At 44.2% G+C, this 144179-nt stretch overlaps 3 protein-coding genes across 4 annotated transcripts; 2 read left to right on the forward strand and 1 right to left on the reverse strand.

Moving 5' to 3' along the window:
* The first annotated feature begins 4551 nt into the window (after positions 1 to 4551).
* Positions 4552 to 60541, forward strand: WNT8B (Wnt family member 8B). The gene is made up of 6 exons (XM_063131682.1): positions 4552 to 4619; positions 13781 to 13814; positions 39185 to 39323; positions 42135 to 42260; positions 48802 to 48944; positions 59981 to 60541. The coding sequence occupies exons 1-6, from the start codon at positions 4552 to 4554 to the stop codon at positions 60539 to 60541; spliced, it is 1071 nt and encodes a 356-aa protein (XP_062987752.1).
* A 23718-nt stretch (positions 60542 to 84259) lies between these two features.
* Positions 84260 to 93728, reverse strand: NDUFB8 (NADH:ubiquinone oxidoreductase subunit B8). Its single transcript, XM_063133205.1, has 5 exons — positions 93609 to 93728; positions 90034 to 90160; positions 88676 to 88775; positions 86411 to 86566; positions 84260 to 84688 (listed from the first exon to the last, which is right to left on the reverse strand). The coding sequence occupies exons 1-5, from the start codon at positions 93688 to 93690 to the stop codon at positions 84596 to 84598; spliced, it is 558 nt and encodes a 185-aa protein (XP_062989275.1). The 5' UTR covers positions 93691 to 93728; the 3' UTR covers positions 84260 to 84595.
* A 12606-nt stretch (positions 93729 to 106334) lies between these two features.
* Positions 106335 to 129132, forward strand: HIF1AN (hypoxia inducible factor 1 subunit alpha inhibitor). Of its 2 annotated transcripts, none has more exons than XM_063133208.1 (8): positions 106335 to 106579; positions 111027 to 111277; positions 116674 to 116822; positions 117836 to 117981; positions 122350 to 122450; positions 123808 to 123871; positions 125741 to 125851; positions 127000 to 129132. In XM_063133208.1, the coding sequence occupies exons 1-8, from the start codon at positions 106367 to 106369 to the stop codon at positions 127042 to 127044; spliced, it is 1080 nt and encodes a 359-aa protein (XP_062989278.1). In that variant the 5' UTR covers positions 106335 to 106366; the 3' UTR covers positions 127045 to 129132. The 2 variants fall into 2 exon arrangements, with proteins under 2 accessions (XP_062989278.1, XP_062989277.1); XM_063133207.1 differs by having other exon boundaries at positions 106338 to 106579; positions 122350 to 122456.
* Positions 129133 to 144179: the final 15047 nt, after the last annotated feature.

Raw genomic sequence — 144179 nt, forward strand, 5'->3', positions numbered from 1 at the left:
GTTTGTGGTGTGCACTGTGTATGTGTCTACTTGTGCGCAATGTGATATAATTATAGTTAAGTGTGACTTTGTTCTACCTTAAAATGTGTATGTAAATTATATGCATGTTTAGTGAAGGCAATACTTTTTTTTGTAGCTATGTGCATCACGGAGCTTATTATACCCTTGAGTGCATTCTGTTTGTATGCATTTGGTGATGTGTGGAGTACTTAGAGACAGACTATCTAGTCTGCTATACTTAAAGTGTGGGATGTGCACTGTGTGAGTCCTGGGGGTGTGCCCAATGTACATAATTATGCTGGGATTAGGTGCTTTTTTGTCATATATTTTGAAGTGTTTCCCAAATAAATTTATGTTTTCCTGTTCATTTGTTCTTTATAAGATTTCTATCCTACCCTTAAAAAAAGACATTTCCCAGGTGGGTTACAATGTATTAAAAGGAAATACAATTAATAAAAAAGTACTGCAACATTCATACTATATTCATACCTGGATCTATGTGGTGATGCAATCACATGTGTGATGTGCTTGTATTTGTGTGTGTGTGTGTGTGTGTGTGAGAGAGAGAGAGAGAGAGAGAGAACACCATGCTTGTAACTGAATGCTAATTGAGTAGTGCATAGGTTATTGTGTGAGGAATGTGTGGCATTTTGTGTGTGGTTCGTCTGTGTGAAGTAGAGCATATGGTTGTATTTTATATTAGTGCTGGAAATGAGACAATCCAAAATGTTTAGCGTCTCAGGGAGAAAAACCAATGGTGCTAAAACAATCATAAATATTAGACTATTTGCCACCCTGAAAAGGTATACCAAAACCTGCCACCTGAGATAAACTGCGTCACCTACCTGTTGGCTGGATTAGCATAGAATTAAAATATGTGTATAGAAATCAAAATGTAAAACTTACATTACAAAAGCTTAATATGATTGAGAAATGTGGTTAATTTCTTTAAAAACAAAACAGTGAGAAGGGCTGGAAAAAGTCAAGAGCCCTCCAAACCAGGAGTGTGACCCTAATTATAGATGTATGAGGGTGAGGCTGTGGTCATTTAGTTTTCATAGAACATCACTTTGCCCATGCTCAGGGACACTACTGTCTTTATTATTATTCACACATTTCAGGGCTGAGTTTGGTAGGTTTTTTTTTTACCTTGGGGGAGCAAGGGGTGGTGACAGCCGACAGAAAGCTCTGGCGTGGGCTGGTCCATGAAGTCACGAAGAGTCGGAAGCAACTGAACGAATATATAACAACAATTTAGAGTTAGGGTTAGGGGGTACAAAATTAAAGAGCATAAAATTTGCTACAAAAAACTCATTAACGATCTTTTTATAGGAACAACCCTCATTGAGATATAAAGATTTTATTCCTACCTATTTGTCTGAGAAGTCAACAAAATCATAGAATCATAGAATAGCAGAGTTGGAAGGGGCCTACAAGGCCATCGAGTCCAACCTCCTGCTCAATGCAGGAATCCACCCTAAAGCATCCCTGACAGATGCTTGTCCAGCTGCCTCTTGAAGGCCTCTAGTGTGATAGTGTGATTCACTATCTCACCCTCATTTCAATCTTGCACTTTGTGTTGCAAGCCTGGAACTTTCAGAGGTCATATTTTACACCTTTTTCAACATTATCAAAGTAAAGGAAAACCGATGCTCCACAGATGCAAACAGGTGGAATTTCGCATTGGTGGAGTATCAGGACAATGGCTTAAGGGGGGTGGGATTAAAAAATCCCTAAAAAATCAAGGGATAAACTGGGTGATACAAGTATGAAATTTGGTTTAAAATCTTCCCCCGGACCCCGGTTGGGGGGTGGATTTCTGGGCCTGTCCAGGGAAATCAGGACATTTGGTCACCCTACTGGATGTCAGCTTTGCTTCTTCTCCTAGAAGTCTCAAGTCTCCTCCATGCTTGTCAAACCAAGGGGCTGAGCCGGTCTAACATACTTTTGCTGCTCCTTGCCCACAGCGCCCTCATTTTTAAAGGTAAAGAAATGAAACTCGGGTCCCTAAGAGTTCTTAAGTAGGGCTTTAGGTATGCCATGTTTGAATCAGATCAGTTTATCCCTCGATTTTTTAGGATTTTTTTTTAAAAAAAACTTAAGCCATTGTCCTGATAGTCCACCAATGTGGAATTCCACCTGTTTGAATCTGTGAAGCATCAGTTTCCCTTGTATGATGGGAATATGATGTTTGCATTTGTGTTGTACCCCACCTCAATCCAGAGGGAGAGGTGGGTAACAAATAAAATTATTATTATTATTATTATTATTATTATTATTATTATTATTATTATTATTATTGTTGTTGTTGCAACAGGTGTACTAGGCCCTTTCTACACCTAAGGATTATTCCAGGAAAATGGAGGGATCATCCCTGCCTGCTCCCGGGATCCCCTGTGTGTCATTTGCATGCACAGAGATGATCCCGGGATGATCCCGGGATAAATGGCTGTTGTAGACATGCCTCTAGTTTAAATTGGTAAAAGGCACTGCTGGCTTCTGCTGCCATCTGAGCTTTTGCAGTTAGTGAGGACTCTGAGGACTTTAGGAGGACTCTGAAACTGCACACGTTGTCCTTCAAAGAGAGTGCAACCCCATCTAGGTTCTGTTGTAAGCCTCCATCTTCTGTCTTGTCTGCATTATATCCCAAAATTGTTTCCAAACAATGGTTCAAGAGTTCTACAGCCTCCCTGGGATTAGTGGATGGAAAGGACAGGTAAAGCTAAGTATCATCCCCATACTGATGACACTTCAAGGCAAAGACCACAGAGTGGCATACAATCCCCTCAGCACTGGACAAGAATCACCATGCCTCCTAAGACCAACCCAGAAGGATACCATAGTTGACCTCAAAAACTACTGAGTACTTGCCCATTGCAAATGTCATTCACTAGGATGGCAAAGGCTGAATCCATCTCAAGACCAGTCTGAAAACAGATTGGAATGGATCTAAAAGTTCAGCACTATCCAAAATTATCTGGAGTTGAGAAATCACTACACAGTCCAACATTCCAACACCAGTGTCCAAACGACAAATTTGGGTAGTAATGATCAGAAACCAGGCCTATCCAGTGTAATTTTAGGAAGTTTTAAAATGATTTTAGGATGTTTTAAAAATGATTTTAGGATGTTTTAACAATGTACATTATGTTTTAATTCAGTTTTATGTATTTTATATTTACTGTGTTCCCTGCCTCGATAGGAATGGAGAGGCGGGTAAGAAATAAATTTATTATTATTATTATTATTATTATTATTATTATTATTATTATTATTATTATTATTATTCATGGGAAGCCCCATAGTGGCTACAAAGCTGCACCTGCATCGTATAACTGACGGAGTGCAGATCCACAGCCACCGCAGGGCTTTCCTTGCATATAGGCAGCCTCTCTGCTATGTAGAGAAACAGAATGCACCTTAAAAGCAGGGATATGGGATGCAAAGGGTATAACATCCGGAAGGAGCCCAAAACATCCCTACCGTAACTTCTCGGTTGCATCTCAAATGTCTTTGGATTGCAATCCTCCTCCTCCTCCTCCTGACTAATATTTAAAGAAAGAAACCGAAAGTAGCTTGTCATTTAGTTCCATAGTAATCCATTTGGGATGTGTTTGCTTAGATCCTATTCCTACATCATGGTTGTTTTGTTATTGCATAGGAGCACTTCTGTGTGGTCTGGTCGTGTGCCACACTATTCCTGTGTGAATATGGAACCCATGGAAGTAGTGCAGGCCATGGATCCCTCCCTTGTCGGTGTTACCACTTCCAGGTGTATTTGCTCCAAAAGGGGAACTGAAAAGGCCAGAAGGGATGCCATGTAGAAAGGAAAAAGTCACCTGTCTTCTGATACTGACTCCTTTACTGTCCAGCACTCTGAGGGATGAACTATAAATTTTCCAGTCCTCCTCCACATTCTCAGTAGCCTCTTTCTAAAGCAGCTCCATACTCTCAGTTCTAATGAACACATGTACTTTTTCTCATGTTCTCACAAAAACCCTCATATGAGTACTGGCTGCAACAGAGGTCTCAAAGGCAAAAGATCAAAGATTTTTAGTAAGTCTTTCCCACTTGCCTTTGGGATGTTGCAGGGAGGCTGATGGTGGAAATCACAGCCAATGACTATTGGAGGGAATTGCTTTGTCTCTCTCACACTCTCTCTTTTTATCTCTTCCCCCTATCCTTTTTCTTGGTGCATTTGTTGTTGAGGGACCTGGGGTGTTCTTTTGATCAGTTCAGTCTCTCTCTAGCACTTGAGTTCTGATTGGCTGAAGGACTTGGGTGGGGGGGAAATCTTTAATTAAGAAGATAATCTCTTCTTACAAATTTCAATGGCTCCATTTCACCAATCCCCTTTGCTTGCACTTCATGACTGATTGTCCTCCAGTGTAGTTTGGATTCAGGGTCTTTCAACTTCTCTACCCACTTTAGAAGCAGACTAGAAGCTCATTTTGCTCTTCTTCTAGTTTGCTTCTTCCTCCCCCTCAAATTACCATCCTAATATTTTAAGATCTTCTTTTACAGTCTTTCTTTTATTTTGCGGGGTGGATAATGTTTCAGATGGGCTCTTATCCAGGCACCTTGCTTCTTGTGTCCTTCTTCCACTTCAGCCATCCTTGGTGAGTATTCAGAGTTCTTTGCTTTGCATTGTAGACAGGCAGATGGGATACAATTGTGCAGAATGAAGTACTTTTGTTCTTTGCTATAAGCGATCACCATCCCCTTTCTCTTTCCCTTGGATTGTCTTGTTTTATTTATTTATTTTAACTCTTAGCTCACTCAAAGGCAGATCCCTTTTGGATTCCAAAAGCTCAGACCACCGCTTGGATAAATCAACAGGAATCCCGCGGAAACTACTTGTAAAGGTTTGGGACATCACTTCCAATTTGCAGGACAAGCTAATTGAAGAGCTGGGGTTTCTTCTGTCTGAAGGTTCCCAAGCGACACCGCACTCACCTTCTCTCTCTCTCTCTCTCTCTCTCTTTCTCTCTCCTGTATGATCTTAACCAGGCAACCAAAAGGCAGCAATTCAGCTACTACCCTTCCAAATTGGTATAATAGTTATGATAGCATTGATTTCACATGAGCCCATTGAAACCACAGCTTCTTGGCTGGACAATTCAGTAGTAAGGGAGCAATAAAACAAAGAGGAAAACTGTAAGAGAAAAGCTTCTGAAATTTGTTTCCATCTTTTAATATCAGATTTCTGATTTGTTAAAATCTTTCCATTGGCTTCACATGGCAGCCAAGAAAGGCTGATCATTCTCAGATTGTCCTGTTGTGTAATCTATCATTTTGTTGTACAGTCTGAAAATATTACCAAAGGCTAAGGTTTTCTGAGGTGGGATCCAGAAAATATGGAATTCATGCAACTCTAGTACATCATTTAGAAATTGTTTTGTTTTCAATTCTGAAAAGGATGTGAGAGAAACAAATACCTACATTCACAAGATAATAGACAATGTATTCTCTTTTATTGGACCTGTGCTTGTTGGTGTGACTCCTTATACATTTTCAGATAACATTGAACTTACTACTATGCGGACAGGCAGCAGGGCTGTCCCATCACTCGATCTCATTTGCCAAATTGTCAACCCCATGAACTAACTTGTATGAGGGGGTTCAGCGCTTGATGAATTCTATGCTTGTCATGCTATCCGCAAGCTAGATTTCTGCAGCTTGATGAAAGCATGGGACTAAAACTAGCCACTAAATTCATCCCAGTTCAATGGATTCTGCATTCTTTCCGACAGCTTAACTCAGCTGGGATCACACTACATGGTTACTGTAAAATAATAATCAAGTAATGATTGTTTGGGTATCAGCCCTGTTGCTCTTATCAAGGACTGTGGGAGTGATCATTACAACAGGAGAAATCACCCTTGCTTTGGTACGGGTGTTAAGTTTCGAGCCCAATCCATAACCCAGGGAGCTTTGGGCCACTGCAGAAGTGACGCTTGCTTCTTCTTTAACACCCGAAGGAGAGCTCCCTCGCCGGGGGAAATATAAAGACACTTTGCTTTCTTACAGCAGAAGCACCGGAGGTGCCGGTGCAAGTGCAAAGATCTGGTCACTCAGACATCTGCTTGTGGTTAAATCCAAGTCATTTCAGTGGGACTAACACTGGTGGGAGGATTGGGGGTAAGGTTGTGTGTGTGGAGGTTAGAAACTCTTCTCTCTGCATTATGTGGAGTGAGAGAAGAAAACATGCTTTTTCCTTCTTCCCTCCATGTGCCAAACAGCGCTCAAAGGCTGACTGGAGCCTTCGACAAGGGAATTCCTGTTAGGAGAGGAGGATACTGCGCAACTTTTTGTTGTGGGTCCCCACTTCTTCCTTCTAGTGGGAAACGTGATTGTCCCATATGCCTATCAGTTTGGCATCATAATTAGGGTAATGGTTGCTACAGGCCTACCCCGATGCATTTTAAACCCAAGAATTTTAAGATGTACTGGTTGTTATTTAACTATTGTATTGATTTTATATGCTCTTTTAATCAGTTTTATGCATTTGATTTACATTGTATTGTTGTATTTAATGTTGTTCCCCACCTCAATCCAAAGGGAGAGGCGGGTAAGAAATAATAATAATAATAACAACAACAACAACAACAACAACAACAACATGCTTGGGGGACTCCCCAGACATATGCAGGAAAAAAATACATTAGCTTATTAATTAAAAGAAAAGAAAGTGCCAAAATGGAGCTCCTAGAGCAACTTGGGCCTTAGCTAGACCTAAGGTTTATCCCGGGATCGCCCCTGAGCAGCCAGGGATGATCCCGGGATAAACCTTAGGTCTAGCTAAGGCCTTAGTGTCAGATGAAAAGAAGGGAAATTACAAGGGAAAGGGGGTGGGGGTGGGTCAAGATCATGACCACTTATGGTCTCCTGGTGATGGGAGATTGGGGTCAGAAGATGTGCACCATGATGTTGGTGTACACTTTTCAGGGCTGTGATCACTTTGAAGCTGAAATCATCAAGGTTGGGGGGGGGATTAATTAGGATTGGAGGAAAAGTGCTTCTTCCTATCTGAATCACCCTTCAAGTACTCTTTAAACTTAGAAGGAAACAGAGCCACAACCACAGAAAGTATATTAGAAAGAATAAAATTAGGAGATAGTATGCATTCTCTGAGCACAATCCCCCCCTCCACAAACTCTCCCCACCCCCGATGTACCACAGAGAGGAAGGAAGAAGTAAGTATCGGCTGCCGCCCTGCTCTGCACTGGACCAGGTTCAGGGCTAGATGAAGAACTCCATTTCCTTTAGAACCAAACCTCAGCAGCCAGCACTACAGCGCAATTTACACTAGAAGCTCAGGAAGTTCAGCAGCCTTGAGCTTTTTATTTATTAACATTTAAAAGCAGTTTTATACAGATCCAGGAATAAAGAGTCAAGGCATTTAGTTGAGATTTGATATTATTTATATATTTATACATGCCATCCATGTAAATAATGGCCATAACTTGTATTAATTTTATTAAGAATATCTGGAAAGAAATAACATTTTGTTGTAGCTAATGTTATTTCTTTCCATAATTAACTCAACTTTCAGTGCAGGTAACCCTTTGGTCTACAAAAACATGCACCTTTTTCTCACCAGAGACAACCCCATCATTTTAGGCTGATTCCATTCTGGCTTATTGCTGATTATCAGTATAAGGCCCAATCCTGGCACATCCTGCCACACAACCTAAAGTGCCATGAGGGAGCCCTGTCCTTGTCAACATCCCCTAGCCCAGTGGCCATGATAGGCTAGTTTTTGGAAACTCAAGTAACATCACCTGCTGGGCCTGTCCCACCCCAACCAGTTGTCTATGGCTATTAGAGCTAGAAGAATATCCAGAACTTCACAACATCTTCTGGCTTAGAATGCAACCAGAAAGGGAGGTCCATCTTTTTTCATCAACCGTGGCCTGGTGAGGAAGTGTCCTATGCATCTGTGAGGCCTCTGTGGCACTGTGCTTCTTCGCCACAGTTCTACCAAGTAAGCAATGGGCAAATTTTAGTCCACTGTTAAAGTTTTACTTGATTAGCAGATTAGTCAAATAAAGTTTTCAGTTTCTGTGTAATCTGAAAAAGAGCGAACATTTCCATAAATTTTCAATAGACGTATCTGGTGTAGCTACAAGGAAATCAATCAATTCTGCAGAAGCATCTGAGAAGAAGGTGCTTAAGCAAGTTTGGTAGCCAGAAAATTAGGTTGGTTCCAGAATAATATTTTTCAGGCATAATAACTCTAAGAGTGATTTTTATTATGGTCTTTGTGTGTTATGAGAACAAGCTCTACATGCAGCTTGCACAGTTGGGGTGTTGTATTTCGTGAGATTGTGGGTGCATCAAGGGCAGGTTTTCATCCTGCAATTGCCTTGTCTCAAATACAGAATTTTATGGGGGTTCAGATGTCCTCATCAATCCTCTTATTTAACCTTCCATGCTTTTCTCACTGCTTCTTCCATCTTTTTTTTTCTTACCAGAAAGCATCCATTAAGGAGGAAAAGTCATAACAAGTACACAGTGCCCCTTAATTGGCATTGTTAGGAGCCCTCTAGCTAGAAGCACCACGAAAGTGAGCAGATTGAGTGAATGACCCATTCACTCATGTCTATATGTGTACCCATAAATAGTTCACTTCAAGAACACTGATCAAAAGATGGAATGGTAGTTGGGTCGTCGCTATTTTAGGAAGCTACAACAGTTATTTTTAGAGGCAAAACTTCAGCCTATTCCTTGATCCTTAATTGATTAATATGGGCATACCATCTTGTTAGGATTGCTGATTTTGCCAGCCACAAATATTCGAGAAATCCAGTAATATTCACATTGCCCCACCCCCATAATTCTTTAAAGACCGGAAATATTGCTTTCACTTAGAAATGAGCCTTCTGTAGAGAACGCCTCCCTCTCGCTCTGTAGCAATGAGAATTAAATTAGACAATCAGACAATATCTGCAAAATGTGGAGCAGCAAGAGATACCAAATGCATCACCTATTGTGAAACTCGTGGTAAAAATGGGAACCAGTGGCTATCTTGACAGTATCACTGATAAGAGAACCATTACACCTTAACTTTAACCCAGCCAACCTGAAATGAAATTCAGAAGATTCATGGCAAATGAAAATAATATTTTGGCCTCTATTATCACTGAAAGTCCTAATAATATTACACTCATCTTCTTGGATCAGACCAAAAGATATATGCATTTATTTAAGTGATTAATTAAATAATACATTGATGAAAAGCAAGAGGATTAGAAAACCTTTGAGCCTGACTGCTCTAACTTCATATCTCCGCTTCAAGCCCATTCAGATCTTTGATCCCGTAGTCTTGGGAATATACCAGGGTGGTCTGGAGCTTTGAGTCTGCATCGTTTCTCTGGTTTGGAGACTGTGGCTGTCATGTTTGCTCAGCTGCAAATGGTGAATTGACAGAAATTGGAACAGAGCTTTACAAAAATCCAAGGATTATTTTTAAAGGGAAAATTTCCACACAGAGATGCTGATTTACACTACTATTTTATCTCGCTCCTTTATCTTGTAAACTTGAAGATGTGTGTTCCACACACACACAAAAAGAGCCATGGGCCTCTTTGTGAAGTAGGGCAGGGTAGTCAATAAATAAATAAATAACCATCCCAGTACTGTCTAAACCAGGATGAAGCCTGAATACAACTGATAAGAGCATGAATTTCAATCTTTTGCTGAACATGGAATCCTAACTAAAGAAATCTGAGGCATTTGCAATGTCTAGATGATCATAGCTGAGTTTAATAAACTATGAATAAGCCTTTTGACCACACACATGTGAACAATCAAACCTGGATGCCTCTAATAATGTGTGAGGATGCTAATAATGAATAAGGAAGCCTGAGAGATTGGCTTGCGGAAAATCATGTAATTTAGGGAGAAATCTCCCTGGGCTTTACAGGTGGTTTTGCTTTCCGCTTTTTGCAATTCTCACATGTGTTTATTTCAGTTTTATGGTGGAAACAGGAGATGGATAACAAATTTGCTGGGTTCGTATTTTAATGCAAGGCTACCCAATTTGTGCCAAACATGGACCTGAGTTCAGTTTCCTTTTCTGAGTTTATGATGATTTTTGCAAAACAAAAAATGTGTTCAACAACATGCATGAATTTGAAAAATGTCCAAGGAAAAATGTGTACGTTTCTAAAAGGCGCACAAACACACTTTAGTCAATAGGTGGATGTGTATCAAAATGTGTACATTTGAAAACAGATATAAATTTCTGTGAAGGGGAAAAACTTGCATGGAACCGGGATTGAATGAGCCTAGCGGTAGAAAACTGAGAACCTGGATGATATTGTATGTGACACATTCACCCGTCCCTAATGGAGACACAAAGATTTATAGGATAATTTCCTAGGAACAGCCATACATTCAGGAATAACATTATCTGGCCCTCATCCAGCTCTATTCACACACGCTGAATTTGACCAGCGTCCTCAGATGATGATGTATGTCCCTTGCCCGTCCACTTCAGGTAAAAAGCAACTATGATGAGCAGTAAGCTGTGATATTTGGGAATAGAGGTGTGCAGAAGTAGCCTCTCAACATTCTCCACCCTAACTGTAGGAAGAGAAATGGACACACACACACACACACACACACACACACACACACTTTGACTGAATTTCTCCGGGGGACGAGAAATTCTCCAACAGTTTCTCACAGGTTGGAATCACCATTAGCAAGGGTTGGAGAACAGCTTCTTTCTCTGCCCCCACCCCACCCCCCTATGTTTTTTGTGTGTGCACAGCCACTGCAAGTGGCAACAGCATCAACTGTGGTGTCAGCCCCATTTTGCATCCTTCCCAATGGCCCATATACCTGGCATCACTCCAGGGCATTGAGGGGAGGGAATGCAGCCACCACAGAAAATAATGGTGAAGAAACTACAGTGAAAACTCTGAAACATGTCCTTTTATTTCTAGAGGGTAAGAAAAGAAAAATCCCAGGAATTTCCTGAAAGAGGTCTTTCCCCATGAAAGGGGCTTCCATCTTTCTGCCTCATTCTCGTGGAAGTTTGTAATTTATTTTGAATGTGTCTTGGTGGTGTTTTTGACCTTAACTAATCACTGGGTTCATCTATACCAAGCACGATATTCCACTATGAAAGCAGTGTGAAAGTGGTATATAGAAGGCAGGAGACACACTACTGCTTTATAGTGGTATTGAAGTGCACTGTCAACTGTTGGGTCCCATGACACATACCGCATACCACTTTCATACCATGTTCATAGTGTTATATCTTACTTAGTGTAGATGTGTCATGGGCCCCAACAGTTGTCAGTGCATTTCAGTACCACTATAAAGCAGTAGTGTAGATCCTGCAGTGCACTTCAATACCGCTATAAAGCAGTAGTGTGGCTCCTGTGTTTTATATACCCCTTTCATACAACCTTCATAGTGGAATATCCTGTTTGGTGTAGATGAGCCCACTGTGAGGTGGCTGAGGGAACTGACTATATATTTTTCTTTCTATTACATGTCTCACTATTGTTCTACAGTCTCCTAGGCTGCCTGCACTTCCTAAATTGAAAAGGCCTGATGGGAGGAATAAATTTATGATATCTTCCCCTGGGCAGGAAGTGTGGGAAGCCAAGGAGGCTGTGGGCTGTCAGAGAGACGATTATTCAATGAAAGACAGGACACGCACAGAAACTCCTCAGTCATCTCATGAGTAAAGTAAAGCTCAAGAACCCTGAGCCAAACCCTTGAGAACTTCTCTGAAATTTCTTCTCCTTCAAATTTCTTTTCGAAAGCAACTTCTTTTCTATCAAATTGAATGAGAACGGTCGAAATTTTTGTTGGAGAAATTTTCGGCACAGCACTAGCTGAGAATACTTTCTGAATAATTAAACGGAAATGCTCTTTTTGTAGACAACTATTGCTCTTGTCCTCAGTAAATAAAGGGATAAACATTCCCCTCCACATCACTTCTATCTGATCAAACCAGGCCTGCAAATGAAGTCTTACAGGGGTACATTGGTACCATCACTTCACAGGCCTTGGTGTAACTTCCTAAGCATGTGAGAGTACTCAAACTTCAGTTGAAAAACTGAGTTTTTGACACCACAGGGCTGTCTTTATGGCACAGGGTTGGCGCTGCCTCCCTCCGAAACTCCACAGTTTCCCTCTCCCAGGTTGGCGTCAGGTAATCCCAATGCCAGGGAAGGAGCGTGGGGTTTCCTGCAGCCATCTGGGTACTACTGGAGCTGCCCCTGCCCACTTCCTGGTGGAAGGTGACCAATCGCCGGCCGCCTTCCACCAAGGACCACCCCCAGATTGGCCCCAGAGTGACATCACACAGTGGAAGAGCTGTACTAACGTCGCTCTGATTGAAAAAGTCAGGGTAAGTCCCTGATTTATTCAATCCGCAGCTTCATGGGAAAGCCCAGAGGTGGCTGCAAAGCTGCGCCTGCATTGTATAACTGATGGGCTTTCCCTGCAGCCCCCATGTTTCAAATGAGAATGGTAAGGATTTTTGTTTTGACTTTTAAAAAACAACAACGTATTTTATTTGGTTATCTGTATTAAATTGTAAATTATTTGTTCTAGATAAAAAATATACCTAACAATTCCAAAAAAAGAGAAATCAAAAGACGTATCATTAAAACCATATTAAAGTATATGTAGTATCTGTTGTCTCATAAGAACATAAGAAGTGCCATCCTGGATCAGACCAAAGGTCCATCTAGTCCACCCCTCTGTTCACACAGTGGCTAACCAGTCATCGGTCAGGAATCAACAAGCAGGACATGGTGCAACAGCACCCTCCCACCCATGTTCCCCAGCAATTGGTGCACACAGGCTTACTGCCTCAAATACTGGAGATCACACACAGCCATCAGGGCTAGTAGCCATTGCCTCCAGGAATTTATCCATCCCCCTTTTAAAGCCATCCAGATTGGTGGCCATCACTACATCTTGTGGTAGTGAGTTCCATCATTTAACTATGTGCTGTGTGACGAAGTACTTCCTTTTATTTGTCCTGGATCTCTCACCAATCAGCTTCATGGGATGACCCCGGGTTCTAGTATTTTGAGAGAGAGAGAGAAATGTCCATTCCCCATAACATGCATCATTTAAGGGGAAAAATGAAATTAAATGAAAATCCCATTTAAAAGCTATTAAAACTAAATCCCAAATTAATTTGTCAATATTCACACCTTATCGTGCCATTCAATTCTATGAATCTGTATACCTCCATCTGTCTACAAAAAAATTGCCAGGCATGTGATCTAATTCCACTCATGGATATCTCTTGCCAAGTTCTGTTTGGAGCCAATATTCAATATTGGGAATGTTGGGGTTCCCCTTCCCTTCCCACACAGTTTTGTAGAATAGTTCTTGGAGAAAAAAAGCAGTTTGTCTCATGTTTCACATATTATTTGTATATTTTTCATCTAAAATGGTTATATTACTTTTCAACTCCATCCGATGTGGAGAAGGTCAGCTTTCTTTTTGTCTGTTTCTTTTGCAAATCCAAACTGGCTTTATGATATTGTTTTGTATTGTTTCTTACCAAATGCAAATATTCAATGACCATAATTTAACAATTTTTGATCATGCAAGGCATCAGGGCAGGAAGAGAGCATTCCCAATGAGACCTCCGCTATTAGCTATTGAGCAGCACTTGGCATGTGTGATTGGAATACAACAGAGACACCTCTGAGGGCTGGACAAGGATGATGCAGAGGAATTCCAGGCATTTCTCTTACTTCTCTCCATTGATGAACCCTTTTCTCCCTTCCAGGTCAGTGAATAATTTCCTGATGACTGGTCCCAAGGTAAGTGCATTCCCTTTGATCTGTGTGTTTTAATTCCAGTAAGCCCAAATCAGCTGGAAGTAGTTTGCTTCCAGCTTCTTAGATTTCCTAACGGCCAGACAAGAGCTTCCTGCAGTCAGTTTGGTTCTTGTGGGCTAAACTCGAAGAATAAAAAGCAAACAAAATAAGCTACATTTCTGTTTAATTCTTGCTCTAAGGAGCTTGGAGGAGTATTTTTTTTATTTTTATTTTTGCATTTTAGCCTCCCAACTTCTGTGTGAGGCAGTAGGAAAGTGTCTTGGCTGTGGTCATCTAGTAAGCTTCATGGCTGACCAGTGAATTTAATCCAGGCTGCCTGGTTTACTACAGAACACTAACTCCAAGTTTACTACAGAACACTAGGCTCCTTGTGACTCCTGGGATGCGGTTGGCCCAGTTACTGCTAGGGTTACCTAGACTGACCACATGTCCGGTTTAGCCTGGACAAGTTTGGAAAACAGCAGGCCAAACCAGGATCTGGGGGGAAATTTCATTTTTATACTCATGTCTGGAAACACCCCTTCCAAGCTTCTCCGGTGCAGCCATTTGGGCCTTTTCTTGGCCGTCACTATGGCAAGAAAAGGCCCAGATGGACACGTAGAGGGGCTTTGAAGGCGCATTTCCATGTTTCTGGAAACGTGCTTTGCAAGGTCTTCTGCACATCCATCCAGGGTTGTCAACATGTCAGGCGGGTGGGCAGGCTGGTCTGACCTGGCCTTAGAGTTGCAACCCAGGCAGGCAGCTGGCGCGTCAAGCATGGTGGGCTGGGTGGCAGCACAAAGGCTGCAGGGCAAAGTCACCAGGGCCAGCAGCAGCACGTCTGCAAGGAGCCGGGGCAGCAGCATGGGGCAAGGTGGCAGCAGTGGTGGTAAGTTTCTAAGTGCTATAGAGTTGCAATAATCTCGTCTCTGTTTTGTATATAGTATCGTAAATATTATATTCATAAATATTAAATTCATAAATATTTTTAGTATATTTTCTTGCTGATAACGAGGCAGATGGCAGGTGTTTGTGGCAGGCTTAGTAGCAGTCTGGGAGCACTTAATTCTGTATTCAAATTTTATTTTGTGGAGATTAAAAAGGGTGTTTGAGAAATTCTTTCCCATGAATAAATAGTTTTAGGAGAGGGAGAAATTTCAACACTGTCAAAGATGTTTAATCCATGTGAGTGAGAAATTCCAATAGCCATCAAGCTAATGAAAAATATTATGGTATAGCTCTTTGGGTTTTCCTGTTTCAGGGTTGGGAAACCTTGTATGTGGGAGTAATTGCCAATCTTAAACTCAAGTGGTGCCCCACCTGATTGGGGGGACGGGACACATTTTACATCTCTCTCTCTCTCTCTCTCTCTCTCTCTCTCTCTCTTTCTGACACCCCATTTCCCCCTTCTCTCTCTTTTTCTCTCCATCCATCCAACCTGGTGCCATCCAGATCTGCATTTTACCTCCTCCTCCTCCTCCTCTTCATCCCCCTTTTTCCTCAAAGGCTGCGTACTCCTTTCTTTCAGTGCAAGTTTCCAGCAATTAAAAACATAATCCTTTTAACTACATTCAAACGTGATTTGCTGTTTGGCAAGATCCTTTGGGTTTTCACTGTTCTAAATAATGTTACGTCACCTGCAAACCTGGCCACTTCATTGCTTACCATGACTTCAGATCATTTTGAATAAATTATAGCACTTATTCCAATACAGAACCTTGAGTGATTTCAATGTCTACTGTGAAAACTGCCAAATTACTACTACCCTCTGTGTTTTGTTGTTGTTTTAACCAGTTCTCAACCCATAAGATCCTATTATCCCAGGAACTTTTGGTGAGGGACTTTGTCAAAAACTTTTGGAAGTACAAATGTACAATGATGAGACTCCAAAAGAACTCCATAAGATTGGTGATGCAACTCATCTCTTTGTGGAAGCCGCGTTGATTCTTTCTCAACAAGGCTTTTATTTAGTACTAAATCTATAAGGGCTCTTAAATCCTATTTCTATGATCCTAGATGTGTACTCACCAGAATTACATACTATGCTTTTCTCATCTTTTCAGTAGAAGTTGCTTTTTGCTAGCCAGTCATGACAAGTGCTCCTTATTTGTTTCAACAGTTCAACAGGTGCATGCCCTTGAGAAGGTTATACATACCTTCTTTTTGCACACATTAAGTTGGATTCAGACTAAGTTATGATTTTGTTTCATTGATTTCAATGGGGCCAAAGCATGATTAACACTGGGTTCCATTACACCAACGATTTATTGTACACTCCCCATGCCTGTTATGCAGTTTTGCAGCCTGATACGTCGTCCACGTCCTGCGCTCATTTCAGCTCTTATCCTCATAGAATCATAGAATAGCAGAGTTGGAAGGGGCCTACAAGGCCATCGAGTCCAACCCCCTGCTCAATGCAGGAATCCACCCTAAAGCATCCCCAACAGATGCTTGTCCAACTGCCTCTTGAATGCCTCTAGTGTGGGAGAGCCCACAATCTCCCTAGGTAGCTGATTCCACCGTCGCACTGCTCTAACAGTCAGGAAGTTTTTCCTGATGTCCAGCCGGAATCTGGCTTCCTTTAACTTGAGCCCGTTATTCCGTGTCCTGCACTCTGGGAGGATCGAGAAGAGATCCTGGCCCTCCTCTGTGTGACAACCTTTTAAGTATTTGAAGAGTGCTATCATGTCTCCCCTCAATCTTCTCTTCTCCAGGCTAAACATGCCCAGTTCTTTCAGTCTCTCTTCATAGGGCTTTGTTTCTAGGCCTCTGATCATCCTGGTTGCCCTCTTCTGAACACGTTCCAGCTTGTCTGCATCCTTAGAATCATAGAATCATAGAATAGCAGAGTTGGAAGGGGCCTACAAGGCCATCGAGTCCAACCCCCTGCCCAATGCAGGAATCCACCCTAAAGCATCCCCGACAGATGCTTTTCCAACTGCCTCTTGAATGCCTCTAGTGTGGGAGAGCCCACAACCTCCCTAGGTAGCTGATTCCACCGTCGCACTGCTCTAACAGTCAGTGTCATGCCCTGCATGGAAATGGAGTCGGGAGATGAGGGGGAGCTGGCAGAGGCTGGACCCAGTGCAGAGGGGCCTGGCTCAGGTGATGAGAATAGACTGGCAGAGGCTGTGGCAGAGCCTCAGGGAGAGGAGCCAAGGCCAGCAGGAACCTCTGCCAGCTCTGAGGGCCTGATGCCAGCAAAGACTCTGGAGGAGCCGCAGGGATCTGAGGAGGAGACGGAAAAGCCCGGTTTCAGCCAGTTACGGGCGGAGAAGGCCACCAGACGCCGGTCTAGCCGTCTCCAACAGAAACGCCAGGCAATCAGAGATCAGCTGCGAAACTCTGACTCAGCACTCTGACTGAGGATAAAAGAGCAGCCGGGAGCCCTGCCAAATTGTCAGAGATTATCTGAGTTCTTCGGCGGAAGCTTTGGCTCTTCGATCTCTTGACCACGCACCTTGCTCCAGATACCGAGTTCCTGAACCCAGCCTTGACTCCCGGACCCCGTGACCACGTCTGACTACTTCTGGATTCCTGTTGCGACCTTGGACTGCTTTTGACTACGTTTTGCCCGTGCCTGCTCCCGTGACTCCTGGACTGGATCTTTGGACCTTGCTGACCGTCGGCTGTGCTTGACCTTGGACTGAACCACTGTGCCTCCGCTTTGCCACGACCCCTAGACTCTGAACTGAACAGAGACTTGCAGTAAGCCTGAATCTTGCTCCACTCCGTCCCTGTTTTTGCCTTGACTTCTCAAGCCCCCTTTTCCCCTGGCCTGCTTTCCATGTTTGTACTTGCAATAAACTCACTGTTGCTAAGATACCAGCTGTGCTCATTTGTCTTTGTCCAGCCATTTGGCGGCTTTCCCGGACAGTCAGGAAGTTTTTCCTGATGTCCACCCGGAATCTGGCTTCCTTTAACTTGAGCCCGTTATTCCATGTCCTGCACTCTGGGAGGATCGAGAAGAGATCCTGGCCCTCCTCTGTGTGACAACCTTTTAAGTATTTGAAGAGTGCTATCATGTCTCCCCTCAATCTTCTCTTCTCCAGGCTAAACATGCCCAGTTCTTTCAGTCTCTCTTCATAGGGCTTTTGTTTCTAGACCTCTGATCATCCTGGTTGCCCTCTTCTGAACATGTTCCAGCTTGTCTGCATCCTTAGAATCATAGAATCATAGAATAGCAGAGTTGGAAGGGGCCTACAAGGCCATCGAGTCCAACCCCCTGCTCAATGCAGGAATCCACCCTAAAGCATCCCCGACAGATGCTTTTCCAATTGCCTCTTGAATGCCTCTAGTGTGGGAGAGCCCACAACCTCCCTAGGTAGCTGATTCCACCGTCGCACTGCTCTAACAGTCAGGAAGTTTTTCCTGATGTCCAGCCGGAATCTGGCTTCCTTTAACTTGAGCCCGTTATTCCGTGTCCTGCATTCTGGGAGGATCGAGAAGAGATCCTGGCCCTCCTCTGTGTGACAACCTTTTAAGTATTTGAAGAGTGCTATCATATCTCTCCTCAATCTTCTCTTCTACAGGCTAAACATGCCCAGTTCTTTCAGTCTCTCTTCATAGGACTTTGTTTCTAGACCTCTGATCATCCTGGTTGCCCTCTTCTGAACACGCTCCAGCTTGTCTGCGTCCTTCTTGAATTGTGGAGCCCAGAACTGGACGCAATACTGTAGATGAGGCCTAACCAGGGCCGAACAGAGAGGAACCAGTACCTCACGTGATTTGGAAGCTATACTTCTATTAATGCAGCCCAAAATAGCATTTGCCTTTCTTGCAGCCATATCGCACTGTTGGCTCATATTCAGCTTGTGATCTACAACAATTCCAAGATCTTTCTCGTTTGTAGTATTGCTGAGCCAAGTGTCCCCCATCTTGTAACTGTGCATTTGGTTTCTATTCCCTAAATGTAGAACTTGGCATTTATCCCTATTAAATTTCATTCTGTTGTTTTCAGCCCAGCACTCCTGCCTATCAAGATCACTTTGAAGTTTGTTTCTGTCTTCCAGGGTATTAGCTATCCCACCCAATTTTGTGTCATCTGCAAATTTGATCAGCGTTCCCTGCACCTCCTCGTCCAAATCATTAATAAAAATGTTGAAGAGCACTGGGCCCAGGACTGAGCCCTGCGGCACCCCACTCGTTGCCTCTCCCCAGTTTGAGAAGGTTCCATTGATAAGTACTCTTTGAGTCCGATTCTGTAGCCAACTGTGAATCCACCAAATAGTTGTTCCATCTAGCCCACTTTTAGCTAGTTTGTTAATCAGAATGTCATGTGGTACTTTGTCAAAAGCTTTGCTGAAGTCAAGATATATGACGTCCACAGCATTCCCACAGTCCACAAGGGAGGTTATCCTATCAAAAAATGTGATCAAATTAGTCTGACAGGATTTGTTCCTGACAAATCCATGTTGGCTTCTAGTAATCACTGCATTGATTTCAAGGTGTTTACAGATTGACTTCTTTATAATCTGCTCCAGAATTTTCCCAGGGATGGATGTCAGACTGACTGGTCTGTAGTTCCCAGGTTCCTCCTTTTTGCCCTTTTTGAAGATAGGGACAACGTTAGCCCTCCTCCAGTCATCCGGCACCTCTCCCGTCTTCCATGATTTTGCAAAGATAATAGACAAAGGTTCTGAGAGTTCTTCTGCTAGCTCCTTCATTACTCTAGGATGCAGTTCATCGGGCCCTGGAGATTTAAACTCATTCAAGGAAATTAGGTGTTCTTTGACCATTTGTTTATTAATCTCAAACTGCAATCCTGCCCCCTCAACTTCTGTTTCACTTTTTCCAAGGGGGTCATAGACCCGCTTTTGGGAGAAGACCGAGGCAAAGTAGGAATTGAGCACTTCAGCCTTTTCTTTGTCGTCTGTTATCAATTTGCCATCCTCATTAAGCAGTTGAACCACCATTTCTTTCCTCTGTCTTTTACTACTCACGTATCTGAAGAAAGCCTTTTTATTGCTTTTAGCATCCCTCGCTAATCTCAGCTCATTCACAGCTTTAGCCTTCCTGATGCCATTTTGGCACTTCTGCGCCACTTGTCTGTACTCTTCTTTTGTAGCCTGGCCTTCCTTCCACTTCCTATATGTATCCTTTTTTGTTTTCAGGTCATCTCTAAGCATTTTGTGGAGCTACATTGGTTTCCTCTGTTGTCTTCTATCTTTTCTCCTTGTTGGAATTGTTTGTAACTGTGCCTTTAAAATTTCCTTTTTTAAATACTCCCACCCATCCTGCACTCCTTTTCTCATTAGGCTCCCTTGCCACGGGACCTTACTTATCATAGTTCTGAGTTTATTAAAATCAGCTTTCCTAAAATCCAGAGTACGTGTATGGCTACACTCAACTTTTGTCTCCTTCATAATAATTTCCCATCCAGCTGTTGCCTTCCAGTGGAGCACCAATCAGATGGGGAAGACCTACATGATTACCTTTACAAATGCGGTGGAAGGACATCCACCCACATTTCCTAGTGCCACAGGACCACACCCCAGGGAAGCAGCTCCACACTATTTAAAGGTGTGTGTGAAGAAGACACAAATTTTGTGAATCGCCCAGAGAGCTTCAGCTATTGGGCGGTATAAAAATGTAATAAATAAATAAATAAATAAATTCAAAGTGGCCTAGCTAGCAGCCACCTTCTGCAGGCAGCGACTGCATTATTGAGAGCAATGTTGAAGTAACTTGCAGACCATGACCGAACAACCTGACAGAACACTTCCAACCCAATGGAACTTCTCTCTCAGCTCCACAGACTTGAATGAGACCTCCAAGTGGGCAAAATATATGACTGTGCAAGTGAGCCTCCTGGGAAGCCTGACACTGTGCATAATACGATTTCAAGAAAGGGAGGAAACAAAAAGTTCAAAAGAGGGTATTTTGAACATGGGCTCTTTTTTAAAGTTTCTACACATTTTTCTGTCTGCTTATTTTTAAAGAATACAGTGCCCCATGGTGCAAGGCCAGTGATGATCTGTTAGGATCCTTCAGGCATTTTGCATTTAAATGAAACAATGCATCATGTCATATCTTAAAGATGAACATGTTTAATGTTGCATAATCTTTTGCTACAATAAATCTGTTAGGCTTTTTTGATTGGTAGTGCTAGAAGCTGGAGCTTAACATAAAAATATAACTGGTGCTTAACATAAAAAAGGCCCTTAACATAAAAGGGATGGCAGGGCAGCTTTTAAACTGAACACTGGGGGAAAACTGACAGGAGCTGGAAAGCATCTGGCTTGGGTTAAAGACAAGGGATGAAGACAAAAATGTTTCTGATTGCCCAAATGGGGACAAGGAGGGAATTGGACAGGAGCATATGGTGAAACATGATAGCCAATCAAAGTACAGGGCAGATAGCGTAAGAGCCAAAACAGATGTACACACCAGCGACAAGTGGAGAGGGACGCCACGCTTAGGTGCCTCTACACAAATGCTAGAAGCCTCTGAGTGGATATGGGAGAGCAGGAATGCCTGGTTTTAAAGGAGAAGCTATATATAGGGTCTGTTCAGACGACATGCTAAGCTATGGTTAGGCCATTAGCCTTTTTGGAGTAAGTCCAACCTGGGAGAGTGGGCGTCCAAATGGCAGATGCAGTTCAATGTCAGCAAGTGTAAGGTGATGCACGCTGGGGCAAAAAAACTCCCAACTTCAAGTATAACCTAATAGGATCTGAGCTGGCGGTGACCAAACAAGAAAGAGATCTTGAGATTGTGGTGGACAGCTCGATGAAAATGTCCACCCAGTGTGCGGCCGCTGTAAAGAAGGCAAACTCCATGTTAGGCATTCTAAGAAAAGGAATTGAGAATAAAATGGCCAGTATCATACTGCCCTTATACAAATCTATGGTACGACCGCACTTAGAATATTGTGTACAGTTCTGGTTATCTCACCTAAAAAAGGATATTATGGAGCTGGGAAAAGTTCAGAAAAGGGCAACTAAAATGATTAAGGGGCTGGAGCATCTCCCCTATGAGGGAAGGTTACATCAACTGGGATTGTTTAGCTTGGGAAAAAGGAGGCTATGGGGAGACAGGATAGAGGTGAACAAAATTATGCATGGTATGGAGAATGTGGACAGGGAGACAATTTTCTCCCTCTCTCAAAATACTAGAACCCAGGGTCATCCCATGAAGCTGATTGATGGGAGATCCAGGAAAAATAAAAGGAAGTATTTCTTCACACAGCGCATAGTTAAATTATGGAACTCACTACCACAAGATGTAGTGATGGCCACCAATTTGGATGGCTTTAAAAGGGGGTTGGATAAATTCCTGGAGGCAAAGGCTATCAATGGCTACTAGCCCTGATGGTTGTGTGCTATCTCCAGTATTCGAGGCAGTAAGCCTGTGTGCATCAGTTGCTGGGGAACATGGGTGGGAGGGTGCTGTTGCAGTATGTCCTGCTTGTTCATCCCTGGCCGATGGCTGGTTGGCCACTGTGTGAACAGAGTGCTGGACTAGATGGACCCTTGGTCTGATCCATCAGGGCGCTTCTTATGTTCTTAAGTGGTTAATGAGTGTGTTTAAACTGTGGTTATGTGGCCACCACGGTTAGGAATGGTTTACTTGACACACTAAGCCATAATGTTTAGCTCAAAATGCTTAACCACCATGGCTTAGTGTGTTGTCTGAACAGGATCACTGTGGGCTTGACAGAAATGTGGTGGAATGGGAAAAAACCTGAAGGATATGGTACAAGCTAGACACAAACTCTATAACAATTTGCATCATAGAGGTGGTGTCACTCTTTATGTCAAAGGCAGCATAATGTCAAGCAGACTAGAAACTCTGGGGACATGCTATCATCCCCCAGATCAAAACACTCAGCGTGATAATGAGATGGAAAATGAAATCAGGGAAACATCCAAAAATGGAAATATTGTGGGTGACTTTAATTACCCCCACGTTGACTGGATAAATGCATGTTGTAATTGTGACAAAGAGGTTAGATTAGAAGAGTTGGTCATGGAACTGACGGGAGGTGACCCTGGATTTAATACTAAATACCATTTAGTATTTACTGTTTTACTCTGTACAGCACCATGTACATTGATGGTGCTATATAAATAAATAAATAAATAATAATAATAATAATAATAATAATAATAATAATAATAATAATAATAAATGGTGCCACCCAGGACCTAGTATGAGAAATGAATGTTGTTGAATCAATTGGAAACAGTGAGCACAGTGCTATCAGATTTGATATATATGGGGAAAATTGCCAAGGAAGTCCAACACAATTACATTTGACTTCCAAAAAGGAAAGTTCTCTAAAATGAGGAAACTGGTAAAAAAGGGGTCATCAAGAAGGTTAAATCCCTTCAAAATGCTTGTAGGTTACTCAAAACCACAATAATAGAAGCTCATCTTGAATGTATACCACAGGTTAGCACTAAGTCCAAGAGATCACCAGAATGGTTGACGAGCAGAATTAAGGAAACTGTTAAAGAAAAGAAAGCTCCCTTCAGAAAATGGAAGTCTTGCCCAAATGAGGAGAACAAAAAGGAACACAAACTTACAAGCAGTCAATAAGAGATGCAGGGGAAAAGGCCTTTTGACAAGCATATAGCAACATCAAGGCCAACAAGAAATAATTATTTAAATATATCAGAAGCAAGAAACCAGCAAGGGAAGGAGATGGACCATTGGATGACAATAAAGTTAAAGGAGTACGGAAGGAAGATAAAGAGATTTTGGAGAAGCTGAATGAATTCTTTGCATCGGTGTTCACTGCAGATGTACTAATGTTTTCAGGAAGGGAGTCTGAGGAACTGAGGCAAATAATGGTGAAAAAAGAGAAAGTTCTAAAAGAGGAAGTTAGAGCCTCGTGTGGAGCAGAGTGGTAAGCGGCAGTTACTGCAGCCGAAACTCTCCTCACGACCTGAGTTCGATCTCAGCGGAAGCTGGTTCTCAGGCAGCCGGCTCAGGTCGACTCAGCCTTCCATCCTTCCGAGGTCAGTAAAATGAGTACCTGGCTAGCTGGGGGAAAGGTAATCACAACTGGGAAGGCAATGGCAAACCACCCTACTGTAAAGTCTGCCAAGAAAACATCAGCGAAAGCAGGCATCCCTCTAGGAGTCAACAGTGACTCAAGTGCTTGCACGAGAGGTTCTTTTCTTTTCCTTCTCAACCTTACTGACAAAATGAAAATTAATACATCACCAGGCCCAGATGGTACCCATCCTAGAGTTCTGAAATAACTCAAATGTGAAATAGCTGATCTTCTAATAAAAATTTGTAACATGCTCCTGAGATCAACCTCAGTACCAAAAGAATGGAGACTAGCCAATGTAATCCCAATTTTTAAAAAGTCATCCGGGGGCGGGGGGGGGGGGGGCTCCAGAAATTACAGACCAGTTAGCTTAATGACTGTTCCGGGTCAATTGGTTGAAAGCATTAGTAAAGATAAAATGCTGCTGGGGGAAAAAAAAGAATGAACATGGTTTCTGCAAAGGCAAGTCATGCCTCACTAAGCTATTTTTTTTGAGGGTGACAATAAACGTGTGGACCCGGGTGACCCAATTTACACTGATGGACACAATGATGTTACAGGGTAGATTCCAAGGTATTCCATCGAAAGATAGACTATGTATATGTGGCAACCCTGAAATAGAAGATTTAGCCTACTATTTACTTGAATGTTGTTTATATTCAAAATGTAGAGAACATTATCTATCTATGTTTTTAATACGCATGAGAGACTGGACAGCCAAGGATAAATTGTCCTTTCTCTTACGTGTTTCTAACTATTTTGTGACCTAGAGGGTTGCTCTCTACGCTCTTAAAGCAACCAGCATAAGGAAAAAAGAATTAGAAAAAATGGATTAATTAATAAGTTTTTTATCAAATGTTGTAATATACGAGGGGTCTTATTAACTATCATACAAACTGTATATTGTTTTAAAAATTTAAATCATAAATTTTAAGTAATGTCTGTTTGTTCTTATTGATTATGTGATTTTTTGAAATGGTCAGAAGACTTATTCAATAAAGGTATTCATTCATACTTATACTTCCAAAAGGCCTTTGACAAAATGTAACAGTCATGGAATAAGAGGACAGGTCCTCTAACAGATCAGTAACTTGTTAAAGAACAGAAAGTGTGCAACAGAGTAGGAATAAATGGTAAATTCTCCCAATGAAGGATGTAAACAGTAGGGTCTCACAGAGATCTGCATTGGAACCAATGCTTTTCAACTTTTTTATACGTGGTCTGGAATTAGGAGGAAGCAGTGAGGTGGCCACATTTGCTGGTGACACAACATTATTTAGGGTAGTTAAAACAAAAAGGGACTGTGAAGAGCTCCAACAGGATCTCTCCAAACTGGGAGAACGGGCATAAAAATGGCAAATGCAGTTCAATGTATGCAAGTGTTAAATGTTGCACATTGGGGCAAAAAATAAATTTAAAAAATACCAACTTCAAGAATAAGCTGATGGGATCTGAGCTAGCAGTGACTGACCAAGAGAGAGACCTTGGGGTTGTGGTGGACAGTTTGATGAAACCCCACTGTGTGGCTGCTGTGAAAAGGGCAAATTCCATGTTAATAAGTAGAAAAGGAACTGAAAATATATCTGCCAATCTCATACTGCTGTTATACAACCCTTATGCAACATACAATGTTGCAACTACACTTTGGAATATTGTGTACAAATCTGGTAACCACACCTAAAAAAGAATACTGTAGAGTTGAGGAAAGGGTGAGTAAAATGATCAAGGGGCTAGACCAACTCTCCCATGAGGAACGGTTACAACACCTGGGACTGTTTAGCTTAGAAACTAGGCGAGTAAGGTGTACATGATAGAGGTGTACAAAAGTATGCATGGTGTGGAGAATATTTCTCCCTCTGTCATAATACTAGAACCCGGGGTCCTCCCATGAAGCTGATTGGTGGGAGATCCAGGACAAATAAAAGGAAGGACATCTTCACACAGTGCAGAGTTTAAACTATTGGGTTCAGTACTGCAAGATGTAGTGATGGCCACCAGTTTGCGGCACATCTATATGACTTGTTTTCCCTGACTTAAATGCACATAATCGCATTTTAGGTTACATGACTCAGCCGTCTATTCACCGTAGCACAGGGGTTTTAGTGCGATAATGCGCATATTCACATCCGCGATTTACTCCGACTTTTCAATCATGTCTGAGTTTGCACTGTGTTATGGCTATGTGTCGTAGGGGGAGTTAAATCGCATTTTGACAGATTGGTGGAGCTTTGAAAGTAGGATAACGTGATTGGCCGATTTCCCTCCTTCCCACCTATCGCAGCCAGAGGGAGGAGACGTCCACAGTCCCCTGCCTCTTCGATGCCGTTGTAAATGGGGGGCATCAGTGAGGTGTCCAAGGCAAGCGCCTATCCAAGGCAGGAGCAGCAGCAAATCACCCACTGGAAGGACAACACCTTGCCTTGCCAAAGTCATGGGAGTGGATCATAGGAACTGCTGCATCGTTCCTTCCGTGTCCCCCAGCCCCATGCCTCCTACCCAGCTCCCTCTTCCTCCTCCCTGCCTCCCCCCCTCTCTCCCCACAACCCACCCCCACCTGGCCTCAGTTCCCCAGCAGCAGCTTTGGGCATTCAAAGGAAGGAAAGCATCCTTTTGTGGTGTAGGGAGCTGAGACCAGCGACCTAAATTTAGGTTCCTTTCAACAAGAGAGGGGAAGGAGAGATAAATAATTGTTGCTGCTTCAGTGTGACGCGCTTGACTAGATTCGAATCTACTAAAAATAAGGATTAAAATTAAAAGAGAAGCAATCCTGCTAAACGCTCGGACGCCTTTAAAAAGGGATTGGACAAATTGCTGGAGGAGAAGGCTATCGATGGCTCCTAGTCCAGTATCAGAGACAGTATGCCTTTGTATGCCAGTTGTTGGAGAACATGGGTGGGAGGGTGTTGTTGCGCTCATGTCCTACTTGTGGGTTTCCTGTGGGCAGCTAGTTGACAACTGTGTAAACAGAATACTGGACTATATGGACTCTTGGTCTGATCCAGCACTGCTCTTCTTATGTTTTTATGTAATGCTGTCTGGAAGGATGCTTATTTTTTAAGAGTCAAGAAGATACTTAGGTTGCAATCCTACCATGGACATCACAGGAAAGGGCAATATGGGGCAATTGCCCCCGCCCCCACATAATCTCCAGATTTCCAGCTTTTCTTTTTTAAAAAAAGAAGCAAGTCTCTAGCCCTTGTAGAACCCGAGATATGAGGCAAAATGTGCAACCACTCTTTCCCCCATTCATTTTGTGAGCCCAGGAGTCCACATCACTATAAGCTTCACCCCGCGTACCTGCTTCCCTCGGATTATCTGGTTCCTGACTTGGAGATGAGCAGAAGCAAGGAAGAGCAGCTGGCCCAGCTCAAGTAGGAGCTATAAAAGTAAGCCAGATTCCCAGGGAGCGAGCGAACAGGAAGAGCAAACAGGAGTTTGACAGGGGGAGTGTAGGGGAAGAGGAGACCAAGGAAAGGGGAAGAAGAGACGCCTCAAGGAAACCCAGGAGGCTGCCAATTCAAAGAGGCCGTGCGCTTGCCATGTGCTCCTGAGTGCTGAGTGAAGAGGGTTGGTGTGGATAGTTGCTGCAGGAGCTGAAGAGGGAGTGGCCTGATTGTCAGTTGGACTCAGCAATCAGTGCCTAATTGCTGTTGATTGTTGTTGGCCTTTCAGTGACCTCATTCTGGTTCCTGACTTAAAGCTGAGCAGAAGCAGGGAAGAGCAGCTGGCCCAGCTCAAGTAGGAGCTATAAAAGTAAGCCAGATTCCCGGGGAGCGAGCGAACAGGAAGAGCAAACAGGAGTTTGACAGGGGGAGTTCAGCAGGGGAGGTCAAGGGGGAGTCCTCTAAAAAATAAATAAATAAATAAATAAAATAAAAAGAGGTGGGAAAACCAAAGAAAAACATAAAGAGAAAAAAACCCCACAAAACCACCACCAAAAAAAAAAAAAAGAAGATCTTACTTTCCCTTAAGACATCCTCATATAGTTGTGTACCTTCAGAGAGGACACAACAAAGCAAAGGCAATTCCACTATAATCAAAAAGGAAAAAAAACCAAAGCAGAAATCGACAATATGGATGGAAAGGAGTCCCTAGAGGTGGTGACCTGCAAAGGGTGTGCAATGTTCGTGTTTCTGCCTGAGCTCAACATGGCGTATACCTGCAACAAGTGCAAGCTGGTGGCACTTTTGGAAGAGAAAGTGAGAGGACTTGAGCAGCGAGTGTCCACCCTCCAAGGAATAAGAGAAGTCGAGGAGTTCTTAGACCGAACGGTGGAACTGCAACAGCAACAAGAAGCACATGAGATTGAAGAACAACAGCCAGCTGAAGCAGAAGTGGAGTTTGCTGAGGGGAGGGAAGCCAATGAAGAGGAAACTCCCTGGAAAAGAGTGACAGTTAGGAGCGGAGGAATTAGAGGGCGTTCTGCACCAGTGGAGCCATTGGAGTTAAGCAACCGCTTTCAGCTTCTGGAGAATGAGACTGAAGGACAGTTTGCAGAGGAGGAAGTACAGGAGACACCATGCAACAGTGACCAAGAGGCAGAAGGTAGGTCAACCAAGAAGAAGAGAAGAGTAGTCGTTGTGGGAGACTCCCTGCTGCGTGGGATTGAAACCCAAGTATGTCGTGAAGACCCATGGACTCGCCAGGTGTGCTGTCTCCCTGGAGCACAGATTAGAGATGTGACTGAAGGGTTACCGAAGCTCATAAAGCCCACGGACACATACTCCTTTCTTCTCATCCATGTGGGAACAAATGATGTCACCAAGCAGAGCTACGAAGAAATCATTTCAGACTTTGAAGCTCTGGGAAGGAAATTGAAGAACTTTGGGGCCCAGGTAGTTTTCTCATCCATCCTCCCGGTTCTTGGAAGAGGATTAGAAAGGGAAAGAAAAATACTCCGGATGAACGACTGGCTTCGAAGGTGGTGCCGTCGTGAGAGTTTTGGATTCTGGGACCACGGGCTACGCTACTTGGAACATGGCCTGCCGGCAAGGGATGGGTTGCACCTCACAAGGGCTGGAAAGAATGAGTTCGGCCACAGCATAAAGAACTTCATCAGGAGGGCTTTAAACTGAATCTTACGGGGGTGGGAGACGTAAATTTTGAGGCAACAATGGATGAAGGCCAATGCACCACTTTATTTATTTATTTATTTATTTAGAATATTTATATACCGCTCCTCATTGAAAAAATTTCGGAGCGGTGTACAAGGTAAAATGAAAATAAAAACAGAATAAAACAGTTAAAACAAAATTTAAAAAGAAGCAAAACAACAACAACACAGAAATCCAAGGCTGCATGTTAAAGAAAGGCTTCTTGGAATAAAGATGTTTTCAGGAGGCGCCGAAAGGAGTACAAGGTTGGAGCCTGTCTGACCTCCAGGGGCAGGGAATTCCACAGGAAGGGCGCCGCCACACTGAAGGCTCTTCCCCTGGTGGATTCCAATCGGAGGATGGATCTAGGTGGAACCACCAGGAGCAGGCCCTCGGATGACCTCAGTGACCGGGCAGGTTGGTAAGGGAGAAGGCGCTCTCTCAGGTATCCTGGTCCCAAGTTGTTTAGGGCTTTGTACACAAGTACAAGAACCTTAAACCTGGCCTGGTAGCGAATAGGCAGCCAGTGCAGTTCCCTCAGCAGAGGAGTTACATGCTGGAAAGGGGCAGCTCCAGACAACAGCCGAGCTGCAGCATTCTGCACTAGCTCCAGCTTCCGGAGCAGCTTCAAGGGCAGCCCCACATAGAGCGCATTGCAGTAATCCAATCTTGAGGTTACCAATGCCTGTACCACCGTGGTCAAGCTATCCCTGTCCAGGAGAGGCCGTAGTTGGCGAACCAACCGAAGATGGTAAAAGGCACTCCGAGCCGTGGCAGCTACTTAAGCATCCAACGACAGAAATGGGTCTAAGAGTACCCCCAAACTACGAACCTGTTCTTTCAGAGGCAGAGCAACCCCATCCAGAACAGGCAATGAGCCTGTCTCCCGGACTCGGGAACCACTCACCCACAGGGCTTCCGTCTTGCCAAGATTTAGTCTCAGTTTATTGGCCCTCATCCAGCCCATTACTGAGTCTAGGCACTGGTCCAGGACTTGCACAGCCTCACCTGATTCAGTTGTCACAGGGAGATAGAGCTGCGTGTCATCAGCGTATTGATGGCATTTAGCTCCAAATCCCCTAATGACCGCTCCCAACGGCTTCATATAGATGTTAAATAACATTGGGGACAAGATGGTGCCCTGCGGCACTCCATAGCTCAATTGCCAGGAGGCCGAGGACTGGTCACCCAATGCTACTCTCTGAAAACGACCCCGTAGGTAGGACCGGAACCACTGTAAAACAGTGCCTCCGATGCCCATCCCACAGAGTCGATCCAGGAGGATACCATGGTCAATGGTATCAAAAGCCGCCGAGAGATCGAGCAGGATTAATAGGGTTGCATTCCCCCTGTCCCTCTCTCGTTAAAGGTCATCCATCAGGGCGACCAAGGCTGATTCAGTCCCGTAACCAGATCGGAACCCAGACTGGAATGGATCTAGATAATCAGTATCCTCCAAGAGTGCCTGCAGTTGCTCCGCCACAATTGATGGTGCTATATAAATAAATAAATAAATAAATAAATAATAATAATAATAATAATAATAATAATCTCAAGTGCCTTCCCTAAAAAAGGTTAGCAACTGGGCGGTAGTTGCCTAATACCATCGGGTCCAGGGTGGGCTTCTTCAGGAGTGGTCGCACTACTGCCTCCTTAAGGACAGCAGGGACCACCCCTTCCCGGAGAGAAGCATTTATCACCCCCTGGACCCACCCAGTCAGACCTCCTCGGCTTGCTTTTATAAGCCAGGAGGGACAGGGATCGAGAGGGCAAGTGGTCGGCCGCACTGCTGCAAGCACCTTGTCTACATCATCAGGCCGCAATAACTGGAACTGATCCCACAAAATTGGGCAGATGGTGGCATCGGACACCTCAACTGGAGCTGCACTAAAAACAACGTCAAGCTCGCTGCGGAGAGAAGCGATCTTGTCCTCAAAGTGTGATGCAAAAAGGTCACAGTGGGTCCTTGACGGAGCCAGGGCCCCATTTGCTGGGGAGGATGTTAGCAGTCCCCGGACCACCTGGAAGAGCTCCGCTGGACGGCTACTCGACGACGCAATGGAGTCAGCAAAATAAGCCTTCTTTGCTGCCCGCACTGCCACGCAATAGGCACGATTATGCGCTCTACAGCGTGCTCGGTCATCTTCGCTTCGAGTCTTGCGCCATTTGCGCTCCAGCCGACGTCCAGCCTGTTTCATTGACCGCAACTCCTTAGTATACCAAGGAGCAGACCGGGCTCTACAGGACCGGAGAGGACACTCAGGTGCGATCAAGTTGATGGCCCTCCGCATCTCACCATTCCACAGTGAGGCTAGGGCCTCAGCTGGATCACCAGCTCTCTCCACTGGAAAATCCCCAAGAGCATTCAGAAATCCATTGGATTCCATCAGTCTCCTGGGGCGGGCCATCCGAATGGGTACCTCACCCTTGCAGGAGGGTAGTAACGCCGTGAGTTCAAATCTCACCAAGAAATGGTCTGACCATGACAATGGGGTTACTTGGACCCCCCCAATCTTCAGACTACCCATCTCACAGCTTGGTGCAAAAACCAAATCAAGGGTATGCCCTGCTTTATGTGTTGGGCCAATGACAAACTGAGACAGCCCAATGGTTGTCATGGAGGCCATAAAGTCCCGAGCCGGAGCCCCAGAGACAGCCTCAGCATGAAAGTTGAAGTCGCCCAGAACCACACTCGAGAAAGGGAGGTGGAGTTGCACTATATGTTAAAAATACCTATCCCTGCACAGAAATACAGGCGGATGAGACTGGGAGCCCCGTCGAGAGCGTCTGGATTAAAATAAATGGGGCTAGGAATAAAAAGAATATGATAATCGGAGTCTACTACCGACCACCCAATCAAGGAGAAGACGAGGACGAAACTTTTGAGAAACAAATTGCCAGCGTTTCAAGGAAGTGTGATGTAGTAGTGATGGGGGACTTCAGTTACCCTGATATCTGTGTTACGGGAACTCTGGGGGAAAGTGACCACGTCATACTTGAATTCTTGATTATGAAGGAGACAAAAGTCGAGCGTAGCCATACACGTACTCTGGATTTTAGGAAAGCTGATTTTAATAAACTCAGAACTATAATAAGTAAGGTCCCGTGGCAAGGGAGCCTAATGAGAAAAGGAGTGCAGGATGGGTGGGAGTATTTAAAAAAGGAAATTTTAAAGGCACAGTTACAAACAATTCCAACAAGGAGAAAAGATAGAAGACAACAGAGGAAACCAATGTGGCTCCACAAAAAGCTTAGAGATGACCTGAAAACAAAAAGGGATACATATAGGAAGTGGAAGGAAGGCCAGGCTACAAAAGAAGAGTACAGACAAGTGGCGCAGAAGTGCCGAAATGGCGTCAGGAAGGCTAAAGCTGTGAATGAGCTGAGATTAGCGAGGGATGCTAAAAGCAATAAAAAGGCTTTCTTCAGATACGTGAGTAGTAAAAGACAGAGGAAAGAAATGGTGGTTCAACTGCTTAATGAGGATGGCAAATTGATAACAGATGACAAAGAAAAGGCTGAAGTGCTCAATTCCTACTTTGCCTCGGTCTTCTCCCAAAAGCGGGTCTATGACCCCCTTGGAAAAAGTGAAACAGAAGTTGAGGGGGCAGGATTGCAGTTTGAGATTAATAAACAAATGGTCAAAGAACACCTAATTTCCTTGAATGAGTTCAAATCTCCAGGGCCCGATGAACTGCATCCTAGAGTAATGAAGGAGCTAGCAGAAGAACTCTCAGAACCTTTGTCTATTATCATTGCAAAATCATGGAAGACGGGTGAGGTGCCGGACGACTGGAGGAGGGCTAACGTTGTCCCTATCTTCAAAAAGGGCAAAAAGGAGGAACCTGGGAACTACAGACCAGTCAGTCTGACATCCATCCCTGGGAAAATTCTGGAGCAGATTATAAAGAAGTCAATCTGTAAACACTTTGAAATCAATGCAGTGATTACTAGAAGCCAACATGGATTTGTCAGGAACAAATCCTGTCAGACTAATTTGATCTCATTTTTTGATAGGATAACCTCCCTTGTGGACTGTGGGAATGCTGTGAACGTCATATATCTTGACTTCAGCAAAGCTTTTGACAAAGTACCACATGACATTCTGATTAACAAACTAGCTAAAAGTGGGCTAGATGGAATAACTATTAGGTGGATTCACAGTTGGCTACAGAATCGGACTCAAAGAGTATTTATCAATGGAACCTTCTCAAACTGGGGAGAGGCAACGAGTGGGGTGCCGCAGGGCTCAGTCCTGGGCCAGTGCTCTTCAACATTTTTATTAATGATTTGGATGAGGAGGTGCCGGGAACGCTGATCAAATTTGCAGATGACACAAAATTGGGTGGGATAGTTAATACCCTGGAAGACAGAAACAAACTTCAAAGTGATCTTGATAGGCTGGAGTGCTGGGCTGAAAACAACAGAATGAAATTTAATAGGGATAAATGCCAAGTTCTACATTTAGGGAATAGAAACCAAATGCACAGTTACAAGATGGGGGACACTTGGCTCAGCAATACTACAAACGAGAAAGATCTTGGAATTGTTGTAGATTGCAAGCTGAATATGAGCCAACAGTGTGATATGGCTGCAAGAAAGGCAAATGCTATTTTGGGCTGCATTAATAGAAGTATAGCTTCCAAATCACGTGAGGTACTGGTTCCTCTCTATTCTGCCCTGGTTAGGCCTCATCTAGAGTATTGTGTCCAGTTCTGGGCTCCACAATTCAAGAAGGACGCAGACAAGCTGGAGTGTGTTCAGAAGAGGGCAACCAGGATGATCAGAGGTCTAGAAACAAAGCCCTATGAAGAGAGACTGAAAGAACTGGGCATGTTTAGCCTGGAGAAGAGAAGATTGAGGGGAGACATGATAGCACTCTTCAAATACTTAAAAGGTTGTCACACAGAGGAGGGCCAGGATCTCTTCTTGATCCTCCCAGAGTGCAGGACATGGAATAACGGGCTCAAGTTAAAGGAAGCCAGATTCCGGCTGGACATCAGGAAAAACTTCCTTACTGTTAGAGCAGTGCGACGGTGGAATCAGTTACCTAGGGAGGTTGTGGGCTCTCCCACACTAGAGGCATTCAAGAGGGAGTTGGACAAGCATCTGTCGGGGATGCTTTAGGGTGGATTCCTGCATTGAGCAGGGGGTTGGACTCGATGGCCTTGTAGGCCCCTTCCAACTCTGCTATTCTATGATTCTATGATTCTATCCCCATAGCGCTAAGCTTTCGTAGTTGTTGTTGTTTTTGCTACCGGGCAACAGCGATCCTTTGCATACCAGGAAGTGAGTTTAAGGGGGGAAATGTAAAAAATCATTAAAAAAATCAATGGATGACCCAATTCAATTCAAATTTGGTATGCTTAAAGGTCTCCCTAATATCTATTACTGTGCCAATTTTGGTGTCTTTATCTTTAAAGCTTACGCAGTTGTAAGCATTTCTTTAAAATCCTGCTCCTGTGCCCCAGCGGTGGCTTGGAATATACGCTCAAAAAGTAGGGGCTAAATATGGCGAGCACAATTAAGGCAGGATGCATGAGAGTACTTCACAATCAAAGCAGATTATAAAGTGGAAAACTTCTGAGTCCTTTGCATGCAATTCGCAGTGATTGCAAAGTATAACACTGGTGTGATAAAGCTCTACATCTCAGATTACTTCAGTCACTCTTGGGGACTGTCTTCAAGGCGCCGAGTTGCCGCGGCCTCCCTCCAAACCCCCGCAGTTTTATTCCCCTGCACTGGTTTCATGCAATCCCAATGCCGAGGAGAGAGTGTGAGGTTTCTGGCAGCCATCTGGGTACTGACGAATTGCCTGTCGCCTTCCACCAGGGACCACCCTGGATTGGCCCCAGAGCGATGGCAGATGGCAGAAGAGCTGTGCTGACCTCGCTCTCATTGTAAAAGTTAGGTTAAGTCCCCAACTTTTTCAATGTGCAGCTTTATGGGAAAGCCCTGCAGTGGCTTCAAAACGGTATCTGCATCATATAACCCCACGTACAGACAGCCCTCTGGAGAGGTGTTAAGCGATGGGGCCAGGAAGGGTCTGTATACTAAAAGAATCCCCGTTCTATCCCTAGTACCTAACGCCAGGTACAAACACTCAAACCTAGGACATGACCAGACAGGATCCCTGGAAAGAGATATAGTCTAGGAGAGATATGGGGATGGACGGACACTAAACGTGGGCAAAAGTATAACTAGGGGTGACCATATTTTGGAAACCAAAAAGGAGGACAAAATGGCTGCCCTCAGGAGGCGTGGCCACCCCAACATGCCCACCCCCAAGGCGGAGCCAACTCAACATGTCCGGTCCCCAAGGGTGTGTGTCCTCAGTCACGTTTATTTATTTATTACATTTTTATATTGCCCAATAGCTGAAGCTCTCTGGGTGGTTCACAAAAAGTAAATGATAGCAACCAATGAGTGCCAAAGGCACACAACTACTATAATAATATACTAAATACTAAAAAAAGAATTAACACTTATATAAATCCATTTCTTTATTTTTATAACATAATAAACAACCACAACCAGCAATCATCACCAGCAAGAGAAGGAGCATTATTAATATTAGAATCAGCATCCATTATCATCATCACCAGCAACTGAAGGAGCATTATTAATATTAGAATCAGCATCCATTATCATCATCACCAGCAACTGAAGGAGCATTATTAATATTAGAATCAGCATCCATTATCATCATCACGAGCAACTGAAGGAGCATTATTAATATTAGAATCAGCATCCATTATCATCATCACCAGCAACTGAAGGAGCATTATTAATATTAGAATCAGCATCCATTATCATCATCACCAGCAACTGAAGAAGCATTATTAATATTAGAATCAGCATCCATTATCATCATCACGAGCAACTGAAGGAGCATTATTAATATTAGAATCAGCATCCATTATCACCATCACCAGCAAAAGAAGGAGCATTATTAACAAATGAAGCAGAAAATTCATACTAACAAATGAAGCAGAAAAATCTAGTACAATAAAAAGAAAGCCATACTGTAAAATAACCATAATCTCAAAGACATAGGGCTCATCTACACCAAGCAGGATATAACACTATGAAAGTGGTGTGGAAGTGGTGTATAAAAGGCAGGAGCCACACTACTGCTTTATAGTGGTACTGAAGTGCACTGACAACTGTTGGGGCCCATGACACATCTATACCAAGCAAGATATTACATTATAAAAGCAGTTATGAAAGTAGTATATGGTACATGTCAATGGGCCCCAACAGTTGTCAGTGCACTTCAATACCACTATAAAGCAGTAGTGTAGATCCTGCATGTTATATACTGCTTTCATAGTGGAATATCCTGCTTGGTGTAGATGAGCCTTAAGTCAAAAATAAAAATTCATTCACACACACACTCAAGGTAAAATAACAACAGCAATACACACCTCACATATGCTCATCAAAGACAATAAAAATTAAAATCCACACACCCCTACACACTCACCCAGCATGGAAAAAACTCCACACCCTCCCCAAGACAATCTAAAAAAACCCAAAACTCCACACATACTTAACTGGGGGTGGGGGATAAATCCATCCCACACTCACCAAAGGCAAAATAATAAAAATCTACAGCAACACCCCCCAAGGCAAACAATAAAATAACATCAAAAATACAATACTTACTGACCCAAGGCATCATCATCATCATCATCATCATCATTATCATCATCATCATCATAGTGCGGTGTAGTGGCTAAAGTGTTGGACTGGCAGCTGGGAGAATCGGGTTCTAGTCCCCACTCAGCCATGGAATGACTTTAGGCCAGTCACACACTCCCCAACCCACCTCACAGGGTTGTTGTTGTTGTTGTTGTTGATGATGATGATGATGATGATTTACATTTATATACCGCCCCGTAGCCAAAACTCTCTGGGTGGTTTACAAAAGTTTAAAACAGTGAATGTTAAAAACAAATACACAAAATTTAAAACCATAAAAAGCAGGAGGGAGGAAGCAAGCCCACCACAGCCACGTACCTTGTTTCCTGATGAACTGAACCGGGCTGCTGCTTTGTCCACCTGGGCTCCGCTTGAAGCAGGGAGGGGAGGGGAGGGGAGGGGAGCTATCCTCAGAAGTCCCTGGGCCGATCTGAATCAAGCTCCCCACCCCACCCCATGCGTGGCTGCAGGCCCAGGCGCTGGGAGGAAGCCCGGGCCAGCCGAGGCGTGCCCCATGTGCGCCGGCTGCGGCTGCAGGCCCGGGTGCTAGGAGGCGGAGCTGGAGGACCCGTTCCCAGAAATCTAGAAACGAGGCCTCCAGCCCGCCCGGTGCCGGCCCAGCATCGCTGGGGGGAGGGAGCAGGCCTTCTCCTCTGTGCTGGCGTGCGTGCATCAGCACAGAGGAGAAGGGGAGGGCGTCGCTGGGGGACAGGGGCTGCGAGGCCCGTTCTCGGAGAATGGGTCTCCCAGCTCCTCCCCCCCAGTGACGCAGACCTCCTCCTCTGTGCTGGCGTGCGTGCATCAGCACAGAGGAGAAGGGGAGGGCGTCGCTGGGGGGCAGGGGCTGCGAGGCCCGTTCTCAGAGAACGGGTCTCCCAGCTCCTCCCCGCCAGCGACGCAGACCTCCTCCTCTGTGCTGGCGCGTGTGCGTCAGCACAGAGGAGAAGAGGAGGGCGTTGCTGGGTGGCGGGGGCTGCAAGACCCGTTCTCCGAGAATGGGTCTCCCAGCTCCTCCCCCCTCAGCGACGCAGGCCCCAGGACCACGATTTTCCCGGACATTTGGGGGGATTTTGAAATCTCCCCCGGATCCCGCTTGGGGGCGGGATTTCCAGACATGTCCGGGCAAATCCAGTCGTATGGTCACCCTACTTCTAGTAATCACTGCATTGTTTTCAAGGTGCTTACAGATCAACTTCTTTCCAATCTGCTCCAAACTTTTCCCAGGGGGTGGATGTCAGACTGACTGTTCTGTAGTTCCCAGGTTCCTCCTTTTTGCCCTGTTTGAAGAGAGGGACAACATTATCCCTCCTCCAGTCATCCAGCACTTTTGCAAAGATAATGGACCTCTGCCAGTTTCTTTATTACTCTATTGCATTGTAAAAACAAAATAATCATGAGTTACACATGCCTATTGCCCCCCCCCCCCCAGTATGCATGCTACCTTTCAGGTGTCTCCATTTCATGGTTTTGGCGCTATGGCACAGACAGTCACACATCCTCTTTGTTTATTATAGATATGTAATATGTATAATAAATGCAACACCATTTTCCTGGGCCTGCAGTGATTATTTCTGAGGCCTTTACAATTAATTATTACAAAACTGAAATAAAATTGAATAACAGAATTGAAATAAAATTGAAATAAAGAAGTTCAATGAAAAATCACACTTACCTGCAGTTTAGCACACCACTGCCCTTTTAAAGTGCAAAGTTTTGGGTGTTTCCAGGCTTTAATATTTTTTTTTCAGATTTGGGGTATGTTAATCAGCTATGATTTCTGACTAGAAAACACTTTCAAATGCTTCCGTTACAATTTTGTTCACATCAAGCCATATTTTCCCTAGGCTAACACGGGCTGCAGCAGGGATGGGCAACCTCAGGCCAACTGGCCAGCCCTCTGGGTGGTTTGCCAGGCAGCCCAAGGCCCTTTTCTCCCAACCACCAATCACTTGGTGGTTTCCCTGTTTTCATCCAGCTTTCCCCCTAGAACTTTAACCTACCATATGCTGGTATTTCATGTATTTGTGTCCCCTCTGCCCTTTTCCTTTGGCTCTGCCCACAACTGGAATACAGCCCCCAAGACCTTGCAGGAAATGGAGTTCAGTCCTCGGGCTGAAAGAGCCCTGACCTAGTCCACAGCCACATCATTTCCTGGCCTTCCAACCTACGTTGATGCGGCATCAAAAACCCAGGTAGACAAAGGCCATAGCTAGACCTAAGGGTTATCCCAGGATTGTCCTAGGGTCAAACCTGTTCATCTAAGTGCCACACAGGGCATCCAGCACTCAGGCAGGGACGAACCCGGGATGATCCTGGGATAAACCTTAGGTCTAGCTATGGCTAAAGCTGAGAGAGATCATCCCTTCCCAGATTTCTACCCAGATTTCATTCTGGGTGGTTCACAAAAAGATCTTGGTCATGAAGGCATTTTTGTAGCCTCTGGTTACAAAATAGGGGTTCAGATGGTAAGCAAACTCCTTAATGTTGGTTTTGAAAAACAGGTTTAGTAATTTCTGCGCTTTTGTTGTACTCCTGGAAGCTCCTCCTTTGCTTTTACCACCTTCCACTCGCAGGCATACCTCATCTATTCAAGCAGTGTTGCAGCTGGTGCACAGAGTGGCATAGAGGAGTGCAAGTTCCAGTTCGCTTGGGATCGCTGGAACTGTCCAGAGAGAGCTTTGCAACTTTCCAGCCATGGAGGCCTGAGAAGTGGTAAGAAAAGCTGTTGGCGTTGTTGCTATTGGTCATATACAATACAAGACGACTTTCACCAGCTAAATGAGGGGTTCTTTGGCACTGCCACCGGAGTGTGACTCTGGTTTTTAAAAAGCAGTGATGTCATCCTAGAAAAGATGTTTCTATGGTCCCACAACCATCGCAAATGTAATCAGGTTCCCTGGCAATGGATTCAATATATGTCTGAGATGGTGAAAAGAAAAGGTGACAGGTTTACCAGCAGCAATTTAGCTAAAGCTGAGATTATAGCCAAATATGGTACCTGCACTTACCCTTGGGCAATGTGAAGGTCACAACTAGAGTTGTGTGCAAATGGCCTTTCAAAATTCTCCACCCTGTTTGTGGGCAGAGAAACTGCATTTCACCCAATTTCTCCGGTGAAGGAGAAATTCTCAAAGGTTTCTCGCAAGTAGGGCTCACCGTTGGCAGGCTTGTAGCACTCGTCCTTTCTTTCGTTCTTTCTTTCTTTCTTTTTGTAGGGGCTTTGGGGTGCCGCCACTACAAGTGCAACAGCATCAACTGTACTGGCAAGCTGGCCCCCATTTTGCATTCACCACAATGCAGTGCTGTGTCCAGATCAAGGGAAGAGATAGAGCCAGTGCTATGCCTAAAACCTGCCCTCCAAATTCCTGAAAGTTTCTTCCCCCATGAAAGAGGCTTCCGTTGTTTTGCCTGATTCACAGGGTCTTTTATAATGAATAATAATAATAATAATAATAATAATAATAATAATAATAATAGTTACCCGCCTCTCCCTCCGGATTGAGGCAGGTTACAACATAATGCAAATGCCATAAAATACATATAATTAAAACATTTAAAACTAATACATTATTAAAAAGCAGCACTTTATTAAAAGGCATCTTAAAATTCAACTGGGTAGGCCTGCCAGAAGAAATCAGTCTTTATAGCTTTCTTAAAATCCAGAAGACTGTTAAGTTGATGAATCTCAACGAATCTCTCCTGGCAGGCCATTCCATAATCTGGGAGCGGCAGAGGAAAAGGTCCTCTGGGTAATAGTTGTCAGCCTTGTTTTAATTGACTGGAGTAAATTCTTCCCAGAGGACCTGAGTGATGTTTTTGAGCTTACCTAATCACCATGTAGTTTGTGTTCTTTCTATTACACGTCTCTCGGTTGCTCTGTAGCCTCCTGGGCTGCTTCCTGATCTTTAAAAGCCCTATGGGAGGAATTATCTCATGGTATTTTCCCTTGGGCCTTAATTGAAATGTAGGTAGGCAAGGAGGCTTCAGGTTGCTGGAGCGATAATTGTATGATTATCGCAATGGAAAATTTGTAATTTTGCATTGCTGCTGTTTTTATCTGATTGAGCTTTTATATTGTATTTTATAGTATGGTTTTATACTGTTGTTTTATACTTTGAATGATTTTAATTTTTGTGAACCACCCAGAGAGCTCCGGCTATTGGGCAGTATAGAAATGTAATAAATAAATAAATAAATAAATGATCAAACACACTTGCACACACTCCTCAGCCACCTCCTAAGTAAAGTACCAGCCAATAGCCCAAGAGCTTCGGCTACTGGGCGGTATAAAAATGTAATAAATAAATAAATAAATAAATAAATAATCACCAGAAATCCAAACACAACCAAGAGAATTTCTCTGAAATGTTCTTTTCTTTTGAATTTCTTTTTGAAGGCAATTTCTTTCCTATCAAATTGAATGAGAATGGTCAAAAAATGTGGGAGAATTTTTTGGCATAGCACTACTCACAACAGACCTCTAAATGTAACCTTCCGTCCTGATCTCATCCAAGAGAACATCAAGGACTTTGAGGAAAACACTCTGCTTGACATAGTTCCATGATAGTTTCCCATTATGGGCTATTCTTCCTTTATTTGCTGCATTTATCCCACTTTTCCTCCAAGGACCCCAAAGTGGCCTACATGAGACTCTTCCTCCTCTCAGTTTTATCTCCATTTTATCCTCACAACACCGCTGTGAGGTAGATTACTCTGAGATTCAGTAGCTGTGTTGGAGTGATCATAGGAATGAAAGAAGCCATTGTGGCTTCTGCCCCCCGCACATGCAATTTGCATAATTACCCATGATGCATTGTGGGTTGCCGTGTCACCTAAACCCAGCAAAGTGTGCGGTGGGGTGGCCTCTTCCCAATGCCACAATCCCTACTACAAGCCTTGCATTGTGGTGGGGTAAGAAGCTACCCTCACCATGCACCGTGCTGGGTTTGGATGACATGGCAACCAGTGCTGCATCATGGGTAATTATGCAAATTGTGGTTGCACATACGCAACATACAAGGGGGTAGGGGAAGAAGCCATCATGGCTTCCTTCTCCCCCGACATCAGCAGAACCTGATTGGCTTAAAATCACCCAGTGAGCTTCATGGCTGAGTGGGGACTCTAACTTGGGCCAGATCTACACCAGGCAGGATATAACACTTTGAAAATGGTATATTCAATGTGTCCTGGGCCCAAACAGTTGTCAATACTGTTATAAACTGTTGTAAAGCAGTAGTGTAGATCCTGCCTTGGGTCCCCCGAGGCCCAGTCCAATACTTTTATCACTAAACATCACTGACCATTTTGAGGTCTCTTCCGATTCTATGATACCTGGTGGCATTGTGGGGTTAGAGAATATCTTTTATTAATCTACTTTTAATTATTGTTAAGATTTATAGCCTGCTTCAAGTAGATTAATCCCACAGTTCTTCATTAGTCTTACTAATCAAATGTGCGCCGAATTACAGGAGCCGCTCTACCTTGCTGCTGCTTCAGCTATTTTCTTGTACCTTTGCTTGACAGCAAACCGAGAAACAGCCTTTGTCCATGCAATTAGCTCTGCTGGCGTCATGTACACATTGACACGCAATTGCAGCCTTGGGGACTTTGACAATTGTGGATGCGATGATTCCCGCAATGGACAGCATGGTAAGGAGCAACCTCAGCCAAAATAAATATAGAAATCCATTCCACATATCAGGATGGAGATGCCCGTGTTCTGCTTGTCCAGCCTCCCTAGAGAAATGGGCACGGGGACGGGCGATAGAAGGGGGCAGTCTAGCATCCACTTTTTTTTTTTTATCAAGGGTCACATTCGATTTTGGGGAAGATTTTTCGGCTGCATTTTAGTGGTGGGCGGGGCTGAAGGCAAAAGGAGTGGGCCCAAAATTTTCCCCAAACCAACATATCTTAGTTTAAAGCTCTACTGGCAGTAACTAAGCTTTAGAAGAGGCATCTCAATCCCTTAGAATGGGGGTGGGGGGGACTGTGTAAAAGCCAGGAAACCACTGCCTGGTCCATAGTCGGGGGGGGGGGAGTGTGTGGCATCTGGGGACCTCAGGTGAGCCAGATTTCTCCCAGAGGCCTGAGGCTCAGCATCCCTCCAATCTTGCAAAATGTGGGATATTTTCTAAGGTATGCAGAGCCATTAGATGCCTGAAGAGTGCAGTCACTCCTCCTCTTATTCCTGGAGTAATTGGATCTGAACCTATCCATATGTTCTTTGGTGACTGGGGGCTTTGCTAGACCTGCCGGTATAAGCCGGCAGGGAGGCGGGGCGGCAGTGCGCTGACGTTAGCGCGCGCCGCCCAGGGTTCCACACGCAGGACGCGCAGGGACGTCGGATCCCTGCAGCGTCCGCCATTTTTTTTGTTTTGTTTAAAGGGGCCGCGTGCGGCCTGAAGACTCTGGAGAAGGTAAGGTTTTTTTAAAAAATGGTGGGGGGGGGGAAGGATGGCAAGGGGGAATGGCAAGGGGGGAGGGTGGGTGAGAGAGCACTGCGTGCCGCCGCCCGAGCAAGCAGGCGAGTGGCGCTTGCCTGGGCAAGGCCTGGCATGGGGTGGCATTGCCCGGGCAAGCGCCGTTTGCCTGCTTGCTCGGGCAGCGGCGCACGGCGCTCTCTCACCTGCCCTCCCCCCTTGCCATCCCCCCTTGCCATCCTTCCCCCTGCCCCTCTCTTTCCCCCCGGGCCGATGGGCACAGCGCTCGTATGAGCACTGTGCCAGGTCCGCGGCTTTCTGCGGCTACTCGCGAGTAAGCGAATAGCCGCAAAAAGCCACGGAAGTAGCTAGACATTTCGCAGCTCCGGCCTGAGGCCGGGGCTGCAAAAAAAGCACGCCATAAGCAACTTAGCTTATGGCGCGTTAGAGGAGGCCTCAGTGCAGCCTGGGCCCAGATTCCCCTGTGCGTCATCTGGACGCACAGCAGGGAAACCGGGTCTCAAGGCGCGCTAAGGCCTCATCTAGCAAGGCCCTGGTTTGCTCTTGCTACGTTGCTGCCCTGGTGCTTTCATTTTGCTGTACGCAATCAAAGGTTTTCCTGATTGCAGCATCATTTTCCTGTTCCATACAAGTAAATGGGCAAAGGGAAGGGACTTCCACTCCATTCATTTGTATGAAATGGGCAAAAATATTTTTATTTATTATATTTATAACTAATGTTCAGCCAGGAAAACAGCCCCTGGAATTCTGCTACCTCTGACAGACACCTCTGTTTGTTTTTCTGTAACAGGGCTGTGCACCACCTTGGGCCAAATCTGGAGCAGTAGCGGGTTGACCTGAGATGCCCCAAGGCCAAAGCAGGTTGGCACCGAAGCCTCAGGGTGCCTTGGTGAATCAATTCAGGGTGGTGCAGGGCGGTTCCCCCATACCCACCTGCCCGGGTAAGCTAGCATAGCACCAGCCGTGAGTCCAGGTGAGTCCATTGGACTCACCAGACTCATTTCCCTCTTCCTCTCGATCCCAGCCTCACACTGCCACCAGTGGGACTTACCTCCAAATGTGTCCTCCTCCTGAGAGCTAGTGATTTCAAGTTATTGTGGGGGCTCTCCATTTTTAGTATATCTATGGCCCCAAACTACGGTGGCCATAAAGGGGAAATGGCCCTTTATGGCTGCTGTAGTTCTCAGCCTTAGATATACTAAAAGCAGAGAGCCCCCACGATTACTTTAAATTGTAGCCTGGCTCTTAGGAAGAGGACACATTTACAGGTAAGTCCCAGTGGCGGCAGCTCTGGGTTGGAGGTGGCAAGGGGATGACGTTGGGTGGTGTGGGGGCAGCAGTCCAATTGTAGAAAAGAGGGCTTCCTTTAGAAAATGGAATTCTTGCCCAAGTGAGGAAAATAAAAAAGAACACAAGCTGGCACAAAGGAGATACAAACAGACAATATGAGATGCAAAAAAGCATTTTGAAGAGTATATTGCTAACAATATCAAAATCAATATTGCTATTGATTTCAATTGCATCAATATTGCTAACAATATCAAAAGAATTATTTAAATATATCAGAAGCAGGAAACCAGCTAGGGAAGCAGTTGGACCGTTGCATGACAATGGCATTAAGGGAGTACTATAGGAGGACAGGCAGATTGCAGAGAAGCTGAATGAATTCTTTGCATCGGTGTTCAAAGCAGAAGAAACAGAACAGATGTCTGTGCCTGAAGTGATGTTTTCAGGAAGGGACTCTGAGGAACTGAGGCAAATAGAGGTGACAAAAGATGAAGTTCTCAACCTTATTGACAAACTGAAAGCAAATAAATCACCAGGCCTGGATGGTAACCACCATAGAGTTCTCAAAGAACTGAAATATGAAATTGTGGACCTTTAAACAAAAATAAGCAACATGTCCCTAAGCTCATCCTCTGTACCAGAGGATTGGAAGATGGCCAATGTAACACCAATTTTTAAAAAGGGGTCCAGAGGGGATCCGGGAAATTACAGGCCGGTTAGCTTGACATCAATTCCAGGTAAATTGGTTGAAAGCATTACTAAAGACAAAATTAGTAAGCATATAGAAGGGCAGGTCCTGCTGAAGAAGAATCAACATGGCTTCTCCAAAGACAAGTCCTGTCTCACTAATCTACTAGAACTCTTTGGGAGTATCAACAAACATGTAGACAGGAGTCATCTGGTGGACATTATTTACTTGGATTTCCAAAAGTCTTTTGATACAGTGCCTCACCCAAAGCTCCTGAACAAACATAGCAGTCATGAGATAAGAGGAGAGGTCCTCTTATAGATCAGTAACTGGTTAGAGAACAGAAAGAGAGTAGAAATAAATGGCAAGTTCTCCTGATGGAGGGAAGTAAATAGTGGGGTCCCACAGGGATTGGGATGGGACCAATTCTTTTCAAGTTGTTCATAAATGATCTGGAATTAGGGGTGAGCAGTGAAGTGGCCAAGTTTGGTGATGACACCAAATTATTTGAGGGATTGTGTTAAAACACAAAGGGATTGTGAAGAGCTCCAAAGGGATCTCTCCAAGATGGGATAGTGGGCATCAAAATGGCAGATGTGGTTCAATGTAAGCAAGTATAAGGTGATGCATGTTGGGGCAAAAAAACCCAACTTCAAGTATAACCTGATGGGATCTGAGCTGGCAGTAACCGAACAAGAAAGAGATCTTGGGGTTGTGGTGGAAAAGCTCGATGAAAATGTCCACCCAGTGTGCAGCAGCTGTAAAGAAGGCAAACTCCATGTTAGGCATTATGAGAAAAGGAATTGAGAATAAAACTGCCAGTTTCAAACTGCCTTTATATAAATCTATGGTGCGACCACACTTAGAATAATGTGTACAGTTCTGGTCACCACACCTAAAAAAAGATATAGACTAATCAACTAAAATGATTAAGGGGCTGGAGCATCTCTTCTATGAGGGAAGGTTACAACAACTGGGATTGTTTAACTTGGAAAAAAGGAGGCTAAGGGGAGACCTGACAGAGGTGGACAAAATTATGCATGGTGTGGAGAATGTGGATAGGGAGACATTTTTCTCTGGCTTTCAAAATATTAGAACTTGGGGTCATCCCATCAAGCTGATTGGTGGGAGAAGTACTTCTTCACACAGCGCATAGTTAAATTATGGAATTCACTACCACAAGATGTAGTGATGGCCAGCCATTTAGATGGCTTTAAAAGGGGGTTGGATTAATTCCTGGAGTGGAAGGCTATCAATGGCTATTAGGCCTGATGGTTATGTGCTACCTCCAGTATTCGAGGCAGGAAGCCTGTGTGCACCAGTTGCTGGGGAACATGGGTGGGAGGGTGCTGTTGCACCATGTCCTGCTTGTTCATCCCTGGCCGATGGCTGGTTGGCCACTGTGTGAACAGAGTGCTGGACTAGATGGACCCTTGGTCTGATCCAGCAGGGCGCTTCTTATGTTCTTATGACTCCTGGTCGACCTTGCTTCTGGCTTTCCTGGGTGCCAGCCTCATGGCCAGTACCCAGGAACCCACAAGACTGTCTCACTTCGGGGCAGGCACCTCCTGAACCACCTTGAATTGTATTGGGGCCATTTCGGAGTCTCCAAATGGCTTCTAAGGCAAGTTGGGGGTGGGGGGAGAGCTGTGCACAGCCCTAGGCCACAGCTAGACCTAAGGTTTATCCTGGGATCATCCAGGGTTCGCCCCTGCCTGAGCACTGGATCCCCTGTGTGTCACCTAGATGAACAGGTTTGACCCCTGGACGATCCAGGGATAAACCTTAGGTCTAGCTGTGGCCCTAGTCTGTAAATTAAAGTAGGCTTTATACTCCAATTGGATTCCTAGAGCAGTTACAACATTTCAGAACATAAAAAGATAAATTAATAACCAAAACAGAAATACACACAAAGCAGCAGAAACTATTAGAGTAGAATAAAAACATAAAATATACTTGCCAATATAAATAAAATCAAATTAAATTTAAAAGCCTGAGAAAAGCCTGATGTCATTTCCATTCTTTACATGGAAATGAGATCAAACTAAAGCAGCAAGCAAGCCTCTCTGGTAGGGAGTTCCATTACTGGGGTGCTGCCACAGAAAAGGCCCTGTCTCGTGCTCCCACTAATGGCCTCCAAAGCTGATCTCAACCCATGCGTAGGTTCATATCAGATCTTTCAGATATCCTGGCCCTATGCTTTTGGGGTAGCCAAGTACCAGCAACTTGAAGTGGTCCCAGAAAGGCACTGAAAGCCAGTGCATTTGAAATTAAACCAGTGTAATGTGTTCTAAAAAATTGAACACCTGAAAGCATTCTGCTGCATTTTGCACCGGTTCCTGAACACTTTTTAAGGGCATCTCCACACACAGCACACTGCAGTAATCTAATCAGGAGGTGACCAAGGTATGTATCACTGTGGCTAGATCTACCTTTTCCAGGAAGGGGCACATCTGGCAATATACAGGAGCACTCCCACACTGTGAACCTGACCCTTCAGAAGGAGAGCCATCCATTCAGAAAAGGCTGTACTCACAATCCCAGTTTAGCTTGTCTTCAACTTGTTTCTTCACATCCAATCTATCACTACATCCAGGCAATGATTCAGAACTTCCACAAGCTCTTTGACATTAGTTGGGGGGGGGGGGGAAGGGACTGGGTATCATGTCTGAAACAACTGACAGGGACACTCACTCCCTGCCTCAGCACAGGTCATCCACCAAGGTGTCCAAGGCTATTTCCATATCAAAACCCAGATTGGAAAGGATCCAAATACCCATAAGAGTGATTTCATCAACAAAATCATCAAAGTGGGTTGATCTTCAACATTCTAGGGCCTAAAATGTATCAGACCCTTCACCTCTTGAAATAATTCTGCTGGGTGACACTGATGCAATGATAGCAGAGAAGCAGAATTTCTCTGCTGCTGTCACCATTTTAGAGCTTTATTAAGCTCTAAAATGGGCTCTAACTCGTGTCCACTTGGTCTACTTGATGAAAGAGGATGCTTTCCCTGCCTCCTGTCTCATCTCCCCATTCCACATCTCTCCATTCCACAGATCAACCGGGGTTTTGACAGGATCACCAGACCTAGTGGAAGGAAAATCCCCCAAAGCATTCAGGAATACTTCTAGCTCCAGTAGTCTCTGAGGGCAGACCATTTTAATCGGTCCCCCACTCATGCAGAAGTTAGGAGTGCCAGCGAATCTACTCTCTGTCAGGTGGTTATCTGTCCATGACAAGAGAGTTCTTTCAGACTCCTCTAGCTACAGGTCACTTTTATCCTGACTGGCAATACCAGATTCAGAGTGTGCCCTGCCATAGGTGTGGAGCGAGATATTAATTGAATTCCAGAACTATAGTAATGAAGTCTAGACTATATACCCACACATACTCTTTGAATGCATGAATAGGGCTTAAGTAATCATTACACTTGGAATTAATTTTTGGAATGGATGTAATGGGTGTACTCTCTATCAAACATTTAAATTTTAAACCTGCATATGCAAATAGACATTTTAGAATCTATATGTTGAATTATGAAAATTTGCAGATTTCAAGAGATCTGAACATGGTCCTGGGGGAGTTGTTTCTGGGACAAGAACAAAACACCTTCTTATTGGGAATCCAACCATTTTCTTGCTGCTTACAATAATACTTTTCACACTTCCAGCTATATACCCACCACGAGGAGGAAGGGACTGGTAGGATGAGGTACCAACTCACCCACCTGCTGACTCCTTATAACTGCCTTCTGGCATGTCTTTCTCCACAGGAGGTCAAGGATGGCTGTGGGGAGGCTGCAGTGACAATGTGGGCTTTGGGGAAGCCATTTCCAAGCAGTTTGTGGATGCATTGGAGACAGGGCAGGATGCCAGAGCAGCCATGAACCTGCATAACAATGAGGCTGGCAGAAAGGTAACACATTTTCCATCTACAACAAATTAAAAAACTAATAGTGGTAGGAGAGGGGCCTCTTTGTTCTCCTACCTTAATGCAGCAGGCATTTCTGCAGCAGGGAACACAACTGAAGGGCTTGGGTCAGCGAAACTCATTTGGAAGATTCCAGATGGCATGGGATGGATGGTACTTCAGTTAATGAATTGGTTGATTTGTGAAATAAAGAGATGACTGAGGTGAGTCCTGTCAGACAAATTTGATCTCATTTTTTGATAAGGTAACCTCCCTTGTGGACCATGGGAACGCTGTGGATGTCATATATCTTGACTTCAGCAAAGCTTTTGACAAAGTACCACATGACATTCTGATTAACAAACTAGCTAAAAGTGGGCTAGATGGAACAACTATTAGGTGGATTCACAGTTGGCTACAGAATCGGACTCAAAGAGTACTTTGAGTCCGATGGACTCAATGGAATTTATAAGAGTACTTTGAGTCCGATGGAATCAATGGAAACTTCTCAAACTGGGGAGAGGCAACGAGTGGGGTACCTCAAGGCTCAGTCCTGGGCCCAGTGCTCTTCAACATTTTTATTAATGATTTGGATGAGGAGGTGCAGGGAACGCTGATCAAATCTGCAGATGACACAAAATTGGGTGGGATAGCTAATACTCTGGAAGACAGAAACAAACTTCAAAGTGATCTTGATAGGCTGGAGTGCTGGGCTGAAAACAACAGGATGAAATTTAATAGGGATAAATGCCAAGTTCTACACCTAGGAAAAAGAAACCAAAGGCACAGTTACAAGATGGGGGACACTTGGCTCAGCAATACTACAAACGAGAAAGATCTTGGAATTGTTGTAGATTGCAAGCTGAATATGAGCCAACAGTGCGATATGGCTGCAAGAAAAGCAAATGCTATTTTGGGCTGCATTAATAGAAGTATAGCTTCCAAATCACGTGAGGTACTGGTTCCTCTCTATTCGGCCCTGGTTAGGCCTCATCTAGAGTGTTGTGTCCAGTTCTGGGCTCCACAATTCAAGAAGGACGCAGACAAGCTGGAGTGTGTTCAGAGGAGGGCAACCAGGATGATCAGGGGTCTGGAAATAAAGCCCTATGAAGAGAGACTGAAAGAACTGGGCATGTTTAGCCTGGAGAAGAGAAGATTGAGGGGAGACATGATAGCACTCTTCAAATACTTAAAAGGTGGTCACACAGAGGAGGGCCAGGATCTCTTCTCGATCCTCCCAGAGTGCAGGACACGGAATAACGGGCTCAAGTTAAAGGAAGCCAGATTCTGACTGGACATCAGGAAAAACGTCCTGACTGTTAGAGCACTACGACAATGGAACCAATTCCCTAGGGAGGTTGTGGGCTCTCCCACACTAGAGGCCTTCAAGAGGCAGCTGGACAAGCATCTGTCGGGGATGCTTTAGGGTGGATTCCTGCACTGAGCGGGGGGTTGGACTCGATGGCCTTGTAGGCCCCTTCCAACTCTACTATTCTATGATTCTATGACTGACCATTGTTCCTAAGTACACTTTCCCAATTACAAGAGCCCTATAGGCCCCTTCAATGGCTTTATAGGCCCCTTCCAACTCTACTATTCTATGGGCTTTGCTAGACCTACCTGGGAATCCAATGTCCAATGCCCTCCTCACCCACCTGCCCACCCGCCAGCCATGTCTGATGCCCCCCTTGCTCAGCCACTTGCGATCTCCGATCCCCCATCGCCCCTGGGCCACGATTTCCCCTCCTGATGTCCCCTGGCTCCTCTCTTCCCCCCCATCTCTCCCAACGGGTCAGCTCTCCCCCCCCCTTGGCCCCCATCACTCTCCCCCTGCGATTCCCCCCCCTGGCCCGGATCTCCCTCCCCCCCCCGCAATTCTCCCCCTCCCTGGGAAGCGCAGCTTCTCCCGGCTACTCGCGAGTAAATGCGGTAGCCGGGGAAAACGGCAGAACAGGCTAGACCTTTCACAGCCCTGGGCCAAAAGCAGTGTCGGTTAGCCCGGGGCCAGGGCAGTTTGAGCCCTGCCTGAGCCTGGGATACCCTGTGCATCATCTGGATGCACAGGGACGAGGCTGGGCCTTACACCATGCTAATGCCTCGTCTAGCAAGGCCCTATGATTCTATGATCAGCATCCAGGAGGGAATCTACACGTCATACTGAAGGCGCTTCCATGCGCCCCCAGTACGCCTCCGACCCGGGTCGCTCTTACCCCGGCAGCAGGAGGCCGGCGGCGGCGGCGGCGGCGGCAAGGACGTGGCCAGATTCCCCAGCTGCCTCCTCCTCTGTCTCTTCTGGGCTGCAGGTAGGCAGGAATACACCATCATTTGGGGGGCGTACTGGGGGTGCATGGAAGCACCTTCAGTACGACGTGTAGATTCCCTCCAGGTTTACCAGAGAGCTGGGAGTGATGAAACAGATGTGACAATTGTGCAATGCAGGGATGGAAAACACAAGATGAATCTGACCAAACAAATTCATCTGGATGAATGTCCTGTTCTGTTGAAATGATGCTGGCAAAGTAGCAATGCTTCTATTGTTGTGTACTTCCAGTGCCATTCAGCAGAGCTCTTCCACATGGTTTACAATCTTCTCCAATTGGCCACCAGGGAGATACAAAAGGTCTCACAAGTTTCATAATCATTTTGTGGATAAAATAAAAAGAAATGTGTTCATCATCAAGTCATCAAGTCATAAGTTGTTGGGTGAATTTCATCATCAAAGTCCAACAATCTGGCCAATGAATTTGGAGGCACAGGCATGAACAGACATTTTCTCAGGAAGGGTGCAAGGCTGCACATTGGTGTGTGATTGCAACTCACATGTATAGCACGTGCTGCTACAACACACCTGTGCATTTTCCTTTTGTCTATGCAGATGCTTTGTTACTTAGAGACATTTCACATGACATTTAGAACCCTACTTGTTCCTGGGTGGCACTGTTTAGGAACTGGGAATTTAACACACCTAATGCATTAGAGTATTCTAGTTAAACTTCACACAAGAGTCATACATCAACATGAGACTCACAACGGAATCATATATCAACATGGGAGTTGGGAGTGCCTGTTTTTAAAGGAGAAGGAGAACCTAATTAAAGATATAATGGAACCCTGATAGAATGCAGAGTACCAGTGGAATACTGTCATTTCTCGATATAAACTCTACAGGAAGGACAGGAAAGGGCATAATGGAAGTGGAGTCAGCCCTGTATATTAAAAAGAGCATCGTGTCAAGCAGAATGGAAACCCCAAAGTGACAGCCTCATCATTAGAAGTCCCGTGGATGACAATAATTTAGTACTGGGGGTATGTTAGCATCCCCTGGACAAGAACACTTAGGATGATCTTGAGATGGAAAATGAAATCAGGGAGACATTCAAAGGAGGACGAATTGTAATAATGGGAGATTTCAATTGCTCCCATATTGACTGGATAAATGCATGTTCCAATCATAGCTATGAAGTTAAATGTCTTCATGCCGAGAGTGATCGTTGTCCTGGAACAGTTGGAAATGGAACCAACCAGAAGGGAGCTGTCTTTGGATTTAATCCTAAACCAGTGTTAGATTTGAGTGTTGTTGGAAACAGTGACCACAGTGTTATCAAATGTAACTTATATTTAAGAGGGAAATTGCCCAAACAATCACATTTTACTTCAAAAGAGGAAATTTCTCTAAAATGAGGGGACTGGTGAAAAGGAACTTGAAAGGGGAGTCAAGAACATTAAATTCCTCCATAAGGCTTGGTGATTACTTAAAACCATACTAATAGAAGCTCAGCTAAAATGTAAAATGTCAGTTATCACCAAGTCCAAAAGGGAAGAAGATTTCCTTTAGAAAATGGAAGTCTTGCCCAAATGGGGAGAACAAAAATGAACACAAACTTCTACAAAGGAAATGCAAGCAGATAATAAGAGATGCAAAAAAGGGGGAAGCATTTTGATGAGCACCTCAGGACCAACGCTAAATAATTCTATAAATATAAGAAGCATGAAACCAACAATGGAGATTGCAGAGAAGATGAATTAATGCTTTTCATCTATCTTCACTACAGAAGGTTGTGGGCTCTCCCACACTAGAGGCCTTCAAGAGGCAGCTGGACAACCATCTGTCAGGGATGCTTTAGGGTGGATTCCTGCATTGAGCAGAGGGTTGGACTCGCAGGCCTTGTAGGCCCCTTCCAACTCTGCTATTCTATGATTCTATGGAGGTTGTGGGCTCTCCCACACTAGAAGCCTTCAAGAGGCAGCTGGACAACCATCTGTCAGGGATGCTTTAGGGATTCCTGCCTTGAGCAGGGGGTTGGACTCAATGGCCTTGTAGGCCCCTTCTGACTCTGCTATTCTATGATTCTGTGAAGGACTTAGGGAAGTTATCTATGCCAAGGACATAGATAACTTAGGAAGGGAGTCAGAGAGCTCTGTCACACCTATGTTTTTTATCCAGTTTTCAACCATGGTTTCCCACTCTGTTTCCTTAGTGAGTTGAGTGCTGGGCACTTTCACGATTGTGCGTTGTTGTGCTCTTTCACCTTATGTATCTTTTCACCTGGGGCGCTACTATGCTGGAGAAATCTCCCACCCTGTTCCCTACATTTTCCTTTCTTCTGCAGTTAATTGTTTGTTTTTAAAAAAATCTTTATTTCTACCAAATACAATAGTACAGCAGCCTGAAACTGTTATGGTAAAACAGCACACTATAGTTCCCCTAAGACCATATTAAACAAACTCCAAGGAAGGGAGGCCTCTTGTAGGAAGCAGGAGGGAACACATGGACAGAGACTGTTGCTGCCCCTTGGCTTGGTAAAGGGTTACAGGGGAAGAGGAGTGAAGGTTTGTTTTGCTAATTTCAAAGGCTGGGCAGATGAACAATCATTTTAACTTATTTCTTTTGTAAAGGCGGTTAGGTCCCCTCCTTTGCTCCATGGTAACCAAAATGCTTACATTTGCTTAATTTTTAAAGATAAAGAGCTCGAACTTGGTATGGTGATAGCACTTAAGGAGTGCTTTAGGCATGCCAAGTTTGAATCAGATCGGTTCATCCCTTGATTTTAAGGAATTTAAAATCAAGCAGATCTGCACTTTATGAACTTGGAGATGCACAGCTTCACATGATCAATGAAAGGAAAAGTGATCCTTCACACTGGTGGATTATGGGGAAAAGGGTTTAAGGGGGGAAATTTAAAATTCCTAAAATATCAAGGGATAAACCAATGTATTTCAAACTTAGTACACTGAGAGTTCTACTTAAGAGCTATCACTGTGCCAATTTTGATCTCTTTGTCTTTAAAAATTACATAGAGGTAAGCATTTTTGTTAATTCCCATTTTAAAACATTAAAATCAAGGGATGAAGCAATCAGATTCAAATCTGGAGTGGTTAAAGCCCTCCATAAGAGCTATCACCATACCAATTTTGATCTCTTTAACTTTAAAAATGAGGAAGCTGCAGGGCTAGGGGTGTGTGCATTTTCCACATTTCTTTTAAGGTGGAAATGCCTACTCAAGAGTAAGAACATAGAGTTAAATGGGACCTCTCTCCCTCCCCCTTCATAGTTGAGCAGAGAACTGCCCCACCCCTCCTCTTTTGGTAGGGAGACCGCCCTTAGACACACACACACACACACACACACACACACACAACAAAGAACAGGATGATGGGATAGAATGCAACCACAGCAATACATGGTGTGAGCGGGGGGAGGAACGCATTTATTTCACAGGGAGGGAAAATAATCCAGACTTTCCCCAGTCTAAAAAGAGACAAAACATGGAGGTGAAGAGGTGAAATGAGTGCAGGATGTGGACAACATCGGCCCTCATCACACCTACCCATTTCCCCTTGAATTATCATTTCGTTCCTTTAGCGTATGAAAACTTGTTGTTGTTGTTGTCGGGGGCTGGGATCACACCAGATAGAAAATAAACGTGTCCTCAGCAGCTTCCCTCTCACATCCAAGGCAGCTGCTCACCTCCTCAGATGGGGGTCCAGGCTGCAGCCACTCTCGCGGGCTTCCTGAGGAGAATCAGAGCCACTCGGATTGGCTGAACAGAGAGATGGCAGGAGCAGCTGCAGGAGGAGGCGGCTGCAGGAGGAGCACGCACACTCTCACTCTCCCACCCCCACTTTTCTCTCAGCTTCGTGAAGGGTGGGCTTGTGTGCCGCCAAGGTGGAGCGCTCTGCCATGGAGGGGCTGAGCCGGAGCCTTTCAGTCCTGGCCGGGCGGTGGGGGGCTTACAATGCCTGCTCCTTGTCATGAGGCTCGTGCCTCCGCCGGCTCTGAAAGCCCCGCACCCCCAGTGGCTGCTCAGAGTCCCAGAAGAACCGGACTTTAAGTGGTTCTTCTGGGGGCGCTTCTTTGGCTGGAAAAAGTGCAATCAGGGCAGGACATGGGCGACGTCATTCGAGTCCTTCATCTCCATAGCAGACTATACAGTGGCCATCATGGGAGTCTTTTCTAAGGGTTGTGCCGTGAAAGCAGGCTATATAGTAGGTGGGATGAAGCTCATCATGTGGGTACTGGGCTGCAAAACCCCAAACCCAGCATGGCGAGTATGTGATAAATTGCTGGTGTGATGGAGCTCTGAGGCCAATGGTGATGACGAGAAATGAAGTTCTTGACCTTATTGACAAATTGAAAACTAACTGGGCTCCAAAGGTATCCATCCCAAAGTTCTTCAAGAACTCAAATGGGAAATTGCAGATCTTCTAATGAAAAATGTAACACGTCGCAGAGACTGGAGAATGGCCCAATGGAATGCATTTTTTTTAAAAAAAAAAGCGATCTAAGGGGGATCAGAGTTATTGCAGCATAGAGAGTCCAATACTCTAACTATTGAACAATGCTGACTCTTTTGAGGTTCTTTCCAGTTCTATAATTGCTGGTGGAATTTGGGGGCTATAGAATATCTTTTATTTATCTACTTTTTTTTTTTTTTAAAGATTTATGGCTTGCTTTTCAAGCCCAAGGGGCTTCAAGGTGGTTAATCCCACAATTCTCCAATTCTGTTTGTCTGTCCATCTTTTCTTCCCAAACTTCATTCCTGGCAAATGTGGGAAGGTTCCAACAGATTAAGAGTAAGATAAATAGGCTTTGTTTTGAAAATCTGAAAATTTTCATCATAGAATCATAGAATAGCAGAGTTGGAAGGGGCCTACAAGGCCATCGAGTCCAACCCCCTGCTCAATGCAGGAATCCACCCTAAAGCATCCCTGACAGATGGTTGTCCAGCTGCCTCTTGAAGGCCTCTAGTGTGGGAGAGCCCACAACCTCCCTAGGTAACTGATTCCACCGTCGCACTGCTCTAACAGTTAGGAAGTTTTTCCTGATGTCCAGCTGGAATCTGGCTTCCTTTAACTTGAGCCCGTTATTCTGTGTCCTGCACTCTGGGAGGATCGAGAACAGATCCTGGCCCTCCTCTGTGTGACAACCTTTCAAGTATTTGAAGAGTGCTCTCATGTCTCCCCTCAACCTTCTCTTCTCCAGGCTAAACATGCTCAGTTACACCATAAACCATGCTAACAATCCCTACTCCAATTTCAAACTGTTTGCATGCTAGTAAGAAAAGGAGCAAAGAATGCCATGTTTAAAACCTGGAACCAAAGGGACAATAATGAAAATATGTGCATCTAAAGGTGAACAAGAACCAGCATCACTTAGTGAGCACTTTGCTAATAAAAGGATATGGCTTCAACTGTAACTTACAGAATTTCTCTGGAAAATGTCATGGAAAATTTACAGAGCAGTCCTGTGATGGTCCTTATGAGAGCAGAGAATACACTGGGTTCCTCCAAGGTGGCAACAGTTCAGGGAGGCTGAATACTGGGCGGCGCATTGGGTTGGCATCCTTCGGACTCTCCATTGCTGTCTCCGCCCACCACCGTAAATTAGCTAGATGGGCTCAGAGCTAAATTTGGAGGGGAATGGAGGAGGAACGGGTGGTGACATTGTCTACGTTGTGCCAACAGCCCTGCCTGGCTCTTGCCAGCAGAGCTTTGGGTAGGTAGAGGGCTCTGAACTCTTATTGTTCAATAGTGACCTGAGGGTGGCAAGTAAATAGGCAAAACATGCTTGGAATCCAGGCATTCTAAAAAATAAAGACTGGGCAGGGGAAAAAGATGAATGACCTTATCTCATAAACTGGACTAGTGGGAATGGAATTAAATAAAGCAAACTCACACATTTGGGGACGGATAAGCATTTTTGTTGTCAGCTGTGGGCTCATCAGCCTGACAAGGCCTGCCTGGCGTCGACATTGTCATCTTTTCAGCTCCAGGTCAAGGCTTTTCTCTTCTCCCAGGCATTTAGCAATATGTAACGAGCCTGGGTCTGTTTCTTAGTCTCATAGGTTTTTTTTAGTGATTATAGTGGTTTAAAATGTATGTGTATATTGTATGTTTTTTTTGGTTTTTAATTTTTGTATATTGTTTCTAAGTGTTTTTATCTTATGTGAACTGGCCAGAAAGCTTTGGCTATGGGGCGGTATACAAATGCAAATAATAATAATAATAATAATAATAATAATAATAATAATAATAATAATAATTTTACAGAGGAAGTAACAAATCTGGAGATCCTGGGCAAGCCTTTAAATGTTGGGGGTGGGGGTGGTAAAAAAATAGTAAACAATTATTGGATAATTGTTGGATAATTATTAGATAATTCTTGGAGAGGCATCTCTTACAATATTTTTTAAAGCTTTCATACAAAATTTCCCATGCTGTGGCCTGTTTGGTCACTCCTGTTCAGGAAGGAAGAATTCAAGCTGGAGTAGGAGCAAGAAGTAATAATGATTGCAGGAATAAAGAACCCCCTTTATGAGAAGAGATTAAAAGCTTAGACTGTTTAGCTTAGAAAGAAGGAGTCTGGCACCTGTTTCGTACATGATTCTGTAATAAGTGTTGTCAGTTGCTGCTGACCCCCCCTCCCCCCACTTCTGCATGGAGAAGCTCTACTACACGGCTGCTATATGATGCGTAAGAGCTCCATCACATCAGCGGTTTGCCTCACTCTCACTACGCCTGGTATCTGGTTTTGCAGCATGAGACTCACCTGATATTGGCCCTGTTCTACACCTGTTTTGCCTCTTTTCCTCTGTTTTGCATATTATTTTGGTGCAGGGAAAGTCTGGATTATTTTCCCCAAGCGGATTTAATGCGCCCTTAAGTCTCCGTGTAGTGCTGTCCCCTTGCTTTTCCCTTTGTTAGGGGTGTGTACTTTGAATGGAGTCTTGCTGACAAAAGGGGAGGGCGGGGTGGTTCTCCTCCTTCAGCACGCCATGTTGAAGGTTTAAATGAATGGACTTTTTACTGCTCCAACCCCACCCTCCTTGCCCGCAGCTCCCTCATTTTTAAAGATAAAGAGATGAAACTTGGGACCTTGAGAGCACTTAAGTAGAGCTTTCAACTTGCCAAGTTTGAATTGGATTGGTTCATCCCTTGATTTTTTAGAATTTTTTTTTTAAATCTCCCCTTAAACCATTTCCTTGATACTCCACCAATGCAAAAGTCCACCTATTTGTGAAGGATCCATTTTCCTTTACTCTGATAATGTGAAGTTGTGCAGCTCCAGTTCATAAAATACAGATCTGCTGGTTCCCTTCCTCAAGAGTAAATCCCATTGATTTCAGCGGCATTTACATCCAAGTCATACTAAAATCCCATGCATGCTTACCTTTGAGTAAACAGAAGTAAGACCTCAGAAGTACAAACAGGGTTGAAGAGGACTTCTTTCCAGTTTGCTGTTTTAGACTTTTTTAAAAAAGCTTCTGAGTGACCACACTTAATAAAGTCAACTCTACAGGTGTTTAGAACTTGGATGTAAATGCAGTTGAAATCAGTGGGATTTACTCTTGAGTAAGGGAAACAGCAGAGCTCTATTTTAGGAACTGGAGATGCACAGCTTCGCATTATCAAAGGAAAGAAAAATCTATCCTTCACAAATGCAAACAGGTGGAATTTCACATTGGTGGACTATCAAGGAAATGGTTTAAGCAGGGGATTAAAAAAAGTCTTAAAAATCAAGGGATTAATCAATCTGATTCAAACTTGGCATGCCGAAAGCTCTACTTAAGAGCTCTCAAGGTCCCAAGTTTCATCTCTTTATCTTGAAAAATTATGCGGATGTAAGCATTTTGGTTAATTCCCATAGGAGCTCCAATGAGTGAGAGGAGAAGGCTGCCACATCCATCACAATGTCCATCAGTAACAAGAACCAATGAACTGGAGAGGGAAGGAGGAGGGGTGGGGTGGGGCAAGGTGAGGCAGGTGCAATAGCAGCAGGAGAGCAAACAAGTGAAAAGGGAGTTCACCAGTACAGCAACGATCGTGAAAGGGAGGAGCGCTTGCAGCGCTTATGAAACAGAGGTCAAAAACGTGGAGGCAAATAAGGGAAAAAATATGTGTGATGTAGCCCTAAGTGTGTGACCACATGGGTTGGCCCTGCAATGTTAAAAAGCCTCCATACAAGTAGTGGTGGACTGGCAACAAGAAAGCTGCTATGTTGGATTGGAGACTTTCCACCCAGTTGCCCACTCCACATGTTAAACTGCTTAAATCCTTATGTCAACCCCACAAATAGTTTTTGGTGGCAACCACACCACTCACCTAATAAATGAAGTGGTTCTTAGGGGGTTATTATTGAAATCTACACATACAACACAAAGTTCGAGTACACCACAAAACATCAGGAAGGGTTAATGAGGAAGGGTTAAGGGTTAATCAGGAAGGGTTAATATTTAGGTTAATGAGATTGATGGCTCCAAGAATTAATCACTGCAAGGGCCACCCATAAAATTAAGTTGGAAATCAGAAAAGCATGTGTGACTTTTAACAGTGCAAAATTGTGAAATACTTTCCTAAAATAGTGGCAGAGCTCAAAAATAAGATGAGCTTCAGCTAGAAAATGAGATGGGTTTCAGCCAGAAAATATATTGGGTTTCAGATGAGGTCTCCTAGTTCTAGGTACTGAACTTTACAGAATAAAGAGGCGTCTTCCACCTCATTTTGCTGCTTAACTTTCATTCTGCCTTTTCCTTTCTCTCTAGGCAGTGAAAGGGACTATGAAAAGGACCTGCAAATGTCATGGTGTATCTGGCAGCTGCACTACCCAGACCTGCTGGTTGCAATTGCCTGAGTTTCGAGAAGTGGGGACATACTTGAAGGAAAAGTACCACAAAGGACTGAAAGTTGACTTGCTCCAAGGGGCAGGCAACAGCGCTGCTAGCCGGGGGGCAATCGCCGAAACCTTCAGCTCCATCTCCAAGAAGGAGCTCGTCCATCTGGAAGACTCACCTGACTATTGCCTGGAGAACAAGACCTTGGGTCTGTTGGGAACTGAGGGAAGGGAGTGCCTTAAGAGGGGCAAGGCCCTGAGCAAGTGGGAGAAGCGTAGCTGCCAGCGCTTGTGTGGGGACTGTGGGCTGACTGTGGAGGAACAGCGAGCTGACATGGTGTCCAGCTGCAACTGCAAGTTCCACTGGTGTTGCGCTGTTCGTTGTGAGCAGTGCCGCAAACGTGTCACCAAATATTACTGTGTCCGCAAAGAGAAGCGGGAGCGCAGCGGAAGTGGTACAGCTTCCCGCAAACTCAAAAGGAAGCAGCCCTAATGCCCTCGTCATCCCCTAACAACTTCCTGCTCCATCACCACCTCCCACAATTCACTTCTGCTTTATCTTCCATGTATAGCTAGACTTATGGATGGAAGTCTTTGCCTGTCTAGTATTTAACCCAGTTTGGGGCACCTATAGGGAAGAAACTCACAGAAGTTCTAGCAATGGTGAAGCTACCCCTAAATCGATAGACTGTTGTGGAATGAATTCAGTTTTAAACCCAGGAGTTTTCTTTCCCAAGCAAGGCAGCATGCTGTCCTTTTAGTTGAGACCTCAGAGGTCTCAGCTAAGTCCTGGGACCTCATAAGCTATGAAACTTCCATCCCTTTTAGGGATCCTCACCAGATTCGGAGGCTTGTTTATGCAGTTTGTGGAAACCAACATTCAGAGACAATTAACTCCCTATCTGCAGCCTTTGTTCACCTCGGCAGCAGGGAATGCAGGCATGCTTTAGCCTCTTCCAGTGTGCTTGGCATCAGCCTTGAACACCACATACTATTGCATGTCCAGGAGCAAGACCATGTTTGGGTTTACAGAGCCAAAGGTGACAAGAGCACCCCACCCTTTTCCTATCTGTGACATCTGTTTCAGCATCTGATTTGCCCTTTTATTGTGTGAGCAGATCAGTGACTGAAGTGAATTAGAGAGTTTTGTTTCAGGAAATCTGATTGTGTTAAGAGGATCCTTAGGAGAGTGCGTTGAGACGGCATCCTAGAACCAGAACGATCCTGGAACCGTCAGGACAAACTAGAACAGGAGCTGCCTGCCTCCATGCATATTAAAGGAGGAAATGGGAATCAGGAAGCATTTGCAACTGGAGCAGAACACAATTTTAAAGGAGGTGGATAGGGCAGGGGGCACAAGGAAACGTGAGGGTGGGAAAGGTTGGAGAACATTTACTTTGGGTACTCCCCATTGAATATATACTTCCATTACATTTACATTTGCTATATATTTTTGAGAAGAAAAAATACTTTTCTGGAAACATCATTCCATAAAATCAGACAAATTGTCTTGTACTTCTCAGAACCTTTTCGTATAATGGGTTTGTTTTGTTTGTTTGTTGCACAATAATTTCTCAATTATTACACATTTAGTCAGAAGATCAAGACATCTTCACCCAATGCCATTGCTCTGCAGTGTGGGATATCACATTTTCTTGGTATTCAAATTGCAATTCTTTCTTCAGTTGGAAAATGCAATTCTACCTCGGCACATTATTCCTTATTGCTTCCGTAGATGTTGTGGGAGCCAGATGTCATGCCGCTTAGTGCCAGTGATATCTGCAATGTCAAGTGAGGCAGGCACAAATAAATGGCTGGTGCCATTTTATGAACTTTTATTTGTTCCTTCTTTTCAATCATTGTTCTTAGACAGTCAGACCCCATGGAACACTATCATGCTGTACAGTGGTAATTGAGTATTATTATTATTTTAAGGAGTGAGGCTACTCCATTCTCTGAGCATTCGTTTCTTTCCTAGACGCATGTTTCCCAGCTCTACTCAGCCAGTCCGTTTCCAGGAAGGCAGGGGCTTTACTCCCTCACAAAAAAGGTTCCCCTGGCTGTTCATTATAATGTGGGGATGAGATAATTCATTATTAGTGCTGGATTTGAACTAGCAAAATTGTACGTCTGAGTAAAAAAATTCTTTTTATCATCTGGAAAGTCTCCAGTTGGCAGAAACTGACTTAGGAAGACAACCAGTTGTGCTTCTCCACAATGGAAAATATATATATAGGGGTGCACGGATGATCAGTGGAACATTCTGCCAATATATGGATTTTTGAAAGACCTAATCTTGTGATAAGAAAAGGTTTGATCCCAAAACTTTAACCAAATTGAAATCGTTGCTATTTTCAATCATTAGCTCATATTTGGGGTATATTATAGCAATAAGAAGTTCAAGGATTTTTCACTAAGCATTTCATCCCTTGGCTTGAGTACCTTCTGTGCTAGTCTTTGAGTGGAATCCTCTTCCTCTTTGATCATCTCTGCAGCTCTCAACAGTGCAGTGCAGTGTGAATAAGGGTTTTAGAGGCTCTGACTGGAAAATGTCAGGGCGCCATTTGACCTTCTTAATGAGCTGCTGTCACAAACATACTGATTTAGAGGTCCCATGACTCACTCTCTCATGCTTCTGCAAGACATCTGGAACATCCACCCTTGCTTTCGGTTGTGTATATTGGTTGTTCTAATGGTCCTCCACAACTCTCAGATTCTTCCCAGGAATATTATCCTCAGCATTATGTTGTAAGCATTATTTGCCAAGCATTAAGATGAATAACTTGAGATATGGTTAGGCCTTATACACACCTGAGACCTGTGGGTCTGAGAACCAATGACAGTTTGTCACAAGCTCTCTGCTATGCCGGTTGAGCAGCAGAGTGTGAAAAAATCACCACCCATCCTTGAGTTGAATCATTTAATATTTATCTTCCCATGAGTACATTTGGAGACACACATGGAGAGGAAGCCAGGTTCAATACAGACTTGTAATCACTACAGGGACTGTCTGAGTGAGTCCCCAACCTTTCAGCAGATATTAAATGGGGGAGAGGCACAGAAGTTGCTATCCTATGTCCAATCCAGGTATTTCAGTGCAGGATGAAACTTACATGAGTAAAACTCCCTTCTTATTCTCCTTAACGCTACTTACAAAATAATTCATTAGTAAGGTATTTAATTATGTTGCAAATACAAGAGTTAAGCACTTTGAAGTTTTATTTATTGAACATTGTCATAGAAATATAACCGTTTTCACTTTAGATTATATATCTTCATTAGGCTTAGTAAAAACTTTGTAACTGTGGATAGAAGCCCCCCCCCCTTTTTTTATTTTTTGCTCCTTGCTGCGCATGGGATATGCAACACAACCTTTGTCATGTTACATAGGGAATTCCCCATGGGATTTGACATACCGAAATGAGTAATCCCCAGGGCATTAATTTATCTATTTACTTCAGGTTTTGCTGTAATTTTTCAACATTAAAATGGTCTTAAGTCAATCTAGCTACCTGTAGACATCTATAGACATCTAGCATATAAACCAATAAATAAATTGAAAGCAAAGTGCTTTCTAAATATTAAGGTGTCTGAGCAATTTGTTTTATTTATTTATTTTAAATTACTACCCTAAAACAGAACTATAACCTTCTGGAAATGTCTGGATTTACACAAGGCAGACCATCTATGAAATTCTTTTATGGTTATTTGTTCTTATAGAAGTACTCTAGCATACTAAAACATGCTATGCAAAACCTTCCTTTAGAAAACTGACACTATCATTGTTTCACCAAACAATGACACATTTTTGGAGATACCACATGAATGTCTCACTGAATGTGAGAGTTTCCCCTAAAGCAAAATAATGTAAATCCATCATGGGATTTGGCTTCATCAATGCTTTAAGGGCGAGGAAGCTTTTTCTGGCTGGAGAAAGACTGAAGATCAGTTGAGGAATGGTGGTATTTCTCAGTTGACTTATTTATTACTATGTATTTGTGTCATTTGTATTAGGGCTGTGCACAGCCCCCCAATTTGCTTCAGAGGATGATTCAGAGCTTCTGATCAGCCCCGATTCGACTTGGGGTACTTTGGGCCCAAGCTTACCCACTTAAGATCTGAATCCAAAGTGAGTTCTGGAGATCGTGAAGTGGATCAGCCATTGTGGATTCCTGGGTGCCCACCATGCAGCTGCTCAGTGGATGTCCAGGAAAGCTGGGCATGAGGCCAACCAGGAGTCCATTGTATTCCCCCCTCCTCTTCCTCTTCCCCACTCACCTCCCAAACCCAGAGCTGCTGTCCCCACCGCCCACAGGTCTTACTTGAGCCATCCTGCAGCCACACGTCCTCCATGAGAGCTACCATTTTAAAGGAAGATGGGGGTTCTATGTTTCCTGCATCTAAGGCAGCCATAAAGGGTCATTTCCAAAGTTTCTGACCTTAGATGTAGGAAACTACAGAACCCCTATCCTCTTTTAAAATGGCTGTGCAGCTGCAGGGCAGTTCATGCATGTCCAGCAGGCAGGCAGGGGCAGCGTCTTACCATCGCCCCAAATCAGGCCAAAGCAGTCCGAGGCACTTCGGGCCTAGCCTGTTCTGGTGCTGATCCAGATTCAGACTGAAGCAGGATGAATTGGCCACATTAGTTTGAATTCAGGGTTCAGCCCCAAGGCAGTACACAGTACACAGCCCTATTTTTTATTCCACTATTTCAGCGGTTCACAATATTAAAATATGATGAGCAGGGGAAAGCTCTTATCTCCAACTAGCTGATTGGAGATAAGAGGTTTTCTGTGTGGAGAGAGGGGACAGGACCTGGGAAAGAAGCTGGTGGACTGGATGGAGAATCCCCATGGGCTGTAGCCAGCCTGTTGGCTAGAGATTCCCCATGCCTACAGTACAGCTTTGCCAGGTGGGCAGTCCCACCCTATTAGTGTGGACAGCACCATAGTAGAGTGACAAAAGGTATACTACAGATTAGTTACTACACTGAGAAAGCAGCAATATGGGCAAAGGAGGGAGGCCGCACTTGTGGCAGTGTCATGATTCCAAGCCCTCCCGCCAAGATGTGAGACAATAAAGAGGTCGACCATGCAATCCACAAATCTTTATTCAGTGAATAGACTTCGCTTCACACCCGAAGGGAGTGTGAATGCTAGGAACTATCCTCTAAGCATCATTAGCCTAACAAAGCAAGGCAGTTTCCTATCAACTAAATGGACAGTTTCATGTCATGCCCGACAGGCTTCTACGAAACCCCTCCTTCAGGGAGGGTCTTTAAGTTGTAACCTAGCCTAATGGACCACCTCCCACCTTCTCTCAATTCCACCCACTTGACACTGGGATCTATCAATCTGATGCTCCCTCCCCATCTGACAAATACCATGTCTACACCAGCCGTTTATTCCTGAATAATATCAAAGTTTTCCCTACCGGGCTACATGACACACAGCTGATCCCGCAATGATCTCGAGTCCACCACACAGTTATTCCAGGATTTCACTGACTGGAATTGTTGTGGTTTCCCCCCCCTCCTCTTTCACATGCGTTCACGACTCAACGAACAGCCAATCAGATGTGAGGGATGTGACCAGCAGTTTTGGAGGTGTGGGGGAGTGGATCTCAGCCACCATTTCCACCACATGTTTTGCTTTCCTATCTGCATGCTGCAGCAGCTGCACTTCACAGTGGCCAGGCTCTGCTCTGTGTGTCCTTCACCAGGCTCAGCACCACAGCCACATAGGTGGTCACTGAAGGGAGGAGAGTGGGGAGCGAGGCTCACCTCAACAGCCTGCTTCTCATGTTTGGGCAAGATGGCCCTGCTACTGGGGTTGTGAACGTGAGCACGGCAGTCTGTTGCCATTCTGGATAGGGAGTGTGCTTCTGCTGGGGCGAGCTGGTGTCCTGCACAACTTTGCGTCTAACTAAGCAGCAGGTGAAGGTGGTCGGCCATGTTCCCTCTCTCCTATGGCAGCTGGCGTAGTTCAGGGGAGTCAGTGCACTTCTCCGAGAGACCCTTTCCATGTGGGAGTGCTTTTTTGTACTCTGCGCTCCAGTCCCGAACTTTGTGTGTATGTGTGTGGGGGAGTTAGCTGCAGGGTGTGGGGCTGGGGGGGAGCAGCCAGCCTCCTCTCCTTGGGAAAGGTGGTCCTGCTCTTTCGGTCATGTGCAAAATCACAAACCTCTGTTTTCTTTGTGCTTTACCATGTGCACAGGTGTGAGTCATGGCTGCCTCATCGAAGGACAGGGTTGGACCTGTTGGACATATGGGGTGAGCAGAAGATCCAGGAGCTGGGGCTGTGTACCACCACCCCGGGACTGCTTCGGCGCCCGATTCGGAACATCCAGATTGGGCCTGAACTGCTTTGGGTCAATCCAACCCACCCCTGATCTGCTCCGGAACCAGATCCGGAGGGTTGGATTGAGATTCGGGCCCCATTTTGCCCCCCTTCCCCACTTACTTGCCTCCGCTCCTTCCCACTTACTGGGCCTCAGTTGAAGCTGCTGCTCAGACTGCGATGGATGCAGTCCTCCCCCCTGCCCCCTTACCTGGCTCTGCCACCATCACTGTATGGACTGCAATGGTGGCGCCACCACGTAAAGCCCCCTCCCCCCCACTTACCTGCATCCGAACCACTCCACGTCAATTTGGACCTCCCCTGATCCACTTCGGAACCGGGCTTCAGAGGTCCGGATTGTCCCGATCTGCTTCAGATTCGGGGATCCGAAATGGAGTGGAGCACAGCCCTACCAGGAGCAGCTGAAGGCTAGTCATTGAAATACTGACATGTTCAAGCAGATTGCTGAGGAAAGGGAGCCAGGTAAGTGGGGGAGGGGGAGGGGGGCTTACCTGGGTCCGCCGTCCACTGCCGCCGCGGTCTGTGCGGCGGTGGACAGCAGAGCCAGGAAAGGGGGGGAGGGGGGCTTATTCAGCCCCCATTTTGTCCCCCCTTCCCTACTTACCTGTCTCTGCCATCCCCTGTGGAGACAAGTAAGTGGGGAAGAGGGGGCAAAATGGGGGCTGAATATCTGGACCTCCGGATCTCGCTCTGGATCCTGTTCCGGAGTGAATTGGGGGAGGTCCAGATCGACCCGAAGTGGTTCGGGCCTGATCCAGAAGGTCCAGATTGGGATCTGAAGCGGTTTGGGTAGGAGGTGCATGGCCCTAGTATCTTGTTTTGTTTGTAACGAACAAAGTCTTGTAGTTTAAAGAATTTCTAGCCAAATTCTAAGGAGCAGTATTATTGTTTATTTTGTTTTTTATAGTTGTTAGTTTGTTTTTAGTTTTTTAGTTATACACATATACATTTGTATATGTCCATAGCAATGAATACATATGAAATGCATATATGTGAAAATACAACTTACTACCAATTATACATAGGCTTCACCAAATACAGACCATCATGATATCTAAATAAGTATTCATTTGAAGGTGGCATCTATATGCCACGCATTCAAATGTGTATTATCCATTATTCATCTATTGCATCTATTGCATTATAAGAGGTGAGCGTTTATCCTTCCAATGTTGTAATATCAATCTTTTAGTTGTAAAGAGGGTGCGTAGAATTCATTTATTATTTGTCATTTTATATCCCGCCTTTTTTCCTCCAAGGAACCCAAGGTGGCGTACATAATCCTCCTCCTCTCCATGTTATCCTCACAACAACAACCCTTTTACCCTGATCATTCATTAATTTACATGAAGCAAGTAAATAATTTAAAAGAACATGTACATCAGCAAATATTAAAGACTATTCCAGTATAAAATTTATCCATATAATAGCCTCCTCCTAAAAAGAAGCAAGTACTGGATATTGACAAAACATAACAAACAAACAAACAAACATTAGCTCTATTGCACCACCAGAAAGCTGAATTACGCAATCCCTTATTAAAGAGTTGTGGTGTCCAATAGACATGAAACGAGTTTTTGCTGAATAAGATTGATGTTACAGGTATTGACTGTAGGATTTTTTTATTTTTTCCACACAAAACCAATTACTATTTCTTCGATTCTAAGACACACTTTTTTCCTCATATAAACATCTCTAAAAATGGGGTGCGTCTTAGAATCGCGGGTGTTGTCCGAGGGGGAGTTGTCCCTACTTCAAATAACCAATAAATGGTAGGAGGAGGTACAAAGAAGATCTGGGGTGGGGTGGGGATAACAACACGTTTGAGTGAACCTCAGTGGATCTCCGCAACGCACTACAGCAGAGGTGTAAGTTTACAAGTTTTCATATGCTATGTAAGCACTATATAACCGAAATGGGGTAATTCGAAAGTAAACCAGAACAAACGTGTACGTGGGATGAACCTCAGAGTCAAGGTGGGCCAATTAGGCTTGCCTTGGCCTGAATATGAGGAGATATTGGGTTGGCCCAAGGCAGCTTCAGGTAAAGCAGATCAGTTCTGAAGGACCTGGGATGGCTTGGGGCGATTTGGGGTGTGTGGACTGCTCCCCCCATCTACCCACCTGGGAAAGCTGACGGGAGGCTGACTGTGAGTCCATTGGATTCACTGGACGCCTTCTTCCCTCATCTTCCTCCCTGCCCCCCCACCCCCCACCCCACCCTGCTGCTGCCACCTCCAGGACTTACTTTCTCCTGCATCCTCCTCCCTTAGAGCTGTGATATAAAGGCAAGAAGGGGGCCATCTCTTTTTTATAGATCTGTGTTCATGACCTAGGGAAATGGCCCTTTATGTAGTTTGCAGCCATAGTTTGTGGCCATAGATTTATGAAAAAGAGAAAGCCCCCTTCTTACATTGACATCGCGGGTCTAAGTGAGGAGGATGCACAAGAAGGTAGCAGTAGCTCCAGCTCTGAGTACAGGGGGGCGGAAGTGAGTCGAGCAGAGAGTCCAATGGACTACTGGTAGGCCTGGTGCCTGGTACCAAAGTAAGGTGGCAAAGCCCTTGAAGTGACCCGAGTCGAATTGGGGCTGTTTTGGAGGCTCTGAAACAGCCTCCATGGTGGGGGGCTGTGTGCAGCCCTACTCTTGGTGTCTGCTTCTGTAGCCTTCTCTGTACCTGAAGATCAAGCTGCCTACAGTCCTGTAGCAGTTAAAGGGGTCCTTAGCCTGAGTGCAGGCTAGCAGAGAGGAAGTTGGGATATAGAGAGAAAGCCAGCAACCAGCAGTACAAGGATTAACAGTCCCGTCCCCAAATTTGGGCTGCACCACCAGGGCAGGGCTTAGGAGCTCCTACAGCCTTGTGCCTCTTGTTCCTCTCCCGGTCTTTCCCAGCTCTCCCAATCTTGCGCCATCACCAGAAGCTGCTGGCAGCATATAATATTGCAGGGGACGTGCACGCTGTAGTAGCTAAGAGGCTTCAACGATTGGTTGATACATCAGATCATTACAAGCCACTACAAATGTATCCTCAGCCACTGATAGCCTATTAACATCAATAATGAAGCAATATCATTTGTAGCTAGTGACTGGAGTCGCCTGTAATTAACTGCTGCACTCGTAAAAGCAGGTAGAAATGGGGTGGAGGTTATGGGGGGTGCTGTTTGCCCTGGCCGTGCTGCTGCAGCCCAGCGGGGGCCAAGCGGTTCACTTGTTGTGGTGGTGCTGGGCCCTGGCTTTCCTCTCCCCGTCTGGCAGACATCCCAACTTCCTCTCTGCCAACCAGCACGCCAGCTGTTTCCCCCTTACTGCTGACAGTGGCACAGGGTAGGGAGTGGTGGAATCAATGGGAAGCGGGATATAGGGTGGAAGCTATGGGTGCCAGACTGTTAACCCCTGTACTGCTGGCTTTCTCTCAGTTTTTTTTCACGTGGGCGTGAGGGAGCAACTCTGACTTGGCAGGCATGATCTCTCACAGGTCCGAGCACGCAGGCTGTTGACTGAGCCTTGTGGTTCAACAGTCATGTGTGCATCGCAACGGGCTCCTGCCCTTTGTCACTTGGCACTCATGTGCTGGTCCCTGTGCCCATCGTGGTTTGAAAGGAGGCTGGCACGATGGTTGAAAAAACTATTTCCCAGCTTTTGTGTGTTCAGTTCAACTATAATTCATGAACCGCTGTAGCTTTTGCTACTGACAGAATCTTGCATCACTTTGGATTTTGACTATTTAATTGAATAACCTTTTAATAATGTGCTGCTTTTAATAATGTATTAGTTTTAAATGTTTTAATTAGTTATATGATGTTCACATTCATGTTGTACTCCACCTCAATCCAGAGGGAGAGGCGGGTAACAATTTTTTTTCATTATTATTATTATTAATATTATTATTATTATTATTTACCAAATGTATTCATCAGCTGCATCAATACTGATGCATAGACGAGTGGGGTCCAAAAATAAAAGATCATCATTTTTGTGAACTGCCCAGAGAGCTTCGGCTATTGGGCGGTATCATAGAATCATAGAATCATAGAATAGCAGAGTTGGAAGGGGCCTACAAGGCCATCGAGTCCAACCCCCTGCTCAATGCAGGAATCCACCCTAAAGCATCCCTAACAGATGGTTGTCCAGCTGCCTCTTGAATGCCTCTAGTGTGGGAGAGCCCACAACCTCCCTAGGTAACTGGTTCCATTGTCGTACTGCTCTAACAGTCAGGAAGTTTTTCCTGATGTCCAGCCGGAATCTGGCTTCCTTTAACTTGAGCCCGTTATTCCATGTCCTGCACTCTGGGGGGATCGAGAAGAGATCCTGGCCCTCCTCTGTGTGACAACCTTTTAAGTATTTGAAGAGTGCTCTCATGTCTCCCCTCAATCTTCTCTTCTCCAGGCTAAACATGCCCAATTCCTTCAGTCTCTCTTCATAGGTATAGAAATGCAATAAATATATAAATAATCAGTGTAAAGAATAATGTTAACTTCTAAACAATAATGCCCAAATCCATGAATACTACTATTCTATCTAATAACACAAGCCAGAGGTTCCAACCATAAAATAAATATCAAAGAAGTGGACATCCCTGTCTGGTTCCTCTCTCAAGTGGAAAAAAGCCGGAAAAAATTATAGTCCTAGGTCTTCGAAATGAATATAAAATTCTAACCCACTTTAAAAACTCTAAGCAAATGAAGGGCTTAATTACATGATGCTTTTATTGCACACTCCTGATTGGACACTCGCAAAAGTTTGTGAGTCCTTTACATGATGTTGTCAACCTACAGGACATCTCCTGCACTTATTGAGCTTTATTTTACATTCAAAAAGATCAGGGAAAACGGGATAAGAAGACTTCAACTCACAATTCTTTCCTGTGAAATTCTAGAGTTGTGCTATTACCACAGTGCCACCTAGTGGCTGTAAAATGAAATATATGGAAAGGTATTCCCAGAATCAAAGCACATGTCCGCCCATGTAAAGAAGCCAATTTTATTCCTGCAAAGAATCCAGAAGCAGAAGCCCCCATAAGATTGAGAGGTTTTACTCTTGTGTGGTGAAGCCCTCGGTCTTTAGTTTTCCAAACATTTTTGGGGAAAAGTTTTACATCATCCAGTTGGAAACCAATTTGGGGCTGGTGATTTCCTCCATACACAACCGAACCAAAATAAACTGATGTTGTAAAGAATCTAAACTAAGGAGATAAAGTAAAATCAATTCTGTCCTGGTCTCATTCCAATACTTCACTAGGTGTACTATAAGACTCCAAATAAAATTTTGAAAATTGAAAATGTGTATGTGTAGGAGAGGTGTATATATACTGTTACTCTCATCTTTTAGAGTAGAAATGCAATTTCTAAGCTTTTGCTGTTTGAAACAATGTGCCAGAATCTTTTCTGGACACTCTGCATTTTACCAATATACCTGCTGTAAACAAGTTAAAGCAAATTCTGCCTGTGGAGATAGAATATTATTTAGCTCATATTTAAAATGCTGAAAGTCCTGATAAAGTTGCATGGTGTGGTAAGCATCAAACTGGGATATAGGAATTCTCATCTTATTATTCAAATATATTTGTTGCATTGTTTTGGGGTTTCTTTTTGTATGAGACTCATAGGCAATTATTCAGCCGAAAATAATAGCTTTGAAGGCTTCCCACTGAAGGGTACAAGAAGTAGGAGGGGATCTACACTAGTCTAGTTAGAACGTGTCTTACCGGTTTTAAGTGTGCATTTCGTGGTATTACGCCACATGACGTCAGGTTTTGACGTTTTATTGAGGTCTTTTCTCCGGTTTTTATTTTGAACTTTTCTGAAATAGCTCGTTGTATTTGTTATGATGTGGCTGATTTCGCTGTATTAATTAGCTTTCCTTTCCTTCTTAATTAGCCAATCGCATTCCGGGGGGGGCATGATTATTTAATTTCTGCGCCCAAAGTTGGAGCTTTTTTTTTCTGTGAAGCCTTGGACTTCAATTCCCATCAGCCCTACCTAGCAGAGCCAATGGTGAGGAATGCTGGGAGTTGTGGTCCAAAAGATCAGGAAGGCAACAAGTTGGGGAAGGCTGGTCTAAAGTGAAAGTAATACAATCCCGCCCAAACTGTTTGAATTCTAAACGCAGGTGCATAATACGAAAGAGGAATTCCAATTGAATTCCAATTGAAGCAGAGAGAAGAGGAAGTGGGAGGAGAAATTTGCAGACGGGAAAGTAGAAGAAACAGATGTATTTTCTTAGTGTGGCCAAAAGGAATGCATTCCCACGGAAAGAGAAAAAGTAAGTAAACGTTTTAAAACCAGCTACGTTTTAAATCGTTCAAGAATAAAACATTCAATGCCTGTGAAAACAATGTTTCATATACTAGTGTAGATCCCCTCTAGCTATACTCTCATTGATTTCAAAGTACTCCAGTAGCTCAGCAGAGATCTGTGATTTAAACACCTCATCATCAAGAAGAGAAACATTAAGGTGTCAACGACTGGGGGTGGGGCGCTGGATGAATCCAACTATAGGGAAATTGGGTCGTGGTCTAAACCCATCAGAGAATCACTAGTGCAAGCATTCATATTTGACATAACAAAGCTGAAGAAACAAACAATAATAATCTAACCAAAAACAATTATGATGAACCAATGAAATAAAGGTTTAATCTCTTTCTTCAGAATGCAAAATATGCCTAGCATCAATCAAACCAAATTCAGACATATAGGCCTGTAGCTTAGATCTCACCATAATTTGCGTCTTGTAAGTAGGATGTCCTGTCCAACAAAGGTTCTAAAATATTACTAAAGTTCCCTCCCACAATAAAATAATTAAGTGTAATAACCAATTTACTAAGAGAACAATCCTATGCCCCCTAGACAGATTCTATGATTCATTCACCAGAATGTTGGACAGCCCAGGGCCTAGGAAAGAGCCTTGCTCTATGTTTCTAAAGCTTGCATCATCGGACCACCAGGGCTGGCCCAAGATATTTTGCCAGAACAAACCAAGAAAGAGGAATGTATATGTACCTTGACACCTCCCCTTCCATGTCACATATAGAAACTTATCAGACTGGCAGTTGAAACTTACTTCAGCATCTGTAATGGAAAATACATTCTTCTCCATACTTGAAAGCCACAGGCTATCTTGTGGCACACACAGCTTTGCCCTCTAACAGAGAGTATAGCCAGGGAAACTCAGGAGGAACAGCTGCGGGACTTCGGCCACTGCCCTCCCACCTCCCCAAGTATCTGCTGCCTGAGGCAGCTACCTCACTCTGCCCAATGGTAGGGCCAGCTCTGCTGATCACTTGGAGAGAGAGAGAGAGAGAGAGAGAGAGAATGATTGAGTGGCTAACAGTGGCAGAGAATCAAGCAGATTCCTGAGAAGAGGAAGTACTTAGCAGGCATTTGCTTGGACAGGATGACTCTAAAGGACTAGCAGTGTGGATGGGGTTAACTCCTGAAAGGGAAGTTCAGGGTATTCCAAAGGCAGCAGGTTTACTTTCAGGCACACCCGTTGCTCCACCAACTCAAGTGGCACCCTTGAAAAATGTGGCCTAACTTCACCCCAAACACTCAAAGGCTTGGCATGGCATTTGGGGAGTAGGATAGTAGTAGCCTTATTCCTGTGTAGACCAGATGCATGGATCAATGCTTCATACTGACCCTGATGGAGACCTGCCATCCGGGAATCCCTTGACTTTGAAAATGTGCTAAGGGCCTGCCATAACGGTAGACGCTGCCTCTGGTTTAAGGGCAAGGCTGCCTCTGGAAGCCTGATGCAATGCTATAGCACTGAAGTACAAGTGGAGGAGTAGGAGGTGGTCCCAGGTAGTACATAGGCTTGCACTAGAATATTTTGTTGACTGGGACCATGTCACTGGCACTGCTTTTGCTAATCTGTTTGCATTGGCACGGCTAGTCCCAGCATGCCTTGCTTGGGAAGCCTTCCATCTAGAAGGCCTCTTAGCCCTGTTCTCACATCCAAGCAGTGGTGCTCCAAGCTGTCTGGAAGCACATGTGAACGCACACTCTGCAGTACAGCGCCATCCCCACGTGGCCAAACACTGATGCCTGTCTCTGCAGAGCCAACTGTATATCTGAACGTGTCACTCTCACTCTAGAGGATAACGTGTCTGAAAGATAACACGGTGTATTAAGAATAGACTGGCGAGTATATGTTCGATGGAGGCAGAGGGGGCTGGATTGTTCAGCAGTATGGATTTATAAAGGCACTTGCTCTGAGCATAATACTTGCACAAATTGCTTTTGAGGGAACAGTGTGAGTCCCTGCAAAGTCCTTTCCCAAAGTGTCTTTGAAGCCAAGAACCCATTGAAAGGAAGAAAGCCCTGAAGAGGGGATTAGTTTGTTCAGCAGCTGTGAATTTCAGTGGGAGGTTGATGAACTCCTAAGTCTTTGTTTAATTTCTTCCCGCTTGTAAATGGCCCTGCTGGAGTGAGAGACCCACAGGACTAAACAAGGAGGAATCCAAGCAGCAGGGCGCTGTGTACCCGCCACAAGGACTTTTCCCAAACACTTTTGGTAAAGGTGTTGTGAAGAGAGCCATGGGGATTAGCATGTGAAATGGACTTTCCATTGACTCCATCGAGGGGAGGGCAAAGGCAGTTAGTTGTCTCAGTTATTAGACTTTTGTTCCCTCATTTCACCCTCTCCTCTCATAGCCGGTTAAAGAGGTTTTGATTGGGAGGCAGCTGGTTCTGTGTTGTCTTGTATGCGACTGACCACCTGGGAAGCCAAATGTAAATATTTCTCCTCACAGGAATGCACCTTCATTAACAAGAAATGAATACGTGGAAGCAACCAATATGGGAGCACAATGACCCGCTGCATTTGCCGCTGGGAAGCCTGTTGCTCCAGACGACCCGGGGCTGGCCCTGGCCTGCTGCGAGGGTCAGCGCGTTCCGCAGCTGTTGTGCAGGCGTTTGTGGCACAGAAAGGAGTGGGTGGAAGGGCCAGGGTTGCTGTCAGCGACGTTCCCGTCATGCCGCCTGTTCGGTATCGGCCCGGAGGGGGACGAAGGCTGCCCCTCACCAACAGGTGTCACTGAGCTGAATGGCCAAAGCCTCTGGGCAACAATGCTGTGGGGAATAATAAATACTGGCAGTGAAAGAAGGCACCCCATTGGCCGGAGGCTCAGTCTTTCTGCTTCCCAAAGGAGGCGAAGGGCAGTGTGGAGCCGCCTCAAAGGTCCGCATATGTCTCCCCCATACCCACCCGAGTAATTGGCGTCAAGGAAGGGAAAGGAAAACAAAGAGAGCTTCCCAAGAAGAAGAGGGAGGTGTCAAAGAGTGGCCCCGCTTTCATTGTACTTGGAGAAACACACAACCTCAGCTAGCTGTCTGAGGTGAAATGGGTGGGAGAGTAAAAAGTCAGTGCTGGAACATGAAACATGGGTCACAAAGTTAGAAAGTAGATCACACCTTGCTATCCTGCAATGATTCCTCAGCTATATTTTTGGCCTTCTTTCCTAGAAAATAAAAATACACCACTTTTACCCTTTCCTCCTCTTGCCAATTAAGATCTGGCCAGTCCATGAGAAATTCCAGGGGCAAGGAACATGGTGTGGCGGATCAAGGCCTTGCCCCTCTCATAGGCTGAACTCTCCAGTCCATAGGCAACCATCACCCTCTCCTAAACTTGATTTTTTTTTAAATAGTGCATTACACTTCAAATATTTCACTGTTTATTGCCAGTTCTTTTCTGCTGTCCTACACTTAACACATGGATATAGAATCATAGAATAGCAGAGTTGGAAGGGACCTACAAGGCCATCGAGCCCAACCCTCTGCTCAATGCAGGAATCCACCCTAAAGCATCCCTGACAGATGGTTGTCCAGCTGCCTCTTGAAGGCCTCTAGTGTGGGAGAGCCCATGACCTCCCTAGGTTACTGGTTCTATTGTTGTACTGCTCTAACAGTCAGGAAGTTTTTCCTGATATACAGCTGGAATCTGGCTTCCTTTAACTTGAGCCCGTTATTCTGTGTCCTGCATTCTGGGGGGTTCGAGAAGAGATCCTGGCCGTCCTCTGTATGACAACCTTTTTAAGTATTTGAAGAGTGCTCTCATGTCTCCCCTCAATCTTCTCTTCTCCAGGCTAAACATGCCCAGTTGTTTCAGTCTCTCTTCATAGGGCTTTGTTTCCAGACCCCTGATCATCCTGGTTGCCCTCCTCTGAACACGCTCCAGCTTGTCTGCGTCCTTCTTGAATTGTGGAACCCAGAACTGGACGCAATACTCTAGATGAGGCCCAACCAGGGCCGAATAGAGAGGAACCAGTACCTCACGTGATTTGAAAGCTATACTTCTATTAATGCAGCCCAAAATAGCATTTGCCTTTCTTGCAGCCATATCGCACTGTTGGCGCATATTCAGCTTTCTTTCTTTCTTTCTTTATTACACTTATATAATGCCCCCATAGACAGGGCTCTCTGGGCAGTTTGCAGAAATTCTAAAATTAAGATTAAAACGAGTATACAAAATTTAAAATTCTAAAACACAAAACATACACACATAAAGCATTAAAAACCGTTAAAAAAATATCTGTGAACTACAGATCATCTCTCCTTGTATAGAACTGTTGGACCAATATGACCAATTGCCTGGGGAGGCCTTGTTTTCCATGCCACGTGCTGAAGGACCCCACCTGGCAGCACTACGGCATGGGGCCGCCTCTTTGGTAGTGCTGTCCTCCTGGAATGCCCCATGATGTGGCAGGCACCAATAATCTTATCCTTTTGGCAATTATTATGGCTGTGCAGGGACCCCCCGATCTGCCTTGGAGGCCGATTCAAAGACCCTGAAGCAGCCCCAATCCGCCTTGGGGCTGCCTCGGGGGTTCCTGATCCGCTTTGGCCAGCACCGAGAAAACTCTCCTCACTTACTTGGTGGCAGAGGCACCAAGTAAGCCCCCCTTCCCCACTTACCTGTGTCCGCTGCCGCCGCCTTGCATCTGGAGGCTTCCACTCCAATGACACTGAAGCCCAGAAGTAGGCTGCTGGCTTGCATCTGGCAGCTTCAGTGTCATCGGAGTGGAAGCTGCTGGACACAAGCTGGTGGTGGCAGACCCAGGTAAGTGAGGAAGGGGGGAGGGAGCTTACCTGGGTCCGCCATCGCCTTGCATCTGGAGGCTTCCACTATGAGGACGCTGAAGCCAGGAAGTAGGCCGTGGCTTCCACTTCCTTGAGTGGAAGCTGCTGACAGCAAGCTGGCAGCAGCGTATTCAAGTAAGTGGGGAAGGAGGGGAGGGGGGCTTACGGTACCGCTGGAAATGAAAGGGAGTAGGCTGCGTGATCACATGGCCTACTCCCTTTCATTTCCGGCAGCGGCACTGGAAATGGCGGCGGTGACAGAGGCAGCAGGTAAGGCGGTGGAGGTGGCTCCGAAGCACTGAGGCAGCCCGAAGCTTCGGAGCCAATTGGCTTCAGCTTTGGGCCACCTTGGGCTTCGCCCAAACTACCTTGGATCCGGTTCAGAAGGGTCCGAACCACCCCAATCCGCTTTGGATTTGGGGTTCGGATCCGAGGCGGTGCACAGCCCTAACAATTATTAAGAACTTGCCTTGCTTATCTTGGCTTTTCCCAGCCATTAACTTGGGAATGTTGTTGTGCTTTTATAATGTTGTATTGTTTTATAATTTACTGTAAACCACTTCAGGATTTTTAAAATGGGAAGTAGTATATAAATATTCTAAAATAAACAAACAAACAAATAAATCCCCACACTATCTTTCTCCCCACTCTGGAAAGTTGTTTTCTGGACCTTATTATTATTATTATTATTATTATTATTATTATTATTATTATTATTATTATTAATAATATAATAATAATAATAATAATAATAATAATAATAATAATTTATTTATTTATATAGCACCATCAATGTACATGGTGCTGTACAGAGTAAAACAGTAAATAGCAAGGCCCTGCCGCATAGGCTTACAATCTTTAATGCCCTAATTTGCCTAGTTTTGCATCCTGCAGTTCCCCTCAGCGCCATAAGCCCAACCCAGCTCTCTCTGGCCCGTCCAGCGTAGCCTCGGCACCACAGCTCTTGGTTTAGCCACCGAGAGAACTGGCAAGCTAATTTCCCCACCGTTCAAACTGGATGCCCTGCTCTCCGTTCTTTAATTATATTTAGCGGTTTGCTCTGCATGTTTTATTTGTAATCTGACAATATTTTGGAATCTCTGTAACAAACACTGAATCAACTAATTTTCCCAAGTAATGATTGTACATTCTAAATGCTTGGGTGCTTAATAATTTCCCCTGTGTTTTTTTGTGTTTTTTTTAAATGTGTCAGTCATGGAGGCTCCTCCTGCCAGGACATGCTACTGTCAAAATTAGCAGATTCCTTATGAGATATTTGTCTTGGATCAGGCACAAGTTTGTACACATACTGTAACTGGACAGCCTATTTGGCAATAGGGTGTCACCAGCATAGTAATCACATCTTGCTGCAAAGCTCCTAAATGTTCTTCCCTGTGGCTTCATATAGATATTAAGAAACATCAGGAATAAGATAGTACCCTGCAGCACCCCAGACCATAATAGCCAGGGAGCATCACCAGACGGGCGGATTTTCATGTCTCCCTACCATCGCTATGGCCGCCTGCTGCTTTCCCACAATAGTGATGATCTCTTTACACAGGGAGAAAAGAAGCTGCAGCAATGACCACATGGCTCATTCAGGGGCTGTTTTTATTGCAACGCTTTTCCTGCATACAGGAAGGAAATGGAGGCACATTCCATTTTTTTTTTAAAAAAAGAAGATGGATTGAAAGGGGTCTATTTTGCGACAGAAAAACGAGTGGAAGGAGCGGGAGGCAGGCAGCGTAATCTAAAGGACGCGTAAACATCTGTAATTGGGCAGTAGTGAGCGTGCAATAAAACGCTCATCTGATGACAACCCTCACATAACCTTAAACCATATTGTGGGTTATGCAAGGATTAACCCAAGCCAGTTGAGTTTGGATGACACAAGAAGCCACAGCTGTAGAGGGAGGGAGAGGGGGCAATCCTGGACTTACCTGCTTGTGGGATCGTTGCCGTGTTCACATGGCCACGTGACATCCTGGGTGTCACGCCCGTCGTGGCCGCCATGTTTTTTTTAAAAAAGAAAAAGAGGTGGAGCGCACTTGTGCTCCAGTGAAAATTAAGGTTAAAAAAAAAGCCCCCGCCCCGATGCCTCTTCATTCCTCCTGGCCCAGCTCCTTCCCTTTGCTAACCCCCGCTACTTGCCGGGAGGAGGGAAGAAGCCGGGATGGGCACCCACACATCCTGCAGTCTCGGGATGATCCCAAGACCGCAGGAAAAATCGGGTTTCCCCAGAGATTATTTATCCCTGGGAAAACCTGCGCTCGTCCTCCCCCCTGCCCCTGGGAGTCCCTGCGCGTTTGGATGCACAGGGACTTGGCTGGTGTAGGAACAGCCAAAGTTATACAGTGAATGCTCAGTTTTATTCTGAAGCTAGAATGATGAGCATGCACCAATGTTTTCACCGGAGAGCCTATGAACCTTTCTATACGAGGCATTTATTGTGTGCTCATGATTCCTAACTTATGGTAACTTTCGGGTGATTTACACGATGACATCCTCCTCCAGGGTCTCTCCCATTCTTTGCGACCGTTATAGTGTGGGTCTTGTTTGTTTTCGTACCAGGGAAGTCTGGTTTTTCCCTGAATGGCAGTATGAAAGTCTGCCTGGTGTATTTTCATAATTCCACTATACCACAGCACCACCTAGTGTCTGTGTAGCAGAACACATAAAAAAGCAGAGAAAGAAAATCCCCAGGAGAAAAAACCACCACCACCACCACGCGTGGAGGAGCCAATCTTAATCCCACAAAGAATCAGGAAGCAGAAGCCTTCATAAAATGGAGCGTTAAAAGCCTCACATAGAAAAGCCCTGTGTGGAATGCCTCTTCCTTTAGTTATGGAATGTGACTTCTCAGGATCAAACAACTATAGGGTGACCATATTTTGGAAACCAAAAAGGAGGACAACATGGTCGCCATGTTAAAATTATTTTAAAAAGTAATTTTAAAACCTCAAACTTTTTTAAAAAATCCTAAAACTCAGTGGATGGACAGATCTGTTTCAACCTTGGCATAGCTAAAGTCCTTGTTAAGAGCAGTTATGGTGCCAAGTTTCATCTCTTTATCTTTAAAAATAATATTTTTTTAAAAAAATTAAATCCTCAAATTTTTTAAAAATCCTAAAAATCAATGGATGAACAGACGTTTCAAATTTGGTATGGCTAAAGCTCTACCTAAAAGCTATCATGGTGCCAACTTTCATCTCTTTATCTTTAAAAATGACAATTTTAAAAATAATAGTTTTAAAACCTCAATTTTTAAAAAAATTCCTAAAAAATCAATGGATGAACAGATCTGTTTCAAATTTGGTATGACTAAATCCCTTCCTATGAGCTACCATTGTGCCAAGTTTCATGTCTTTATCTTAAAAAATGTCAGAGTTATAAGCATTGTTGTTAATTCCCATTAGAGCTGCTCTTTGAAAAAAAAATCCGGATTTCCCCTCCCCCTCTCAGATTTGTCATCAAAAACCCAGACAAATCCGGGCAAATCTGGTCATATGGTCACCCTAAAGAACTTGTTAATACATGGATTGGTAGCCGAGCATGGCAGGGGGAGGGGACTTTAAACCTGTGGTCCTGATCCAGATCGTGGACCCTGTGTCTGCATTTTACATTACCAAAACGCGATCCAGTTGTAATATGAATAGCACTAAATAAAATGCAGGGCCCCTGATATGGATAGGGGCCACAGCAGAGGTTGGGCAAGGTTAAAGCTCTCCCCCAATGCTTTTCTCCCAGTCTGTATCAGGTCCTGTGTTTACTTTTGAGCAAAGAAAAAGGACTAGCGACTAGCTCAATCTTTAAAGTATGAAGTAGTTTAAATGTCATGGATTTGTGGTGGGGGGGAGCATGGAATACACAGGTGTGTTTGTGTGTGTGTGTGTAACAAATCAGGGCCTTGGATTACATTTCTGAAAGTAGAAATGCAACACAAGGGACCTTTACTCTTCCTTTCTGTCTGGTGGGAAAAGGAAATGTGGGGCTTGGGGCTAGGGAAACCATGATGGAGGCCCTGCTTCAACACTAAACTCACATGACATTTGTGCGTGCGGACATGGACACAAAACTGGACTGATTTTTGCTCATTTTTGTTTTAAACTGAAGCTTGAGCAGTGTAGATGTGCAGAAAATTTTGAAACTTTGGAAACATTCAAAGCTTGGCTTTAATAGCAATTAATTTATTTCATGGCAGGCAAGCAGGCATCCCCTCCACCGGCAAGGTGATGGACAGCCCTGCCCTGCTAATCAGTGTGGTGCGAAGGCAGGCCCCGGCCCTGCTGTGGGGTTAGGCTGTGGCCCCCAGAGGGGAGGGGGAAGAGGATGCAGGCAGCCAATCCAGGCAAGCGAGGGGGGAGCACACCACGTTCAAATTTCAGAAGGAGGATTCACTATGCATGGACCAGATTTGCATTAATCATGAGCCCCTCTGTTGAAGGGACTGGGGGGGGGGGGGGGAAGCAGCAAAGGAGGACTACTGGTGCCTGTGGCGACATGGGCTTTACACTGGTAAAGTTAACAGTCTAATATGGATTTTGGAATTGATATTCTGTACAAGTCCCTATATGGGCCTTTTAGTGGGGAACTACCATTGGCTTAGAAACACACTGAAATATAAATAAAGCAATCCATTCATGTTCAAAACCCATACAATTCCCACTGCACATCAGTGTGTCTTAAAAATGTATATTGGTAGGTTTTCAAAGCTTGATTTGACGTTTTCATTGATGCAATGGTTGATGACATTTTCATCATGACTCCAGAGTGTTAAGAAACATGGTTACAAGAGCCACAACCCGAATCATGAGCAGCAAGCAGCACCACTTTCACCTCTGCTGCATCAGAACCCTCCCCACCACAAAAAGCTCTTTAACCTGTCCTGCCAGCTATCAATGTAAGCAACAAGCAAAACATCACAGGATTGTTCTATCAACACAGTAAGGCTCAGATCCAGCAGCCCCCTTTCCCCGGCCCCACTCCCCTTTCAAGCGTTTGGTTTCCCAGTTCTGCTGCTTTCCCCGTTCTAAAAGGTGTATAGGGCCATGGCTAGACCAGGCCTATATCCTGGGATCATCCCTGTGCATTCAAATGACACACAGGGGATACCGGGAGCAGGCAGGGACGACCCCTCCATTTACCTGGCATAATCCTTAGGTCTAGCTAAGGCCTAGGTCTCTAAGGCTTAGTTACTGGAGTAAGAGTGTTAAACTAAAGTAGGGTGGTATTTTGGCTCCACCTCTAAACCGAATGCAGCCCAACACCCCCCTCTCTGAAACAGAATTCAGTCGCTGGGCTGAAAGAGGCTTGACACTGCTGTATTAGATGACCAGGGCACCAATGGGCCATCTTTGCAAGTCCCAGGCACCTCATCCTCCTTGTAAGTTGTAAGCTCAATTTGTGACATCGTGCACAACATCTTCACTGATCATGGGGAATGTTTGTCAAGGCATCAGCCATAGCTTCCAGTTTCCTGGCTTTGTGGAGCTTCAGCATACCTGAGATAGCCTTAACGGTGGTCTTAAACTGGCAGTGTTTGTTTTAAAACAACAACATTGAATTGTAGTTAATTTGTGAAGCTGGATCTGACATTTCTTTTACACAGACACCTGACCTGCTTTTTAAAAGTTCATGTTCCAATTAGTGAGTGCCCTTTATTTCATCCCTGCCCTATATGTTAAAGTAACTCATACCATTGCATCAATTTCACAGGCAAGTTCCTTTAAATATGCCACCAAATCATGTGTCGCCTGTTACCGAAGTTTACGCTCCCTGAATTTCATGCTACATCTTTTATCATGAGGGCAGAGAATTACTCTTGCTTTCTAATTCAAAACATTTATTTATTTATTTATTCTGTCTTGAGGGGGTTTTACCCTTAAAGGCGGCCTAAAAGTAATTTAAAATATTTATTACTTGTATATACCATCTTGTCTGCTAAAAAGCCATCAAAGCAGCGTACAACAATTTAAAATAATAACAAGAACTTTTAAGAACAGAAAATTGAAACGTTACACTACTGCCTGCGACTATGAATTTTCTCATGCCGTTTAATTTATGACCTACCTGCATATTTTAACAACTAGGTCAAATAATCGGAATTCTAACCAATGCTTACTCTTTTGACTGCAATATTGTTCGTTGTTTGTGTTGTGTTGATTAACCTCTGGTTAATTTTAACTGGTGTGTTTTGCTCTGGGGTAATTCCAGCAAGTATGACCTCACTGCTTATTAACACCTTGGTTCTCTCAGATAGAAATGCTATCTGGTTTTATACTACGGTTTTAAACATTTTAATGTTTTATATTATGTTGTATCATATATTTCAAGGTTTTAACTATTGGGAACCACCCACACAGCCTTGGCTATTGGGTGGTATAGAAATGTAATAAATAAATAAAATAATCCTTTAGGGAAGTTTAGAGGGCATATTGGAAACTTATTACACCAGTTAGATCTCATCCCCCAAATACTTAAAGAGCAGTAAGACTCTTTAATCTTGTAGGCAGTAACAGCTATTTATTGTGCTGGATATTTTTCAGGTAGTTCTACTCTTAGTGGTAAAGGTGAAAGTACTAGACACCACTCTAATTTGGCCTACCTAGTGAACCCCCTTGGGCTAGTATGGACAGGACTCTCCAAAGGAACTCCAGGGGTCTGTCACCATTTCCTGCATTTCAAAACTAAACATAGGCTTCTCATTCACATGTACCTCATTATCCAGCAAGAACATGCTGGCCTAATTACACCTACTGAATAAGCTACACATTTGTCTGAATATTTGTGTTTATTTGCCTTTTCCTTACAACATTCAGGGTTGTTCTGTACCCATTGTATTTCATCGAATGATCTCATATGATCAGCAGGAAACAAGGCTACATATAAATAAAACTCTCCTTTCTGTCGATTTTGAAGGAATATGATAATTGTACACAACCAACTGTACAGCATACTCATACAATCAAGATATCAAAATAGAGCCTTTCATAGTTGTCTCTCCACCATCCCATCAGGATCTTTAGAACAGCAAGAGTTTGGGGCAGTATAGTTAGCTCCACAGATAACTCTGATTAGAGAGGATAAACAGGAGCGTTCCAGACTCTCTTAGATCTCATAGTTCTTCACTTCTGGTGGGGACTCTGTGGGATCCCCTCCTTGCTCCAGATACAGGTTGTTGTAGGGATATTGCTTTGGCCCCTACAGAGAAAAGGAGACATGAAACGGCAAGTCACATAATTTATTTAGAGTACAGATGCTCAGACCAGAAGGCCCAAACATGCCACAAACCTCAAAACCCACACCCTGACTGGGTTTGGATGTCACAATAACCCATGATGGGTTAAGTAAGCAATGGTCAAAACAGCTGCCGCCCTGTTCTTTGCTGGCTTTACTGCTTAGGAATATGTCAAAGTGACCGAGCCAGCAATGCGGAGGACGCAGGGCAGGAGGTTTGGTCCTTGATCCTGCAAACCCCCAAGACATTATATACATCTCCTGCTTTTTGGTGCATCTGGGATTTCTGCAGCTTTCAGTTAGGGCTGGGTGACTCCTTAGTAGAGGAGGGGGGGTATGAGGTTTGGTCCTGATCCTGCTAGCCCATTTCCCCTCTAAATGATAGTGGAATTTATCTTAAGAAAGCTTCCCTGTAACTAGTCAAATATCAATATATCTATACATTTATTTATCTACACACTGAAATATCTACACGGTGATATATCTAAACCATGATGTAATGAAATGGCTCAGATACTGGGAGTAACTACTTTGGAGGAAAGAATTGTGATTTAATGCTAAATCAAAGTAATGGCCCTCGGCAGTTGTTTTGAAATGCTGAACTGAGATCCAGTAAATCAGAGAAGAACATAGAAAACAACACACCTGTATTGATGGTGGATCGGGTACCTCACAACTAGGCGAGGTTGTGTGTAGAATATGGTCTGGATCCTGTAAACTCCCAAGGTTTTCTAACCACTTCCCCGTTTTGGTACACTCGGGATTTTCCCTCTTGGTGAGTTATCGTGCAATGGTGTAATGGCGGATTGGGTGCTTCGTAACGGTGGGGGATGCTTATATATGAAGTTTTGTCCCAATCCTGCAAACCTCCAGTGCTTCAGAAGTGAAACAGAGCCACTACTTGTGCGGAAGGACTGCAGCCGGACAGGGGTAGGGAGGGGAGTCAAATTACACACAGTAGCTTAATAAGTGACTCACAGTAGCTTATTAGCCTGCTCATGTGGCAAGGGGTGAGGGATCGTGAGCTATTTTTTTGTTTTTAAGAAAGCTACTGTGAGTAGCTTTACTTATTGTGGACTATCATGACATCCAAGCGTGGCTCCTGAATTTGACCTTGCCCCACAGTGCCACATGCATAGGCCATGGCAGCCAATTATGGTATCTTTCACCTAAGGAAGGGAAGTGTTGCCTGCTTAGGCACTTGATGTAGGAGGATACAACTTCATCCTTGTAGAATACCTGCAGCTTGCATAGGATGTTCATCAGGAGCAGGGTGAGCGTGGGGGAAGGTGGCTTTAACCTTGGCCCCTGCCTCAGGAATCTTAACATAGCCAAAATCACTATTTTTGTGCTAATCCTTGGCAGCACCAGGATACTTGAAGAGGCTGTGGGTGTGTGCATATGTGTAGGGTGTGTGTGTGTGTTCACTCCCACTCTTGGCTTTGGCCTTGCCCATCACTGGTAGTATGCGCTCTACAACCCCTTTCCCACATGAGAATAAGGCCATCAACCTGGAAAAAGTTGCCTACTCCTTCTATAGATGAAGGTGCTTTTAACAGAAGGGAGTGAGAATATTTTGGTTTTCACAACTATATGAGGTACTGAAGTGTAAACATAAACTTTGGAGAGTCAATGCAGCCATAGTGATTCATGATGCCTTGACTAACTGCCAACTCAGAAACTCACCACAGGCTGGTAGGATGGATATATCTCACCAAGACAAAACATGAAAAACATAAAGCCGATAGAGCCCCAGAGATATCTGCGCATCTTGTGCCAGGACAGAACTGTGGGTGAGGTATCAACGCGTGTCCGGATGAACATATCAAAATCCCAGTGCATCTGGTCAAAAAGACATCAAGAGGCATGGTCCCACTTAATATGATAGACAAGGTAAGGTTACATTTAGTTGGAGAAGACATCTGTGAGTGTTAAGACTATTGAGATTTCCAAATGATAATGGAACTGCATCTTAAAGACTTGTGTATCTTCTGCCAAATGAAGATACAATGTTCTCCAGGCTCAACACCAACTCTGCAGAGTTTAAAACTGTCTCATAGAGAACAGGCCAAGGTTCTGCAATTTTTGTTTCCAAACAAGATCCTGATAACTGCTTATTCTGCCTTTGGAATTTTCAGGCATCATACTCATGCAAAAACACATTGCATGAGGAACAGTACCATGAACCAAAAATATGTAATAAATACACGGACTCTGTGCAAAGAAAGCAGAAGTGGGGGTATGAATGGGCAAGGAAAGGGTGTATGGGTTGTAGATACGCAGAACACAGAAATTAGGGAATAGAAGCCACAGAGACACCATTAAGGAACTGTGCAATGCCTCAAAGACCAATCTGCTGCTCAAACGCATTTCCAAGCTTCTTTCTTCAGTCATTAAAAAAACCCCAGGTAAGGTACCATTCAGTTGGACAAGATTTTCTGTTGTTTTTTTAAAGCTAAAGTTTTTAAATGCTGAATTCCACAGAAATGGCAAATGAACCAAGTCTTGAATTAAAGCTTCACCCTTATAACACATCTGCTTACATACATTTGCTCCTTGATTATCAATGGGGCTTGTAAGACATCATTTCACTGGAGCCAAGCTAAAAGTGTTTCCCACAGGCCGTATATACTTGTCAGAGGCATGTGTTCACATTTAAAATGGTTGCACTGGCCATCAAACCACAGCTCTTGATTCCAGAAGCACTAGCACAATATTGTTCTAAGGTATTTTAACACCTAATGATGCAGGTAAACTGAAATAGCATTGTGAAAAAACATACAACATGGGCTGGTTCACACATACCATGGTTTATTGCCCCACCCAGGGTTTCTCCTGGCAAAAGTTAGAACAAACCATGATTAGTGTTCTTAATCCCTTGGTCGTTTGTCTCCGTCCTTCGCTTACTCCCTCCCTGTATCCCAAATGCCTGTATGGTGCTGTAGTGCTGGCATGTAGAGCAGCTGTGGTTTTTTGGGGGGTGAGGGGTTACTGGTCTTGCCCTGTAGCCTGGGTGCTATATTTTGGTAGAAAGGTGGGGTATAAATCAAATAAAAAATAATAAGTAAACAACCCAAGTACATCATTGTACTTTATTCATGATTTATACAGCCCAGAATTCACAACACAAGAAGAAACTATGGTTTCTCTTTCTGGGTTGTTCATGGTAAACAAACCATGGTGTACTAGCACAACCACATTCATACATCACAACAACCCAGAATTCAATAACTCATACCATGAGTTAGCATTCTGTGCAAACCAGGCCCATGAAAGTTAATGAACAGAAATTTTTATTTTGAAGCTTACAGCATATATGATAATATAATTTTAGTAGATAAGAACCAGCAGTTTTATTGCTGCCCAGAGCTTAATGATAAGCTAGTGTGTATTACACTGAAAAGCATTATAAACAAAGATGGCACTATATATACATATTTAAATCCTGTAATTCATGCTGCCAAGCATTTGCAAGGACAGCATCTATGTAATACACAAACAATGACCCTGTTCAGATGACATGACTGCTAAGCCATGGTTAGGCCGCTAACCCTTTTGCAGCAAATGGTTAGTGAGAGTGTTTAAACTGAGATTATGTAGCCACCATGGCTAGGGATGGTTCACACAACATACTAAACCCAAAACATTTATCTCAAAATGCTTAACCACTGTGGCTTAGCGTGTCGCCTGAACAGAGTCAATCTGTCAATTTCAGAATAAAATTGTGGATTTAAATGCTACTGTGTGGCACAGCAGGAAGGTTGAGGAACTAGGAGCAGAGTGCCCACATGAGTACTAAATCCGTGAGAAGTTTTTTTGAGCTTGTTACCATCGAAATTGTGATTCAGTAGAATGTCACAAATCCAATCATATTCATATTTTTATTACATATGCTTCTAGACTGCAAAATGAAATGACAGAAATGGAAAGTAAAAAATCAATCATCCTTACTGTCTCTCCATGGTTACGCCTCAGATCAGAATGGTCCCAATCATACCAAGGATCTCTTTCTTGTTGGGATCGGTCAGGGAGTTGAGGGTAGTCACCATAACTGTGGAAAGTATAAGGAATTCACCATAAAACTACTAGAAAGTAAACACCAAATACATTTGTTCCAACAGAAGAACAGAAGAGAAAGTAGTTAAAGTAACCTATCAAGATTTGAGTACTCTCTCAATGTATTAAATGTATTGAAATAAATGCAAATAACCATTTGACCCTTTTCTTGTCAAACTAGTTTACTTGTGTTTTAGGCTTTTCTGCCTTTCCCCCCTAGACTGCAAGTTCAGGAAGACATAGCTTTAAGGTTTTGCTTATGGCATTGTGGCAGCTAGGCCATATTGCACCATATAATAGTATTGTTGCAAACTGTTGCAAATGTAGACTAAGTCAGAAACCCTTCCATGAATTAGGCTAAAATTTCTTCACCAATGGGACCTTAAATGTTTCCTGCCAAAGAAAGGTTACATAAATAACTATTATTTATTTATGTTTAATACTTTTGACTTAATGTTGTAGTATTTGAACTCCTGCCTTCACTTAAATCTAAGTCCTCTTATCAGTCAGGGATACACAGGACAGTAACAGAACATAACAGTGCTAACACAAATTATGTTGTGATGTGTAAGGGACCTCTAGCACAACGTCAACAGTGTTAGCTGGTGCCACAGGTTTCCAGGGACTCCCATCATGCCAGCTAAGAGGTCCTTTATGCTAGGGTCCCTAATGCCAACGCAACGAAATTTACATTAGCACTCATGTCCAATTGGATACTGCCCTATAATTCTACATGAGATTGTATATGATATTTAAAATATATTGTAGTGATCACTGACCACTATTTGGGTATTATTAAGATTCGCAATGAACTTTGGATAGAGTGGAAATCTGCCATAATTCTTATCGTCTCCACCTCAAGAGCCTGACCTCATATTGCTAATATGTTCAATTTACTCCCGTAGAAACAGAAACAATAAGCAGGTTGATACAAGGGTGATCAAATCTCCCAAGTGCCCCACATTGTGGGAGACAATGTATATCTGAATATATTCTTAAAATTGTCTCATCTTTTCTTGTCGGTTTTGCAAAATCCCAGGTGTTCCTGAGATTACGGGATTCAGTTCTCATTGAACATCCATCATGAAAGGGGTGTGTGAGAGAGAGAAAGGGAGAGAGAGAGAGAAGCATGCTCACTGAAATATTAGCTGAACCGTTTCATTCCTACAACTACACCCAAAGACACATATGCTCTTCATAATCCCAACTATTACATCATTCTTTCCTTTCTCAGGCCTACAAGTATAACTCACCCACTGCCATTGTCTGGATACGGCTTGTAGTCCTCCACTGTCATGTTGTACTTTTTTGCAGCAGCTGCCCATTCCTCTGGAGTCTTGGGGTAAGGCCCAGGAAGCATGTGTTTGGGTATGTCTGAAGCTGAAAGCCGAAATATCATTAAGCCCAAGGAGCATACAGGGGAAAGAGATAAGACCACAAAACAAAACAATATAGTGCTGTGGAACAAAAGGCTAGATTCATTTTAGTCTGTATTAATAGAAGCTTGGAATTAATAATTTGAAATGTAATATTTTAGTAGTGTATTCATCTTTGAGCAAAACTAGATGTGTTGATTAAAATGAGTCACCACCATGTACATTGATGGTGCTATATAAATAATAATAATAATAATAATAATCAAGCTCTTCCCCTTTATCCTCTAAGATTTTATCAGGTCTATAGTGTGTTTCTCTACTTGCTTCAGCAACAACCAATGATGAAGAACATGGGTAGGCAATGTGGAGTCTATGAGCACTAATGTGCCCCCAGACACTCTTCTTGGTGTCTGCCAAGCTGCTGCTAACCTCATTTCCCATGAATGCCTCTGGGCTACATGATGGGGCTCAGGGACATTTTTAGGAAATAAAGATAACAGAGAGGATGGACAGATGCGTATGTGTGTGAGAAAGAATGCATCTATGGGTGATCCAGGGTGAGAGAGAACAATATGGGGAGAATGAGTTGGCTGGCAAAAGAGCAGGGAGAGAAAAACAATGAAACTGGTTCTGTGAAATAGACATCTGCTGGTACTGAAAATGGTGAGTTCAAAGTTCCTTAGGATGTGGTGGCTCAGAACCCCCTTTGCCTTGCACACAGTCATTTTGGCAGGTTACTTGTCCTTTGTGACTCTAACTATGCCTCTCATGGCAGCCGTTTTGTGGCGATGCTGACAACAGTTTATCAAATTGCCAAGTCTTAAGAGTTTATTATGGTTGCAGATCAGCAAAATCAACACCAAAACATGCAAAGGATAGATAAAAAGTGATATAAAAACAAAATACAGAGCAAATTGCTAAGTGTGCCCATGGGCCAAAAAGGCTGCCTACTCCTGACGTACAGCAAGTGCAGGAAAACCCACAATTGTTAAAGGTGCTGTGCTAGATTGTCTATTGTTTACATTGTAGCTACCTTAGTTTTAAATGGTTTTTAAAGGTTTTATTGGGTTCTAGACTGTAACTCCTGTAGAGTGTTTTAGACTGCTGTTTTAATTTCATAATCTTAACATTGATTTACTTTTAGTTATAATTTATGTTTTAACCTTGTATGTGAACCGCTTCTGAAGGGATGCTACCCTGAAAGGTGGCATAGAAATACTGATAACAAAATAAATACACTATGCTTGTCACATGGGAATGTCTGTTGAAACGTGAGAGCCGGGCTCAACGTGGTAGTTTTCAGCAGCAGTAGCAGCAGCCCTACCTATAAAGGTTTCATCTTCCATTCAATTCACTGCATTTGAAAAGAAATGAAACTTAAAGCTGGCAGAAACCTAGAAGCATATAATACCCCCTGCCCTTTTGAGCGGAAACAACGTTTCTACAGAAAAGCAAATAGCGCCCAGAAAGGCGTTAGAAACCTCCAGCTGAGAACCCCCTCCCTCCTGCTGCCAACTGTCAACACTGCTGAACTTTGCAACTAAGAATGTAGTGCCTGAATTTGCTTTGCTTTTCCCCTTCCTCCCTCCCAATCCCCTTTCCTTTAATAATAATAATAATAATAATAATAATAATAATAATAATAATTTTATTTCTTACCCGCCTCTCCCTTTGGATCGAGGCGGGGAACAACATTAGAACAGGAAACAATACATCTTAAAAATTCTTGATTTTACATTGATCTGGATAGGCCTGCCAGAAAAGGCTAGTCTTTAAAGCTGCCTTAAAATCACACAGAGAGTTAATTTTACAAATCTCCTCCAGCAGAACATTCCACAATCTGGGGGTGACAGAAGAAAAGGTCCTCTGGGAAACTGATGTCAGCCTAGTTTTAGCTGACTGAAGTAAGTTCACCCCAGAGGACCTGAGTGTGCAGAGCGGACTGTATGGGAGAAGGCGATCCCGCAAGTAACCTGGACCCAAACCATTTAGGGCTTTAAAGGTAATAATGACCAACACTTTGTACTGTGCCCGGAAACTAATCCGCAGCCAGTGGAGTGATTTTAATGTTGGGATAATATGCTCACCCCTAGATGTGCCAGTGACCAACCTGGCTGCCATATTTTGAACTAGTTGAAGTTTACGAACTAGGTACAATGGCAGCCCTATGTAGAGCGCATTGCAGAAGTCGAGCCTTGACGTTTGTGTCACGTCTTTTAGATTGTAAGCTTGTGGGCAGGGACTGTCAAGAATCATAGAATCATAGAATAGAGTTGGAAGGGGTCTACAAGGCCATCGAGTCCAATCCCTGCTCAATGCAGGAATCCACCCTAAAGCATCCCTGACAGGTGGTTGTCTAGCTGCCTCTTGAATGCCTCCAGTGTGGGAGAGCCCACCACCTCCCTAGGTAACTGATTCCATTGTTGTACTGCTCTAACAGTCAGGAAGTTTTTCCTGATATCCAGCTGGAATCTGGCTTCCTTTAACTTGAGCCCATTATTCCGTGTCCTGCACTCTGGGAGGATCGAGAAGAGATCCTGGCCCTCCTCTGAGTGACAACCTTTTAAGTATTTGAAGAGTGCTCTCATGTCTCCCCTCCATCTTCTCTTCTCCAGGCTAAACATGCCCAGTTCTTTAAGTCTCTCTTCATAGGGCTTTGTTTCCAGACCCCTGATCATCCTGGTTGCCCTCCCCTTGTCTGCGTCCTTATTTATTTATTACATTTTTATACCGCCCAATAGCCGAAGCTCTCTGGGTGGTTCACCTTCTTGAATTGTGGAGCCCGGAACTTGTAGGCCCCTTCCAACTCTGCTATTCTATGATTCTACGGATGCAATACTCGAGATGAGGCCTAACTAGGGCTGAATAGAGAGGAACCAGTACCTCACGCGATTTGGAAGCTATACTTCTATTAATGCAGCCCAAAATAGCATTTGCTTTCGTAAGCTGCCGTGAGAGCCTATTTTGGCTGAATGGCAGGATAAAAATGCTTAAATAAATAAATAAAATAGAAACCCTCAACAAGAAAAAGACCTGGAGTGGGGAAGGGGAAGGGGGGATCACCTCTTAGCAGTAAAGGAAATGGGGGGGGGGGAGGAGGAGGGGGGTGTCTGTGCGCCCACGGCCCTTTGGAACAAGTATTGATTCAATCTCTCGTATTGATTTAAATGTCCCTAAAACGCTCAGCGCCCCCGGCCTGCCTCGGTGGCCCCCAATGACCTCTGCGCGCAGGAAGGTCAGGCTGAGGAATGCCCGCAGCCCCGCTCCCACTCAGGTCTCCTCGTGTGCAAGGGGGGGCGTTACACGAGGGCCTCCTCCCCCTCCTCCCCCCCGTTTACTTCCCACTCCGCCCTCGTCAACCGTGGGGGGGGGTGAGGGGGAAGCCTGAGGGGTAGGTGGGGATGGGCGCAACGACCCTCCTCGTCGCAGGGAGGGGGGCCCGACTCACGAACCAGCACGGACGCCGCTTGGAGCCGCCGCCCTCCGCAGCCAGGCCAAGGGCCGCAGCCGACTCCCAGCTCCGCTAAGCGCCATCACAGCCCTCCCGGAAGGGCCTCCGCCGGGGCTACGGCAAGGCGGGAGGGGCAAGCGCGGAGTCCACGCAGGCGCGAGAGGAGGCCGTGGCGTCGAGCGCCCTCTGCCGGCCCGCTCGGAGGCCCGCATTAGGGGCAGCAGGTGTCGTCCGCGGGCAGGGGCCACCCTGGGGGGCCGGCGGGGGTGGAGGAGAGGAGGGGAGGGGACCCAGGAGTCCGGCCATGGCAGGGCCACGGAAATCACCGCTACAGCAAGGCAGCGTTTCCTGAGCCCCCTTTTTCTCCCAGATCAGTTTGTTAGCACAGAGCTGGGGGGTGGGGTGAGAGAGGACCATCACTGCACCAACCCAAATTCTGAAGTGGGCCGTTGAGGATTCTCTGCTATTCAGCACAACCCACCCGGGCCTGACATAGCGATGCAGTTGCTGTTGGGACATACTATATAGGGTGACCCTATGAAAAGGAGGACAGGGCTGCTGTATCTTTAACAGTTGCATAGAAGAGGGGATTTCAGCAGGTGTCATTTGTATATATGGAGAACCTGGTGAAATTCCCTCTTCATCACACCAGTTAAAGCTGCAGGAGCCATACTAGAGTGACCAGATTTAAAAGAGGGCAGCTTTAACTGTGGTGATGAAAAGGAAATTTCACCAGGTTCCCCATATATACAAATGACACCTGCTAAAATTCCCTTTTCAATACAACTGTTAAAGATACAGGAGCCCTGTCCTCCTTTTCATAGGGTCACCCTACCCCTGTATCTTTAACCACTGATTTGAAAAGGGAATTTCAGCAGGTGTCATTTGTATGCATGCAACACCTGGTGAAATTCCCTCTTCTTCACAGCAGTGAAAGCTGCAGGAGCCCTGCCCTCTTTTGTATCTGATCACTTTAGTATACCTCCTGCAGCTTCAAATGTTATGATGAAGACAGAGTTTCACCAGGTTCCACATATATACAAATGACACCTGCTGAAATTCCCTTTTCTATGCAACTGTTAAAGATACAGGAGCCCTGTCCTCCTTTTCATAGGGTCACCCTAGACATACTAAAACAAATGACAGTACTTGCCCATAGGGAAACCATACTTGCCCATAGGGATCCATTGGAAAGCACTTGCCCATAGGGATCCAAAGGACTGCACCCGTCCTTAGGGAAACCATACTTGCCCATAGGGATCCATAGGCCATAAGGATCTATAGACAACACTGCCCAATAAGGATCCATGGGAAAGCTCTTATCCATAGAGAAACATAGGACATTAGTTTTATGTATTTTATTTTGCTTTTAATTGCGTTGTACCATGCCTCGATCCAGAGGGAGAGGCGGGTAACAAAAAAATATTATTTTTATTATTATTATTACAGAACTTACCCATAGTTCTTACTCGTCTAAGGGCGGTCTTGCTAACCAAAGAGGAGGGTGGTGCGATTCTCCATTCAACTGTGAAGGGGGAGGGAGAGAGGTCCCATTTAACTCTATGTTCTTACTCCTGAGTAGGCATTAAAAGAAATTTGGAAAATGCACCCTCCTTGCCCACAGCTCCCTTATTTTTAAAGATAAAGAGATTGTAAGCCTATGCGGCAGGGCCTTGCTATTTACTGTTGTACTCTGTACAGCACCATGTACATTGATGGTGCTATATAAATAAATAATAATAATAATAATAATAGAGAGGGAGGAAGCAGCAGCCAGGCACCTCTCCACCGTGCCTGGGTCCAGCTCCAGCTGAGAGCCCCCTCCCTCCTGCTACCAACTGTCTCTGCAGAGGCCACCAGTGAGGGAGGAAGCAGCAGCCAGGCACCTCTCCACCGTGCCTGGGTCCAGCTCCAGCTCAGAGCCCCCTCCCTCCTGCTACCAACTGTCTCTGCTGAACTTTCCAACTAAGATTGTAGTGCCTGAGTTTGCTTTCCTTTCCCCCCTCCTCCTCCTCCTCCTCCCTCCCAATCCCCTTTCCTTTTGTGTCATGTCTTTTAGATTGTAAGCCTGTGGGCAGGGACTGTCAAGAAATACTTTTGTAAGCCGCCGTGAGAGCCTTTTTTGGCTGAATGGCGGCATAAAAATCCTTAAATAAATAAATAAATAAATAAATAATAATAATAATAAAATAGGCACAGTGATAGCTCTTAAGTAGAGTTTTCAGCATGCCAAGTTTGAATGAGATCAGTCCATCCCTTGATTTTTTAGGATTTTTTTTAAAACAACAACCCAAAAAAACTTTTCCTTGTAGTTTGCAAGTGCAAAGGATTGATGCTTTGATCATGTTAAGCTGTGCATTTCCAAGTTCATAAACTACAGATCTGCTGGTTCCCTTTCTCAAGAGTAAATCCCACTGATTTCAACTGCATTTACATCCAATTCATACTAAAATCCCATGCTTGCTTTCCTTTGAGTAAACCCCATTTTAGTAAGTCTGTTTCTGTTCAGTGAGGTTTACTCAAAGGTAAGCATGCATGGGATTTTAGTATGAATTGGATGTAGATGCAGTTGAAATCAATGGGATTTACACAATTCTGCAACCCTCTCCAGGGCGAGGTGTCTAACCAATGAACTTTAGGGGTAGGTACAAAGGAGATCTGAGAGTGCATTTCAATGGAACAATAGCAATAGGCTCGTGTGCAGGAGAGGTGTAAAGATGAATGGCGCAAAGGTGTAAGTGATCAGGCTTTCACACGCTGTGGAAACAAAGGCGGATAATTTGAGGACAAAAGTGTAGGTGTGATGGAGCCCTCAATCTGAAAGCACACTTAGAGCATAACCCTATAGACTGTGCCCTCACTTAAAGGAAGCCCCCCAAACTTGGAGGCTTCTGAGATTCCGCTGCCTTGTGGGCTGAAGCTAGCAGGGTAGGAGGAGCGGCGAAGGTGACCTTTGCCTCTTCATCCTCCAACCTTTCTTTTCTTTCACTAGACAGGCTTTTCAGCCCACCTAGCGAGGGCACTTTGGAGAGTGGAGATGGCTCCAGATAAATCATATCCTGGCATCTTTGGTTTCCTTGCCGCCCAACAGAACGCTCCTGTTTCCTCCTTCCACATGTCAGTTTTCTTACCTTGCAGAGGCAACTGGCCTGGCACACCCCTGCGCATGCTGTAAGAGGTCGGGAGTTGGATCTCTGACTCTTCCATTCAAGGTCAGAGCACTGGCTCAGACCCCGTAAGTTTTTTTTTTAGCCATCCTGGGGTCCCTGGGATGCTCATCCAGTGACCATCGGAGTGTTTTCTCCAGGAGGGGATCTACACTAGTCAAGTTAGAACGTGTCTTACCGTTTTTAAGTGTGCATTTGAATCATAGAATCATAGAATAGCAGAGTTGGAAGGGGCCTACAAGGCCATCGAGTCCAACCCCCTGCTCAAAGCAGAAATCCACCCTAAAGCATCCCTGACAGATAGTTGTCCAGCTGCCTCTTGAATGCCTCTAGTGTGGGAGAGCCCACAACCTCCCTAGGTAGCTGATTCCATTGTCGCACTGCTCTAACAGTCAGGAAGTTTTTCCTGATGTCCAGCCGGAATCTGGCTTCCTTTAACTTGAGCCCGTTATTCCGTGTCCTGCACTCTGGGAGGATCGAGAAGAGATCCTGGCCCTCCTCTGTGTGACAACCTTTTAAGTATTTGAAGAGTGCTATCATGTCTCCCCTCAATCTTCTCTTCTCCAGGCTAAACATGCCCAGTTCTTTCAGTCTCTCTTCATAGGGCTTTGTTTCTAGACCTCTGATCATCCTGGTTCCTCTTCTGAACACGCTCCAGCTTGTCTGCGTCCTTCTTGAATTGTGGAGCCCAGAACTGGACACAATACTCTAGATGAGGCCTAACCAGGGCCTAATAGAGAGGAACCAGTACCTCACGTGATTTGGAAGCTATACTTCTATTAATGCAGCCCAAAATAGCATTTGCCTTTCTTGCAGCCATATCGCACTGTTGGCTCATATTCAGCTTGTGATCTACAACAATTCCAAGATCCTTCTCGTTTGTAGTACTGCTGAGCCAAGTGTCCCCCATCTTGTAACTGTGCATTTGGTTTCTATTCCCTAAATGTAGAACTTGGCATTTATCCCTATTAAATTTCATTCTGTTGTTTTCAGCCCAGCACTCCAGCCTATCAAGATCACTTTGAAGTTTGTTTCTGTCTTCCAGGGTATTAGCTATCCCACCCAATTTTGTGTCATCTGCAAATTTGATCAGCGTTCCCTGCACCTCCTCGTCCAAATCATTAATAAAAATGTTGAAGAGCACTGGGCCCAGGACTGAGCCCTGCGGTACCCCACTCGTTGCCTCTCCCCAGTTTGAGAAGGTTCCATTGATAAGTACTCTTTGAGTCTGATTCTGTAGCCAACTGTGGATCCACCTAATAGTTGTTCCATCTAGCCCACTTTTAGCTAGTTTGTTAATCAGAATGTCATGTGGTACTTTGTCAAAAGCTTTGCTGAAGTCAAGATATATGACGTCCACAGCATTCCCACAGTCCACAAGGGAGGTTATCCTATCTAAAAATGAGATCAAATTAGTCTGAGAGGATTTGTTCCTGACAAATCCATGTTGGCTTCTAGTAATCACTGCATTGATTTCAAGGTGTTTACAGATTGACTTCTTTATAATCTGCTCCAGAATTTTCCCAGGGATGGATGTCAGACTGACTGGTCTGTAGTTCCCAGGTTCCTCCTTTTTGCCCTTTTTGAAGATAGGGACAACGTTAGCCCTCCTCCAGTCATCCGGCACCTCACCCGTCTTCCATGATTTTGCAAAGATAATAGACAAAGGTTCTGAGAGTTCTTCCGCTAGCTCCTTCATTACTCTTGGATGCAGTTCATCGGGCCCTGGAGATTTGAACTCATTCAAGGAAATTAGGTGTTCTTTGACCATTTGTTTATCAATCTCAAACTGCAATCCTGCCCCCTCAACTTCTGCTTCACTTTTTCCAGGGGGGTCATAGACCCGCTTTTGGGAGAAGACCGAGGCAAAGTAGGAATTGAGCACTTCAGCCTTTCCTTTGTCATCTGTTATCAATTTGCCATCCTCATTAAGCAGTTGAACCACCATTTCTTTCCTCTGTCTTTTACTACTCACGTATCTGAAGAAAGCCTTTTTATTGCTTTTAGCATCCCTCGCTAATCTCAGCTCATTCACAGCTTTAGCCTTCCTGACGCCATTTCGGCACTTCTGCGCCACTTGTCTGTACTCTTCTTTTGTACCCTGGCCTTCCTTCCACTTCCTATATGTATCCCTTTTTGTTTTCAGTTCATCAATAAGCTTTTTGTGGAGCCACATTGGTTTCCTCTGTTGTCTTCTATCTTTTCTCCTTGTTGGAATTGTTTGTAACTGTGCCTTTAAAATTTCATTTTTTAGATACTCCCACCCATCCTGCACTCCTTTTCTCTTTAGGCTCCCTTGCCACGGGACCTTACTTATTATAGTTCTGAGTTTATTAAAATCAGCTTTCCTAAAATCCAGAGTACGTGTATGGCTACGCTCGACTTTTGTCTCCTTCATAATCAAGAATTCAAGTATGACGTGGTCACTTTCCCCCAGAGTTCCCGTAACTGCCACTTTATCCACTAAGTCATCCCTATTGGTCAATAACAAGTCAAGGATTGCCGATCCTCTAGTTCCTTCCACCACTTTCTGTAGGAGAAAGTTATCACCCATACATGTCAGGAATTTCTTGGAAGGGCCGCTTTTGGCAGTAATGGTCTCCCAACAGATATCAGGGTAATTGAAGTCCCCCATCACTACTATATCACACTTCCTTGAAACACTGGTAATTTGTTTCTCAAAAGTTTCGTCCTCGTCTTCTCCTTGATTGGGTGGTCGGTAGTAGACTCCGATTATCATATTCTTTTTATTCCTAGCCCCATTTATTTTAATCCAGACGCTCTCGACGGGGCTCCCAATCTCATCCGCCTGTATTTCTGTGCAGGGATAGGTATTTTTAACATATAGTGCAACTCCACCTCCCTTTCTATTTCTTCTGTTCTTTTTGAACAAGTTATATCCTTCAATTGCTATATTCCAGTCATGGGAGTCATCCCACCAAGTTTCAGTTATACCTATCAAGTCGTATTTGCCTTCATGTAATAAGAGTTCAAGTTCATTCTGTTTGTTTCCCATGCTCTGGGCATTAGTATAGAGACATCGAAGACCATGTGTTTTATAGTCTGGCTTTGTTCCTACCTTGTTGCAGACACTATTTTGGGACACTGTTGGAGCTGTTCTCTGTACTGTGGTGCATTGGCCTTCATCCATTGTTGCCTCAAAATTTACGTCTCCCACCCCCGTAAGATTCAGTTTAAAGCCCTCCTGATGAAGTTCTTCATGCTGTGGCCGAACTCATTCTTTCCAGCCCTTGTGAGGTGCAACCCATCTCTTGCCAGCAGTCCATGTTCCAAGTAGCGTAGCCCGTGGTCCCAGAATCCAAAACTCTCACGACGGCACCACCTTCGAAGCCAGTCGTTCATCCGGAGTATTTTTCTTTCCCTTTCTAATCCTCTTCCAAGAACCGGGAGGATGGATGAGAAAACTACCTGGGCCCCAAAGTTCTTCAGTTTCCTTCCCAGAACTTCAAAGTCTGAAATGATTTCTTCGTAGCTCTGCTTGGCGACATCATTTGTTCCCACATGGATGAGAAGAAAGGGGTATGTGTCCGTTGTCTTTATGAGCTTCGGTAACCTTTCAGTCACATCTCTAATCTGTGCTCCAGGGAGACAGCACACCTGGCGAGTCCATGGGTCTTCACGACATACTTGGGTTTCAATCCCACGCAGCAGGGAGTCTCCCACAACGACTACTCTTCTCTTCTTCTTGGTTGACCTACCTTCTGTCCCTTGGTCACTGTTGCATGGTGTCTCCTGTACTTCCTCCTCTGCAAACTGTCCTTCAGTCTCATTCTCCAGAAGCTGAAAGCGGTTGCTTAACTCCAATGGCCCCACCGGTGCAGAATGCCCTCTAATTCCTCCTCTCCTAACTGTCACTCTTTTCCAAGGAGTTTCCTCTTCATTGGCTTTCCTCCCCTCAGCATACTCCACTTCGGCTTCAGCTGGCTGTTGTTCTTCAATCTCATGTGCTTCTTGTTGCTGTTGCAGTTCCACCGTTCGGTCTAAGAACTCCTCGACTTCTCTTATTCCTTGGAGGGTGGACACTCGCTGCTCAAGTCCCCTCACTTTTTCTTCCAAAAGTGCCACCAGCTTGCACTTGTTGCAGGTATACGCCATGTTGAGCTCAGGCAGAAACACGAACATTGCACACCCTTTGCAGGTCACCACCTCTAGGGACTCCTTTCCATCCATATTGTCGATTTCTGCTTTGGTTTTTTTCCTTTTTGATTATAGTAGAATTGCCTTTGCTTTGTTGTGTCCTCTCTGAAGGTACACAACTATATGAGGATGTCTTAAGGGAAAGTAAGATCTTTTGGTTGGTTTTTTTGCTTTTGTTTGGTGGTGGTTTTGTGGGGTTTTTTTCTCTTTATGTTTTTCTTTTTTTTTCCCCCCACCTCTTTTTTATTTTTATTTTTTATTATTTTTTTATTATTTTATTTATTTTTTAAGAGGCCTCCCCCGCCGAACTCCCCCTGTCAAACTCCTGTTTGCTCTTCCTGTTCGCTCGCTCCCTGGGAATCTGGCTTACTTTTATAGCTCCTACTTGAGCTGGGCCAGCTGCTCTTCCCTGCTTCTGCTTAGCTCCAAGTCAGGAACCAGAACCATACTACCAACAATTTGATAGTATTTCGCAACATGATGTTCAGTTTGTGACGTTTTATTTTATTGTTGTCTGTTCTCCAGTTTTTATTTTGAACTTCTCTGAAATAAGTCATTCTATTTGGTATGATGTGGCCGATTTCATTGTATTAAATAGTTTTCCTGTAGTTCTTAATTAGCCAATCGCATTCCTGAGGGGCATGTTTATGTAATTTCCATGCCCAAAGTTGGAGCCGTTTTTTTTCCTTTCAAGCGTCTTTTTTGCAGACATTTTTAGTTTCACTTTTGGGAGGCTGCTGGCTGGATCATTTGTAAGTGGAGGTTTCTTGGAGAGAAGAGGAAGTGGGAGGGGAAATTGGCAGACGGGGTGGGGGAAAAAGAACAAACGGATGTCTTGTCTTAGTGCGGCCAAAAGGAATGCATTCCCACAGAAAGAGAAAAATAAGTAAACGTTTTAAAAACTGCGACGTTTTAAATCATTCAAAAACAAAACGTTCAATGACTGTAAAAACAACGTTTCATATACTAGTGTAGAGCCCCTCCAGGATTAAAAGAAAGTTGATTTAAAAAAACCAAAACATTTCATGCTGAAAATATGCTGCAGTTAGATGTAGCTATACCTGGTTATCATTGTCTTCACGGAAGTGGGATGTCTCTAATGTTATTAAAGAAAATATGTTTAATGAAAAATAATCAGGAGTGGTTTTTTTATTATTTGCAGAAGTTTAAAACTGAGATTGTTCCAGAGACAACCCCCATTACGGCTGAAGTGAATAACAGGAGGAAAAATGGGAATCGCTACTCCAGAGTTTATGTAATGAAGTGAAATATAGAATTCATTAATGTTAATATTGATCTTATCCAAGATAATGCATCAGTGGTGCTAATAAAAAAAATCTGATAATAAGCATGTTGTTTTAGCCGTTTATATTTCCACAGCTCTACCAAGACAAGACAATTAGATCTGGATATTAACTTTATTAATATTGATACCATTCCAAAAAAGGTAATTTGCATAATTGATCTTATTTGGAATTGATCCTTCTATCCTATAAAACTCTGGCCTGAAAATTCTCATTAACTTTCCTAGTATTTGCCACATGGAGTGAAATATTACACCAGTGGCTATTTCAAGTTTTTAAGTCAATATTATTATAACCATGGCTGATTAAATCAGATACATTTTAGTGTGGGGGTGAGGAGAGAGAAAGAGATGGCACATGCCAAGAAGGAGCGTCTATTTCTTGCAACAAAAATGTAAAATGTATAAAATACACAATGCATACTAGTAGAAATAGTGACCTTCATGGTCTCATAAGATACACAAGTGCAGTAGTGCTTAAGACAAGTAGGTCAAGCTGCATCCAACCATTATAAAGCCTGAACTTTCTATTATATTATACTATAAAATCAAAACTATTGACCCTGTTTTGACAACATGCTAAGCATGGTTGTTAAGCAATTTCAGCTAAACATTACGGCTTAGGTGTGTCATGTGAACCAAGACTAGCGTGTCATGTAAACCATTCCTAACCATGGTGGCTATATAACCATGGTTTAAACACACTTATTAATCATTTTCTGCGAAAGAGTTAGTGACCTAACTATGGCTTAGTGTGTTGTCTGAACAGGCCCACTGTGGACTACAACTCCTATAATCCCTGACCATTGGCCATGCTGGTTGGGGTTTATGGGAAATGTAGTCCAAAACATCTCGAGGGCACCAGATTGCCTGCCCCTGGAATAGCGTATGCCAATAGCAACACACTGGCCTGGTTCAGACAACACGCTAAACTATGCTGCTTAACCACAAAATGGTTAAGGGAATTCCCTTAACCATTTTGTGATTAAGCAGCATGGTTTAGCGTGCTGTCTGAACCAGGCCTCCATATCTTGGTGGAAGGGCAAGCTTCACAGAGAATGTAAAGCATGACACAAGAATGACAGCAGAATGGGCTATCATCATGAGATAAATCCAGCACTTTTGAGTAAATTTATATAGGATTAGCCTTTGCAACAGGTTGGCTATGTTTTAAATGAATGAAATGTTTAGAACTTACGAGCAGAGCTAATCTGGTTATCTGATGTTCTGATAATATTTGAATAATTACTTTGCTCATATTCCTTCTGGTTTGACAGGCACAATATTGTGTTTTGTGTGGATGATGATGATTTATTGCATTTGTATACCGCCCCGTAGCCAAAGTTCTCTGGACGGTTTACATAAGATTAAAGCACTAAAAAACAATATACATAAATTAAAAACCACAAAAACATACAATATACACACACGTTTAAAACCGCTATAACAACTTAAAAAAAACTATGAGCCTGAAAAAACAGACCCAGGCTATTGACATATTGCTAAATGCCTGGCAGAAGAGAAAAGTCTTGACTTGGTGCTGAAAAGATAACCATGTTGGCGCCAGGCAGGCATCGTCAAGGAGATTGTTCCATAGCTGGGGGCGAGGAAGAGCATATAAAGTATACAAGAGATGGATTGGCAGAATTAAGAGATTAGAATGTAAAATTTATATCTTATAAAAGGCTGATACACCACTGACCAGCTGCACTGCTGCCCCCAACCTGCAAAGGAAGAGAGTGGGGGCTGAAAGACCAAGGGAAAGTGCCTGGAGGTTAAGTTGTAAATGAACACAATATCTGAGACTGTAGAACAGAGCTTTCCAAACTTTTCATGTTGGTGACACACTTTTTAGATATGCATCATTTTGCGACACAGTAATTCAGTTTTACTAGCAAACCGAAGGTTAAACTAACCCCTTATAAGAGATACGGACACGTACATAAATTGTAATAATGAAATGTATGGGGACACAACATATTTCATGAAAACCTTTCATTTATATTTAAAAAAATCTATGATTTGCAAGATAATAACATACATTTCCAAGACTTTTCACATTGAACCAATTTTGTCGAGCTGCGATCGAGCGGCGGTTGAGACAGTGTTCTATGAAAAAACTGGACCTGTGGAATTTCTCGAATGCGTCACTTCAGGTGCAGCCGCGTCACCAGAAGTGACGCGGAATCAGCTGTTTCGACCAGATTATGCACACTGTGCATGCACAGTACCTGTATGATCCCTCGACTGTGGTGTGCATACACAGATACGATGGAAGGGGAATATACTAGTGCACCATACTAATCGGCACCTTTGCTGTGTAAAAATGCATGCAAGTTGGTATTGCTTATTTCACATAAACTCAGAGGTTTCTCGTTACGTTCGTGCGACACACCTACACACTGCAGCCGACACACTAACGTGTCGTGACACACAGTTTGGAAAGCTCTGCTGCAGAACATGCTTACTGCTTACATGGCACAGATATTAAGATCAAGTGCCTCATTTTTGTAAACCGCCCAGAGAGCTTCAGCTATGTTGTAGGAACAACATGTAAAGAGCCCCCCCTTGCCTCTGCCAGGGGGACTCGGAGTAGCCCACCCTTGAAATCATAGGCCCATGTCCACTGCCACCCCCACCCACCCCTGAACCGCAGCAGCAAACGGAAAGCCAAAGGTGTCCTCAGGGCCGGTGCCAGACTATTTTGCGCCCTAGGCAAGGTGAGCTACTTTCACACACACCCCAAAAGGCCAACTTTGATTTTTAAGAACATATGTTTCCTGGAAAAAATAAGCACAAAACTTGAAACTGCTAAATTTATTTTAAAGTGCAAGAAATATGTCATGCCAATTATAGCAAACAAATTGGAAAGGAACGTCTGTGGGTCTAAAATTCATTATTTAATAGGAATATCACCTCCAAATCATCCCCCAACTCACACACGCGCGTGCACACGCACACTCAGCATCACTCACTCCAAACAAACACGCATGAACACATGCATTCACTCAAAAGACACCATGCACCCAATTCACCCATACATTCTCTGTCTCTCTCTTCCGGGCACGTTCCGGAAGTCCAAACGTGGAGCTGCCCCACTCCCACTCCAGCGCCCGTGGCTTTGCTTCAGCTGGGCGGGTGCGGGGTGCCATCTCGCCTGCCCAGGCTCAGCTGAATCCTCGGGCTGGGTCGGCTCACAGCCAACGCACATGAGTGCTGTACTGCGCCGGGTGCCCCTCTTAGCTTGGCGCTTTAGGCGGCCACCTGAGTGGCCTCTATGGTAGCACCGGCCCTGGGTGTCCCTGTCTGCCTGCCTCGTGAATGGCTCACCTGCACTGCGCTGAAGTCTTGGGCGGGGGGGGGGGGGGTTAGTGGCGAAGAGCTGGCAGGCCGAAAGGCCCGCAAGCCACGCAGAACCCGGGCACTGCGGAGGCATCCCCACGTGCACAGCAGTGCGGGCAAAGGCACACGTGAGCAGCACGGGCTTGTTCATGTGGCAGAGCTGGGGCCGCAATGGTTGGGGACGTCGGCGGTGTTCCGGAGCCCGAGGAAAGGCCTGTGAGGGCGCCGGGGCACATTCAGGAGCTGCTCAAAGTGGGCGGGTCAGGGCGACGCTGTTTCTGCGACGCCCTACGCTCCTGGGGCTGATCTACACCAAGTATAAAAGATATACTACTTTTAAAATGGTATGAACACGGTATATGTAATGTGTCCTGGGTCTGAACAGTTGTCATAACCCTTATAAACCGTTATAAGCAGTAGTGTAGATCCTGTAAGGGATCTTATAAGGGTTATGACAACTGTTTATAAGGTTTATAAGGATTATGACAACTGTTCAGACCCAGTACACATTACATATACTGTTTTAAAAGTGTTATATCCCGCTTGGTGTAGAATAGATCCTGCCCTGGTGACTCCGCTTTCCAAGGCACAGCCTCCAGGGGGCGCCATCGCCGCCGCCCGGACCAAAAGCCGCTCTAGCTGCCCCGGTTGCTGCTCTTCTTCCTTCGACGACAACAACAAGCGCCGCCTTTTCTGGGGAGGAAGTTCCTGGCCCGTAGTTTCCGGTTGCGGGAGGCGGCGGCGGCGGTGGCGCGTCCAGGCCCGGGCTCCGCAACAGCTCCGGCAGCGATGTCGGAAGCTTCCACGTCCTGCACCGGAGCGGGCGGCTCCGGCTCCGCCCCTCTGTCTCCACGGGCCCCGGGGGGTGAGGAGGAGGAGGAGGAGGAGGAGGGCGGTCGCCGATGGAGCGGAGCCCAGTTCCGGCGCTATAGCTTCGAGACACGGCCCATCCCCAGGCTCCGCCACGGAGACCCGCGCGCCGAGGAGCTCATCGAGAACGAGGTGACGGGCGGAGCCTGATCTCTCTCCCCGGGTACAGCGTAGGGGATCCGGGCGGCGGCCTCGACCCGACCTTCGCCCCCCGCCGTGACGAGCAGGGTCACCAGATCCTCTGACTGACCAGGCCTAGAGACCCGGGAGGCAAATCTGTGGGGTTAAGGGGTGGACACGGGTGGGGGCAGGGGGCGGGATGTGGGGCGGGGAGAGAGAGAGGTTTTTGTGTTTGTTTTCTGCGAGGTCGGGAGGGAGGGAGGCTCGTTTTTTGCCAAGAGGTCAGCACGGAATAACGGGCCCAACTTAAAGGAAGCCAGATTCCGGCTGGACATCATGAAAAACTACCTGACTGTTAGAGCACTACGACAATGGAACCAGTTCCCTAGGGAGGTTGTGGGCTCTCCCACACTTGAGGCCTCCAAGAGGCAGCTGGACAAGCATCTGTCAGGGATGCTTTAGGGTGGATTCCTGCATTGAGCAAGGATGGCCTTGTAGGTCCCTTCCAACTCTGCTGTTCTATGATTCTATGAAAAGGCGAGCCTGCTTGCCTCCTCTCTCTCTCTCACACACACACACCCCCCCCATACTAGTAATGTGTGAGATGGAGCGGCTGAAAGTCATGAAAGAGACCTTATTAATTTATTTACTTTATTTATTTAAAGCATTTTTATAGCGCTGCCTCACCATTTCTGGCATCGAGGCACTTTACAATAACATATAAGACAATTCCATTAAAAACCACACCCTCAAACCATTAAAAGACCTTGCCTTGTCCCTAGGAGACTATTTCTACTCAGCATAAAGGTGCTTAGCTAGTTGCTATTTACAAGCCTACATGCAGGTTCTGAACGTTGTTCCTAGTCAAAGGTTACCCAAAAACTGCTGGCTTCAGAGATCTCCTGGCCAGGTGTTCAAAAATGCAAGTGGATGGGGTGGGAGAGAGAGAGAAAAAAAATTACTGATTTTAATCTTGAAGCCTGCACAGCCAGAGTCTTAAAACAGAACGTGACAAGAGGATGCAGACATTCAGATTAGGCTTTACCGGGTGCTGCGATGATTTCAGGTCGGACATGGGGCTGTCATTAGGACTGTTGGGATGGAGAACACACACACACACACAGTGCTTGATCCCTCACCTTTGAAAATATAAAATGCGACTGTTACTTGGAAATGTCTCCATCCTTAGGTGAAATACAAAGGTTGTTTGGAAGGTAGAAAACAGTAACAAACTAGACAGTTCTTATTTAAACAAAGCTAGAGATGATTTTAGGTGCTGCATGAGGTTTAAAAAATCAATACAAACCAAATTGGGTAGCTTTACCTAGTAGTTGGAGGGGATGAATGCTCAGAGAATAAAGTACCACCTTCAGGGGCTATAAAATCCTGTAGTTCAGCACCTGGAGGGCACTACTTTGGGGAGGGGAAGACGGTTAAAAGGCTGGGCTGTCTATTCATCACAGTATCATTGCAGGAAGGGAGGTAGGAGCAGGCAAGAAGACCAGGTGGTGGGCACCATCTTTCCTCAAATAAGTATGTGTAAGTCTGATGTATTCTCATTGTGAATGCCTTTCCTGCTTTTATTGCCCAGTTCCTTTTCAAGTAATTCCAAGTTCTTTACCTTATTGTGGAAAAATGATGAATTTAGAGACAAATCTGTGTTGTTCTGTTCTAATCTCTGAATATCCTTGCTGTAGAATTGGGGATTCTACAGCAAAAAATGTATATTTATTTGTTACATTTCTATGCTGCCCAATAGCCAAAGCTCTCCAGATGGTTCACAACAATTGAAATCACAAAATGCAGCACACAATATAAACTTTAAAAGTTTGAAACTGTAGCATAAAAGTAAAACCAGAATAAAACCTAGCAGCTATGCAGAGTTTTAAAATGCAATAACAGATTTAAAACAACTGAACTAAGAAACTGAAATGCCTGGGGAAATAAAAAAGGTCTTCACCAGGCACTGGAAAGAGCACAGTTTAAGTGCCATGCAGGCCTCTCTGGGAAGCTCATTCCATTACTGGGCTGTTACAACAGAAAAGGTTGTCACCCCTCTCACTTCCTTTGGCAGAGGCTCGCAGAAAAGGACTGCTGAAGATGATCTTAGGGTCTGCGAAGGTAAACCTCCCAGAGAGCTTCGGCTATTGGGCAGAATAAAAATGTAATAAATAAATATATGGAAAGGTACAATCCTTCAGATAACTTAGATCCAAGCTATTTATGCTTTGGCCGTAGCTAGACCTAAGGTTTATCCCAGGATCATCCAGGGTTCGTCCCTGCCTGAGTGCTGGATGCCCTGTGTGGCACTTAGATGAACAGGTTTGACCCCAGGACAATCCTGGGATAAACCTTAGGTCTAGCTACGGCCTTTGAATGTTAATACAAGCACTTTGAATCGGGCCTCGGCATGGACTGGCAGCCAGCGCAGATGGAAAAGTACTGCCATAATATGATAATGTTGGCCAGTCTTTTAACAGTCTCGTTGCGCTATTATGAACCAGCGGAAGTTTCCGGAACGTTTTCAAAAGCAGCCCCACATATCCATTGCAGTAATCTCCTCCAGAACAGGTTGAACATCACCTAACTGGACAGATCACCCATTAGCAGCACCTCCACCTTCTCTGGATTGAATTACAATATCTTGGCCCTCACCCTGTCTATTACTGTGCTCAGGTGCTGATTCAGCCACTGTCTCACCTGGATTTGATGAAAAGGAGAGAGAGAGCTGGGTACCATCTGCATATTGATGACACCTCTGGGTAAACTCCCCTAGCTGTTCCATGTAGATATTGAACAGCATGGGAGGTAAAATAGAGCTCTGTGGAACCCCATAGCATGGCTACAAGGGCACAGAGCAGTAGGCCCCCAGCACCACTTTCTGGAATCGACCGTCCAAAGAGGATCGGAACCACTGCAGTGCAGTGCCTCCAAATCCCAGCCCAGATAACCAAAAGCTGGTTATCCCTCTGCTGGCAAAGGTCATCCCACAGGGTGACCAAGGCAGTTTCCATTCCAAAACCAGGCCTGAAGCCTGATTGAAATGGTTTTGGATAATCCATTTCATTCAAGAGTGCCTGGAGTTGTCTGACAAATACCTGCAAAAACACTTTGCCCAGGAAGGGAATTTTGGCTACCAGTGAATAGTAGTTAGAATCATATGTGTCCAAATTGGGCTGCTTCAAAAGTGGCCTAATTACCACTGCTTTTAAAGAGGCCAGCGTCACTCCATCTCGAGGAATTTACAAGGTGGATATCCCCTCTTTATTAGATGTAATAAGCCCTGAAGGGAAAGGGGCAAGCAGACTGGTGATTGACTGGACTTGGCTAAGCACCTTGTCCTCATCCTTGGGCCTCAATATCTGAAATTCATGGGAAAAAACTGGGCCAGGCAGTGTTCTGGGCATTTCTACTAATGGAATGGCATTAATTGTGATGTTCAGTTCATTATGAATTTAAGTGACTTTATTTTCAAAGTACAATGCAAACACATCACAGCATGCTACTGATAGTTGCAGCATTTTATTCCCTCCCTCATGAACCACTTCGAAAAGCTGTGCTGGATGACAGTGGCAAGATGCAGTGGTGGTGGAAAAGAATACCGTCTTTGCCACCCTCACTGCCACAGAGTAGGCTCGATCGTGAGCTCTAAACTGTGTTTGGTTGGACTTGGCATGTCTTTTCCTCCACCTGCATTCTAGCTGTCTTTCCTTTTACTTCATTGCCCTCAGCTGAGGTGTATACCGAGGAGCTGGCCAGGCTCTGCTAAGAGTGAGATGGCACTTGGGTGCGATCATGTCAACTGCCTGAGTCATCTCTGCATTCCACAGAGAAGGACAAAGTGATTTAAGCAGTATGTCACTTCCATTGTTATGCTTTTTGTTTTGGCCTTCTAATGTTCTGCAGATTTCTACTGCCTTGTAGAGTGAATTCACTGAATAGTCGTGGCTACTTCTTTGGAGAAGCCTGTTTAGGTCTTTCTACCTGATCATCTTCCTGATCTCTTTCCATTACAAGTTTTAACTTCTAAAATAAATCTACATATTTGTTGTGTCTCAAGAATGTAAGAAGACCATGCTGGATCTACCATAGGTCCATTTAGTCCAGCACTCTGTTCACATGGTGGCCAACCAGCTGTTGACCAGGAATCCGCAAGCAGGACATGGGTGCAACAGCACCCTCTTGCCAATGTTCCACACCAATTTACTGCCTCTGATACTGGAGGTAGCACATAGCCATCAGAACCAGAAGCCATTGATAGCCTTCTACAGGAATGTATCCAACCCCCTTTTAAAGCCATCCAAATTGGTTGCCATCACTATATCTTGGGGCAGCTAATTTCATAGTTTAACTATGTACTGTGTGAAGAAGTACTTCCTTTTATCTGTACTGAATCTGTCTTATCCATCTCCTTCCTATTTCTCAGGAGCTTGCATTGATATTTGTATTTTCTTTCCAGGAACCAGTGGTGCTGACAGATACGAACTTGGTATATCCTGCCCTAAAATGGGACCTGGACTATCTCCAAGAGAACATTGGGAGTGGGGACTTTTCGGTATACAGAGCCAGGACCCACAAGTTTTTGTATTATGATGAGAAAAAAATGACAAATGTTAAGAACTTCAAACCCAAATCAAGCAGGGAAGAGATGAAATTCAGTGACTTTGTTGAGCAGCTCCAGGAAATCCAGCAGCAGGACAACGGAGAAAGGTAATAGCTGAGGATTGGCCCTACTCCTTCGTCCTGTTGTGTGCAATAGACTTGATGATGGAGAGCAAACAGGCTTGTGTTGAAACTTTGCTTTAGTTTTCTTCCGGTTCAGTGTTGCCTTTAACAGTCTGTTGTAGTCTTTCCTTTCCTTGGTTGCTTTGAAAGGGCACAATCTTATATCCAGAAAGACCCTTGCATTTTAGTTTTGATACTCGGTTCATTTTTAGCAAAACATACAAAAAGCTTAAAGCTCCATCTGCTTTAAATTGTGTGTAGTTACTTATTCACTATAATAACTGAAGTATTTTATATTTATCCTTTTGTGAGCTTACTCTTACTACTGGGGCTGTTGCCTTGAAGAGAGTTTTCCCTTTTACTATGCACAAGCTTCTTTCTGAAGCAGCAGAATTAGATGTATTAGTATTGTTGTGGTAGATTCAGGGTCGAAGGGGAAGATTAAAGGTTTTTTTTAATCTCCCTAGAGCTCAGAATGCACTTAAGTCTAAGCTATAACTATTTTTATCTATTTAGAAGTGTACAAAAATGATAAAATCAATTTTAAAAACCATCAGCCTTAAAATGGTAAAATAAAAATAATAAAAAGTGGTAAAAAGCAATAAAATAATTCCATTTTAGCACATCCTAAGAGGTTCTCTCATCAGACATCCTTAGGTGTTTTCCCTTGAGCAGCACTCAGAATGATTGGGAAAAGGAGTATTATTCTGGTCTGTACTGGATTGTTTTGGAAAGAATTCAATTAAAATCTAAGGAGAAAGGTCTGGACAGAGTGGGGGAAGGTAGAGGAGTCTCTGTGCTTCCCATTTTTTCTTGATGGGGGGAATCAGAAAGTCTCTCAAGCATCACTTGACTGCTGCCTTACATAAGGATAGAAAAGAAAATGGTCTGGATACAGAATGGGATCTGTCCTGTTAAATCCATTGAGTAACTTATCCCATTGGTTTCAATTTGATGAAATATGACTAACCTAGTCTAAATCTGAATACTGTTTAAAACATTTGGCTCCTTCCAATCCAGGTCTCAAAGCAGTTTTCACCCTCCCCCTTAAAAACAATATAGTACAGTTTAAAGTAACAGTATCATGGAATATTAGAATTGGAAGGGGCCTATAGAATCATAGAATCATAGAATAGCAGAGTTGGAAGGGGCCTACAAGGCCATCGAGTCCAACCCCCTGCTCAATGCAGGAATCCAACCTAAAGCATCCCTGACAGATGGTTGTCCAGCTGCCTCTTGAATGCCTCTAGTGTGGGAGAGCCCACAACCTCCCTAGGTAACTGATTCCACCGTCGCACTGCTCTAACAGTCAGGAAGTTTTTCCTGATATCCAGCCGGAATCTGGCTTCCTTTAACTTGAGCCCGTTATTCCGTGTCCTGCACTCTGGGAGGATCGAGAAGAGATCCTGGCCCTCCTCTGTGTGACAACCTTTTAAGTATTTGAAGTGTGCTATCATGTCTCCCCTCAACCTTCTCTTCTTCAGGCTAAACATGCCCAGTTCTTTCAGTCTCTCGTCATAGGGCTTTGTTTCTAGACCTCTGATCATCCTGGTTGCCCTCTTCTGAACACGCTCCAGCTTGTCTGCATCCTTCTTGAATTGTGGAGCCCAGAACTGGACACAATACTTTAGATGAGGCCTAACCAGGGCCAAATAGAGAGGAACCAGTACCTGACGTGATTTGGAAGCTATACTTCTATTAATGCAGCCCAAAATAGCATTTGCCTTTCTTGCAGCCATATCACACTGTTGGCTCATATTCAGCTTGTGATCTACAACAATTCCAAAATCTTTCTCGTTTGTAGTATTGCTGAGCCAAGTGTCCCCCATCTTGTAACTGTGCATTTGGTTTCTATTCCCTAAATGTAGAACTTGGCTTTTATCCCTGTTAAATTTCATTCTGTTGTTTTCAGCCCAGCACTCCAGCCTATCAAGATCACTTTGAAATTTGTTTCTGTCTTCCAGGGTATTAGCTATCCCACCCAATTTTGTGTCATCTGCAAATTTGATCAGCGTTCCCTGCACCTCCTCGTCCAAATCATTAATAAAAATGTTGAAGAGCACTGGGCCCAGGACTGAGCCCTGCGGTACCCCACTCGTTGCCTCTCCCCAGTTTGAGAAGGTTCCATTGATAAGTACTCTTTGAGTCCGATTCTGTAGCCAACTGTGGATCGACCTAATAGTTGTTCCATCTAGCCCACTTTTAGCTAGTTTGTTAATCAGAATGTCATGTGGTACTTTGTCAAAAGCTCTGCTGAAGTCAAGATATATGACGTCCACAGCATTCCCACAGTCCACAAGGGAGGTTATCTTATCAAAAAATGAGATCAAATTAGTCTGACAGGATTTGTTCCTGACAAATCCATGTTGGCTTCTAGTAATCACTGCATTGATTTCAAGGTGTTTACAGATTGACTTCTTTATAATCTGCTCCAGAATTTTCCCAGGGATGGATGTCAGACTGACTGGTCTGTAGTTCCCAGGTTCCTCCTTTTTGCCCTTTTTGAAGATAGGGACAACGTTAGCCCTTCTCCAGTCGTCCGGCACCTCACCCGTCTTCCATGATTTTGCAAAGATAATAGACAAAGGTTCTGAGAGTTCTTCTGCTAGCTCCTTCATTACTCTAGGATGCAGTTCATCGGGCCCTGGAGATTTAAACTCATTCAAGGAAATTAGGTGTTCTTTGACCATTTGTTTATCAATCTCAAATTGCAATCCTGCCCCCTCAACTTCTGCTTCACTTTTTCCAGGGGGGTCATAGACCCGCTTTTGGGAGAAGACTGAGGCAAAGTAGGAATTGAGCATTTCAGCCTTTTCTTTGTCGTCTGTTATCAATTTGCCATCCTCATTAAGCAGTTGAACCACCATTTCTTTCCTCTGTCTTTTACTACTCACGTATCTGAAGAAAGCCTTTTTATTGCTTTTAGCATCCCTCGCTAATCTCAGCTCATTCACAGCTTTAACCTTCCTGACGCCATTTCGGCACTTCTGCGCCACTTGTCTGTACTCTTCTTTTGTAGCCTGGCCTTCCTTCCACTTCCTATATGTATCCCTTTTTGTTTTCAGTTCATCTCTAAACTTTTTGTGGAGCCACATTGGTTTTCTCTGTTGTCTTCTATCTTTTCTCCTTGTTGGAATTGTTTGTAACTGTGCCTTTAAAATTTCATTTTTTAAATACTCCCACCCATCCTGCACTCCTTTTCTCTTTAGGCTCCCTTGCCACGGGACCTTACTTATTATAGTTCTGAGTTTATTAAAATCAGCTTTCCTAAAATCCAGAGTACGTGTATGGCTATGCTCGACTTTTGTCTCCTTCATAATCAAGAATTCAAGTATGACGTGGTTACTTTCCCCCAGAGTTCCCGTAACTGCCACTTTATCCACTAAGTCATCCCTATTGGTCAATAACAAGTCAAGGGTTGCCGATCCTCTAGTTCCTTCCTCCACTTTCTGTAGGAGAAAGTTATCACCCATACATGTCAGGAATTTCTTGGAAGGGCCGCTTTTGGCAGTAATGGTCTCCCAACAGATATCAGGGTAATTGAAGTCCCCCATCACTACTACATCACACTTCCTTGAAACACTGGCAATTTGTTTCTCAAAAGTTTCGTCCTCGTCTTCTCCTTGATTGGGTGGTCGGTAGTAGACTCCGATTATCATATTCTTTTTATTCCTAGCCCCATTTATTTTAATCCAGATGCTCTCGACGTCTGGATTAAATATACAGCCACCGAGTCCCAACTCCCTGCTCATAATCATAAATGTAATAAATAAAATAAACAGCCCAGAGTAGTATATTCTACTGTAGCATTAACACATGACCATATTGCTAGTCAACAGCTGTAGGCCTTTTGGAGGAAGTAATTTTGCATTGTGTTTGAAAAGCTGCAAGAACAGAACAGCTTCAAAACTCATTGGAAGTCATCCTGTTGTCATAGAGATGCTGCTGAACCCCAAATCGTTGGTGTGCTCATTTGTCATATTCATGTAGATGTTAAAACCTCAGTCCCAGGAGCCAAATTCAGCCCTTCCGGGGTCTCTAGATAGCAATGCCCCCTTTCCCTGGCTCCAGCCCTATCCCCCAAACACAGGTTGTTTGGTGGTCTGCTGACCTTGGTGCATTTCCCCCCTATTCTAAAGTGTTGAAATGCCTCCCCTAAGGCTTACTTACTGGTAGTAAGAGCTTTAAGCTACAATATCCTGGTATTTAGTGTATTTCTGGCTTACCACTTTTGCCTTTGGCTCTGCTCCTTTGCCCCTACTCGCCACTAGAATGTGGCCTCCAAGAGCTTCTCTGAAATTGAATACAGCATCGGGCTGAAGCAGCTTCCCCTCCCCTGTGTTAAAAGGATGGGGGATGAAATAGAGCCCTGCAGCACACCATAGCATAATTGCCCTGGGGACAATGCAATAGCCCCCCCCCCCCATGGACCACCTTCTGGAACCAATCATCCATGTCAGAATGGAACCTACCTGGATGCAAAGCCCACACCTCAACTTCATATAGCTGTTCCAGAAGATTACCACAGTCTATTAAAAGCCAGTGAGATGTCCAGGAGAATTGGCACTCCCCTGTCCTTTTCTGGCATGGCGTGATCAAGCTGGTTCAGTACCAAAATGAGACCAGAAACTAGATTAAAATCAATCCAGGTAACTTATGTTATCTCAGAATGACTGGTTTGAACAGTCACCCAGTAATGTAATGTGAGGTTTTCCTCCCCCTTATTTCCAAAGGCCGCTGGCTAGTTCATTCTGACAGTCTTTAAGGGAACAATCCTATGCTCCCCCAGACAGCATCTGGTGGGGGCATAGGACAGTGCGGTTTCCTGGCTTAGACCTCGGAGTCAGGAAACCCTGCTGCCCTCCCCTTCGTAGCTGGCACAGAGAGAACCGCGCCAGCTACCTCTCTGCATTTATCAAATGGAGCATGGAGATGGGGAAAATGGGACATTCCTGGGGAGAGGAGGCTGTGCCATCACCTAGGCTAGGGCTACCCCAGCCTCCTTCCCTCCCCCTCTGAGGTGCTGGTCAAGACAGGCAAAATCCCCTGTCCAGCAGAAATGCCGGGTGGCTGGAGCGCAGAGGCGAAGATGGCCTCCACTGCTCTCCCGCCCTGCATTGGATCATCTGCAGCCTCCAGGTTTGGAAGTTGCTGGGTATCCACAGAGGATTATGCCCTCAGACAGCCTTTTCCTCTGCTGTGTAAAATGGAGCTGGGCTCTATTTTTGAAAGATTTTACTCATGCAAATTAGTCTCTATTTATCAGGCAACTTTAAGAGTTGATGCAGAGTTTGAAGGGCAATAAAAGAGATGACAAATGAGATCTTCCTTTCCGTTCACATACACTTAAATTTCTCTCCCTTGTTTTCTGGGGTATACAGGTTGTATCTGCAGCAGACCTTGAATGACACAGTTGGGAAGAAAATTGTAGTGGATTTCCTGGGCTTTAATTGGAATTGGATTAACAGGCAGCAGGCAAAACGAGGCTGGGGTCAGCTGACATCCAACTTGCTATTGATTGGCATGGAAGGTAACAACCCTACCCTTGGCCTAAATGTGGATGAAGGCCTTTGGCCAATTTATAGTTGCTTGTTTTGATACCCGTTTAGAGCTAGTGCTATAGGGGGCATCTAGAGTGTATCTTTTGAGCACAATTTTTACAAGGGACACTGAATCCTTGATGTAACTGCATTTACTGTCGAGGTTTCCTCTAACTGACCTTGATTTGCTCTAGCATTGCCGATGAAGTGTGCACTTTTTGTAAAGTGGAAATAATAATACTCACCTCTCACAATAATGTTAAAAACACTCTCCCATGGTTGATTGAGCTCTCTGAATGACTTATCACAGGTATGGGGTGAGCGAAATAGAGCCCATAAGGTTCTCCACCCAGCCCAGCATATGCTTCCGCAGCTCTGCCCCATTCCTAGCAAGAAAAGTTCTCATTTGCAGCTTGTTGGAGAAGGGAGCTTTGTCTGCTGGGGAGAAGGGGCAGAGTCTGGGGAGGAAGCAGCGGAGTGATTCAGTCCTGCTTACTTCTGAACAGGCTGAAAATGGGTAAGAGCAACATTTTGGCCCTGTCCATTTTCCCTTTTGCCAAGCCTTTAGAAGGAATCTGGCCTCCAAGACCTTTCCTGGTTTGGAGTTTTGCCCTTGGACCAAAAAGGGTTCTCCAGTCCTGGATTGTAATTAATCAGGGCACATCTCCACTGCAGCCTTCAAGCTGTCTTTGTATTTGTTTAATGGCAATGGCTCCCCTTAAGGAATGGAACTGCTTTGTAAATCTGCTTTGTGCGGATGCTGAGAATTTGGTTCGTTTCCTGACATACTCTCAGAACTTTCGGTTCCTTGTTGTTTGCTTATGGTATAGGCAGGCCCTCAATATTAATGTTTTGGTGAGAATCATTAATATTGATTCTATATCAATAGAATCAATGGGGATTCTATTGGGGAATCCAATAGAATCTTTGGGGGAGAATCTTTTCAAAAGTCAGGGCAAAGATGTTTGTTTTACAGTGACTGTTTCAGCCTTTTCTTATGTAGGGAATGTGACTCCTGCGCATTATGATGAGCAGCAGAATTTCTTTGCTCAGATTAAGGGATACAAGCGGTGTATCCTGTTTTCCCCTGACCAGTTTGAGTGCCTCTATCCCTATCCTGTGCATCACCCGTGTGACCGGCAGAGCCAGGTGAGGTGACATCTGTGCCAAATGTCCTCCATTGCATGAGGGTGTGGAGGATAAAATCTCTGTGATGGTCAGATGGAAGATTCCCACAGGCTTTCATGATCTCTCTAACAATGACCAACTATTCGACTGAGTGAAAGTCACAAACAAAGCATGAACTGCCGTATTCTTCAAAGAATCATAGAATAGTAGAGTTGGAAGGGGCCTACAAGGCCATCGAGTCCAACCCCCTGCTCAATGCAGGAATCCACCCTAAAACATCCCTGACATATGGTTGTCCAGCTGCCTCTTGAAGGCCTCTAGTGTGGGAGAGCCCACAACCTCACCAGGCAACTGATTCCATTGTCGTACTGCTCTAACAGTCAGGAAGTTTTTCCTGATGTCCAGCTGGAATCTGGCTTCCTTTAACTTGAGCCCGTTATTCCGTGTCCTGCACTCTGGGAGGATCGAGAAGAGATCCTGGCCCTCCTCTGTGTGACAACCTTTCAAGTATTTGAAGAGTGCTGTCATATCTCCCCTCAATCTTCTCTTCTCCAGGCTAAACATGCCCAGTTCTTTCAGTCTCTCTTCATAGGGCGTTGTTTCCAGACCCCTGATCATCCTGGTTGCCCCCCTGAACACGCTCCAGCTTGACTGCGTCCTTCTTGAATTGTGGAGCCCAGAACTGGACGCAATACTCTAGATGAGGCCTAACCAGGGCCAAATAGAGAGGAACCAGTACCTCACGTGATTTGGAAGTTATACTTCTATTAATGCAGCCCAAAATAGCATTTGCCTTTCTTGCAGCCATATTGCACTGTTGTCTCATATTCAGCTTATGATCTACAACAATTCCAAGACCCTTCTCCTCTTTCCTGTTGTAATTGTCTCCTAGAAGTGTGCAGTATCAATTTTTACAAGCGTTTATAGTCTTGGCCAGGGACAGCTTATGAGTGTGATAGAATTTGCCTTCCTTACAGTACTTACCAGCATGGGTCCACAAATTACGTCCAAACTTAGTTAGCCACAAATTAATGCTGCTTAAAAATATGCAATATAAAAAGGGCCTCTGAACACATGCAGAGTTCCTTTCCTCCCACCCCCGCCCACCCGCCGAGCAAGTGGCAGCCTGACTCTCATATGATTTAAGAAGAAGGGCTAACAGCGGTGATGACATTGTTCTGCCCATAGGGCAGCGTCCAGCTGTGCCATTCTGCGAGTTTCCGAACAGTGTGCAAGAGGAGAATCCAACTAAAGTTATAGTTGTGCAAGTGTGGTTTCACAACCAGTTGTGCGTTATTCTTGTGTAAGCATAATGCACAACTGCTTGTGCAGCAGAAGGGTTTGGAAGAACTCTGCTAGTGTATTTGAACTTGTGGGATGACACCACTGGATTCTGCCCATGGGGCAGTCTGAAAAACTAAAAGTTGCCCCCCCCCACTTCCCTGGCAAGCCACAGCACAGCAAACACCTATTGTTAAAACCAGGTTTAAAAAAGCTAGGAGCTAGTCTTTCCCTCTGTTCCAATGAAATCCACTTCAGATTTTCATAGAAAATTCTTTTGAAGGCCCTCAAAATGTCAAGGCTGCTCTTGTACCAGTCTCCCTGTGGATATCATTCTGCAGTTAGGCAGAATCATAGAGTTGGAAGGGGCCTCTAAGGCCATCGAGTCCAAAGCCCTGCTCAATGCAGGAATCCACCCTAAAGCATCCCCGACAGATGGTTGTCCAGCTGCCTCTTGAAGGCCTCTAGTGTGGGAGAGTCCACAACCTCCCTAGGTAACTGATTCTATTGTCGCACTGCTCTAACAGTCAGGAGGTTTTTCCTGATGTCCAGCTGGAATCTGGCTTCCTTTAACTTGAGCCTGTTATTCTGTGTCCTGCACTCTTTCCTTCCTTCACTACCATAGGAGTTCCCCTCTGCTTTCTCCCATCCTGTCAGTCAATTTATAAAGCAAACCATCCTGCTTAAAATACCTTCCTGCAATTGGAATGAAGTGGCAGGAGCCTGTTGACTGGGAGGGAAAGGATATATGGTGAAGATGAGGGCTGGAGCTACAAAGGGTCTTTGGCAGCTGCTGAGTTCCAAGAAGGTGGTGTTTGAGGAAGGAAGCAAAGGGAGATGAGTGGGGAAAGCAGCTATACTTGCCTGGGGAGCAGGGTGCGGGTGGGGGAGGTGGCCAGAGTGGTGAAAAAAGGAATTAAAACAATACTGAGCAGCACCGGATGGAGATTGGGAATGGCATGGCCAAGGACCCACCTGCCCCGCACTGGCTGACCTGTCAGATCTGAAGTATTCCCAGAAAAAGAAGGGAAAGGCCTTCAAGAGGCAGCTGGACAACCATCTGTCAGGGATGCTTTAGGGTGGATTCCTGCATTGAGCAGGGGGTTGGACTCGATGGCCTTGTAGGCCCCTTCCAACTCTGCTATTCTATGATTCTAGGGAAGAAACCCTTGCCTGAAGCTATTTAGATGTTATTTGGGACAGAGAAGAACCTCCTCTCCCCCCAAAACCTATTGCGGGTTTCTTGGGAATCATCATTTAGCGACTGTAATGCAACCCCCCCTCCCTGAGAATTCTTGCTTACCAATATCAAATACTTTCTTACCATTGGACATTTGGGGAGTAGATCTGTTGAAGTCTGCCTACCAGATTTTTGGATTTATGAACTTTATTTATTAAAGCAGTTTCTAGCTCTTATGATTGGAACTTTGCCTGAACTCTTTTTGTTTTGCTGGTTTGTTAAAAATATTTTTATACTGCCCTTCATCTTACAATACTGGAGCAGTACACAAAACGTAGTAAAAAGTCCTAATACTTTATGCAGTAATAAAACGTCAACTGCAGCAACAAAAGGCAGGAAATAAAATACAAAGCTCAAATAAACCAATTAAGATATTAACGACTGTGATAGTTACCAAAATCACCTGGGGACAAAGAGGCTTTCTTTAGGAGTGGTAACACAGTCAACTATTTCAAGGATGCTAGTACGAACCATGCTCTCTAGTAAAATAGCATTAACTACCCACTCAATGTGTGCCAGCTAATTAATGAGATGGATAAGGATCAAGAAATGCAGGCTGTTGGCCACACCCCCGCTATGCACTTTGTGCACATTCTCAAACATCTGAAATTCACCCCGCACGAACAGACTAGGCAGTTCTCTCAGCAACTCCTTTGGAACTGCATCGATGAGAGGGTCTGGTTCAAAATAAATCTGAGCAACTTTATTCTCGAAGTGCATGGCACATTTGTCACTGCAGGCCTCTGAGGTCCCCACCAGATCACCCACCTAGGTCTGGTTTTAACTCCTTTGGGAAAACTACTGGATAGGTATTCGTGGGTAAAATGTAGGTGGAGAATTAAGACCACTTCACTGCCAGCACAGCTGGAAGTAGGCTAAATAATATGTTATTACTTGTACTCAATCATATTTGCTGCAAGATTTCTGCTATCTATGTTCTAATTATCATGTTGCCTGTTGCATAGCCCATAGTTCCCCAGTAAGCCAGGGAGGTGGTTGGGCCTGCAGCGCAGGAGGATGTGCTTGGGAGTGATTGTGTCAATAGCTCTTTCCATCTCACCATACCATAGTGAGACCATAGCCTTGATAGGAACACCAGCCATATTGACTGGAAACTCCCCAGAAGCATTCAGGAATCCCTTGTATTCCATAAGTCTCCTGGGCCGGGCCATCTTAAACAGTGCCCCCACACCCCGTGGAGGGGAATGCCACTTTCATCAGTAAGTGGTGTGACTTTAACAATAGGGTTTACTGCCTGCCTAATGGTACAGATTTATGGTGCTTTCTATTATTGTACTGATACACAATTAAGACAAACGCAACCTATTACCCACTTTTGTTGGTGTTCAAAAGAAGTGGTATCTAACAAATCAAGTATGACCTATTTGGTTTATTAGATCAGTCACTAAAGAACAAATTGTATTGTCGTTTTAGACTATAGAGAAGTGGGCAATATGTGGGCTGCCTGAATACCTTCCTCCAGCTGCAAATGCCCCCCCCCCCTGCATTTGCCACGGAAATGCAGTGGGTTTCCTTTTAAAACAAGGCGCGTGCTCCACACGCACCTAAGTTTTAAAGGGAATTCAGCGTTTTCTTTCTGCAGTGTTGCCAAATTTTGGCAGGAGATTTAGCAGTGGGGATTGGCCCCTGGGAGTTGCCCACCCCTGCTATAGAATTAGACTTTCCTAGCTTAATTTTGTGCATTATACGCAGCAAATTTTGGTCTCTGCTCCTCTGCAGCTTGTGCAGCTGTTCCATTTCCTTCAGGGAGTCTGGGGATAGGAATGAGCATACTGTGGCGAAGTCCCTACATGTCTCCTGTGACTTTGGCCTCTTCAGTGATACATTCTTCTCTTTTGTTTTGCTAGGTTGACTTCGACAATCCTGACTTTGAGAGGTTTCCCAATTTCCAGAACGTAGTTGGCTATGAGACAGTGGTGGGCCCAGGCGATGTGCTTTATATTCCCATGTACTGGTAATGAGCCATAGATAGAGAATGGGTTGGGGTGTGGGAATGGCTGGCGACGAGAGCAGAATCCAGGGCCAGATTCAGAATGAAACTTTGGGGACGCTGGGGCTTTACCTGTGCCTATTTGGCTTCAGTTAAACGGGAGCCTGATGGTATTTCCACCTTTCTGTGTATTCTGTCACCTTTAAAAAGGAAGAGAATGGTTCCCTTTTCACAGGATACGGTAGATAAATATTTTGTTACGTATATTTTATTTATTTATTTATTACATTTTTATACCGCCCAATAGCTGAAGCTCTCTGGGCGGTTCACAAAAATTTAAACCATAATCAAACAACCAACAGGTTAAAAACACAAATACAAAATACAGTATCAAAAGCACAACCAGGATAAAACCATGCAGCAAAATTGATATAAGATTAAAATACAGAGTTAGAACAGTAAAATTTAAATTTAAGTTAAAATTAAGGGTTAAAATACTGAGAGAATAAAGAGGTCTTCAGCTGGCGACGAAAAGAGTACAGTGTAGGCGCCAGGCGGATAAGGAGAGATAAAAAATATCTCTGACATTTGCTTTTAGACATGGAAATTTGAGTACAAGTTGCATAGTCTCCTACTTTGGGGTTTTGAATTCCGGGCATTTACTTTTGCACCTCATGTACACACACTAGTTGACTGGACAGTAATCTGTGGCCACCCTGGGAATATTGGCTAGTGTAAGAGAAATGAAATATTTCCAAGGTGATATTTTTGTCTGCTTGAGTAGGAACAGAGGCTAGTCCTGTGCCCCGTTGGTTCTGTTTTGCCAACAACTATAAGTTGACAGTGATCTCATGGGGAGGATTTCTCTTTAGTGTGGGTAGAATCCCATGGCATCCTTCCAGTTGGTCTCAGGATCTATTGATCTGCCCACACACCTGCTTTTATGAAATTTAAATGGGAAATGGACTGGGCAGAAGCTGAACGTAGAAGTTGAAACTGGGAAGAATGTAGCCTCCTTTCAGTTTCCTATAGCAGTTTCAACATAGAGCATAGCTGAACAGATTTTAAACAAACTGGTGCTTAGAGAGAGAAGCTTGCTTTGTATTCTCTGACAGAGAATATGCATGTAAGTGTGTGTTCACCCTTGGAGTGTGAGCCATTGGGTAACTGAAAACTGCCCCCCCCCAAAGATGTCATGGATAATCATAGTATATTTCTGAGCATGGGGCACATAGGTCTGAAGCCAGGGGAATAATAGCAGTAAGCTTAGTCTCAGCTGAGCTATATGTGTTGATACTGTTGATAATCCTGAAATTTACTGTGCAAATAAAATTGCGAATGTAAACAGTTCTGTTCTTTCTATGACTCCATCTAGGTGGCATCACATTGAGTCTTTGTTGAATGGGGGAACTACCATCACTGTGAACTTCTGGTACAAGGTAAGCATGTTTCTAGCTTATGACAGAAGAAAGCTTTGTGCATGAACTGAATGGAAGCTAAGACATGCTGCTTCAGATGTCATATATTCTGTGGGGCAATGTGCTATCTGGTGCTGCTTTATTTATTTATCTATTTTATTCCATTTACACCCTGCCTACATACAGAATATCCCAGGCTGTATACAAGGTTAAAACAATTTAAACAAGATAAAAACAGTCAATAAAATTCAATAGGTAGCATAAAATGTTTAATAATAATAATATATTTATTTATTTGTTACCCGCCTCTCCCTCTGGATCGAGGCAGGGTACAACACAATTAAAAACAACATAAAATATGTAAAACTAATTCAAACATTTAAAACCAGTGCATCATTAAAAACAGCACACCATTAAAAAAGGCATCTTAAAATTCAGTTGGGTAATTCTGCTGGAAGAGATCAGTCTTTATGGCTTTCTTAAATTCTGGAAGACTGTTAAGTTGACGAATCTCTCCCAGCAAGCCATTCCACAAACTGGGAGCGGCAGAAGAAAAGGTCCTCTGGGTAATAGTTGTCAGCCTTGTTTTTGTTGGCTGGAGTAAATTCTTCCCAGAGGACCTGAGGGTGCGGGGCGGATTGTACGGGAGAAGGCGATCCCGCAGGTAGCCTGGACCCAAATAATTAAAAAAGGTAAAGCAATCAATAAAACCGTACGGCATAAAAACAATATCTAACAATATATCACAGTCAGTAGTACGATTCTAAAAGGGAAGGTCTGCTGGAATAAGAGAGTCTTTAATGCCTGCTTAAAGACGTTCAAAGAAGTCAGCAGCCACATTTCAATGGGTTTCAATTCCACAGCTGCGGGGAGTGGGGGGAGGCAAAGGAAAAGGTCCTCTGGTGTGTGACTGCAATGTCACCTTAGGCAGTCACAGCAGGTGTTCCTGATAGCACTCTTCAAATACTTAAAAGGTTGTCACACAGAGGAGGGCCAGGATCTTTTCTCGATCCCCCCAGAGTGCAGGACATGGAATAACGGGCTCAAGTTAAAGGAAGCCAGATTCCAGCTGGACATCAGGAAAAACGTCCTGACTGTTAGAGCAGTACGACAATGGAACCAGTTACCTAGGGAGGTTGTGGGCCCTCCCACACTAGAGACCTTCAAGAGGCAGCTGGACAACCATCTGTCAGGGATGCTTTAGGGTGGATTCCTGCATTGAGCAGGGGGTTGGACTCGATGGCCTCGTAGGTCCCTTCCAACTCTGCTATTTTATGATTCTATGATAGGGGAGGAGGTGCTCCCTAAGTTAGGACCTCGAAAGTCTCTACATGCACTCACCTCTGAATGCTGTTTAAGGTACTCTAGAGCCACATTAACTCTACCAATCCTAACCTGGATTCTTAACTCAGTTTCTTAAATACGTTGTATGATCAGAGATATTACTTCAGTCTGGTGTTTAGTTCTTTAGGGTAAAATAGTGAACTATTATCCCTGGTTGCCTGAGGGTAATGGTTTCCCAGATCAGCAGTTGTGCCTTGCCAACTTGCCTAAGCAACTCTTTCTCCTACCACATGTGCTGTTTAACAGCCAATAGAATACCTGCATTTCCCATATTCCAGTCTCTGATTAGCTTTTGGTTCTAGTGATGGGGATGTGTTAGTCTTTCAAACAACATAAAGTGCTGCAAGCCTTTGTGGACCTGATTTTTGCATTTGGTCTTCCTGTTGCCCTTGGACCAGGGAACTAAGTGAACACTACCAGCTGATGTCAGTCTTTCTAGGAGCTGCTTTATTTTTCAGGTTTGGAAGCTTTCCAGTTGGAGAAACCCCTGCTTGAGATATTATCATGTATTTTTTGGAAGAATGTTAATGTGTTGTTCTTTTGCAGGGTGCCCCGACCCCCAAAAGAATTGAGTATCCACTAAAGGCTCATCAGAAAGTGGCTATAATGAGGAACATAGAGAAAATGCTGGGCGAGGCCCTTGGGAACCCACAAGAGGTACAGCACAAATCTGGAAGCTATTCCCAAGAGTTAAATGGCTGAGCTTGCACAGGAGGTCAGCCTTCAGATGGGGCCCTACGATGATCAAAACACAGAGGACCTGATTCTGAAGGTCCTTTGCAATTTGTCAGCAGTGTAGGAAGGGAGGGGGCAGGGGGAGGAGGAAAGGGACTGCAAATTATGCCGCAAAGTGCAGAATGTAGCTTTTGATATAGTATAGTATTGGGTATATCTTTGGTGATTTGCCCAAACCTGGTTTAACTTTTACGTCTAGCATTTTCTTTGTAATTTGATCTCTCAAATGTTAAGATAGAACGACAAAACATGGTGTTTACTTCAGGAGATATTTCTACATTTCAAGTTTGGATAATAGCCTGACCTACCAATTTTTTAAGGGGGTGAAATTTTTTAGAAGGTCATAGGCTTGAGGCAGGAAACCTTTTTGGGTCCAGGGGCCAGATTGCTTCACTGCTGACTGAATGGCATGAGGCCCCCCATGACATCAAGGATGGGCCCACATCCAGTGATGTCATTGGTTTCCCAGGTGAAGCTTTCTCTAGCTGGCACCTGATTGGAGACCTGGCTTCTCTTTGCCTGGACTTTCCATGGCTAAGGAAAGGGTGGACGGAACGGAGTCCTCTGAGGCTCCAGCTTTGCTCCTCCTTTACATGGGGAATGCAGGGGAGGAGCAAAGCAGATGTATTTGGCGTTGCTCCTCCATCAAAGGGAGGGACGGCAGTGGTTCTCCCGCCTCTTCTCCTTTCTGAGGGGCAGGGGCCCCCACAAGCTGGCTGGGCTGGCTGTGTGGGACAGATTTAGCCTACGGGCTGGAGGTTTCCCATCGCTGTCCCAAGTAATTCAACTGCTATGTTAGTGCTAAAAATTTTTTTAGGAACTATTATACCACTTGTATTAATATAGCAATAAGAAGTGATGGTGATCTGAAGGGTTGCTCTTCTAATTGGGGAGAGGGGGAAATTGGCAAGAATTCTGAAAGTTGTTTTCCTTTATCAAGAATCGGTGAGGTTATATATGTTTCGTTCTTTCCAGCTGAGTTTACAGTTCCGTAGCTTGGCAAAACTTCTGATTAGTCCAGTCAGCATTTCTGTAGATAACAATGGTTATGTGTTTTTTGCTCTGAACAGGTGGGTCCCTTATTGAATATGATGATTAAAGGGCGATACGAATAATCCTTGGCCAATGCAGTGATGGATGTTTGAGCTGCTTCACAGACTTCTGGAGGATACCGACCGCTAGTATGGCACGCAGCACTTAAAAGACTAAGGGGCTTCTAGCCCAACTCTGCCCTACCCTGCACCAATTTAGGGGATGACTGGCATTATCAAACCTTTCCATTCATCCCTCTTTCAACTCCAGTGAACCTTCCAGAAGAATTCAAAGGAAGATCCCATCACCAGTAACTCTTTGTTCCCTGCCTGCCAAGATGTAGAGCTTGGCACCTGGTACTTGACTTAAAGCATTACAAAGCGTGTTTGGAAGGAAGTAGAGTTTGGGATGGTCTTATCAGTCTTTTGGGTTCATTCCACAAGCTGGGTGTTTGATGTGACATGAGGGGTGGACAGGCTAAGTCCAGGTTTCGGACTGAGAGTCCCTCAAAGTGTTGGAGAGGGAGAGGTGATCCTTAGACCATGAATAACTCATCTGCTTTATTTTGTCTGGGAAGTAGAAACAAGGGCAGGATGGCATCTGTGTAGTTTTCTTGTAGGTGAGAAGAAACTAGTCATTTTGATCTTCCCTCTGCAGCTCAGCATTAGAAATCTACCTAGAAAACGTTCACCTCCAAGTCATCTCAGTTTTGCTGTTTAGTATCCATATTTTGTTAAAGGCAGCATTTTTATTGAAGGCATAACTGAATTTAAAGCACATTTATGGTTACAAATGGATGAAGGGCAGGTAGGGATGGAGATGAGTCTGCTATGTAGCATTAACATCAAAAACAATATTCGAGAGGACCTGACCTCTGATTCTGCTAGAAAAAACAGGCCAAAATTCCCTTATATTCCACTTGGAATATTGGTTCTTCGGATAACCCACAGTGAGTGTCATTTTTTCAGGAAAACTCCTTTGTGTTGTATTTTATCCTTAGCGTTGCATGGAAATGTTCATTCCATTCCATCAGCCTTCTTCACCCCATACCAAGTGATGGATGAATAGCTGGAGAAGGGAGAGCAGCAAATGTTCAGTAGCATCCCCCACCCCGCCCGGTGGCTTTTTCATCAGAGACCTTTGGGTACAATGAAATTCTGTACTCCATTCCATGCTGGTTTTCCCCAAACTGGAGGGGAATGTGAATGCCATTGGTTTTATTTCATCAAGATGAGAGTGCGGAATTTATATCCCAGATGACTAAGGAAGAGTTGCTTCCCTGACATAACATCTATTGCTTTGCCCCTTTGCCACAGGGGAGACTGAAAAAGCTTAGCTTTTCCCAGTGAGAGAGGACACGGCTAGCTTGCTGGCATTGCACTTGGGCATAGCTACTATTTCTCTGGGACAGGTCACTTTCCTACCGGTTACTGTGAATTCTGTATACAGCAGCTGAAGTAGTATTGAAGAAAACGGGCGTGTTTCAGATTGGTAAGTGTCTCCAGTGGGGCCTTGAAGAGCTGTGGAGCTGTTTCAAGCAAGGCCTATTTTTTTGATTTAGCTGTACAAGCCACAGGGAGGCAATGGAAGACCAGCGTACGTGACATCGTGTAGTATTAGATCAGGGAAGGGTGGGGGGCTTCTAAAGAGCAAGATTGGGCTTGGTGAATGGCAGTGCCAGTAAAAACATTCTGCCTTTGTCTAGAAGTAAAATCCCCACGCTTACTCAAGTGTGTCCTGGATGTGCAAAAGTATGAGCCAGAATGCTACCCAAGACCGGAGCTGTTTGTGAAATTTTGTTAATGTAGTAGAGCATGAAGAAAGAGCCAGGTGCCTCGCTGGAAGGAAGAAGACAGGACTTAATGCAACCTTCGGATCTCTCTCTCTCTCTTTTTGCCAAAGGTGTAACTTTTGAAAGTTTCTAAATAGTTGGGGTATTTTATTTTTTTTAAAAAAATGTTGCACTTGACGTGTGTGAAAGCTCAGTTTGCAATGCACTGACGGACTGATTTAGTTACTGTCTCTTTCTTTTTTTTAATCCTGTGCTTTTTGATGCCCTGCTATGGTATTGGGGGAAACTGTGTGTTCTGTGATGTGTGAGAACACGTGGGAAAGGCGTAACACCTTCTGAAGTGTAGTTCTTAAAATACAGCTATTGTTGAACGATACAAGTGTGGGCTTTTTATTTGTTCTACAAAACTTATATTCCTCCTTCTTAGAGAATTCAACCAGAAGTGGGAAAGGAAACCCCTATGGAGGTTCTGGAACAAGCTTGCTCTGCTGTGCTCAAACTCAATCCTGATATTGTTGCCAGAACCTTGTGTTTGCTTCTATCTGGATTTACACTTTTAGCCTGTACCAGTGGGAGAACATTGATCTAGATACGTCTGCCAAGGTGGCAAAGAAAACTCACTGGAAGGCTTAAAACCTATTCAGTTATGCTCCGGGAAGCCATGTGCAATGATCTTCCTCTGAAAGGATAGAGTGACCAAGATTTAAAAGAGGGCAGGGCACCTGCAGCTTTAACTGTTACGATGAAGAGGGAATTTCACCAGGTTCCCCATATATACAAACGACACCTGCTGAAATTCCCTTCTCTATGCAACTGTTAAAGATGCAGGAGCCCTGTCCTCCTTTTCATAGGGTCACCCTAGTTAATAGTGATATAATATTGAAAGGGTTTTAGTCCTAAAATACCATACTCAAGTGTTTCTAACACATGCCACTGTTTGGGGTGTTGTTGTTTTAATATAAAGGGGTCATTCTGGCCCATTCTGTTCCATTCCAGGTTTTACACCATCCGCTTTATACAGGATATTTTGGTTCACTTTAGTGTTAAGTGTGGAGAAACTTGTAGTCCCTATTGTGTAATTCATTGCCCAGTCTTGGTTGGACACCATGTGATTCATTGCCCCTGCATGACAGATGGAGGAATAAATGCTGAAGCTCTGATCTCTCCATGACAAACACTGAAACGTAAGCTCTAATTACTGCCTCACAAAGTCAAATATTTGTTGCAGGCAGAAGATTAATTGACAGGGGAGGGAGGAGCAGTAGAGACTTTCAGAGAATAACAGGAACAGATGCTGGTATGCCTTGGGGAAACTCGGCTTTCTTGCACAAAGCGGAGCTTTAAATTACGAGGCTTTTACAAATGCCAACAGTTGTGGGAAGTTGTCTGCTCTCATTTGCATAATGACTTCTGCCACTGCTGATTAGATAGAGGATGAAAGAAAAGAAAGTTGACAATTAGCAATGAATGATAATCAATCAGAAACTTGGTTAGGGGAAGGGGAAATAACATCCCACAGACAACAGGGAACCACCCCCTTTCTCCTTCTCAGCAATGGGCATCCACACTCAACCAACTACAGAAGAGGGTGCCCTAAACATTCTGTATTGTTTGTTCTCCAACTCATTCTAGTTTGACCCAGAGAATTCTTCAGGCTAAGATGATTTCAGAGAGTTACTTGCCAGCATTTGAAAACCAAAGTGAACATTGATTGAGGCTGTAATCCTAGACACACCTAGATTCAGAAGGTGCCGTGCCCACCATCTGGCCCAGCCCTCGCTGTTCAGTGCAGGAAATTGGGAGGCAGGGCATCCCCAACAGAAGGCATGAAGGCATGAAGGCCTCTAGCAAGGACAAACCCAAAGGAATTGGTTCCATTGGCAAACTCTTAGGCCCCATTCAAACATGCACAGAGGAGGGACGGGTAGGGCCACTGCAGAGAGGGGAAGGATAACAGAACCACAACAAGCGGGCCCAACACAGGAATGGGAACCATGTCATATCCCTTCCCACCCACTCTCTAGGTGTTTTTTTTTAAAATCCCCTTTTTATTGTGAATGTTAACAAAAAAGAACAAAAAATAAGTCATGAAAAAGAAAAAAAACAGAAACATTGCATACATAGTCATATGCATGTCTATGCATATATGCATATATATATATATATGTATGCATATATACATATGCATACATTGCATACATAGTAGAGTTGGAAAGAGCCTATAAGGCCATCAAGTCCGACCCCCTGCTCAATGCAGGAACCCACCTTAAAGCATATCTGAGAGATGGGTGTCCAGCTGCAACTTGAAGGCTTCTAGGCTGGGAGAGTCCATGACGTCCCCAGATAATTGGTTCCATTGTCGTAGTGCTCTAACAGGAAGTTTTTTCCTGATGTCCAGCTGGAATCTGGCTTCCTGTAACCTGAGTCCATTATTCCGTGTACAGCACTTTGGGATGACCGAGAAGAAATCCTGGCCTTCCTATGTGTGACAACCTTTCAAGTATTTGAAGAGTGCTATCATGTCTCCCCTCAGTCTTCTCAAAGCTAAACATGCCCAGTTCTTTCAGTTTCTCCTCATAGGACTTTGTTTCCAGACCCCTGATCATCCTCATTGCCCTCCTCTGAACATGCTCCAGCTTGTCTACATCCTTCTTGAAGTGTGGTGCCAAGAACTAGACCCGATACTCAACATGAGGCCTAACCAGTGCTGAATAGAGGGGAACCAGTACCTCACGTGATTTGGAAGCTATAGTTCTATTAATGTATCCCAAAATAGCATTTGCTCTTTTTGCAGCCACATCACACCATTGGCTCATATTCAGCTTGTGATCTACAACAATTCCAAGATCCTTCTTGCTCGTAGTATTGTTGAGCCACGTATCCCCATCTTGTAACTATGCATTTGGTTTCTTTTTCCTATGTGTAGAACTTGGCATTTATCCCTATTAAATTTCATTCTGTTTTCAGCCCGGCGTTCCAGCCTATCAAAATCACTTTGAAGTTTGCTTCCATCTTCCAGGGTATTAGCTATCCCACCCAATTTTGTGTCATCTGCAGATTTGATAAGCATTCCTTGCACCTCCTTGTCCAAGTCAATAATAAAAATATTGAAGTGCACTGGGCCCAGGACTGAGCCCTGAGGTACCCCACCTGTCACCTCTCCCCAGTTTGAGAAGGTTCCGTTGATAAGTACTCTTTAAGTCTTATTCTGTAGCCATCTGTGGATCCACCTAATACCCGTTTCATCTAGCTCACTTTTAGCTAATTTGCTGCTCAGAATTTCATGAGGTTCTTTGCCAAAAGCTTTGCTGAAGTCAAGATATATTATGTCCACAGCATTCCCACACTCCACAAGGGAGGTTACCTTGTGGTATCATCATTTCCCCCCCATCAGATATACTATTCATAAAATAAGCGGGGATGGGAGAGAGTTATGCATAGGTTTCAAGAAAAGCAGACCAAATATCCACATACTTATCCACTTGCAAGTAGTGCCTATATGCCAGTCCGCAGTCCATTGCATTATCCAGTCCAGCAGGAGCAGGCAGAAGTAACATCGGGGCCTGCTCCTGCTGGACTCTTCCCCCCTCCCCACAGGGCAAACTGCCATCTTGGCCCTGTGGGGAGGAAGAAGGACCGAGGGGACAGGAGCAGGCAGAAGTAACATCGGGGCATGCTCCTGCAGGACTCTCTCTCTCTTTCTCTCTCCTCCCTCCCTCCCTCCTTGACTCCTTTTCCTTGTGTGTCATGTCTTTATTAGATTGTAAGCCTGAGGGCAGGGACTGTCTTTTTTGCCAAGTGTAAGCTGCTCCGAGAGCCTTTTTTGGCTGAGGAGCGGGGTATAAGTATGATAAATAAATAAAAATAAAAAATTATCAGAGGTGAGCATTTATTCTTCCAATGTGATAGTATAAGACTTTTAGCTGTCATAAGGGCTCTGAAAATCCATTTGCGCTGACCATGTTGTTAACTTCCAAGAAGCTGGTAGGTAGTTTAGGAGGAAATGCACACCTTTCCAAATTAAAGATTATTTCAGTACAAAGTTTATTGTTATTCTAACCTCCTCCCAAAAGGAAGCAATGACTGGGAATTGCAAAAACATGTGAATTAAAGAAGCGTTTGTTGCTTTACACCTCCAACAATTATGCAGGTTAGACAAATGCTTATTGAAAAGGTGTTGTGGAGTCGAAAAATCTTGAAACAAAAATTTTGCTGAATAAGACATGGCCTAAGATCCATAGAAGCTTCAGCTACAGACTCTAAAAGCTCCATCACACCAGGGGGAAACACGCTCGCAATTGTCGCTTCTCCACCTGTGTTTTCGTTCCTCAAGTTGCTTCGTCTTTCAAAAGAGGAAGTACCCAACAAGCACGAGGCCCACTGAGTCCACTGTTCTAATGGCGCTGCTTCTCCTGCAGACTGCAGGAGAGAGCAGCAATTCCGTGTTTAAAAATACAACGGAATTAACCAGGGTTTTGTTCTTTTGAAAGGAAGGCCAGAAGGGTTGGAAGGCACGCGGGAGGCAGACGATGTCATGTGAGGGACCTGAGCAAACTCCGTGTCTGTTCAGCTGCTATTTCTAATAATAATGGAGGCTCTGAAGCTGTGAAAGCAGCTGGACCTGCCATTCAGCCATAGTTAGGTGGTTATTATTATTATTATTATTATTATTATTATTATTATTATTATTATTATTATTTTATTTCTTACCTGCCTTTCCATTTTGATTGAGGCAGGGAACAACAGTAAATGGTAAAATGCAAAAAACTGAATTAAAACATAATACATATTGTGTTTTTGTGTGTGTGTTTTTTAATATAATTTTATTTTTTAAAACATCCAAAACAATACAATATAAAACAATACCCCATAATACACAATAATAAAAAGTAAACAATTTAATAAACATAAATTCTAACTTAATTCCGTTTAACATAATCATAATTAACAAAAGTGTGCTCCCCCAACCACGGGATCTTATTCATATTTCCAAAATCTCATTACTTCCTCTGGAGGTGCTTTCCCTCTCCCCTTTAATAATACAAATTCCAAGAACTGTTTCCATATTCCTTCAAAATCATTCGTTTTTATCAATCCTCTTCTAATTTTCATGTTACATGTTAATTTATCATTAATAGCAATATCCCATATTTCTTTATACCAATCTTCTATATGATAATCCTCTTGAATCTTCCAGTTCCTAGGTATCATTAGTCTTGCTGCTGTCAATAAATTCGTTAACAATTCTTTTGTCTCTTGATTACATTTCAGTTCTCCATAAACTGATAATAATGCCACAATAGGTGTCTCTTCAATCTCCATTCCTAAAATTTCTTTTATCTCTTTAAACACCATTTTCCATAATTTTTGTACATATTCACATTCCCACCACATATATAAATACGTTCCTTTGTCTTGACAGCCTCTCCAACATATTGCTGAATTCATCATAATATACATTGTTAAAACATCCTAAAAACATTCTAAAAACATCTTAAAATTCAACTGGATAGGCCTGCTGGAAGACATCAGTCTTTATAGCTTTCTTTAACACATAAATCAGAAAATGACAAAAACTCATCATCTGGACCTGATCCAAAGTAAAAATCATCTTATATTTCTTTCCAATTTTTAAATCTGGATTTCCCCATAAAGACAATTTTGCATGAGAAAATGGATCAAAATACAATTAGCATGATACTATACACCACACCTCTCTAGCAGCCAAGATTGTAGGAGGGGGGTTAGTTATTCTAGTATGTTGAGAACCAAGTGCCATCCATTTGGGAAGAGGATTCCAGAACTGACCAGGGGGCAAATCTAAGTGAACTGGAAAAGACCGAAACTTAGTACAGGCCAAAAAATAGGCCTGATGGTACAAAGCAAGGTCTGGAAAACCAAACCCACCTTCTTTAATTGGAAGCTGCATCCATTGCAAGGATATTCGAGGTGGGGAAGAACCCCAGAAGAATTTACAAAAAAAAGGCATTAAGTTGTTGAAAGTACTTGCCAGGTAAAAGTAAAGGAATCCCATGCATAACATAGACAATTTGAGGTATAATATTCATCTTAAGTGTGTTGACTTTACCCCACAGACTCATCTTTAATGGTGCTCATCTGTCTATACCTCATGCAATCTCACTAATAAGCTAATTCAAATTTATTTTTTTAATCAATTGAGAGATCTCTGTGGGACCTAATCTACACCAAGCAGGATATTGCAATGTGAAAGTGGTATATAAAAGGCAGGAGCCACACTACTACTTTATAGCAGTATTGAAGTGCACTGACAACTGTTGAGGCCCATTGACACATACCATATACCGCTTTCATACCACTTTTATACAGTTATATCCTGCTTGGTGTGGCTCCTGCCTTTTATATATCACTTCCATAGCGCTTTCATAGTGCAATATACTGCTTGGTGTAGATTAGGCCTGGAATAAGTATTCCTAGATAGGTAATAAAATCAGGGCACCATTGAAATTGACCATTAGCTAACACACTAGGAAATATGCTGTCTCCAGTCCGCATCAATTCAGACTTTGACCAAGTAATTGAATAACTGGACAGATCACCAAAAGTATTAATCAAATTTATCAAAGCAGGAAGAGATGCCTAGAGTTTAGAAATAAACAATAAAAGATCATAAATAAAAGAATAATTTAAAATTCTAAGTCAGCATGCACAAACCCATAAGTACTAATAACCTGTCGTAATGGCACAAGCCAGGGGGTTCCAAACATAAATCAAATATCAATGGGGAAAGTGGACATCCTTGCCTAGTACTTCGCCCAAGCATGAAGGAAGCTGACAACCAGCCATTCATCATAACTCTTGCTCTTGGGGTCGAACATAACATTCTAACCCACTTCAAAAAATTCCATCGGAAAACCAAAGTTACTCAATGTAGCAAGCATAAACTTCCAATGAATTTGCCGAAGGCCTGCCTATATGTTTCCGAGCCCAATTCAAGGTGCTGGTTTTGACCTATAAAGCCTTACACGGCTTGGGACCACAATACCTGATGGAACGCCTCTCTCGACGTGAATATACCCGGTCACTACGTTCAACATCTAAGGTCTGAGAGGCTCGGAGTGTGGCAATGAGAGACAGTGCCTTTTCAGTGGTGGAACGATGTCCCTGATGAGGCTCGCCTGGCGCCAATGCTGCTATCTTTCCGGCGCCAGGTTAAGACTTCCCTCTTTGCCCAGGCATATGGCAGCACATCTTAATCACCCACGTGTTTATTTTTAACAGTTTTAATATTTTATGTGTGTACGTTCTGCATTTTAGAATTTTAAATTTTGTATACTTGTTTTTATCTTAATTTTAGAATTTCTGTAAACCGCCCAGAGAGCTCTTGCTAAGGGGGCGGTATATAAATGTAATCAATCAATCAATCAATCCAAGGAGACAATGGCTACCTGATCAGCTCTTTTTCTATTTAAAGCTATCAGATCCACAACTAATCTCAAATTATCAGCCCCCTGCTTGTTTTTAATAAATCCCACTTGATCTGGTCTGACCAATGTTTCAATCTATTGCAGTCTATTAACTAAAATTGCCATCAATACTTTAATAGCAACGTTTATTAGCGAGATTGGTCAATAATTAGCACAATTAGTATTGTCCTTACCAGGTTTAGGGATGACTGTAATATAAACATCATTTAGTGATGAAGAAAGTGAACCCATTTCAAATATATATTTGTAAAGTTGATAAAGTTTTGGAGCTAGAAAATTATTATTATTATTATTATTATTATTATTTATTTATTTATTTATTTATTTATTTATATAGCACCATCAGTGTACATGGTGCTGTACAGAGTAAAGCAGTAAATAGCAAGACCCTGCCGCATAGGCTTACAATCTAATAAAATCATAGTGAAACAATAAGGAGGGGAAGAGAATGCAAACAGGTACAGGGTAGGGTAAGCAGGCACAGGGTAGGGTAAAACTAACAGTAGAAAGTAACAGTAGAAGTCTGCACAACATCAAGTTTTAAAAGCTTTAGGAAAAAGAAAAGTTTTTAGTTGATCTTTAAAAGCTGCGGTTGAACTTGTAGTTCTCAAATGTTCTGGAAGAGCGTTCCAGGCGTAAGGGGCAGCAAAAGAGAATGGACGAAGCCGAGCAAGGGAAGTAGAGGCCCTTGGGCAGGCGAGAAACATGGCATCAGAGGAGCGAAGAGCACGAGCGGGGCAATAGTGTGAGATGAGAGAGGAGAGATAGGAAGGAGCTAGACCGTGAAAAGCTTTGAAGGTCAGCAGGAGAAGTTTATATTGGATTCTGAAGTGAATTGGAAGCCAATGAAGAGATTTCAGAAGCGGAGTAACATGGTCGGAGCGGCGAGCCAAGAAGATGATCTTTGCGGCAGAGTGGTGAACAGAAACCAACGGACTGATGTGAGAAGAAGGAAGGCCAGAGAGAAGAAGGTTGCAGTAGTCCAACCGTGAAATAACCAGTGCATGAACAAGCGTTTTGGCAGAAGAGACAGACAAAAATGATCGAATCCTGGCAATATTATACAGGAAAAATCGACAAGATTTAGCTACTGCCTCAATATGAAGAATAAAGGAGAGCGAGGAGTCGAATATAAAGCCAAGGCTACGAGCTTCCTTGACCGGAGTAAGCGTAACATCATTGACAGTAAGAGAGAATGAGAGATGAGGAGAAGGTTTAGGAGGAAAAACAAGCAATTCAGTCTTTGCCATGTTAAGTTTCAAGCGACGATGAAGCAGCCAGGCTGAGATATCTGAAAGACGTGCCGAGATACGATCGTGAACATCAGGAGAAAGTTCCGGAGATGACAGATATAGTTGTGTATCATCGGCGTACAGATGATATTGGAGGCCATGAGATTGAATAAGCTTGCCCAAGGGCAACATGTATAAGGAAAACAACAACGGGCCAAGCACTGAGCCTTGCGGAACCCCTACTGAAAGGGGAAAGGAGGAAGACGAGCTGCCATTAGTCAACACGCTGAAAGAGCGACCCGCTAGATAGGAGGCAAACCAGTTATAGACAGAGCCACAAAATCCAAGGTAGAAAATCCAAAATCCAAAGTAGAAAATGTTTTATAACACCCAATTGGAACACATCTGGACCTGAGGATTTCCCATTGTTCATACTCATAATTACTTTTGTAATATCTTATAGTCTTATAGGAGCCATAAAGTGTTGCCTTTGTAAGAAATCTGAGCAAAGGAGCTTAATCTGAGTTAAAAAAAATATTCATATCCTGGTCCAATATCTCAGTACCCTTACTATACAACACTGTATAAAATCTTTAAAATTGTAAATTTATATCTGTGGGAGATGTATGTATCATACTATTCTCACCTTTAATAGTGGAAATGACATTTCAATGCTTTTTATGTTTAAGATAGTGTGCTAAAATTTTATTGGGACGTTCCCCATTTTCCCAGTATGCCTGTCGCAAGCAAGTTAAGGCAAATTTTGCCTGCTGAGAAAGAATATTATTTAGCTCACATTTAACTTTTTGCAACTCCTGATACAGTTGTGTTGATGGGGAACTGTCAAACTGTGTTATGAGAAATTTCAGTTTTTTGTTTAAAAGCACCTGTTGAGCTATTCTAATATATATATTTTATGTGAAGCATAGGTATTCGACCCCTAATAAAGACTTTGCTGGCTTCTCATTCCATGGCGCCAGAACCCATGGTACCCTCGTTGATATTAAAATATTCAGACAATTCAGCAGACATCTGGGATTTAAACATCTCATCATTTCAAAAAGGAACAGTAAAACACCAAAGATCCTAAGGCCTTGGCAAGTGTGAGAACTCTTAACTCCAAGCATACGGGGGCATGGTCTGAAAATACCAATGTGTCAATCCTGCAAGCCTTTATTTGCTGCAATAAAGAGATGGAAACCAAGAAATAATCTAATTGAAACCAGATGTGATGTACTAGTGAAATAAAGGTGTACTCTCTATCCTCAGGGTGCAATATTCTCCAAACATCAATCAAACTAAGTTCAAGCACGTAGGCCTGAAGCGTCTGTCTCACCATTGTTTGGGTCTTAGGGGCGGGTGTATTTCTATCCAAAGAGGGATCTAAGATATTATTAAAATCCCAAGGGTGCCTTGGCGCCTCGAGCCCCCAAACCCTACACTTGCACTTCTTCAGGTTGTCCCCACCTAAGGAGAGAGCGTGGGGTTTGCATGGGACGAGGAGGCGTGGCCGACCCATGCACCACTGCCCGTGCACCGGGGTGCCTGCACCTCCTCATGTCCCTCCAGTTTTTTTTGTTTTAAAACTTTTTTCCGGGGGCCAAGCATCCTTCTCCCCATGCATGGAGGCATTCCAGCAGCCATTCGGCTCACTGCCCCTCCTCCCCGTCTGGGTAGTTGGCGATCAGTCAGGGGCCGTCATCTGCCCAGACATACCTCTGACGCAACTCTTGAGCAGGGGGGTTGGACTCGATGGCCCTTCCAATTCTACTATTCTATGATTCTGATTCTTTGAGTAAGGCAACAGACCGCAGATGCTGTCATCACCTCGCTGCAAGAGATAAAAGTCCAAGTAAGTCCCCAACTTTTTTATTTCGGAGCTTCAGGGGAAAACCCAGGGATGGCTCCGCAATGGCTGCTTCATCATATGAATGACCTCACGCCACTGTGGAGTCAACCTGGGGCTTCCCCCTCGTCAAGACAAGGCCCTTATCATTTGGCCTTGAGCCATAACCAATTAAAGCTCCCCTGCTCCCCTGAAATTTTGTGCAGCTACAGAAGAGTTGTAAGGCTGAATGTAATTGCATGGGTGAAGGCTAGAGTTTTCTTCTTCTGACCGAGCACTGTCACTGGTCCTCTCGCCTGTCCCTCCTACTTGGAGCCTAGGGCATGGGAGGCCTGCTTAGCAGCCATAACAACTGAGCTGTGTAGGTCTTTGGGCTGCATCTGTCTGAGCTGCTGTGGGTGTTATGGATGGGTTGCCTCTTTTGCAGAATGGCTCAAAGTGGTTGTGGTAAAATGTAATCAAGTGGAAAATTGCAGTGCATATAAACACATATGGCACTCAATGACTGGGCATTAGGCACAGTGACTGCAGGCAGAAAAAAATTTATAAACATTTCCCAGCAAGTCACAAAATCTTGAAAAACAAAACAATAAGATATTAGCAATGTAATAGGGTGATTCAGGGAGGCCACAGTGGGCCTTGCTTTGGAATGGGGATTCATGCAGCTTCACTGACAGGATTGCTCAGCCACTCTCAAGGCTGGACTTTCTCTGCCTGGCATCTGTCAGAGGTTTCTATCATGCCAGAAGACACCTGTGGTGAAAGCCGGGAGATGGCAGGAAGCCATTTGTGTTTTAAACCAGCTTTGTCTAGCAAGTAGAAGGTTGGGCTTTATTATCTGTGTGTACAGCTGAGCCTAGACCTCAGTGGCCAGTCGCAAAGAGGAACCTGGTTGTTAGGGACCAAGGTTTGGACAATTAGGGCTGATAGCCTGTATGGCCTTGGCTCCAAAGGAATAACTCTTTCGTCCAACAACACACAGTGATTGCTTAGGAGCTTGACTGCACTTTTGAGCGGCTCTGTTAACTTGGAACCCCCCAACCTAGAATCTTTTCCAAACATATGCCAAAGTTTTGTGCTAGTTTTGTGCCGCAAACCCCGAGTTCTTTTTCGTGGTCTCTGTGCATCACACTTAATGGGACTTTGCGCCTGCGCGGAGCCTCAGTCGGACTTCTAATAGCTGAGAATCTTTTTTGGGCGGGAACTCCTCTCCCGCCGTCATGTGGTATATATGCAATGTTCCCGCCCACTCCCTCAGTTCCTCTTCGACCGCCGATGCTACTGCCTCGTCATGACTTGAGTTATATACTCACTTTTTGCTGAGACCGTCATCATCTTTCTTCATTTTTTCTTCTTCTATTCTTACTTCCCTTTTTACTATCCTTCGTTTTCCTAAAAATAAATAAAAATAAAATAAAATTCAATTCTATTAGATGAGTGAGAAGAAAAGAACATTAGCGTTTTCTTTGCCATGTGCCCTCCAGGCGCATGGCCTCCAAGGCCCCTTTTACAAAATGCATCCAATGTGGCAGTAAATTGCCACCCTCCGACGGACACAAACTCTACCTGTTGTGCCTCGGAGAAGGCCACGTAATTGAGACTTGCAGACATTGCACGTATTTTTCTAGACAGGCTAGAAAAAACAGAGCCGATAGACTAAAAGCTCTTCTCTGGCAAAACGCCCTCCTTGCGGTCGACTCTAACCGACCACCTAATATGGCGTCCATGGAAGATCCTTCGGCGTCTACTTCACTAAATCCGCCCACGAACCCTCCTACCTCGGGCATTTCTATGGCGCAAACTGCAGCTAGAAAGCTCACGAAAAGAGCAAAAAAGTCCAAACCATCTACCGAAACCCAACCAAAGAGGAAAAAGGACAAAACTAAACATCGGAGCCCTTTAAGGATTACTCCACCACCACCGCCACCTTTACTCGATTCTCCAATTCGAATACTGGTGCGGTCACCATTACCGTCCTTGGTCATTGAACCTATTTCAACAGCGTCGGAGGGAGAAATTAGGGAGCTCTCGCCCCAGAGGCAACCTCCCATTTCAAGAGATCGGTCCCGTGAAACATCTACCGATCGACCGATTCCGCCGAATCAGGCTGTTGACACCGTATCACCTCGGCACCGACGGTCGGCATCTCCATCTCGAATCAGACCACAGAGCCGATCCCCTTTGCATCCCTCGGGATAGGGGAAGACATCATTATTCAGACCATAGTCGATACCGTACCCGCTCTCGATCACCACACGGAGACTGGGACCGTTCCTTCGATTACTACCGACCTCCAAGCCATCAATACTATGAATACTGGAGGGTTCCTGACTTGGAGCTGAGCAGGAGCAGGGAAGAGCAGCTGGCCCAGCTCAAGTAGGAGCTATAAAAGTAAGCCAGATTCTGAGGTAGTGAGCAAACAGGGAGCGAGCTAACAGGAAGAGCAAACAGGAGTTTAACAGGGGAGTTCGGCAGGGGAGGCCTCTAAAAATAATAATAATAATAATTAAAAAAGAGGTGGGAAAACCAAAGAAAAACAAAGAGAAAAAACACCCACAAAACCACCACCAAAATAATAATAATAATAATAAAAAAGATCTTACTTTCCCTTAAGACATACTCATATAGTGGTGTACCTTCAGAGAGGACACAACAAAGCAAAGGCAATTCCACTATAATCAAAAAGGAATAAAAAACAAAGCAGAAATCGACAATATGGATGGAAAGGAGTCCCTAGAGGTGGTGACCTGCAAAGGGTGTGCAATGTTCATGTTTCTGCCTGAGCTCAACATGGCGTATACCTGCAACAAGTGCAAGCTGGTGGCACTTTTGGAAGAGAAAGTGAGAGGACTTGAGCAGCGAGTGTCCACCCTCCAAGGAATAAGAGAAGTCGAGGAGTTCTTAGACCGAACGGTGGAACTGCAACAGCAACAAGAAGCACATGAGATTGAAGAACAACAGCCAGCTGAAGCAGAAGTGGAGTTTGCTGAGGGGAGGGAAGCCAATGAAGAGGAAACTCCCTGGAAAAGAGTGACAGTTAGGAGCGGAGGAATTAGAGGGCGTTCTGCACCAGTGGAGCCATTGGAGTTAAGCAACCGCTTTCAGCTTCTGGAGAATGAGACTGAAGGACAGTTTGCAGAGGAGGAAGTACAGGAGACACCATGCAACAGTGACCAAGAGGCAGAAGGTAGGTCAACCAAGAAGAAGAGAAGAGTAGTCGTTGTGGGAGACTCCCTGCTGTGTGGGATTGAAACCCAAGTATGTCGTGAAGACCCATGGACTCACCAGGTGTGCTGCCTCCCTGGAGCACAGATTAGAGATGTGACTGAAGGGTTACCGAAGCTCATAAAGCCCACGGACACATACCCCTTTCTTCTCATCCATGTGGGAACAAATGATGTCGCCAAGCAGAGCTACGAAGAAATCATTTCAGACTTTGAAGCTCTGGGAAGGAAACTGAAGAACTTTGGGGCCCAGGTAGTTTTCTCATCCATCCTCCCGGTTCTTGGAAGAGGATTAGAAAGGGAAAGAAAAATACTCCGGATGAACGACTGGCTTTGAAGGTGGTGCCATCGTGAGCATTTTGGATTCTGGGACCACGGGCTACGCTACTTGGAACATGGACTGCTGGCAAGGGATGGGTTGCACCTCACAAGGGCTGGAAAGAATGAGTTCGGCCACAGCATGAAGAACTTGATCAGGAGGGCTTTAAACTGAATCTTACGGGGGCGGGAGACGTAAATTTCGAGGCAACAATGGATGAAGGCCAATGCACCACAGTACAGAGAACAGCTCCAATAGTGTCCCAAAATGGTGTCCGCAACAATGTAGGAACAAAGCCAGACTATAAAAAACATGGTCTTCGATGTCTATATACTAATGCTCAGAGCATGGGAAACAAACAGAATGAACTTGAACTCTTATTACATGAAGGCAAATACGACTTGATAGGTATAACTGAAACTTGGTGGGATGACTCCCATGACTGGAATATAGCAATTGAAGGATATAACTTGTTCAAAAAGAACAGAAGAAATAGAAAGGGAGGTGGAGTTGCACTATATGTTAAAAATACCTATCCCTGCACAGAAATACAGGCGGATGAGACTGGGAGCCCCATTGAGAGCGTCTGGATTAAAATAAATGGGGCTAGGAATAAAAAGAATATGATAATAGGAGCCTACTACCGACCACCCAATCAAGGAGAAGACGAGGACGAAACTTTTGAGAAACAAATTGACAGTGTTTCAAGGAAGTGTGATGTAGTAGTGATGGGGGACTTCAATTACCCTGATATCTGTTGGGAGACCATTACTGCCAAAAGCGGCCCTTCCAAGAAATTCCTGACATGTATCGTTGATAACTTTCTCCTACAGAAAGTGGAGGAAGGAACTAGAGGATCAGCAATCCTTGACTTGTTATTGACCAATAGGGATGACTTAGTGGATAAAGTGGCAGTTACGGGAACTCTGGGGGAAAGTGACCACGTCATACTTGAATTCTTGATTATGAAGGAGACAAAAGTCGAGCGTAGCCATACACGTACTCTGGATTTTAGGAAAGCTGATTTTAATAAACTCAGAACTATAATAAGTAAGGTCCCTTGGCAAGGGAGCCTAATGAGAAAAGGAGTGCAGGATGGGTGGGAGTATTTAAAAAAGGAAATTTTAAAGGCACAGTTACAAACAATTCCAACAAGGACAAAAGATAGAAGACAACAGAGGAAACCAATGTGGCTCCACAAAAAGCTTAGAGATGACCTGAAAACAAAAAGGGATACATATAGGAAGTGGAAGGAAGGCCAGGCTACAAAAGAAGAGTACAGACAAGTGGCGCAGAAGTGCCGAAATGGCGTCAGGAAGGCTAAAGCTGAGAATGAGCT

Source organism: Elgaria multicarinata, chromosome 8 (assembly GCF_023053635.1).
Source record: "Elgaria multicarinata webbii isolate HBS135686 ecotype San Diego chromosome 8, rElgMul1.1.pri, whole genome shotgun sequence".
In the NCBI taxonomy this organism is placed as follows: Eukaryota; Metazoa; Chordata; class Lepidosauria; order Squamata; family Anguidae; genus Elgaria; species Elgaria multicarinata.

What these genes read in the sequence shown, in the direction of transcription:
- WNT8B (XM_063131682.1), top strand. Translation starts at nt 4,552, where the DNA reads ATGTTTCAGATGGGCTCTTATCCAGGCACCTTGCTTCTTGTGTCCTTC. An exon ending in TCCTGATGACTGGTCCCAAG is followed by an intron (nt 13,815 to 39,184) that starts GTAAGTGCATTC and finishes TTCCACTCGCAG; the next exon opens with GCATACCTCATCTATTCAAG. An exon ending in TTCCCGCAATGGACAGCATG is followed by an intron (nt 42,261 to 48,801) that starts GTAAGGAGCAAC and finishes CTTTCTCCACAG; the next exon opens with GAGGTCAAGGATGGCTGTGG.
- NDUFB8 (XM_063133205.1), bottom strand. Translation starts at nt 93,690, where the DNA reads ATGGCGCTTAGCGGAGCTGGGAGTCGGCTGCGGCCCTTGGCCTGGCTG. An exon ending in TCCAAGCGGCGTCCGTGCTG is followed by an intron (nt 90,161 to 93,608) that starts GTTCGTGAGTCG and finishes TTCGGCTTTCAG; the next exon opens with CTTCAGACATACCCAAACAC. An exon ending in GGCGTAACCATGGAGAGACA is followed by an intron (nt 86,567 to 88,675) that starts GTAAGGATGATT and finishes CTTTTTGACCAG; the next exon opens with ATGCACTGGGATTTTGATAT.
- HIF1AN (XM_063133207.1), top strand. Translation starts at nt 106,367, where the DNA reads ATGTCGGAAGCTTCCACGTCCTGCACCGGAGCGGGCGGCTCCGGCTCC. An exon ending in CTTTATATTCCCATGTACTG is followed by an intron (nt 122,457 to 123,807) that starts GTAATGAGCCAT and finishes GACTCCATCTAG; the next exon opens with GTGGCATCACATTGAGTCTT. An exon ending in CCCTTGGGAACCCACAAGAG is followed by an intron (nt 125,852 to 126,999) that starts GTACAGCACAAA and finishes TGCTCTGAACAG; the next exon opens with GTGGGTCCCTTATTGAATAT.